The sequence below is a fragment of the Apodemus sylvaticus genome, chromosome 9, assembly GCF_947179515.1.
Source record: "Apodemus sylvaticus chromosome 9, mApoSyl1.1, whole genome shotgun sequence".
Lineage (NCBI taxonomy): Eukaryota > Metazoa > Chordata > Mammalia > Rodentia > Muridae > Apodemus > Apodemus sylvaticus.
The window spans coordinates 54,323,145-54,435,343 of NC_067480.1; the positions used below are offsets into that span (position 1 = coordinate 54,323,145).

At 43.6% G+C, this 112,199-nt stretch overlaps 2 protein-coding genes and 1 long non-coding RNA gene across 6 annotated transcripts; 1 reads left to right on the forward strand and 2 right to left on the reverse strand.

Annotated features, from left to right (window-relative positions):
• The first annotated feature begins 2,547 nt into the window (after positions 1 to 2,547).
• Positions 2,548 to 42,844, forward strand: Flacc1 (flagellum associated containing coiled-coil domains 1). The gene is made up of 14 exons (XM_052191948.1): positions 2,548 to 2,660; positions 3,172 to 3,249; positions 3,990 to 4,038; positions 20,148 to 20,284; positions 21,072 to 21,165; positions 22,976 to 23,037; positions 27,058 to 27,155; positions 28,062 to 28,114; positions 29,521 to 29,620; positions 30,410 to 30,513; positions 35,130 to 35,192; positions 40,324 to 40,417; positions 40,523 to 40,628; positions 41,239 to 42,844. The coding sequence occupies exons 1-14, from the start codon at positions 2,548 to 2,550 to the stop codon at positions 41,363 to 41,365; spliced, it is 1,278 nt and encodes a 425-aa protein (XP_052047908.1). The 3' UTR covers positions 41,366 to 42,844.
• Positions 42,285 to 89,526, reverse strand: Casp8 (caspase 8). Of its 4 annotated transcripts, XM_052191945.1 has the most exons (10): positions 89,432 to 89,526; positions 89,060 to 89,223; positions 63,120 to 63,452; positions 60,388 to 60,493; positions 59,444 to 59,582; positions 59,311 to 59,364; positions 56,913 to 56,974; positions 54,838 to 54,979; positions 46,175 to 46,676; positions 42,285 to 44,597 (listed from the first exon to the last, which is right to left on the reverse strand). In XM_052191945.1, exons 3-10 carry the CDS (start codon positions 63,422 to 63,424, stop codon positions 44,462 to 44,464), a joined length of 1,446 nt encoding a protein of 481 aa, XP_052047905.1. In that variant the 5' UTR covers positions 63,425 to 63,452; positions 89,060 to 89,223; positions 89,432 to 89,526; the 3' UTR covers positions 42,285 to 44,461. The 4 variants fall into 4 exon arrangements, with proteins under 4 accessions (XP_052047905.1, XP_052047907.1, XP_052047904.1 ...); XM_052191947.1 differs by lacking the exons at positions 89,060 to 89,223; positions 89,432 to 89,526 and adding an exon at positions 89,293 to 89,371; XM_052191944.1 differs by lacking the exon at positions 89,432 to 89,526 and having other exon boundaries at positions 89,060 to 89,303.
• Positions 89,527 to 101,929: 12,403 nt separating this feature from the next.
• Positions 101,930 to 108,161, reverse strand: LOC127692972 (uncharacterized). The gene is made up of 3 exons (XR_007979563.1): positions 108,068 to 108,161; positions 105,588 to 105,740; positions 101,930 to 104,792 (listed from the first exon to the last, which is right to left on the reverse strand). It is a non-coding gene; the product is annotated as an uncharacterized LOC127692972 (long non-coding RNA).
• Between the last annotated feature and the right edge of the window lie 4,038 nt (positions 108,162 to 112,199).

Here is a 112,199-nt window from a genome sequence, read left to right on the forward strand (position 1 = left end):
CCTTCTCTTGCTAAAACGTTACAGACGGGACAACTGCTTTTCTGAAACCTATTCTCTCTCTCTCTCTCTCTCTCTCTCTCTCTCTCTCTCTCTCTCTCTCTCCCTCTCCCTCTCCCTCTCCCTCTCCCTCTCCCTCTCCCTCTCCCTCCCTCCCTCCCTCCCTCCCTCCCTCTCTCATGTTCAAGATTGAACTCTTCATTTCTTCCTTCTCCTGGAAATTCTTGCAGAGAAGGGAGAGGAGGCCCAGTGATAGCTACTGGTAGTTGCTTCCCAGGGCCCTGCTCTTCTAACTTCCCCAATTCCTCCTCAACTTGTCTAATTCTTTCATTTATATATTTACCATTCCTACTTCTGGGAATTAAGGACAGCATAAATGTTTTATTTTTGTTGTTTACACTTTTTATTTTATTTTAAACCCTACTCCTCTCATCTGATGCAGCCCTTGGCTGTGGATGAATGTCTTCACCTGATGCAGTTCTTGACTGCGGACAATTGCCTGAATTCCCCTGTGCCATTACGCTGCCACACCTAGGTGAAGTCGGTGTTGTGCCAACACCTCTTCAGCCTAGCCCGTATCCCTCTGAATGCACCTTTTTACTGCACCAGTTTCAAGTGGCTAGTGCTAGTGTCAATTCTGTATGTTGCTTACCACACTTCCTGGATACTTTCACGTTTCTTCTGATTTCTGCTGAGTTCCACCCAAGACAGTGTTTCTCAGTAGTTCCCATCCCCCCCACCCCTAACCCCAGCTCCTGTTTTCAGGTCCTACCTGTAACTGTCCAGCAGTCAGGGGAAAACTGGGTTTGCCTGAAAGGGAGGCTGGAATCAAGGTGGGGGAAGGGTGAGAGGAAAGTGGAGCCAAAGCAAAAGTTCTGATCAAGTCTCGAAGTTTAATTTCCAGTTCTGCGTTCACATAGGGAAAGACCCAGCCTTGGGTTCAGCTGGGTTCTTGTTTCAGAACAGGCTTCAGCAGGCAGTCCTGTTTTTGCAGGAATACTGTGGGTGTGGTAGACAGGAGACTCCACTCCAGGTAGGCTAGGCAACTGTGGCAAAACAAGGTCTGATTAGCCCGCTCAAGGCTGGGGGAATAATATCTGGATGTTGGGGTTTTTTGTTATTTTTTACTTTCTTAATCTTTTCTGTAATGATTGTCTCTGTAATGAGCTGATTTCAAATTAATATATAATCATACAAATAAACATATATTTCTTTAAAAGAGAGAGAGAAGAGTATTTTCTATGTGTAAAACGCCACTGCAAGTCATGGTATTCCTTTCCATGTCCAGGCTGAGAACATGACTCTGATTAACTGTTCACAGCAATACAACCCAGCATGAGCCAGCCTGGGCTACACTTTTTAAGAGGATCATTTAAAATTTAATTTTTTTAAAGATTTATTTTATGCATATGAGTACACTATAGCTGTCAGACACACCAGACGTGTGCATTGGACCCCATACAGAGAGTTAGGAGCCACCATGTGGTTGCTGCGAATTGAACTCAGGACCCCTGGAAGGGTAGTCAGGTCTCTTAACCACTGAGCCATCTCTCCAGCCCTAAAATTTAAATTTAAATTTCATTTCTTAGTTTGTAGGCTCAGAAAAGCAGGTTTCCTGCGGTCCCATGTCTAATGTGTAAAGTCAGGCCCACCTGATTTCAAAGAACGCCTGACATTTTGATAACATGTCATGAGGAAAACAGGAAGCATAATTCTAACATTCTGACCCAATTTTCAGTTTTTAATACCTGAGCTACAAAATCTCTTTCTCTACATACAGGCGTGTGTGTGTGTGTGTGTGTGTGTGTGTGTGTGTGTGTGTGTGTGTGTTTGTGTGTATGCTTGCATGTATGTATATGCATGCATCGGCAGCAGCTCTGGGGGATGGGAACAGGGACGGGTGTGGACCTGAACAGACAATCAGACTATTGATTATACCATATACTCCACTTACTGTCAACTCTCTACCTGTGTCATCAGAAATCATATCTCTCCACAGTGGGCTCACCCGAGAGTTAACTTACATGCAGCAGTCATGGTGGGAGGTTGTTTTTAGTTCTCTTCTGCAATTCAGACAGACAACCTAAATTAAGAGACAGGGCCATTTGTGCTCTAGCTGGGGAAGGACAATAAATCTCCCACGAAGTTGTGTGCAGGACCTGCTGTGGGGAATTTCTTCTTGTGGAGCAAGCTACTGTGAACCTGAGGAGGAACTGAGGGAATCCTCCCGGCTCTGCAATGCGTGCTGCCGCTGTGGCATCTCTGCGTGTCACCTGTAAGTCAGGTAACACTGGTTAGGCAAAGACTGGATACTTGGATTACAGGGTGACTCAATTATGCAAGATGTTTATTTGCTTTCCTGTCAAGTAGCAAACATAAGGTGCCGCTCTACAGCGAGAGCCTGCGTCCCCTCAGCCTCCGCCCTTGTCCTTTGCTCTGCCACTTGACCTGTCGGTCCCTGTTTCTGTTCACTTTGGTTCTGAATGGTTTAACTCAGTGGCTGTCTTTGTGTCTCAGCAGGAGACCCCGGCCTCTGACCTCTGACCTACCATGTACCCCAATCCTCTCATCTACTGCACCTGCTGGGACCCCTGGAACCTGGGACCACGGAAGCTAATCAAGACCCCTCATCCACTTCCAAAGACCCCCATGGGGAAGTCCAAGTAAGGATAAGCTGGGCTGGGCTAGGTGCAGGAGGTGGAAGTTTCTGCATGTCACCTGTAAGTCGGGTAACAGGTACCCTCTTTGCCTTATAAGACTCCCCAGTAGAGAGCTTGTGACAAATTCCCCACAGAACGGGAAGCCCCACCTTCCTGCCTGCCTTCCCCTCCAGCCTGGGTGCCGCCCTGATCTTGCAAGCCTGTTTGACTCAATGGCATTTCAAAAAAGTCCCAACTTTGCACTTTTGTAATACTGTGTGTGTGTGTGTGTGTGTGTGTGTGTGTGTGTATGCAAAACACCCAAACAGAGCTTTGGTGTCAGCTGCCCCTCCCCAGGAACACTGGCCTGGGGCTCGTGCTGACCCCTGGGAGACAGTAGACACGTGCCAGCACCTGGGACCTGAGGTCTTCAAGGCCTCAGTCTCCACAACCCCGATTATGACATTATATGTGCCCTTACTGGGGAGGGTTAAGATAGCTTTTTAAATATCCAGTCTTTATTTATTGTTTCCAGGCCAATTTTCCCTTCACCAATTTCAAAAGACCGCAACTACTTCCTGCCCCAACCAGCAAAACCTACTGTTTCCCCAAGGTAAGTACTTTACCTCTATGAAGCAATAAATACAACAGTCTGCCATTTCACAAAAAAAGCAATTCTCTCTGAGAGCTCCAGAGTACAGCCCTGCTCGCATTCATTTTGGACTTCTTCACTGAGGTCCTGTACTAACAGATTACCCTAGCTGCCCAGCACGCGCACACATGCGCGCGCGCACACACACACACACACACACACATGACCTTATGGCTGACTTGAGCTAATTTGCTACCAAGGATGTCAGAAAAACTGCCATAATCCATTCATTTGTTCCCCCAACCAAATCCGTGGTGATTTCAGCTCAGAGAAGGTGAGGAAGCAGTGATTGGCTGCGGAGAGGAGCCCTCAGCCCTGGAGAGTGGAGAGATGGAGCTGTGAGTGCGGGTGGGAGGTTGTCAGGTAGCTGACCTGAGATCTTCATCTGTGTCCTCTGTGTGGGACCAATGTACTTATGAAAAAGAACGTGCCCGTCAGCAATAAGATGTGAACGCTGTACAAACACTGGGGACAAGGAAAGCCTCTGGATGCTTGCAAAGGCATGGACTCAGTTTGCCCTGAGAGCTCCAGATGGCACCCACATCCATTTGGGCTACCCCCTTAATGGGGCCTTGTACCAAAGTGTCTCCAGCTGCCAGGGGCTCCTCCTGAAGGTCAGAGCTGGCAGTGCCAGGGTGCAGCTCCCTAGGTGGCGCCCTTTTGCTGCTCTGTTGCTTTCTGAGTGCATGTTTCTCTTGCAGGGACAAAATCCAGTCAGGAAAGACAGAGGAGAGCAGCAAAGCACCTTCTGTGAGTAAAAATGGGAAAAAGGACAGGGTGAGCATTTATCCGGCACCTACTGTGTACAAGCATGAGGTTTTTATTTACACACTCACTCTGCCAAATCTTTATTATTATTATTATTATTATTATTATTATTATTATTATTATTTGGTTTTGGTTTTTTTGGATTTGGTTTTCTTTGAGACAGGGTTTCTCTGTATAGCCTTGGCTGTCCTGGAACTCACTCTGTAGACCAGGCTGGCCTCGAACTCAGAAATCCGCCTGCCTCTGCCTCCCAAGTGCTGGGATTACAGGCGTGCGCCACCACTGCCCCGCTCACTCTGCCAAATCTTAACAGAGATCCTAGGACTAATCCTTATATTATGAATGGCACACACTGAGATAGCACAAACTCTCACTAATCCCAGCTACTCTCCTTGGCTTTGTGTAGTTTCCTGGGAGGAAAGGGGTTAGGGTACAACTCATGCCCCAATATAGGAAGCCCTCTGCATGCGGGAAGCCAGAGAGACCTTGAGCCAATGGCTGTCAGGGCGCCTGTGGCCGGCAATGGCAAGGACGCTGGCCTCAGATCCTGAGTCTTCACAGTTCTGACACAAGCATTAGATCAGGTTATATTTACATTTTAGACAATGAACTTTCTGGAAGGACGTTCTGGCTACTTTTTGTTTTATGGTTTTATCCATCCTTCTACTTCCTAAAACAAGGACCGTGCAGTCCTTTAAAGGTCTTCAGTGCTTGGGAACAAAATAAGAAGAAAACCACAACCACTCCATTGGTGGCAAGGTTGTGGACCTGGAGGCAAATGAGTGGAAGCAGAGAGACAGCGGAGCAGTGTCATGAGTGTTGTTTTATAAGGTGGTGGCCCGAGTGCTGGGACGCGGTGCCTTAGCGGGCCCATGCCGAGGCATCCGGCCTTGAGGTACCAGCCATACAATGAGTCTAGTATAAAATGAAGTTTATTTGGGGGGATGAGAAGGGGGTGAGAGGGAGTAGAGGCAGAGAAAAGGGGGGGGGGCAGAAAAGGAAAGAGAGAGGAGAGAGAAAGTAGGGAACACAGGGTAGGTGGGAGGACAGGGAGAGGAGAAAGAGGCCAGAGAGGGAGGGGCAAACCCTTTTATAGCAAGCCAGGCTCCTAACTGGCTGTTGCTAGGTAAATGTTGGGAGGAGCCTAGAAGAAAGCTAACATTGAGAGTTCAAGCACAGGAAGCTGTGCTCTTGATCCAGGACAGAACAAGGAGCAAAGGAAAGTGATGCAGAGAAGCCAGTTAGGAGAGTCCACAACGGCCTGGGTGACGGCATACTGCTAAGTGTTCTGCACAGCGCTAGACCCTGTGATTGTCTCCAAGTCAGCCACTAACGCTGCCGGGTTCTGCCGTGTCATCTGGTGGATACAGGATTAACTCACTCATGTTTGTGTCCTTGCTAATCAGCTCCTGAGAGTTTTGTTGTTTTTCTCCCTTTAAAAAAGCCATTTGAAAAAGTTATTTTTTCTTTTTCTTTTTCATTTTTATTGTATATTTTCTACATTTACACTCCCCCCAAAACCCTCTATTCCATCCCCCTCTCCCGCTGCTTCTATGAGGGTGTTCCCTCACCTACCCACCCATTCCTGCCTCCCCAGCCTCCTCACATTCTTCTACACTGAGCATCTAACAAGCCTTCACAGGACCAAGGGCCTCTTCTCCCATTGATGCCGGACAAGCCCATCCTCTGCAACATATGCAGCTGGAGCCCTGTGTATTCCTTGGTTAGTGGTTTAGTCCCTGGAAGCTGGGGGGGGGGGAGGGGGGTCTGGTTGGTTGATATTGTTCTTGCTATGGGGTTGCAAACCCCTTCAGCTCCGTCAGTCCTTTTTCTAACTCCTCATTGGGGATCCCATGCTCAGTCCAATGGTTGGCTGTGAGCATCCACCTCTGCATTTGTCAGGCTCTGGCAGGGCCTCTCAGGAGACAGCTGTATCAGGCTCCCGTTGGCATGCACTTCTTGACATCCACAATAGTGTCTGCATTTGGTGACTGTATATGAGATGGATCCCCAGGTGGGGCAGTCTCTGAGTGGCCTTTCACTGAGTCTCTGCTCCACACTTTGTCTCTGTATCTCCTTCTGTGGGTAATTTGTTCCTCCTTCTAAGAAGGACTAGAGTATCCATACTTTGTTCTTCCTCCTTCTGGGGCACCATTTGATATGTGAACTGTGTCTTGGGTATTCCAAGCTTTTGGGCTAATATCCACTCATCAGTGAGTGCATACCATGTGTGTTCTTTTGTGATTAGGTTACCTCACTCAGGATGATATTTTCTAGTTCCACCATTTGCCTAAGAATTTCATGAAGTCATCATTTTTAATAGCTGAGTAGTACTCCATTGTGTAAATACCATACCCATTCCTTTGTTAAAGGACATCTGAGTTCTTTCCAGCTTCTGGCTATTATAAATAAGGCTGCTATGAACATAGTGAAGCATATGTCCTTATTACATGTTGGAGCATCTTCTGGGTATATGCCCAGGAGTGGTATAGCTGGGTCCTCAAGTAGTACTATGTCCAATTTTCTAAGGAACCGCCGAACTGATTTCCAGAGTGGTTGTACCAGTTTTGCAATCCCACTAACAATGGCAGAGTGTTCCTCTTTCTCCACATCCTCAACAGCATCTGCTGTCCCCTGAGTTTTTTATTTTAGCTATTCTGACTGGTGTGAGGTAGAATCTCAGGGTTGTTTTGATTTGCATTTCCCTAATGACTAAGGATGTTGAACATTTCTTTAGTGTTTCTCAGGCATTCAATATTCCTCAGTTGAAAATTCTTTGTTTAGCTCTGTACCCCATTTTAATAGGGTTATTTGACTCTCTGGAGTCTAGCTTCTTGAGTTCTTTGTATATATTGGAGATTAGCCCTCTATTGGATGTAGGGTTGGTAAAGATCTTTTCCCAATTTGTTGGGTGCCATTTTGTCCTAAGGCTGACAGTGTCCTTTGCCTTACAGAAACTTTACAATTTTATGAGGTCCCATTTTTTTATTGATCTTAGAGCATAAGCCACTGGTGTTCTGTTCAGGAACTTTTCCCCTGTGCTCATGTGTTCAAGGCTCTTCCCCACTTTCTCTTCTGTTAGTTTCAGTATATGTGGTTTTATGTGGAGGTCCTTGATCCACTTGGACTTGAGCTTTGTACATAGAAATAAGAATGAATCAATTTGCATTCTTCTGCATGCTGACATCCAGTTGAGCCAGCACCATTTGTTGAAAAGGCTATCTGTTTTTCACTGGATGGTTTTAGCTTCTTTGTTAAAGATCAAGTGACCATAAGTGTGTGGGTTCGTTTCTGGGTCTTCAATTCTATTCCATTGATCTACCTGCCTGTCACTGTACGAATACCATGCAGTTTTTTTTTTTTTTTATCACCATTGCTCTATAGTACAGCTTGAGTTCAAGGATGGTGATTCCCCCAGAAGTTCTTTTATTGTTGAGAACAGTTTCCACTATCTTGGGTTTTTTGTTATTCCAAACAATTTGAAAATTGGTCTTTCTAACTCTATGAAGAACTGAGTTGAAATTTTGATGCGGATTGGATTGAATCTGTAGATTGCTTTTGGCAAGATGGCCATTTTTACTGTATTAATCCTGCCAGTCCATGAGCATGGGAGATCTTTCCATCTTCTAAGATCTTCTTTGATTTCTTTCTTCAGAGACTTGAAGTTCCTGTCATACAGATCTTTCACTTGCTTAGTTAGAGTCACACCAAGGTACTTTATATTATTTGTGACTATTGTGAAGGCTGTTGTTTCCCAAATTTCTTTCTCAGCCTGTTTATCCCTTGAGTAGAGGAAGGCTACTGATTTGTTTGAGTTAATTTTATATCCAGCCACTTTGCTGACATTATCAGTTTTAGGAGTTCTCTGGTGGAATTTTCGGGGTCACTATGTATACTATCATAGCATCTGCAAATAGTGATACTATTGACTTCCTCCTTTCCCATTTGTCTCCCTTTGACTTCCTTTTGTAATTGCTCCAGCTAGGACTTTGAGTCCTATATTGAATAGGTAGGGAGAGAGTGGACAGCCTTGCCTTATCCCTGATTTTAGTGGGATTGCTTTAACTTTCCCTCCATTTAGTTTGATACTGGCTACTGGTTTGCTGTATATTGCTTTTACTATGTTTAGGTATGGGTGTTGAATTTCTGATCTTTCCAAGACTTTTACCATAAAGGGGTGTTGAATATTGTCAAACGTTTTCTCAGTATCTAATGAGATATTCATATTGTTTTTTTTCTTTTAGTTTGTATATATAGTGAATTATGTTGATGGATTTCCATATATTGAACCATCCCTGCATCCCTAGGATGAAGCCTACTTGATCAGATGGATGATTGTTTTGATGTGTTCTTGGATTCAGTTTGCAAGAATTTTATTGAGTATTTTTGCATTGATATTCATAAGGGAAATTGGTCTGAAGTTCTCTTTCTTTGTTGGGTCTTTGTGTGGTTTTGGTATCAGCGTAATTGTGACTTCATAGAACGAGTTGTGTAGTGTTCCTTCTGTTTCAATTTTGTGGAATATTTTGAATATTGGTGTATTGGTATTAGTCTTCTTTGAAGGTCTGATAGAATTCTGCACTAAAACCATCTGGTCTTGGGCTTTTTTGGTTGGGAGAGTTTTAATGATTGCTGCTATTTCTTTAGGGGTTATGGAACTGTTTAGGTGGTTTATCTGATCTTGATTTAACTTTGGCACTTGGTATATGTCTAGAAAATTGTCCATCTCATTCAGATTTTCTAGTTTTGTTGAGTATAAGCTTTTATAGTATGATCTGATGATTTTTTTTAATTTCCTCAGCTTCTGTTGTTATGTCTACCTTTTCATTTCTTTTTTTTAAAAGATTTATTTATTTATTATATGTAAGTACACTGTAGCTGTCTTCAGACACCAAGAAGATCTCTTTACGGATGGCTGTGGGCCACCATGTGGGTGCTGGGATTTGAACTCGTGACCTTCAGAAGAGCAGTCGGTGATCTTACCCACGGAGTCATCTCTCCAGCCCCCTCCCTTTTCATTTCTGAGTTTATTTATTTTTTTTAAATACAGGCTTATAGCAAGTCTTCTTATTTGTTTTTGTTGTTGTTTTTTGTTTTTTTATTAGGTATATTCTTTATTTACACTTCAAATGTTGTCCCCTTTCCTGGTTCCCCACTGCCCCAAAATCCCATAAGCCATCCCCCTTCCTCAATCAACCCACCCCCACTTCCCTGTCCTGGTATTCCTCTACACTGTGGTATCAAGTCTTTCCAGAACCAAGGGCCTCTCCCCCATTTGGTGTCCAACAAGATCATCCTCTGCTGCCGATGTGTCTGGGACTATGGGTAATTCCAAGAGTACTCTTTGGTTGATGGTTTTTGTCCCTGGAGCTCTGGGAGTACTTGGTGACTCGTATTGTTGTTCCTTCTTTGGCATGGCGCTGCAAACCCCTTCAGCTCCTTTGGTCCTTTTTCTATTTCATCCATTGGGGACCCTATGCTCAGTTCAGTGGCTGGCTGAGAGTTTCCCCCTCTGTATTTGTCATGTACTAGCACAGCCTCCCAAGTGACAGCTATATCTGGCCCCTGTCAGCAAGCACTTGTAGGCATCCACAATAGTGTTTGGGTTTTGCAATTGTATATAAGATGGATTCCTAGGTGGGGTACTATCTGGATGGTCTTTCCTTCAGACTCTGCTCCACACTTTGTCTCTATATCTCCTTCTGTGGGTATTTTGTTCCCCCTTCTACGAAGGACTAGAGTATCCATACTTTGTTCTTCCTCCTTCTTGGGCATCATTTGATATGTGAATTGTGTCTTGGGTATTCCAAGCGTCTAGGCTACTATCCACTTATCAGTGAGTACATACCCTGAGTGTTCTTTTGTGATTGGGTTACTTCATTCAGGATGATATTCTCCAGTTCCATCCATTTACCTAAGAGTTTCATGAATTCATCGTTTTTAATAGCTGAATAGTACACCATTGTATATATGTACTACATTTTCTGTATCCATTCCTCCATTTAGGGACATCTGGGTTCTTTTCAGATTCTGGCTATTATGAATAGTGCTGCTATGAACATAGTGGAGCATATGTTCTTATTACATGTGGAGAATCTTCTGGATATATGCCCAGGAGTGGTATAGCAGCATCCTCTGGTAGAATTATGCCCAGTTTTAAGAGGAAACGCAAGACTGATTTCCAGAGTGGTTTTACCAGTTTTCAATCCCACCAGCAGTGGAAGAGTGTTTCTCTTTTTCCACAACCTTTCCAGCACCTGCAGTCTCCTGAGTTCTGAGAATCTTAGCCATTCTGACCAGTGTGAGGTGAAATCTCAGGGTTGTTTTGATTTGCATTTCCCGGATGACTAAGAATGTTGAACATTTCTTTAGGTGCATCTCAGGCATTCAATATTCCTCAGGTGAAAATTCTTTGTTTAGCTCTGTACCCCATTTTTAATAGGGTTATTTGTGTCTCTGGAGTCTAACTTCTTGAGTTCTTTGTATATATTTGATATTAGCCCTCTATTGGATGTAGGGTTGGTAAAGATCTTTTCCCAATTTGTTGGTTGCTGTTGTTGTCCTATTGACAGTATCCTTTGCTTTACAAAAACTTTGTAATTTTATGAGGTTGCATTTGTCAATTCTTGATCTTAGGGCATAGGCTATTGGGGTTCTGTTCATGAAATTTTCCCCTGTGCCTATGAGTTCAAGGCTATTCCCCAATTTTTTTTCTATTAGTTGCAGTGTGTCTGGTTTTATGTGGAGGTCCTTGATACACTTGGACTTGAATTTAGTACAAGGGGATAAGAATGGATCGATTTGCATTCTTCTGCATGCTAGCCACCAGTTGAACCAGCACCATTGTTGAAGAGGCTATCTTTTTTCCACTGGATGAAATTAGCTCTTTTGTCAAAGATCAAGTGACCATAGGTGTGTGGGTTCATTTCTGGGTCTTCAATTCTATTCCATTGATCTTCCTGCCTGTCACTAACTATACGAATACCATGCAGTTTTTAACATCATTGCTCTATAGTACTGCTTGAGGTCTGGGATGCTGATTCCCCCAGAAGTTCTTTTACTGTTAAGAATAGTTTTAGCTATCCTGAGTTTCTTGCTATTCCAGATGAATTTGTGAATTGCTCTTTCTGGCTCTATGAAGAATTGAGTTGGGATTTTGATGGGGATTTCATTGAATTTGTATATTGCTTTTGGCAAGATGGCCATTTTTACTATATTAATCCTGCCAATACAGGAACATGGGAGATGTTTCCATTTTCTGAGGTCTTCTTCAAATTCTTTCTTCAGAGACTTGAAATTCTTGTCATACAGATCTTTCACTTATTTGGTTAGAGTCACCCACAGATATTTTATATTGTTTGCGACTATTTTGAAGGAAGTCGTTTCCCCAATTTCTTTCTTGGCCTATTTATTCTTTGAGTGTAGGAAGACTACTGATTTGTTTGAGTTAATTTTATATCCAGCCACTTTGCTGACATTATCAGCTTTAGGAGTTCTCCAGTGGAGTTTTTTGGTTCACTTAAGTATACTATCATATCATCTGCAAATAGTGATAACTTGACTTCCTCCTTTCCTATTTTTATCCTTTTGACCTCCTTTTGTTGTCTAATTGCTCTAGCTAGAACTTCAAGTACTGTATTGAATAGATATGGAGAGAGAGGGCAGTTAGTGAGAATACTTCAAGTTGCTCTCCATTTAGTTTGATGTTGGCTTCTGGTTTGCTGTATATTGCTTTTACTATGCTTAGATATGGGCTTTGGATTCCCAATCGTTCTAAGACTTTAAGCATGAAAGGATGCTGAATTTTGTCAAATGCTTTTTCAGCATCTAATGAAATGACCATGTGGTTTTTTTTCTTTGAGTTTATGTAGTGGATTACATTGATGGATTTCCATATTTTGAACCATCCCTGCATCCCTGGTATGAAGCCTACTTGATAGTGGTGAATGATAGTTTTGATGTGTTCTTGGATTTGGTTGGCAAGAACTTTATTGAGTATTTTTGCATCAACATTCATAAGGGAAATTGGTCTGAAGTTCTCTTTCTTTGTTGGATCTTTGTGTGGCTTTGGGTATCAGTGTAATTATGACTTCACAGAACAAGTTGGGTAGTGTTCCTTCTATTTCTATTTTGTGGAATAGTTTGAAGAGTATTGGTGTTAGGTCTTCTTCTTTGAAGGTCTGATAGAATTCTACACTAAAACCATCTGGTCCTGTGCTTTTTTTGGTTGGAAGACTTTCAATGACCACTTCTATTTCTTTAGGGGTTATAAGACTGTTTAGATGGTTTATTTGATCCTGATTTAATTTAATTTAGGTATTTCGTATCTGTCTAGGAAATTGTCCATTTCCTCCAGATTCTCCAGTTGTGTTGAGTATAGGCTTTTGTAGTAAGATCTAATGATTTTTTTAAATTTCCTCAGTTTCTATTGTTATTTCTCCCTTTTCATTTCTGATTTTGTTAATTTGGATACTGTCTCTGTGCCCTTTGGTTAGTCTGTATAAGGGTTTAATCTATCTAGTTGATTTTCTCAAAGAACCAGCTCCTAGTTTTATTGATTCTTTGTATGGTTCTTTTTGTTTCTACTTGGTTGATTTCAGCCCTGAGTTTGATGATTTCCTGCCATCTACTCCCTTGGGTGTATTAACTTCTGTCTATTCCAGATTTTTCAGGTGTGCCATTAAGCTGCTTGTACTGGCTAGTTTTGTGTGTCAACTTGACACAGGCTGGAGTTATCACAGAGAAAGCTTCAGTTGGGGAAGTGCCTCCATGAGATCCAGCTGTGGGACATTTTCTCAATTAGTGATCAAGTGGGGATGGCCCTTTGTGGGTGGTATCACCTTTGGGCTGGTGCTCTTGGGTTCTATAAGATAGCAGGCTGAGCAAGCCAGGGGAAGCAAACCAGTAAGAAACATCCCTCCATGGTCTCTGAATCAGCTCCTGCTTCCCGACCTGCTTGAATTCCAGTCCTGACTTCCTTTAGTGATGAACAGCAACATGGAAGTGTAAGCTCAATAAACCCTTTCCTCCCCAACTTGCTTCTTGGCCATGATGTTTGTGCAGGAATAGAAACCCTGACTAAGACAAATTGGTACTAGGAATGGGGTATTCCTATGATAACCTGACCATGTTTTGGGGAGGACTGTGGAAGGACTTTGAAACTTTGAGCTAGAAAAGTCATTAGAATATTAAGAGCTCCGTGGAAAGTTCTGTAGGAGCTTGGAAGATAATGTTAAAAACAGTGTAAAAGATGGAGGCCTGGCTTGTGAAGTTTCAGAGGGAAGATTAAAAACTCTTACAGTGGCCATGTTTTGATTGCGAAGATTCTGTGGTTTTGGTTAGCTGGGGCTGAAGAATCAGCTGTGAGTAACAAGATACCAGAATCACTAAAGCAAACCTTTGTGTTACTGGGACTATTGGTGCTGGTTAGCTGGAGCTAAGAAATTAGCGGTGATTAAGAAGAGACCAGCATCACTGAGATGAAATCTTCTTGGAAGTGTTTTCTGAGAGCACAGACAGTGTGTTTCAGAGATAGCCACAGTTGTATTTTGTGCTGTGGCTGGACTTGGTACTATGTAAGAGTCACCCAGATGGTACTGGTTTTGAAGGCATGAAGGGGTCATGAAGAGCAGCTGAGGCTCTTGGCACAGTGAGAGGCCACAGAAGGCCATTGGTGAAGGTGCAGCCTCAGTTGCAATTGATGGCCCAGGACTTGAAGGGGTCATGCATAGGAGCAGAGGCTTGTCACCATGAAGATAGCCTATGAGAGGCTATTGGTGAAGCCTAATTACAGTGGAAGATAGCAACGTTTTGGAGATGCAAGTACCATGCAATGACCACCAAGAACAGCAGCAGCAGTGGAGTTCTGCCTAGCTGGAGCCTAGAAGACAAGCTGTGTGCTACAAAGGGCAGAGCTGGAGAAGTGACCCACGCCTTTGGAGGAGCCTGGAAGATTGTGAGTTGGATCCCAGACATTGAACCATTGGAGTTTGAGTTTTGCTTTTGGTTGTGACTGTGCCCTGATACGTTTCCCTCTTGAAGGAAGAAAGTATTTTAGTGGAGCCCACAGTTAAAAGACTTTGAATTTGAAAGATATTGGACATTTTAAGGTGACTGAACTTTTAATATGTAAAGACTGTGGGACTTTTAAAGTAATTTAGATCTTGGGGATGAATAAGAAAGTAAGGGTTGAGGCTTAATAGTGATGTGTTTGTGTGTCAAGTTGACAAGGGGTCAATTTTACTGGCTAGTTTTGTGTGTCAACTTGACACAGGCTGGGGTTATCACAGAGAAAGGAGCTTCAGTTGGGGAAGTGCCTCCATGAGATCCAGCTGTGGGACATTTTCTCAATTAGTGATCAAGAGCAGAGGGCCCATTGTGGGTGGTGCCATCCCTGGGCTGGTAATCTTGGGATCTATAAGAGAGCAGGCTGAGCAAGCCAGGGGAAGCAAGCCAGTAAGAAACATCCCTCCATGGCCTCTGCATCAGCTCCTGCTTCCTGACCTTCTTGAGTTCCAGTCCTGACTTCCTTTAGTGATGAACTGCAACATAGAAGTGTAAGCTCAATAAACCCTTTCCTCCCCAACTTGCTTCTTGGCCATGATGTTTGTGCAGGAATAGAAACCCTGACTAAGACACTGCTAGTGTATGCTCTCTCCATTTTCTTTTTGGAGGCACTCAGGGCTATGAGTTTTCCTCTTAGCACTGCTTCCATTGTGTCCCATAAGTTTGGGTATGTTGTGCCTTCATTTTCATTAAATTCTAAAAAGTCTTTGATTTCTTTCCTTATTTCTTCCTTGACCAAGGTATCATTGAGTAGAGCATTGTTCAGCTTCCATGTGTATGTGGGCTTTCTGTTTTTGTTGCTATTGAAGGCCAACCTTACTCTATAGTGATCTGATAGGAGGCATGGGATTAGTTTGATCTTCTTATATCTGTTGAGGTCTGTTTTGTGACCAATTATATGGCCAATTTTAGAGAAGGTACTATGAGGTGCTGAGAAGAAGGTATATTCTTTTGATTTAAGATTAAATGCTCTCTCTATATATATATATCTGTTAAATCCATTTGGTCCAAAACTTACTTAGTTTCACTGTGTCTCTGTTTAGTTTGTGCTTCCCTAATTGGTCCATTGAGGAGAGTGGAGTGTTGAAATCACCCACAATTATTGTGTGAGGTGCAATGTGTGCTTTGAGCTTTAGTAAAGTTTCTTTTACAAATGAAGTTGCCCTTGCATTTGGAGCATAGATATTCAGAATAGAGAGTTCTTCTTGGTGGATTTTTCTTTTGATGAGTATGACGTGTACTTCCACGTCTTTTTTGATGACTTTAGGTTGAAAGTCAATTTTTATCTGATATTAGGATGGCTACTCCAATCGCTTCTCTACCTTTTGGCTAAGATCAAGTGTAGATGGATACTCCAGCTTGTTTCCTGGGACCATTTGCTTTCCAGCCTTGTACTCTGAGATAGTGTTTGTCTTTGGCACTGAGGTGCGTTTCCTGTGCAACAAAATGTCAGGTCCTATTTAGGTATCCAGTCCGTTAGTCTATGTCTTTTTATTGGGGAATTGATGTTAAGAGATATTAAGGAATAGTGATTGTTGCTTCCTGTCATTTTTGATGCTATTTTTATGTTTGAGTGGTTATCTTCTTTTGGGTTTGTTGAAAGAAGATTACTGTCTTGCTTTTTCTAGGGTGTAGTTGCCCTCCTTGTATTAGCGTTTTCCATCTATTCTTTGTAGGGCTGGATTTGTGGAAAGATATTGTGTAAATTTAGTTTTATCATGGAATATATTGGTTTATCCATCTATGGTGATTGAGAGTTTTGCTGGGTATAGTAGTCTGGGCTGGCATTTGTGTTCTCATAGAGTCTGTATGATATCTGCCTAGGATCTTCTGGCTTTCATGGTCTCTGGTGAGAAGTCTGGTGTAATTCTGATAGGTCTTCCTTTATGTGTTATTTGTCCTTTTTCTCTTACTGTTTTTAATATTTTTTATTTGTTTAGTACCTTTGATGTTTTGATAATTACATGTCAGGAGGTAATTCTGTTCTGATCCGGTCTGTTTGGAGTTCTGTAGGCTTCTTGTACACTCATGGGCATCTCTCTTTTTTAGGTTAGGGAAGTTTTCTTCTATAATTTTGTTGAAGATATTTACTGGACCTTTAAGTTGTAAATCTTCATTCTGTTCTATACATATAATCCTTAGCTTTGGTCTTCTCATTGTGTCCTGGATTTCCTGGATGTTTTGGGTTACAAGCTTTTTGCATTTTGCATTTTCTTTTACTGTTGAGTCAATGCTTTCTATGGTGTCTTCAGTACCTGAGATTCTTTCTTCTATCTCTTGTATTCTGTTGTTGATGTTTGCATTTATGACTCCTGATTTCTTCCCAAGGTTTTATATCACCAAATTTTTCTCCCTTTGTGATTTCCTAGTTGTTTCTACTTCTGTTTTTAGATCCTAGATGGTTTTGCTCAGCTCTTTCACTTGTTGGTTTGCGTTTTCCTGTAATTCTTTAAGGGATTTTTATGTTGCCTCTTTCAAGCTGCCTCTTTCTGCCTGATCCATGTTCTCCTGTATTTCTTTAAGTGATTTTTGTTTCCTATTTATGGACGTCTATCTGTTGACCCATGTTCTCCTGTATTTCTTTAAGCAATTTTTGTGTTTCCTTTTGAAGGACTTCTACCTGTTGACTCATGTTCTCCTGTATTTCTGTAAGGGAGTTATTAATGTCCTTCTTGAAATCCCTTAAAAGCATCATGAAGTGTGATTTTAAATCCAGGTCTTGCTTTTCTGGTGTGTTGGGGTATCCAGGACTTGCTGTTGTTGGAGAACTTGGTTCAGATGGAGCCATGTTGCCTTGGTTTCTGTTGGTGATGTTCTTGCATTTGCCTTTTGCCATCTGGTTATCTCTGATGTTAGCTGGTGTTGCTGTCTCTGATTGTGTCTTCACTGTGCTCCTGGGAGACCCATTCTCTCTGTGTACAACAGCATGTAAGTACTTCTGTGAGACCCACTCTCTTGTAGTTGTATTTGGGTATGTAGCTCTGTGGCCCCGATCAACTCTGGGTGCAGGTTGTGCTGGCTGTCTCCTTCATGCTGCTGGGTGTATAGCTGGCTGCTTGCACCACTTGGAGATGGCGTGCTGTGTCAGGGGATATTCTCAAGCTGGAGGCAGAAAACAGAAGCTTCATTTCTGATTTTATAAATTTAGATACTTACTCTGTGCCCTCTGATTAGTCTGGCTAAGGGCTTATCTATCTTGTTGATTTTCTCAAAGAACCAGCTCCTGGTTTGGTTGCTTCTTTGTATAGTTCTTTTTGTTTTTTCTACTTGGTTGATTTCAGCCCTGAATTTGACTATTTCCTGCTGTCTACTCCTCTTGGGTGTATTTGCCTCTTTTTGTTCTATAGCTTTCAGGTGTACTGTTAAGCTGCTAGTATATGCTCTTTCCAGTTTCTTTTTGGAGGCACTTAGTGTTATGAGTTTTCCTTCTTGCACTGCTTTCATTGTGTCCCATAAGTTTTGGTATGATGTATCTTCGTTTTCATTAAATTCTAAAAAGTCTTTAATTTCTTTATTTCTTCCTTGGCCACGTTATCACTGGGGAGCGCTGTCCAGCTTCCATGTGTATGTGGGCTTTCCATTGCTTTTGCTGTCTTTGAAAACCAGCCTTAGTCCGTGGTGCTCTGATAGGATGCATGGGATCATTTCAACCTTCTTGTATCTGTTGAGGCCTGTTTTGTGACCAATTATAGGTCAGTTTTGGAGAAGGTACCATGAGGTGCTGAGAAGAAGGTATATTCTTCCAAATATACCAAGAATATGAACTTTGTTTTAGTGGTAAACAGCTGGCATGGCGGAACTGAACTCCCAAACTCCATCTTCTCTCTATTCAGGTTTTAGCCTTAGGAGGGTTGCTTCCTCTGCCTTTCCTGTATTATGTAGAGCTGAGATTTTCAGAACAGAATTCTTCCTGCTTCCCACCTAGGACTCCTTACTTTCTGAAATATGCTCTTTCACAGTTCAACTGCGGTTGTCTCCAAATTAATCTGTGTGTGTGTGTGTGCGTGTGTGTGTGTGTGTGTGTGTGTGTGTGTGTTGTTGTTCTTTAATTGAATATCATTTTCATGGTAAAACCTTTCCCAATTTCCCCCCTCCCAAAAGACCCCCCAACCCCTCCTCCCTCCCCCTGCCTCCATGTATATGCCTCTCCACCCAACACACTCCACCTCCCCCCCCCCCCCCCCCCGTTTTCCCTTTGTTCGGGCCTCTGTTGAGCCTTTACCTGACCAAGGACCATTCCTCCCACTGATGCCCAACAAGACCTTCCTCTGCCACATTTTTGGCTGGAACCTTGTGTGCCCCTTGGTTGATGGTTCAGTCCCTGGGAGTCTTGGGGCGTCCCTGGGAGTCTTGGGGCGTCTGGGTGGCCAAAATCATTGTTCTTCCCGTGGAGCTGTAAGCCCCTTCAGCTCTTCTGGACCACCCTCCAGTTCCTCCATTAGGGACCCCATGCCCAGTCCAATAGTTGGTTACTAGCATCTGCCTCTGTATTTGTAAGTCTCTGGCAGGTGTCCAGGATATAACCCAAATTACTAGACATAGGTGGCAGTAAAGGTCCAACATATGTGTAATTAGTTTTAGAAGGGAAAGGAAGGAGAAGTTAGGACATTTGAAGCACACGCATAAACACGTGCAAACACTCATACACACACCCACACATACACACAAATAAAAATAAAAACTAAAAGTTAAAAAACACAACAAAAAGACCATTAAAACTCTTTTTAAAAAATTAAGGGAATTTAATGTCAGCAGACCAATATTCTTTTATAAATAGCACATTTTGTACAATGTGTTAGATCATATCCTTTCTTCATTCCTGTTTTGTACCATGATTTATGTCTCCTAAAGCTAATTCAGAAATAAAATTTCAAGCAAAGGTATATTATTTTGTTTTAGAATGAAATGTTCTATAGATATCTGTTAAATATATTTGGTTCATAACTTTTGTTAGTTTCACTGTGTATCTGCTTAGTTTCTGTTTCCATGATCTGTCCATTGCTGAGAGTTGGGTTTTGAAGTCTTCCACTATTATTGTGTGAGGTGCAATGTGTGCTTTGAACTTTGATAAAGTTTCTTTCATGAATGTGGTGCCCTTGCATTTGGAGCATAGATGTTCAGAATTGAGAGTTCATCTTAGTAGTTTTATTTTTTCATTTGATGAGTGTGAAGTGTTCTTCCTTATCTTTTTTAATAAGTTTTGGTTGAGAGTCGATTTTATTCGATGTTAGAATAGCTACTACAGCTTGTTTCTTGGGACCATTTGCTTGGAAAATTGTTTTCCAGCCTTTTACCCTGAAGTAGTGTCTGTCTTGTCACTGAAGTGGGTTTCCTGTATGCAGCAAAATGCTGGGTCCTGTTTATGTATCCAGTTTTTTAGTCTATGGCTTTTTATTGGGGAATTGAGTTCATTGATGTTAAGAGATATTAAGGAAATGGCCAGTTGAGTGTAGAGATTATGGGAAGTGTCCGGAGGAGGCACAGAAGGGGCTTGGGCCCTGGAATTTCAGCACAGTCAATGTGTGTAAGATGTGAGGAAGCTGTCTTAGGTTTTTTGTTTTTTTGTTTTTTTGTTTTGTTTTGTTTTTTTGTTTTTTTTTTTGTTTTTTTTGTTTTTTTGTTTTTGTTTTTTTTTTTTGCTGTGAACAAACTCCATGACCAATGTCATTCTTATAAAGGCTGGCTCACAGGTTCAGAGGTTCAGTCCATTATCATTAAGGCAGGAGGCATGGCAGCACCCAGGCAGGAGGCGCTGGGAGTTCTACATCTTCTTCTGAAGTCGCTAGGAGAAGACTGGCTCTCATGTGGTTAGGAGGTCTCATTGCCCACCCCCACAGTGACTTTTCCTCCAACAAGGCCACACCTACTCCAACAAGGCCACACCTCTTAATAGTGCCACTCCCTGCACCAAGCATATTCAAACCACCACAGATGCCCAGAGTAGGTCATGTGAAGCACACAGTAGGTGGAGGAACCTCAGCTCTTCAGGTTCACAATTTCCATTTGTCTTCCACCTTGTGACCCAGGAAGTGATTGAAGTGTCACCTGGCTATAAACTCATTCGAAATCGGGAACAGATTTCAGTCACCTTGGGAGATGAGATGTTCAATAGGAAAAAGCACTTGGAATCATCGGACATCTTGAGCAAAGTCAAAATTTCCAGGTAAAATCTTTGGATCAGCACTGCCTTCGCAGATCTGGTTCTGCCCAGCTAGTCAACCCTGCCCAGCACCAGTTAAGCATCTGACATCTGCACTCAGGCCCTAGGTCCCTGCCCAGAAACAGCTACAAGGATTGGGGGTTCCAGCCAGCAAGACTAAAGAGGCACGTGCTCCTGCCAGGGAGGGACAGGTTAAATAACCCCCAAAATGGTCTGGAGACCAGGTCTGCTTTGATATGTAAAATACACACTTCAGTCCCTTGTCCCAGGTCCAACACCACACACACACACACACACACAACTGTCTTGAAAAAGAAAGGGTTTTTTTGAAGCACTATGTTGCTGTATAACCCAAGCAGGACACTACTATCCTGTTCTCGAGTGCTGGGAGTACAGACACGTGTGCACATGCATGTTCATTTAAACCTCCCCTTCGTCCCATCCTCGGGCAGCCCTGTCAGTGTGAGTCTCCCCACACTTCCTAATCCTCTGGCCTCTTGATATGAACTATTGATAGCCACACTCTGATAAGTGTCCAACAACACGTTCCTATTTCTCTTCTGCTCAGCAGGACACATACCATCCTCATCACTCTCAGCTAGCTTACCCTTAGGGTCCAGATTCGAGGTCCTACCACCCACCTATGAAACGCCTTATCCGAGACCACTGTATCCCCCCATGTCTTAGTGGTGGAGCAGGCACAAAACAGACCAGAGACGGGCACCCCGGGGGGCCTGGCTAGTGTGAATAACAAGAAGTTCTCTCAGAGATAAGAGTGTTTGTCCCACAGGACTGATATCATTTCTGACCTTGAGGAGCAGATCTCTGAATTGACAGCAATAATAGAACAGATGAACAGAGACCACCAATCCGCCCAGAAACTGGTGAGTGGTCCTTGCATCAACCACACCCTCATGGCTAATACATTCTGGTTATCGATGTGCCAGGTAACATGCCAGGCAGCTCATTGTGTGGAGGGAGGCATAGTACCCAGGCGCAGAACTCTGCAGAGTGCAGTGAGCAGTATCTCCTCCTCCGCCTTCATTCATCACTGTAAAAGCTCAGACATCGCATTCCTGGGGTTCTCCAGGTGCCTCTGGGTATGTGGGAACACTGCATCTTCTACACTGTAAACATTGTCACGAGATATGCAAGTGTCAGAGGTTGCCAGGCTATTTCTAATGACCCCAGCACGGAGGATGCCCCCTGTGCTGTGCAAAACCTTCTAGAAAGCCCCAGGATCTACTCTCTGTTACTATGAAGGTCTCAGAGCCCATTTTTCAGAATGAGCTGTAGTCCCTTCAGTTTTGGTACATTTTTAAAAGATTCATTTATTAATTATATATACAGCATTCTGCCTGCATGTATGCCCGCAGGCCAGAAGATGTCACCAGATCTCAGTATAGATGGTTATGAGCCATCTATAATGGTTCTGCCGGGAATTGAGCTCAGGATCTTTGGAAGAGCAGCCAGTACTCTTAGCCTCTGAGCCATCTTTCCAGTCCCTCTCGATGCATTTTTAACAGGTGACATTTTTAGCATTTTGGCCATCAGTTCCAGTTTCTTCTTCCCCAACTCAGGCAGGTGACCAGGGCTGGAGTAACAAACCACAGCCATGCTCAGAACCGTGTTCCCTGGTGTTACTGAAGGGAACCTGTGAGGCTCTGCCTCCCCACAGCAGCCTCTCATGATGATTAGTCCCAGACTGTCTGAATCTTAGTTGTGAGCTGGCTAGACCAGCCTGATACCTTTCCCACCTCTGATCTGTTACTATATTTCTGTAGAACCACTGCTAGGCTAATGTCTTCTACAAAAGGAAGATTGAAGCTTGAGGAACATACAGCATTTGTGGAAGGTGGTGGGGCTTCAGGCAAACTCACATTTTAACTCAGCAGCACAAGCCTTGTGCAAGGCAACTTTAGAGACTGTCTTTTTGCAAGTGGAAGTGGGGGTGTTGAAAATAATCCCACTTCTGAACAGCCCACTTGTAGTGAGACCTTTGAAAGGTCTCCATGTGGAATTCAGGATGACACTGAGATGGGGGAGTTATTAACACCATAGACAGGCAACAGCCTGGCAGAGACTTCGAGGAGTTGATGCCCTATTGCCTCAGCGTGCTGGGACTCTGAAAAAGAGTCCAGGTCCACAATGTGGAGGAGGAGCCTGCAACCAAGATGGCTGACCCGCCAGCAGAGGGCAAGAAGCGGGAAGGAGGGACTGTGTGGCCACAGGTGGCCCTTTGATATGTCCACAATCTGACTGTTGGTTCTTTTTGACTCTCCCGGCCAAGTCTCTTGCTAAATAAGTGATTTCCAAGAGTGAAAATGCCCAGGGGTCACAGTATTAAGATGAAATGACAGAGGAAACCAGACCCAGTGACAAAGTAGCAACAGAGTGGTGGCCATGATTAGGGAGAGGACAGTCAGCAGCCTCTCTGCTGTGTGTGTGTGCCCTGTGCACTGAGGAACACACCCGGGAGAGACTGAGGGGGCATCCCCTCAGAATGGAGGGTCTTCACAGATGTAGATGAGAGTGGGCTGGGCTCTGCGTGCTGAATCTGCGTGCTGGGCTCTGTATGCTGGGGCTCTGCGTGCTGGGCTCTGCGTGCTGGGCTCTGTATGCTGGGGCTCTGCGTGCTGGGCTCTGCGTGCTGGGCTCTGCGTGCTGGGCTGTTAACGCTGGCCTCATTTCCAGCTCTCCAATGAGATGAATCTCCGCTGTACTGACATGAAGCAGAAGTTTGAAACCGAGAGCAGGTATGCTTTCCGGCGAAGGCCAATGTGCTAAGAGCCCAGGCTCCTGTGCCCTGGCAGGATTCCAGGTCCCCAGGCAGTCCCTGCGGGGCCAAGTGCAGCGGGTGACACTGTGTGGGAGATGTGTCTTCAGAGAGCAGAGTGGCCTCGTTTGAGGCTACTAAGATGAAGCAATTTGGTTTTGGTGTTCCTACTTTTCATCGTTGATCCGCTTCATCTCCACTGTAGTATTTCTTTTGATCCTTCGCTGAGAAAAACTATGCTGTTCTTCAGAAAGCTTCTGTCATACATGATTTGCTTGTTGTGAGTACATTCTCCTTCCCAGCCCTTCTCTTCCTCCTCCTCCCTCCTCCTCCTGCTTCCCTGGCTCTTAGCTTAGGGCCTGGGCAACAAAGGAAGGAGAGATGGGAGGAGAAGGACAGGCCATGGCAAGTCCTGGGGAATGAGAAGGAAGTGTGTTGTCTGTGTGGGGAACTTTTTTTTAAAGCCCAGAGGCTTGTAGTCCAATCCAAACAGCCTTGGATGTCCTGGTGAGAGACAATCACCTGGCTGCACCATCCACAGCCACTTGTTTATTATTACTTTCTGATTTTTTAAGAACAGTTTTAGCTTTTTGGCAAAATAAGAGAGAGTCCAGACTCCCAGGCAGGCAGGCAGGCAGGCAGGCACGACAGCCTCATTGTAGAATATAGACCTGTGTTCTGTCCGCAGATGAGAGTTTAAAAATGTGATTCTGTCCAAAAGAGAGGGGAATTCTCCCAGTTGTGAGAACATGGGTGAATCAGAAGGATGGAAGTGAACTAAACCAGGCCAAGACAAAGTCTCTGTGTTCTCACTCACAGCCAAAACCTCTTAGAAAACAGAACCTAGACGGACGGGAACCAAGGCCCACGAGAGATGATGGCTGAAGTGTACAGAACTTGGGCCAGTGCTCCCACCAGGCCCGATGACCTGGATTTGATTCCCAGGACCCACATGATAGAACACTTAGTCTCTCAAGTTACCCTCTGGTCTCTCCATGCATGGATGGTCACTGTGTACACACACACCATGCACACCAAATAATAAATATAATAGCAATGTTTTAAAGTGTATAAAAATCTCAGGCAGGAGAAATATTTTAAGAGCATTGTAGGCCTTAGGATAGTGAGATGATTGTGTTCTCCATTTCTAATTGCACAAGAGTGCATCTTAAGGCTGGGGAGCTGGCTCGGTGGCTCTGAGTATACACTGCTCTTGAAGATGACCTAAGTTTGGTTCCCAGTACTGGTGTGGTGCCTCACAACTACCTGTCCAGCTCCCAGGGATCCAGCACCTTCTGACCTCTGCACTATACTCACAATACTTACCCCACACAGACTCATACATATAAACAAAATCAGCTGGGCAGTGGTGGCGCATGCCTTTAATCCCAGCAGTTGTGAGGCAGAAGCAGACTGATTTCTGAGTTCAAGGCCAGCCTGGTCTACAGAGTGAGTTCCAGGACAGCCAGGGCTACACAGAGAAACCCTGTCTCGAATAAATAAATAATAAATAAATAAATAAAATCAACAACAAAACCAAACAACCTTTTTAAAAAGAAAAAAAAGCTAATTTTAAACATTCTTACCACAAAAAATTTAATCATTGAGTTGACATCAGCGTCAACTATATTGATTTAATTATTTCCACATTGTACTCATAAACTAGAACAGCATGTTTAACTCCAAAAGCATTTGTAATGTAAATGAGTTTTTATAATAAAACAAATCCTACTAGAGATAGCACCTCTATGTAAACCACAGCATTTCGGGCATTGATGCTTTTATTTATTCATTTATTTATTTATTTATTTATTTATTTATTTATTTATTTTCTTTTGTTTGTTTTGTTTTGTTATTCCAGACAGAGTTTCATTCTTTGTAGACCAGGCTGGCCTTGAGCTCACAGAGATCTATTGGGGGAAATATTAATGTAGAACTGGTTGGCTCATTCCTGAGCTTCTACCTCTGCCATGGCATGCACTGGCTGGCAATGGCCGACCTGTTTTTATCTCATGGAGATTCTGACTCTGAACTCCACAATCTCTCCACCCAGCTCCATAGGTTCCCACTGGAGAGTTGCAACCACACCAACTGTGGGCTTCAAATCCCCTGTGGCCTTTGTGGGGCACCTCAGGCAAATGCACCCTTGGCCTGTGTACAACCCAGAAAAGCCTTTGCATGAAGGAAAATACAAACATACTTCAGAAACTGATAATTCAATCTCTGGGCTGAACAACTAAAACTTAATCCTATAAGCCTTATTAAAATCCAATTCCTGCCAGGCAATGGTGGCACACACCTTTAAACCCAGCACTTGGAAGGCAGAGGCAGGTGGATTTCTGAGTTCGAAGCCAGCCTGGTCTACAGAGTGAGTTCCAGGACAACCATGGCTACACAGAGAAACCCTGTCTCAAAAAACAAAAAGACAAAAAACAAAAAAACAAAATCTGATTCCTCTGGTGGTGAATCCTTGGGGAATCTGCCATGATACCAAGAAACTCTAGCAGTTACACCCTATGCTGTCCCTATTCCAAAAGGGCCTCACTCTCTCCTGCTTCCTCTCTTCCTCTGTCCAACCTGGAAGTCCCACCTACTCACCCAGTGATTGGCTCCTTTATTCATAAGGGGATTGATTCACAAGAACAGCACCAGGCCCATTCACAACAGAGATTCGCCTGCCTCTGCCTCCCAAATGCTGGAATTAAGGTGTGTGCCACCACGGCCAGCTTGTTTTGTTGTTTCTACAATAATTTAAGCGTTACAGCAAAATTACCAGGAAGGTACAGAGCCCCCATATATCCCTTCTGTCCCACCCTATAGCTGCTCGCATTTTCAGCATCCCTAAAAAATGTTTCATTTGTTACTATCGATGAGTCTGCATTGGCACATCATCATCACCTGCTTGGAAGTCACTCCTGGTGCAGAACATTCTGTGTGTGAAGAATAGGTGTGTGTGGACATGCATTTGCTGTGAGAGTGTTGTACATGGTGGCTTCACTCTCTTAGTGGGCTCTATCTACTGGTCCCTCCCTCCACAGCCCTTCCCAAGGCAATGCCTAGAAACAACTGTCTCCAAAGGCTTTTCTTGCTTAATGTTGAAACACTACCACGTGCATAGTCTTTGCAGATAGGCGTTTTCCTGAGGTAACGTGTGCTTTGTCCATCTGATTTAAGGCTTTGGGCTCTCCCTCCAGCACTCAAACACTATCAGCATACGAATCCTGGGATGGGGACTGGATCTGGGGTCCTAAACTTATTCTGGGTGCTTCTATAAGGTAGCTGAAAGCAAAGACTGAGAAGGGAGTCTGAGGTGCTTGCCTGAGCACTATTCAAAGCAGCAACTGTAGGAAATGCCTCACTCTGAATAGAAACCGAAAGAATGCTACAGGAAGTGAGGGCCCCATCTTGGTAAGGAGAGAGGGGAGGGCAGGTCAGTGCAACAGCTCAACTCTAGACTCTGTGTGTGTGTGTGTGTGCGTGTAAATGTGTGTGAGAAAGTGTGTATGTATATGTGTATATGTATATGAGTGAGTATATATTGTGAGTGTATGTGAGTGTGTGTGAGCATGTGTGTGTGTGTGTATAGGTTAGCATGTGAGTGTGTATATGTAAGTATGTGTATATGTGGGCATGTGAGTGTGTATATGTGAGTATGTATATATATGAATATGCATGTGTGTATGTGAGCATGTGTGTGTGAGCATGTGTGTGTATGTAAGCATGTGTGTGAGCATGTGTGTGTGAGCATGAGTGTGTATGTATTTATGAATATGTGTGTGCATATTTGAGTGTGCAGCACCTCCCCCGCCCCGCCCCGCCCCGCCCCGCCCCCGTGTGCTTGGCGTTTCTGTGGACTGGAGAAGACGGCCTTTGGAAGTCAGTTCTTTCCTTCCCTGTAGACTCCAGGACACGACTCAGGTTGTTGGGCTTTCGCGGCAAGCACCTTCACCTGCTGAGCCAGCTTGGCCACTCTGAACTTCTTTCCTGGATTGTCCCACAGGGAACTCAAACAGACTCACAAAGAGGAGCTTGAGAAGCTAGAGAACAGCTACAAGGAGGCCTTGAAGGCGGAGAAGGCCGCAGCCCAAGAGAAACTAGGTACTGCCAGGCCCTGGGGGACGCCTGGGAAAGGCACGTAGCCTGCGCCCTCACGTCCCTACGGCTGTGGGTGGCAGAGCCAGATGTCTAACTCTAATGTTCCCATTCTAAGGCTTAGGGCATGAGAGGGACTGAGAGGGAAACTGGAGACAGAGCCCATGTCCTTGAAAATCCACTTTCATCAGGGAAGCAAGAACGTGAAATTTTTTAAAGTGCATTTTAAAGTTCTAAAACTATAATATCACTATGATGCCTTCAGGTTTTCTTGCATATAAGATGGCAGTGCTTTATTGAATCCTAACTGGGACGCTGTGTTTGCACGGCTCTGTAGTGTATAGGGCTGTGCTGACCAAATCTCACTGTTCCCACTGCCCTTGGAAAGCAAAGTATGCATCCTTCAGATTTGGGGTTTATAAACTAATGTCCACAGAGAGAATGAGACACTCTGTAACCTCCTATCTCTGTCTGAAGGGTGTCTTATTTACACTTTGCTTGTTTCCCAGTTTCCTAAAGAGAATGTGCGGTTTTCATAACCACTGTAAGGGAGGAAATGCTACAAAGAGGAGAAGCAGATGCATTCTGGGAGGTTTTGTTCTTCCTCCTACAGATACACGTTACCAGGGAGGTAGGGTGGGCAGAGAGTTGACATACTAAAACAGCTGAACAGAGCATGTGAGTTTCGACATCTCTGAGAAGTATATTTATCAGAAAGCACCTGGCCTCTCTTTTGGAAGCTTTTCGCCCATTGGTTCAGGGATCCAGTGACTGATAAGCTTTTTGATAAGCTTCCAGAGTGACTTGGGAATCCTCTGCCAGTTTCATCTCCTCAGGGAGAGCTTGGGTGTGGTGCTGAGGAAAGTGTGCCCACTGAAGGCAAAATGACGACCTTGTTTTCTTTTCATCCAGATGAGATGGGCAAAGAATATAAGTATCTGAAGAATATGTTTCACATGTATCAGGTGAGATTCCACCCTGTATGGTAGGTTCTGAGAGGAAGACAGTTGAGGCTCATTCCTGGCTGAGAACATGAGGATGACTGTAGACCTGGAGAGATTCTAATAGCCCCTACCAGTGTCACTGCTGTGCCCAGCAGGAAGTATGAGCCAAGTGGCTTCTATGTTTGACAAACCAGCCATCCAACTCTGAAGAGGCCTGTTGAAAAGAAGGTGTACCAGCTTTCACTGTTTTCTAAAATTGAAGACTGGGAGGAGGGTAGAGGCTGGAGAGAGTTAGGAGAACTGGACAAGAACTGGACTGTCAAGGAGAACTTGACAGTTAGGAGAACTGGCTGCTTTTCCAGAGGTCAGTTCCCTGCACCCACATGATGGCTCAAAACCACGTGTAACTACAGTGCCAGCTGATCCAACGCCCTCTTCTGGCCTCCTCAGCCACCAGGCTCACACACAGTGCGCAGACATACATTCAGAAGTTTTTGTTGTTGATGTTGTTGTTATTGTTGTTAAAGTGGAACTAACCACCAAGAGTAACACGGAAAAGAAAGAATTGTCATTCACCGGAGGCAGCCCATGCAAACTCCTATACTTTGTTGAAAGGTTCGCTGAGAGAATCTATGGACACCTCTGTATCCTCTTTTCTCTTGGGCACTTTAGGTCTTCCCTCCTTTGTCGCGACTGCCTCTGTCCCTTTCCCACTTACCGTGACAGAACACAGTGCTTCAAACAGCGGAGCGCCGGTCAGAGCGGTGAACATCTGTAAGACCTTTACAGATGTGATCAAATTGTCATCCAGAAAGTTTTATCTCAGCCCACATTCTACAAGCTGAGACCTGGAGCCATTTCCTTTAATCCCTGTACTTGTTGGCTTTGTTGTCAACTTGACATAAAATGGAGTCATCTGGGGGTAGGGAACCTCATTTGAGAAATTATCACTGCCTGTGGACAAGTTGGTGGGGCATTTTCTTGATTAATAATTGATGTGGGAGGGCCCAGCCCACCGAGGGTAGGGCCGCCTCTGGCCAGATGTGTACAAAAACAGGCTGAGCGACCCACAGGAGCAAGCCAGTAGCCAGGACTCCCCCGGCACCAGCTCCTGCCTGAGTTCCAGTCAGCTTCTCTCAAGATAGGTTGTAATATGGAAATGTAAGCGAAATAAACCCTTTCCCGCCCAAGCTGCTTTTATTCAGACTGTTTTATCCCAGCTCTCCTCTGAGCTTAGCTGGAATTGGTTTTTGTGTGTATAACCCATGGAAGGGCCCCTCAGGGAGGCCCAAGTGAGGGGAGAACAAAGCCCAGTACCACCCTGTGAGTTCCTTATCCCCTGGCAGCAGCGTCCCCCTCTTACAGCATTCCCCTCTTACAGCGTTCACCTGTCATAGCTCTTCTCACGGTGCCTTCATGCTCCACAGGATAGCATTTACGATGAAATGGAAGACAAGTGGTCAAGGCGAAAGGCAGAATGGGAGAAGGATGAGAAGATGGAGCGGGAAAAGATCCTGCTACAACAAAGTGAGTCATGCAGAAGCTGATGGCTTTTCCAATATGAGAATATCAAAAACAAAAGCAAATCTGCTATAGACCTTGACCTTGACTCAGGAAAGGGGCCTTGGATTTACCAAGGTCAAAAGGCTGACGCTGAACTTCTGAATGAAAGGTGCCTCAGGTTACTAGGAACAGAGAGCAGGGAGGGCAAGGATTGCCTTTCCTTTTTATTATTCTTTTTTTTTTTTTAAATTTAATTTCAGACACAGGAATTAAGGGATCTAAAACTTACTTGTTCATCCATTATGAGCTAGAATGAATATGGGTATTGATGTCTATAATGAAACGTAGACTCTAAAATTCCAGGAGGAATTCTTGAATTTGAATTTAAATTATTCAGGGCTCTGCTGAGAGCAGGTGAACTTAACTCTACCCAAGGGCTCAGTGTGGAGTTTTATTATGAACAATCTGTCTAACCAAGAGCTTTAAAGAAAAAAAAAAAATGCCCGAGAAAGCACAGCCATTACTTCAGCAGAGAAGACAGAAAGGCAAACAGGAGACAGAAACTAAACCACACACCAAAGAAAGAACAGAGATGCTGCTGACTGATCCCACGCAGCTACTGTCACAGCACATGGGAGGCCCACCTCACCTCAGGCATCTCCCCAGCTGAGGCCAGAGCCGCCAGCCCAGGCTGAAAGGCTCTCAGGTTCAGTCCAGTCTGGAACCAATACTGTTTTCTGTTACTCTAGGTTCCTTTCAGCCTGCTTTCCCAGTTTTTACACACAACCTGCCTTTTCTTTCTCACCTCCACAGAACATAGAATAACAAAAAAGTTTGAGATAGAGTCGGAAGAAGAAAAGAGGAAAATGAATGAGTCCTTCAATGCTATTTTTGAGAACTTCACTCGAGAGAAAGAGGTAACTAGAGCTAGTTGAGAGTGGTCGAGGTGGAGCAGCTGAGCCCGGTGGGCCTGTGTACTTGGGTGAAGCCCTGATTGCTTCGGTAAACCATGACCAAAAGCAAAGGGAAGGAAAAGGATTTATTTCATCTTACAACAATTTATTTCATCCTCAACTTGCAGTGCAGGAGACCAAGGCTGGGACTGGCGCAGAGACCACAGAGGAACACTGCTTTCTGCCTTGCTCATTCTTGTTCAGCTGCTTTTCTCCTACTGGCCCGGACCACCTGCCTAGGGATGGTACCGCCCACAGTAGGCTGTCCTCATTGACTGTCAAGAAAATGGCCGTCCTCATTGACTGTCAAGAAAATGGCCCATAGGCATGCCTACAGGCAATGCGATGGGTACAGTCCCCAAATTGAAACCCCCTGAAATAACTCTGGGCTGAGTCAAGTTGACAGCTGAAGCCAAGTTGGAGAAGGATGGTCTTGGGATCCTTTATAGCCAGGCAGACTTACCACAGGATTTTTGGAATGAAAGTTGTAATTAGTAGGGAATAGCAGTACATTAAACATGCAAAACCGATAAAGTCCCGTGGTTTGCCAACATGGCCTCTCTGAATGCCACCCCCACCCCCAGTTCTTTCTATAAATGAAGTAAAAGGCATTGGTGTCAACTAGTCAAGTTGGTTTGGTCATGTACCACTCCTACTAAATCAGAGTGGCTGTCTAAAAGCTAAGGTAAGGCAAGACCCATGCACCTCCTAGCCATTAAGAACAACATAGACAAGATTTTCCCCAATAGACAGACACTGACTAAGCAAAATGTGTTAGCATTCCAGCCCCCACCAGTTCACACGGCCAACCTTTGAGCTCTTGGATGCAATATAGGTTTGCTGGCAGCCAACATGGTCACCTCAGAGAGGCAGAACTCTGCAATACTGTCACCATTGGGCCATCAGCCACACGACTCCCCAGCAGAAGAGACAGCCATTCTGGCATCAGGTCTTAGGCATTACCCCTAAATACATAAGCTATAAGCTTTTTTAGATTCTTCCACTGTTTTCATGCAAATGGAAAGTTGTGCAATATTGTCACTGTTTTGAGTATTTTGCTTATGTGTACATTTCTAGCCATTGTGCTAATTCAATCCTCTTCCATTAAACCCACCTCCTCGCACCTGCCCCAGGCCACCACTGTTCCGGTTTCTACCACCATAGACTCAATTTATCAGTAGTTCTTGTTTTGTTAAAAAAAAAAAGTTGGTTCTGTTGTTCTGATAGCATAACCTATTATAAAATAAACACAAATACAGTTGCTAATCATCCTTGCAACATGGCAAATTCTACCTTTAAAAGTGTATAAAAACCAAATGTAGAAAGTATCCTCCTCAGCAAACTTCTAAGAGCAATGCAGATACAAAGACGAAAGTTGATGCTTATCAATCATCACATGGTTGAGCAGGCTTTTTTTAAATTCTGACTTTTAAGTAGCACCAGGTAAAAGACTGCCTGCCATCTTCCCCCCACGCACTGTCTCTGAACTCCACCCACCACGGCAATGGTTGCTTTGTCCTTCAGTGCCACCGGAGATGTTGACTCATTTATTCCTCTTTCTGACAGACCCTTGGTTTCTTTGGGAGGGACCATTACAGAGGGCTTCTGTGGAACTGAGTTGTGACTGGGCAAAGAAACTCCATTTTGTGCTAGGCATCCATCTTGGCTCCCATGGGCATTTGTGTATGACTCCAATTCCTGAGGGTGACTCAGTGGCCTCCACCCAGAAATGTGCAGCTGTGACTCTAAGCGCTCTTCAGCTTCAGACACCTGTTTATGCAGACATTTGAGGACCATTCTGAGGTAGCCTGGACTACCTACTCTTGGCAGAGCAGAACCACTCTTGATTTGCTTATGCAGATACCCGAGGTGGTCTTCTGGTTTTCACCTTTAAAATTCCTTCCTTCCGTCCTCTGTGCGTGGCAACCTCAAGTTTGGTTCAGAGAGTGTTGTCCCACTAGCAGGATCAATACATTTAACTAATTATGCTCTAGGCTGAGTCTGTGGTCTGTTTACAGGGGTCTCAGACTCTATAACAGGCTAGCTGGGGACCAGGGTTCCACCATGGAGACCCTCGACCCTTTGATGGTTTTTCTGTGTCAGTCTCTGAGGCTGGGTTTAGTTTTGCATTTTCCAGCCATGCCTTAAGTCCCCCACTTTGGCTTTCCTCCCAAACTTTGCTCGCTTTGCTCATTTTCTCCTCCTCTCTGCTCCCCTCCCTCAGCCGACTTCCTCAGACTTGATATTTCCCTCTTGCCTTTCCATGCAGACACTCTTCTCCAGTATCTTTGCTGAGTTTTCTATTAGTGAAATTTATTTTAATTTGATAATTATTTATTAATATCAAACCTGGTATGGTGGTGCACACCTTTAATCCCAGCACTAGAGAGGCAGAGGCAGGAGGATCCCTCCAAGTTTGAGGCTAGCCTCTTCTACAGAGTGAGTTCTAAGATAGCCTGGGCTATGGAGAGAGACTTTGTCTCAAAAACCCCAAATCCGTATATCCTTTCCTGGTCACTCTTTCTGCTGGCTGTGCCTCGTCAGTAATGATCTTTTCCCACGTCTCCTCCCTTCCAACCTTATCATAGCTGATGAAATTCTGCTCAGAGCTTTTCTTGGCAGCGGTCCTGTTCATTTTCTCAACAAGCCTCACTTCCTGATGTGTCAGGGTGCTTTGTGGAAACCCCCTGCTTCTGTCCAGATCATTTTCTGACTCACCGTGTCTGCTGGAACTGTGAGCAGTGTTTTCTTCAGGCTCCCTGTCTGGGCCCAGACTGAATCACCTGCATCTTTGCCCCACCCCACCCCCACCCCACTCCATTCCACCCTGCACCCCTGTGTCTTCTTCTTTCTCTGTCCTTTACCATCATCTCCGTCCAACAGAAAGCTCTGGTGGCCAAGGGGACATCACAGGAGGGTGGTGGGATTCCTGAACCTCAGAGCTGGACTAGTGAGTGTTCAGACACCACTCCCACCTCCAGCCCAAGACCCCGCCCACCCTCAGAAGGGCATTTGGAGAGCCAGGACAGAGCAGGGCCCACGTCTGCTCAGAACCAGTTGAGGCGGAGGAGAAACAGTGGACACACTCCACTGCCACCTCTGACCCACTAAGGTCAAACTAGCCAAAAAGCAGCGTCGCTCAATTCTCATGTTTTAAAACTTAATGTAGAAAGAGAATGTCTAACGTCTGATGTATTGTTTTCCCCTAAAAATAACTGATAAAATTTACTTATTTGTTTTTCACATTCATAAATTCCTTTTGTAAAAGTAGTTTGAGACAAATCTTCCTCTGTAGCCCAGGTTGGACTCCAACTGATGTGCAACCCAGGATGACCCAGATCTTCTTACCTTGGCCTCCTAGCACTAAGAGTCTAAGCACGAGCCCATATCCAGCTGTGCTTTGTAGAAATGCCATACGATGTGTTTCCTGTTCTCCTGGTTTGTAATATTTGGATTATTTTCATTTGTAGGATTTTAGACAAAGCTTCTCTGAATATTCTTGTACAAATGATTCATAGATATATTCTCTCACTTCTCCTGGAGTATATTACTAAAGCCCCAGGGTGCACATAGGAATTCTGTGGTTTCCACAGTAGAAATGTTTTACTCTCAGATCTTAAATATGTGAATTCTGACTGCACCAAATTCTGCACACTTAGATCACCCAGTCTTTAATTATGGGGATGAATATGAAGTGACAGTCACTTTTTTAAGTCTCTCTGATAACTAAACACCACGGCCAGTTTTTCTAAAATGTTGGGGGAGGGTGGCATTGATAGATTACTATCTTCTTTGATGTGCCTGTTCAACTCTTCTATTACTTAAAAGATATGGATAATACAAATATTCTTATATATGTTGCAAATAAAAACTTCCACTGGGGGTTTGCTTCTTATTTTGCAGACATTATCTTTCAATGTACAGAAGTTTCTAATTCTGATGAAAGGCAGATTGTCGATCTCTTCTTTTCAGAATTAACAGCTCCTCCTGCTTTCCCCATAACGCCACTGCCCTATCATAAAGCCATGGAGATTCTCTTTTTAGAAACTTTGTGATCTTAGCATTTCTGAGTCTAAGGTCCATTTTGAATACTTTTTTGTGTGTAGACTGAAGCAGAAGTCATAAGAAATTTTTCTATATGGATAGACAATTATTCTATCATCCTTTTTGAAAAAAGAAAGTTTCCTCCCTCTATAAGTTGTTTTGATGTCCTTGGAGTGAAGGTCAAGATTCTTTTCCCACTCCGCTTAACCATTTCTCTGCACTTGGGTGTCATTGCAGAGTCTTGGCGCCATGTAAACCAGTTAGTATGTGCAGACAGTCTGACTTTGCTACTGGTATTTTGTTTTGTTTTTCCTCTTGTTTTATTTTAGTTGCTAGCTTTGGTGTTGTTTTCCAGGATGATCTTACTTTTTCCATTGCTTTACATTTCTGTGTAAATCTTAGAGCTTAGCATACCCATCAGTTGATAATGATGAATTTCAGTAATTGTTATATTCCTGAATCCTCTGTGGCTTCTTAATTCTCTAAAAGAATATCCAGAACATGGTGCTAACCTTTCCAAATACAATTGTTTTTAGGAGCTCATAAGACAGCATAATGAAGATATCCTGCAAATGCAGGAGCTGAAGAAATCCAAAGAGGTAAGCATTCCCATTTTGAAACCAGTGTCTTCCAAGCTATACACTCATGGGGAAATGAAATGAAGTTTACCCAAGCCAGTGCAATTATTGGAGTACCTAAACCTACGTGTTGAACTCTGTAAGCCAAAGTGAGTCTTGAACTCGATATAAAACAAATTCAGCCCTTCTCAGGGCCAGCAGTACACAAGGAGAGCAGCAAAGGCCGTATGGCCACCAGTGTTGAGTAACAGCTATCTCCAGCAAAGCTTAAAACAAGGGCATCATTGTGAATTACGGAACATCATTGTCTTCATTAGCATTTTATTGCTATGAAGAGACACCATGACCAAGGCAGCTCTTAGAGAGGACAACATTTATTGGGGCTCGCTTACAGGTTCAGAGGTCCATTATCATCATGGTGTGAAGCATGGTAGCATCCAGGCCCACATGGTGCTGGAGGAGTTGAGAGTTCTACATCTTGATCTCCAGGAGACTGGGTATCTCAGTGGACATATGACCTCACAGCCTACCCTGACAGTGCCACACTTCCTTCAGCCTAAGAGTGTCATTCCCTATGGCCAAGCATTCAAATACATGAATGGTGGGCCATACCTATTCAAACCACAGCCATCCTGTTCTCCCCTCCGAGCCCTCAGTCTTCCTAATGTTTCCTGCAGAGCTTTGTCTCTAAGCCCCTCTAATTTGTGCCTTAGGCACGATGGTTGCTGAGACACAGAAGGCCATGTGTGAAGGCAGATGAAAAAAAAAATCTGTTAAACAAAAGAAACCTTTGATTCCCTTTTCACTGAGAATTTTAATTTGTATCCAGAATAGACATGTCTAAGAAAAAGACAGTCACTGCACAAACATTATGAAGAAATCATTTCTTAAACTGCTGGCAAACACACTGCAGCATCCTACAAGATAGACCTACACGTTAGAGCCAGGGCATCCTAACGCTGCTGGATTCTTCACTAATTCTATCACAGGTGTAATTTCTGAGTTGTTTCCATCTGATTTCTTTTGTTTGCCAGTCTGCGAAGCTTAGCTTGTCAGGTACTGAATAGTTTTATATTACCTTACATGCTCACAGGCTTTATTCTGAGATGCAGTTAAGTGGTTTGGAATCACTGTGATCCTTTTGAATCTTGCTAGTTGGAATTCAAGCTTGGTGTAGAGTTGCCCCCTTTTGAAGTCCTCCAGACCCCTCTGCATCACGCTTGCTCCAGCCTAGCTGGTGGGGCTGACTCAGTCTCCGCCCTGTGTGGTCTGTGCTCTTGTTCTACCTGCTCCCTTCTCTCTCTCTCTCTCTCTCTCTCTCTCTCTCTCCCTCTCTCTCTCTCCCTCTCTCTCTCCCTCTCTCTCCCTCTCTCCCTCCCCCTCTCTCTCTCTCTCTCTCTCTCTCTCTCTCTGTGTGTGTGTGTGTCTCAACTCCTCTCCTTTGTTTCTGACTCCACCATTCCTTTCCAAAGGCCCCAGACATCTTATTGGTTCTTTAAAGGGACAGAGTGCCCTACCTTAGAGGTCTTGCATTTGACAGTCTTTACCTAGACATTTCTTTCCCCCAGATCTCCATAGCAAATGCGTTTCCCTTCTGGTCTTCATTCAGATGGTAGCTTCTTGGCAGTCACTCTATCTAAAGGCTCGGCTCTCTGTTCTGACACTTTTCTTTCTCTGTTTTGCTTTTCTACATTAATTTAATCATCCGAGCAGATAAATTCAGCGAAGGAAGGCCTTTCTGTTTGTTTTCTTCACCGTTAATTCTTATTTCCTAAAGCAGTACCTGGCGCACTCTAGGCTTTAAATAAACACCAGCTGATCCTTGAATGACTACGTGACTGTAAGACAGTAAGCTCAGCCTGGGATGGAGATGAGCTTTACGTGGCTGCTCTCGGTGATGTGCCATGTCCAGCTCACGAATCATGGGAAGATTCGTGTCATGGGATTTTTCTAGGGGTCTGAGGAGATGGAAGAAGTAAGTGGGCTGAAACCCAGGGCAGGAAACCAGTCTGGCCGACATCTTTAGTCTTGTCAGTACCTAACAAAATGCCCACAGCAATGCCAGGTGCTGACTGGGGGAGCTATGAAGATGGCTAACTGCAAGAGAGATGTGTGATGCATCTTCTTGGTCCATTTGTTTTTGTTGTCATTGTGTTTAAGATAGGATCTTACTGTGTATCCCTAGCTGACCTGGAGCCTGTTATGTAGACCAGGTTGGCCTCCAACTCATAGACAGTACTTGCCTCTGCTTCCCAAGTGCTTGGATTAGAGCCATGCACAACCATGCAGGCAGAAAAAAAAGATATGTTTATGATAAAGTATAAGTGTGATATTGTTTGTTCAGAGGAAAGAGGCATGAGCTCTGTAGGGGATGGGTGCACATCTGCATCAGGTCAGCAAGGGTTGCCGTGTGGTGTGTGGGGTGTGGTGTGCGGATATGGGTAGGGATTTCTGAATTTCAGAATGTTGACAAGGCAGAGATAGAGTTCCAACCCTACATAATGAAAGAAGCCAGTGTGCATGGAAAGCAGCAAGACAGGCAGAGAGACATGAGGACAATGTCAGGAGCATTGTCCTCTGTGGTCCTTGAGACACTTCTCACAGAAAGCCAGAGATAACTTATGCAGCCCCACAGGAAGCAGCACAGGCTAGTTCAGTAGTCTGGCGACCAAATTAAGGAATCTGGGTTAGACTCTGAGAGCCACCGAAAGCATCCGAGGAGAAGAATGTCACCTGAGGTGTGGACTGTCACCAAGGTGGAGGAAGGTCTGAAGAGCTGGAGTGTGGGAGACAGAGCCTGCCGTCAGGACATGTCCTCTCCATACCTCAGCCCAGCATCTGTTTCCATTCACTGTCTGAGACGGTCTTGCTAGAAGGACCTGTAACTCCAAGTCACTAAATCCAAAGCTCACCCAGGACGAGCTGAGCCTTCCTTTCCTGGCACCCGGCTTCCATCACTCAGGTGGCTGCCCCTCCATCTTCCTGGTATGTCCTCCTCGTCCCTGAGCTGCTGAGCCCTGAATGCTTTATCTAACCTTCCTTCTCATTAGGTGGCCCCATGGTCCCCCACACTTTAACCATCCCCCCTGTGTTGCTAATGAGTTGACCTCACCTCTGACTGAGCTCCAGACTCCAGTCTGTGCCTTCCAGCTCACTGCCGCTCAGCCATGCTCGCCCACTCTATTACTCCTCCGCTGAGCTGCAGCCGGACCCTCTCCTCGGCCGTGTCCCTCCCATTCCTGCAGCCCATGCTCCACGGAGCAAGAAGATGAAGACAGGATGGATGCCAATAGAAAAACTCATCAGCACCACAGCCCTCGCGTGGCCCTGCTGTTCTCAGCCAGCCAAGGCCCCAGGATGACCCGGGGATGACTGCGAGTCTTTGCCTAGGCTTATTGCTTGCTCTCTGCATTCCAGCCACACTCTACCCTCATCCACACCTGAGCACTTTGCTTTCTTGCCTCTTTTGCACCACTTTCCTTCGTAATTTGTTTAATTGGTGGACTACCTACTAGAGCATATTTAGGTTTGAGGAAAAACGAGGTACAGTTGGTCGTCTGTGGGCTTACATTTTTTAAAACCTTACTTTAATTAAGGTTCTTAAACATGTTAATCTCCCTTCTAGCCCACCATCCACCAGAGGCAGTGAAAATGAAAGTTTATAGGGCAAAAGGAAAATGTGAACCTGTTTAGAAATAACTCTTTGGGGCAATTCCAATTGGGAATACACACATACACACACACACACACACACACACACACACACATGCATGCACTAAAAATTAAATATTAAAATTTTAAAGGAGGACACAAAGTTGGGAAGAAGTGGAGGGTAGATCTGGGAAGTAATAGCTCTGGCACCAGCCTCTGTTACGGACCTCCACCAGAGTTTCCTCTGGCCTGGCCCTGCCCAGGATTAGTTCACCATCTTTTGGGTCCTAACAGTGCTCTTGCTAAAAGGGAACTTTCCCTGGGGCTCCCAGCACCTCCCCCCCACTCTCCCCTCCCCACTTCCCCCCTCCCACAGTCTCCCCGGGGCTCCCAGGACCTTCCCCTGACAGGACCCTACACAAAGAACACAGTTAAGTTGTTAGAATACCAACCATAAATGCCTAAAAGATAAGATACCCTCTGTGATTGCACCAGATACTCTCTTTACGGGCTTTCCCTTTCCCGTATGGAGTCAAAGATTAACCAAATTCTGTTCTCCACACAGGAGACTTTCCTCAGTAGGAACACATTAACTGATAACTACCCGATCTAAATGTTAATGGTTTATAGATGTTAGCTAAATGAGTTTAAGCCACAATTTGACTGATGTAACTTGTACCTCTAAAAAGTAGAAAAACTGCCTACAATATCGATTCGAGGTTGCCTCTGCCCCCCTTGCAGGGTGATGACAATGCGTTGGATCAATAAACCTCATGCTGGTTGCAGCGACCTCAGTCTTTATGTCTTTCTTTTTTCTTTCTTTTTGTTTCATAGTAAATATTTCCTCATTTTATTAAATAAATAATTGTCAGTACGTATCTGCAAATTTATAAATGGCAATTTCAATGGAGAACAAATTGTGTATGTTCCACAAACCAGACAACAGTAATGTCTTTTTAAAGCATAAGTCCAAAACATAAAGAAGTCCCAGCTCCACCTCTCTTCATTCCCCAGGACAGTGAATGCGTGTGCTTTCATCCAAATGAGATTCAGTCTCTGTGTCTGTGAGCAAGGGCGCCCGACACTAGGCCCAGGGCTGACAGATCTGGTTGAGGAAAGTGGGAGGTAAATGTGATCAAATGCATTGTATTCTCAAAAAAATCATAAAAATATCTTAAAAATGAATCTTAAAAAAACCATAAGGCCATACAGTGGGTGGGTGGGTGGCGACCACGTTGACTGACAGCCTCGCTGACTGACTAAGGCTGCTTCAGCGGCAGAGGCAGTGAAGCCTGAAGGGAAGGGCTCAGGAGGGAGAGAAAGAGAAGCTAGAAATGGCGGCATGGTGACTGGTTGGCAGTAAGTGGTACAAGAGAACATGTCTGAAGTTGGCTAGTTCACTGTGCTCCAATGCCCTGGAGAAGGGAGTATTCCTGAGTTCTTTCTTGTCTTGGGGACATTGCATCAGCATGATATCCTGAGGCAGTTTCCTTTTGTGCAGATCTTGGAGGATGAGTTGCGGACACAAGCTATTGTTCTGGAGACCCTGAACACAAACCTTTACCAGTGCCAGATAGAACTCCAGAGAGAGGCAAGTCCTAATTCGACTGAGCACCTGGCTGGAGAGGCGGCTGGGGAACTGGGCTGTTCGGCCCAGGAGCTCTGGGGAAGACAGCTATTCAAATTTATCTTCTAGAAAGCTATAGCGGGAAATCTAGAGAAATTGTTCCAGACAAAGCTTGCCGAAGCTGAAGAAAAGTATAAACACACCATACAGATCCTGACAGAAGAAAATAACGGCCTCAGGTATGGGGTCTTGGCTCAGGGAGAGCCTTGGCTGAGCTGCTTTTGAGAGCAGGAGGGTGTTCAAGTGATCAATATAGTCAGGACAAACCAGGGACACCTTGCAGATGTCACCACCCTGATCTTTGGGAGGAGGTAAATTTCTTGGCCTGGACACACACTATAGAGTCGTAGACTTTTCATCTGAGGTGGGCTGTGTCTCTATCTAGCCTTTTCTCCCATGTGTAAAACACAGGAAAATTGTTAGTGGGTTTCTGAGCTGCTTTGTGCTGTGACTGAGGATTGTTTCTCAGAGTTCAGTGGGTTTTAGCGCTCTGACTCTGGATCCTGTTGAGACTAGTTGTCAGTCACAATCACCATTGCCTGAAGGGCCTTCTTAAACCACCAACCTAGAAGATAAGACACCCAGTGCATCAATTTCCATTGGAAATATGATCTCCAAACACCACATTTCACCAAATTTAAACCAGTTACTGTGATGAGAGAGGTTGTTTCCTCTTTCCTCAAGCAGGAAGAAAGCCGAATTCTCCTGCCCGCCAGCAAACACCTCCCCCCACAATCCCCTCTACCCTTTGAGGCTCCATGATATAGTGACCCATCATTCTTTTTACAGGCAGAAGATGTTAAACACAACCACAAATGAGGAAACTTCTGAAGAAAGATCTGAGAAGTCGTCCCCTGCCAGTCCCAATGTCTATGAGTCAGACGTCCCTGAACACAACAGCAACAAAAAGCCGTAGGTGACAAACTGCTCCCGGGACTGAGCAGCTCTGTCCTGGGGAGCTCAGGCTCTGGCACGACTTTTCTGGAAAGACGCCCGGGAAAGGTTGAGTTCTTGAGTTGTTCTGATGCTACTTTTGCCTTTTTTCACAATTTGCTTTCTTCAGAATGGTTAGAAATGTTTGAATGCTTATCCCAATTACATCGTGGCTCTCCGTTGAGAACTGACGTCCTCTGGCTGACTTCTGTGGGCTGTGCGCTATGTTCTTTTCTGCTTTTTACCTGAGACTATTTGAAGGGTCTTCTGTTTGGGTGGTTCTTGCATTTTGGGGTGTAACTTTTGTCCCCCAAGGGTAAACAGCAAGTAAGACAATTTATTGATTTAATTCCAAAAATCTTCATTCCCTCCCACATCATACTTATTACCCCAGTGTCTTGGGAAGAGTAACTGAATATTTACCCTGTCTCTGAGCATCAGAAGGATTCAAATGTCCATAGGGCAGGCAACATATCCATGGAACTGGGGCGGGCACAGGGCAACCAGTCACAGAGTCAGGATGCTAGAGGGGGTTGGTAACTCAGAGCCACACCCTTGTCTGATCACAGCACTTCTTAGACTCATTGGATTGCCTGCCATTGGGGTACCTGGGGTCATTATGATTTTAAAAAAACAAATTCTGGTTTTTATGTGGAAGAGCTTTTAAGCGTTGGCACGGATGGTAAACAGTGTTGGAAGCCAGCACTAGATGTTGAGTGTCCCCACAAGTGAGCATGCCAACTGTAAAACAAAAACCAGCAAAAGAATCCCCTAGAAACAGTAAGTAAATCTATTGGATCTATTTTTTTAGACCAGCTTTTCCTCACTGCAGTTTATTTAGGAGGGAACAGGGGAATACAAAAGTTCATAGGTATAGGTTCAATAAAAGATACACTCAAGAGCAATGTGTAAACAACTCAGTTTCTTTTCAAAAGTTACATGAAAACATAGAAAAAATCTATACATTCATATGGAATTTGAAAGACAAACAAAATTCAAGATAGAGATCTTGCTAGACCCCGATTCAGACAGACTGTAAGAATGCAAGAAGATCAGGAGGTTCCGGATATGGACACTGGCTGGTGTCTATGCTTAAAAATGCTTTAGCTATCTGAAATGTACCTCATCCTTAGAGACACTTGGGTCTCTAAACTATTCAGATGTAAGAATATTCCACTTTAATGGACCCAAGCCAGGCAGCGAGGGAGCGAGGCAGCGAGGGAGCGAGGCAGCGAGGGAGCGAGGCGGGGAGGCAGACAGGTGGGGACACAGTCAGTGAGGACAGAGCACAGGACAGCTGCTGTGGCTGAGGGTGTAAGCCGTGGCTTCATGCTGTTGTTTGCTTTCACTTTTTGTATATTTATAAGAATTTTCATAATAAAATACTTTTTTAAAAAATGAGTTTTGTTTTAATGTTATTCTCCTACAAAGCATAAATTAAACCTTTTTCTTTTTTTATAAAGTCTTCCAGAAAGGAAAAAATAGAATTTTCTAATGGACCACTAACTAGAAGTACATTCATTAAAAACCTGTAAGTTACCTAAAAACTAACAAAAAATAATTTTTACCACTTTTTTTTTGAAAAAAAAAAAAAGGTCAAATATAGCTGAGGCTGGCCTCAAACTCATTATGTAGCTGAGGATAACCCTATACTCCAGATCTGCCTGCCTCTATACCCTGAGGACTCAGTGTGGCCTACCACAGCCGGCCTCAGTTTTCCTTAAAATTTGTCTTCATCTATCTGTTGCAGGTATGTGAGAGTGTGCTTTGGAGGTCAGAGGATAACTTATGGGAGTCAAATCTTTCTTTTATCATTTTGGTTCCAGGGATCAAACCTTGTCATAAGTTTTTGCAGCAAGCCACCTTACCCAGTGAGCCAGCTCACCAATCCCCCATTTATTGAAGACATAGCGGCAATGTTAACGCTGACAAGTTTAAGTTTTGCTCACATGTATGCATGCAAGCATTGCTCACACATGCGTAAGTACATGTGTAAGGGCACACATGCTTTGGCAGGCACATGCATGTAGTCTTCCTCAATCACTCTCCACCACAATCACGGAGGCAGGGTCTCTCAACTGAACCTACCGTCCTCTGATACCACTGGGCTGGCTGCACAGCTTGCTCCAGGGATCTTGCCCCCACCCTCCAAGCGCAGCAATTATAGGCGGGTCAACATGCCCATCGGCATTTACATTGGTTCCCGGGAGCTGAACTCAGGCCCCCCGAGTTTGCTTGGCAAGTTCTTTGACCACTGAACCACCACCTCATCCTGGTCAAGGTTAATCCTTAACCACACTTAGCCACGGAAGTGGTTTTATAGTGGATCTTGGGCTTTCGGGTTTTTATAGTTACTCCCTCCAAAAACAAAGGGACCCGTCTCTATTTATTATTCCCCAAATTTCCCAACAGCTCTCACTCTGAAGGGCTTTCAGTTGATCATGAACTATCCAGAGACTAATGAAAAACTAACCTGGAAGAATTTCATGTAGCGAATGCTGATGACACCCTCCCCCCACCTCTGCCGACTCGCCCCAGGTTCATGCTCTGGCCTTGCTTTCTTACTCGCGCACTTTCAAGTTTTCTTTTTTGATTTTTCAAGACAAGCTTTCTCTGTGTAGCCCTGGCTCTCAGAACTTGCTCTGTAGAGCAGGCTGGCTTTAAAGATAGAGATCCTCCTGCCTCTGCCTCCAGGGTGCTGGGATTAAACGTGAACCCGCGGAATCCAATTTGTGTTGCCCAACTATTCTTGGGAGAGGGGCCTGCCTTGGAGTGTGATTGGCCTACCAGAGGTCACTCCATTTTAAAAAAGCAAAACAAAACATACATCCAAGTGACAGGATACAGACTGGGTAGGTTATATTTGAAGTGTGTGTGTGTGTGTGTGTGTGTGTGTATAACAATGACAAAAGAGGTCATGTATTTGAAATTGGAAGATTACATAGAAGGATTTGAAGGGAGGAAATGGGGAAATGATATAAGTGTAAACTCAAAAACAAAAGAAATCATAAAGCAATAAATTAGATTCATCACGCCACACAAAGTGCACAGATAAGCCATGTGAGCCGTAGAGCACACATCAGTTGAGGGGGAAGAAGAGTTTCTTCCGTAGTGTGAAGGTGGGCTGCGGCATCTGCTTCGCGTTGTTCTTCCTGTCGTCTTTACTGCTCACATCGTAGTTCACGCCAGTCAGGATGCTGAGGATGTCGTCACCTCTGGAAAACAAAGCAGCGTAAAGCATATGGGGCAAGGCAGTGCCCACCGTCTCACCGGCAGTGGTGCCCACCGTCTCACCGGCAGTGCCCACCATCTCACTGGCTATGCCCACCATCTCACCGGCAGTGCCCACCATCTCACCGGCAGTGGTGCCCACCGTCTCACTGGCTATGCCCTCCGTCTGACTGGCGTGCCTGAAGTAGTTTCTTAGTTCTGTCTCTCAGAGAGAGCATCAGGCATTTGCAGTTGAAAGTCACTGAATCAAGACCTCTCACAGATGTTCTGGCAACTCAGTTTTCTCAGAGCACACAGAATTACCTTTTGTGTCCTTGGAATCTCTGCTGGTTACAAGAAACCCCAGAATTCCTATTAGATTTGCTTTCCTTCCCTCTTAGCCTATGTGTTCCTCCAGGTTTCCCATGCTGCCATTTGGACCCCACAAATGCCTCCCCCTCTCTCTCCTCTGCCTAATCAGCATTGCTTCTACAGGATTAGCCACAGACTTCTACCAAAATGTAGGCAAGTAAGGGCTGAACATTTCCCCTAGCAACCTCCCCGCCTCTGACCCAGCTGCCGGAGCAATCTTGAGGAGCACCTCTGTCTGCATCTGTCTGCAGAGCTGACGCAGATCCTGGAGGACTTGGGGTCTGTGTTACAAAATGAAAGCACTGCAATGGTGCTCCCGTCTACTCTCCACACACCCTGGAAAATTCTCACTCTCCATACACTCAAAACAATAAGACAAAGAGGTAAAAGGATCCCGTAGAAGGGTTCCTCGCTGTCCAGCTATCAGCTGGGTGCATGTGGGGGAACCTGAAGTATGGCGCCTAACTTAACTGCAGATGGGTCATATGCCATAGGGTGATCATTCCACATGGGTAGGTCAAATTGGTAGAAACATAGAGGTCTCCTGCTCTTCAGTACGGTTACAGTTTGCTAAGAAGATTCAAAGCTAGAGGATTTCTTCCCTAATTTTTAAAAATTACTTTTACTTATTCACATGGGCACATGACATGGCACACATGTGGTGGTCATAGGACAATTTGAAGGAGTTGGTCTTCTCCACCGTTTAAGTCCCTGGGGAGCTAACGCACGTTATCAGACTTGGAAGCAAATGCCTTTACCCAGTGAGCCATCTTTCCAGTCTTAAAATATGACTTCTGACAAAGGTGAGGTGCGTTAAACAGAGTGGATTGTTTCTCTGGGAAGACTCCCCAAAGGGGTTGAGTTGCCTCAGTCAGTTACTACCCAAAGACAGAGCTGGACTGTGTGGTATTAGCAACCTCTCTGGTGCTGTGGTACCCTGGTTCGGAATAAAGGAAATTCCTCAGCAAACATTTGTTCTCCCACCTGTGAACTACGGAGAGCAATACGTTCTATCTCTTCCACTTTACAACTGACCTGGAAAATACAGCTATGTGAGCTACAGCTAGACGTTCAGAGACGAAACACGCCAATGGCTGCTTCTCTGCTTAGTATATATTACCTCGGCCATAAAGCACCTTCTAATGGGCTCTAACTACAGCAATGAATAAGGCAGCATGACCCTGAGAAGGACCCAGAAGGCCAAACTCACTGAGGACATCTTTCCGACAGGCTTTTGCAAAGTGACTGGATATACCAGGTTCCATTCATGGGATCTCGGTAGGAAACGCAGTTTTTCACAGTAGCCATCCCCAGCAGGAAGTCTGCCTCATCCGGGATATAGTTCTTGTGAGATGATGAATCCGCTTCTAACATGTCGTGCTGCTGTTCAAAGCCTGCCTCGTCAGGCACTGCTTTCTGGAAGTTATTTCCTTGACAAGCCTGAATAAAAAAGATTTTGGGTTTTCCAGCCAGGGAAGGGCACTTTGAACCAGTGAAATAAGATGTCAGCTCACAGATGGAGGCTTCCTTCCCATCCGTTCCGTAGATGACGCCCTGATCTCCGTGCGATAGGATGCAGCAGATGAAGCAGTCTTTGTTCTTGTGGTCTTTGCTTTGGTAGGATACTAGAACGTTATGGATTGTATTTACTGTGCAGTCATCGTAAGACACTACCTCAAAATGAAGTTCCTTAAAGGTCTTACTCAGAGCCTCTGAAAAGTAAGATAGCAAAACACAAATTACAATAGTTCCCAAAACACAGCCAAGAAATGGATAAAACCCTGCAGGCAAGAGTCCGAGCCTGGGTGGGCCTTCTGCATTACCAGCCAGACCCGACAGGCTCCTATGTTTTGTACTGTCTGCTGAAAGCGCTGTGTACGCGCTGTAACTTTGCTGAGTCCCTGCACCGTGAGGATTCTTTTCTGCTCTCATTCTTTTTGATAGTCTAACTAGATAGAGCATTCTTTCCAAAAATCCCCTTTCCTCTGAATTTTCATCCTTTAGCTTCCAGATCTGCTATTATGAAATTCAGTGACATCCTGAGCCCCTCCCTCTCAATCTCTAAGATGCAATGAGCATTTTCAGACAGGAGAATGTTCGCTCACTTCTTGCACGGGTCCCTTTCCTTGTGTTCTTTTTCTGGGTCTCAGGGCCACAGATCTAGTAGCCATGTGACTAGTAGTCTCCATTTCTGCCCCTTTTGCTCCCATTTTCCATTAGCATTTTCTTTTTGTCTGACTTCCTGAGACTTAACCTTCCATCTGTTTATTGTTGCTCATATATTTTAAGTTTTACATTTCTCATTTTGTGTGAGTGTTTTTAGCGCACGTATGTGTGTGCACCACACGCATGCCTGATGCCTACAGAGGCCAGAAGAAGAGATGGACTCCCCTGGAAATGGAGTTGCAGGCAGCCTTTGAGCTGCCACGTGGGTGCTGGGAACTGAATCTGGAGCCTCGGAATGAGCAGCTAGTGCTTTTAACCACTGAGTCACCTGGAGATAAAACATCTTGTGTACTGTATGGGTGCATTACCTGTCAATTAAAAAGCCTATGGCCGATAGCTTAGGCAGGAAAGAGCAGGTGGGACATTGGGAGGAAAAAGAATTCTGCGTAAGAAGGAGGCAGGGAGATTCACAGGGAAGACGAACCCAAGGTGCCTGAGCACAGGTCACCGGCCACGTGGCAGGATGTAAGCTACAACATATGGGATGCTTTAAGATATATATCGTCAGAGAAGAGCACAGCTACCTAGCCAAGGCATTTGTAAAAATGTTTTGAGTCTGAGTCTTGTTTCTGGGAGTATGGGGCTGGGAGGAAGAACCTGGGCCTAGTTTCCACGGGCATCTCTCCACATGGCGACCCTATACACTTAGTTTTTTGATGATTCTGACTATTCTGTTTCTCTCCACACCATTTTACTAACCTTTCCTACTAATCTATGTGAGAATATTAAATATAGCTTTTAAAACAGCCTTTCCGTACAATATGTTAGTGTATAGTTACACTGTGTTTTTTCTGGTTTGCATTTCTTTTCTTCAATAGTAACTGAATGGTCAACTAAAATGATGACAGAAAGCTTCATGTCTGGGAGTGGGCTCTGTTCACTGATGGCCGCTGCAACACAGTGCTTAGATGGGGGCTGCCCGTTCACCAGGTGATCCCCCTCTCCCCCCATCTCCTTATCTGTAGATAACAACCCATAGCTACTGCCAGTGTTTTGGGAACAACTTGGGTTAGAAATCTGACTTCTTTGGGGCTGGAGAGATGGCTCAGTGGTTAAGAGCACTGACTGCTCTTCTAGAGGTCCTGAGTTCAATTCCCAGCAACCATAGGGTGGCTCACAACCATCCGTAATGGAATCTGATGCCCTCTTCTGGTGTGTCTGAAGACAACTACCATGTGCTCACATTAAATAAATAAATAAATAAATAGACAAATAAATATTAAAAAAAGAAATCTGACTTCCTGAACTTTCTTTACTCTGTCTTTTCAAGACGGATTATGATGCTTCTTTTGCTGGGTCTGGAATCCCCAACCTAGAAAGTCTCTGGTTTCATTTCTTATACAGTTTTTTTTTTTAATTTAATGAATGAATGCTCTGCTGCATATATATCTGCGGGCCAGAAAGTGGCACTGGATCCCCTGTGAGCTGCCGTGTGGTTGCTGGGAACTGAACCCAGGACCCCTGGAAGAGCAGCCAGTGCTCTTACCCACTGAGCCATCTTACCAGCCCGTCTGGTTACATTTTATGCGGGTGGAGTAGACTGTCGAGGAGACAGGTCTGGGCGCACACGGCATCTGGTGTAAGCGTTCGGTATTTGGAGCCTCGGCAGCTCCCTGAGGCACCTGCCCTCTGTACTTCCCATTCCTGCAGCGTTCCAGGACTGCAGGGGGTAAACCGGTTTGCTCTGGGTGTGGCTCCTCTACAGCCACGGCCAGAAGAAGACGGCAGCTTCCTCTATCTGTTCTATACACTGTCTCTCCTTTATTTCCAAAAATGTCCTCAGTTGTGTCCATTCCGACTCTCCTAGTCCCTGAGTAACCTGTTTGGTTCCTCTCCATTAAAGCTAAATACGCATCGCCTGTCAGGAGATACTCCAGCATTAGGAATAGAGAAAAAGCGGAAATGCAGCAGCTCAATTCAGGTACGGAGAGCTTTAGCCAGACTACAAGAGCTTCGGTTCTGGGGAAAGTTTGGGATTCCTTTGGAATGTGAAAGGTCAACGACTGCGAAGCTGTGGTCAATGGAAACAACAGAGCAGCACCAATATGGAGACTTCGGTATAAAAAAGGTTAAAAAATGCCATACACACTCAGATGCAGGCCACAGCCCAGGCTGGCTTAGAACTTACTATGCCGCTGAGAAAGATCTTGAATAACTGACTTCTGTTAATATATTTAGCTGTGTTCACTTTTATAGCCTTTTTTAAAAGGAATTATTTTATGTATATGGGGACACAGTAGCTGTCTTCAGACACACCAGAAAAGGGCATCGGATCCCATTACAGATGGTTGTGAGTCATCATGTGGTTGCTGGGAATTGAACTCAGGACCTCTGGAAGAGCAGCCAGTGCTCTTAACCACTGAGCCGTCACTTGCGCCCCATTTCTGTATTCTTATACGTGTTATAGGTATATTGTATACTTATAAATGAATCATTGTTTCATTTAACTTGTCAGTTCTCAGTATAAACATAAGTAGTCTGCCCCAAGGCAGTTCTCACTAGTTTAGTTTCTCGCTGGGAACTCACAATTCCTGCTGCAATTGAGAAACTTTCATGAGCAAACTCCCCAGAGTAAGTCGGACACCATAGCAATTGGTTTTGACTAATTCATTCTACAGAAACATTTTTTTATTTAGTTGAGTTAAAAGTAAAGCCCAGGGCTGGAGAGACAGCTCAGTGTTTAAGAGTCCTTGCTGCTCTTGCATAGAACTTGTCAAGGGCACACTCACATAGAAACATATACACATAAATAAAAAAATGAAATAAAACTTAAAAAGGTAAAGTTCATTGACATTCTTCATTATAAACTTTTTAGTAAGTGTTGTCATTTTATCATGACGAATACATTGCTCTATCTTTAAAACCTATTTTTTAAAACAACAGAAAACAGATATGTAAGAATGTTCTTAATTTCTATAAGAAATATAAAAAAAATTAATAAAATGAATCCAAACTGCTTGATAGAGAGCTGAGCTGCACGTGTGTCCAATCCCCCATTCCCCCACCCCAAGTTCCACCGCCTTTCCTCTCCAGGAGACCTGCCTGGCCCCAGGACATCCAGGCGTGTGTGTTCCCAAGAACACCCAGGTTAGAGCCCATCCCACCTATCCTCTGTCTGCTGATTCCACCAGGGGCACAACTAGCAGATGTGAGCTGTGCTCTGTTCCCTAAATTTCATTGGCAAGCCCATGGCTCTGCCTCCCTTCCCTAGGAGGAGGCCTGCTGGACTCCAGGAAAACTCACAGCCAGCTGGGGCACAGTCACCAGGGGTGAGCAGCTTGCTGTTTCCTGAGCTCTATTGTCAGTCCCAGGGCTCTGCCTGCCTCCCTGAGGAGTCCTGTCAGCATCAGGAACATCCAGAAAACACCAGGGACAACCATATGCTAAATGCCAGTATAAGAGCACAACCGACAAGATCCAGGACCATGGCAGCACCAGAGCCCAGATATTGTACCACACCAAGCCCTGTACATCCTAGCAAAGTCAAAGCACTGAAGACGACCTTAAATCCAATCTTATAAAGATGACAGAAGCCTTTAAAGAGGAAATGAAGAAATAAGGAAAAATACAATCAAAACAAAATACAATCAAACAGGTGAAAGAAATGAATAAAACAGTACAAGACTTGAAAATAGAAATAGAAACAGGTAAAAGAAATGAATAAAACAGTACAAGACTTGAAAATAGAAATAGAAGCAATAAAGAAAAGACAAACAGAGAATCTTGGAGATGGAAAAAAAGAGGAACTATAGCCGACAGAATACAAGATGGAAGACAGAATCTCAGGCATGGAAGATACAATTGAGGAAATGGATATATCAGTCAAATAAAATGTTAAATCTAAAAAGTTATTGATACAAAACATCCAAGAAATCAGGAATATTATAAAAAGATCAAACCAAATATAACAGGACTAGAAGAAGGAGCAGATTCCAAGCTCCAAGTCCCAGAAAATATTTTTAATAAAATCATACAGGAAAACTTTCCAAACCTAAAGAAATAGATGGCTATAAACAAGAAGCCTACAGAACACAAAATAGACTGGACCAGAAAAGAGAATTCTCCCTTAATACATAATAGGGAAGCTATTCCCTATTCCCAAGCTGCTCACATAATAGGGAAGAACACATAATATACTAAATGATGGAGCAAAGAAAGAATATTGACAGCTGCAAGGGGGAAAGGCCACATTACATACAGAGGCAGACCTATGGGCATTATACCTGACTTCTCAACTGAGACTCTTAAAAGCCAGAAGGGCCTGGGCAGTTATCTTGCAGATCCTAAGAGACAAAAGATGTCAGCCCAGACTACTATACCCAGCAAAACCTTAATCAATCACCATAAATGGAGAAAACTATATATTCTATGACAAAACCAAGTTTAAACAGTATCTTTCCACAAATTCAGCCCTATTAGAAGGAAAACTCCAACCCAAGAAGATTAATTACACCTATGAAAACATGAAATAAATAATATCACACCAGCAAAAACAAAAGAAGGCAAACACCACACATACACGCACACACACTAACACCACCAACATCAAAATAACAGGAATCTATAATCATTGGTCATTAATATTTCTCAACATCAATGGACTCAATTCCCTAATAAAAAGACACAGGATAACAGAATGGATGCAAAAATAGTATACACCGTTCTTCTGCACAGAAGAAACACTTCTTAGCAACAAAGGTAGACATTACATCAGAGTAAAGAGCTGGAAAAAGGCTTTTCAAGCAAACTGACCCAAGAAGCAAGCTGGGGTAGCCATTCTAATATCTAATAAAATAGACTTTCAACCAAAAATAATCAAAAGAGATGGGCAAGGACACTTTATGCTCATCAAAGGAAAAATGTAATAAGATGATCCCTCAATTCTGAACATCTATGCCCCAAATTCAAGAACACCCACATTCATAAAAGAAACTTTACTAAAGCTTAAATCACACATCAAACCCTACATAATAGTGGGAGATTTCAACACCTCACTCTCACCAATGGACAGATCATAGAGACAGAAACAAAACAGAGAAATAGTGAAACTAACAGACATTATCAATCAAATGGGCATTACATATCTATAGAACATTTCACACAAACACAAAAGAATATATTTCCTTCTCAGCACCTCATGGAACCTTCTCCAAAATTGACCATATAGGTCACAAAGCAAGCCAAAACAGATATGGAAAAAATTGAAACAATGCCTTGTATCTTATCAGACCACCATAGATTAAAGCTGAACTTCAACAACAGAAACAACAGAAAGACTGAAAACTGGAAACTAACTCTCTACTCAGTGACAACTGGGTTTGGGAAGAAATAAAGACTTTCTGGAATTCAATGAAAATGAAGGCACAACATACCCAAACTTAGGAGACCCAATGACATCAATGCTAAGAAGAACCTTCATAGTGCTAAGTGCCTTCATAAAGAAATTGGCTGGGCCGGGCGGTGGTGGCGCACGCCTGTAATCCCAGCACTCTGGGAGGCAGAGGCAGGCAGATTTCTGAGTTCGAGGCCAGCCTGGTCTACAGAGTGAGTTCCAGGACAGCCAGGGCTACACAGAGAAACCCTGTCTCGGAAAAACCAAATCCAAAAAAAAAAAAAAATTGGCTGGGCAGTGGTGGTGCATGCCTTTAATCCCAGCACTTGGGAGGCAGAAGCAGGTGGATTTCTGAGTTCAAGGCCAGCCTGGTCTACAGGGCCAGCCTGGTCTACAGAGTGAGTTCCAGGACAGCCAGGGATATACAGAAAAACTCTGTCTTGAAGAAAAAACAAACAAACAAAAAAAGAAATTGGAGAGATCTCATACTAGAAATTCAAAATTCTACCTAAAAGCTCTGGAACAACAACAACAAAAAACAGTCAATAGGAGTTAACGGCAGGAAAAATTTAACTCAGGGTTAAAAAAAATCAATAAATTAGAAACAAAGAGAAATATACAAAGAATCAACAAAACCAAGAGCTGGTTCCTTGAGAAAAATCAACAAGAGAGAAAAAAAACTTAACTAAACTAACTAAAAGGCAGAGAAACAGTACCCAAATTAACAAACTCAGAAATGAAAAGGGGAACATAGCAACAGACACTGAGGAAATTCAAAGAATCATTAGATCTTACTTCAAAAGCCTCCCAAGCAAAGAAAGCCCAGAGGCAGATTGTTTTAGCACAGAATTCTACTAGACTATCAAAGAAGAGGTAATGCTAGTACTCCTCAAATTATTCCACAAAATAGAAACAGAAAACATTGTCAAATTCATTTTATGAGGTCACAGTCACCCTGATACAGAAACCACACAAAGACTCAACAGAGAAAGAGAATTTCAGACCAATTTCCCTTATGAACATTGATGCAAAAATACTCAATAAAATTCTCTCAAACCAAATCTAAGAAAACATCAGAAAGATTATCCACTATGGTCAAGTATGCTTCATCCCAGGGATGCAGAGATCAAAATTTGAAAATCCATTAATGAACTCTACCATAAACAAACTGAAAGAAAAAAACCTAAATGGTCATCTCATTAGATGCTGAAAAAGTCTTGACAAAATCCAACACCCTTCCCAATAAAAGGAATACAAGGTACATACCTAAGCATAATATAAGCAATTTACAGCAAGCAGATAGTCAACCCAAAATTAAATTAAGAGAAACTTAAAGTAATTCCACTAAAATCAGGGACAAAACAAGGCTATCTACTCTCTCCATATCTATCAATAATAAAGTTCTAGCTAGAGCAAACAGACAACTAAAGGAGATCAAGGGAGGGGTACAAATCGAAAGAAAAAAGTAAAAATAAAGCTATTCACAGATAATATGATATATAAGTGACCCCAACATTTCTACCAGAGAACTCTTACAGCTGATAAACACCTCAAAGTAGTTGGATAAAAAAATTAACTCAAAAAAATCACTAGCCCTCTTTTATACAAACAATAAATGGACTGAGAAAGGAAGTAGGGAGATAACATCCATCACAATAGTCACAAAGAATATAAACTATCTTGGTGTAACTCTAATCAAGCCAGTGAAAGATCTGTATGGCAAGAACATCAAGTCTCTGAATAAAAGAATAGTTTTACCTCAAGACCCAGCTATACAACTAGCAGGCGTGTACCCAAAGGATGCGCCACCATCCCACAAGGACACGTGCTCAGCTATGTTCATAGCAGCTTTAGCCATAATAGCCAGAAACTAGAAACAACCCAGATGTCCCTCAACCGAAGAATGGATAAAGAAAATGTGGTACATTTAGTTATACAACATAGGATAACTCAGCCTCAGTGGGCGAGGATGCACTTAGTCCTGAGGGGACTTGATGTGCTAGGGCAGGAGGGTACCCTGGATGGGGGTGGGGTGGGGAGGAGAAGGTTGGGCCTCTCTGAGGAGAAGGGGAGGGGGATGGGAGAAGAGAGGTCAGAAGGTGGGACCAGAAGAAGAGGAGGCTGTGATTGGGACTTAAAGTGGATAAATAAAATAAATTAATGAAAAAAACGCTCGATACATCTTCTTGAATTATAAATCTATTTTCTCAAAATATAGGGCCCTTTAAGTATAACCACTGTTCTCTCCTTTTTGGTTAAAGAAAGGTCCACAAGAATACAATTTTCTCATGCTTCTCCTTTGGATCCCACCATACCTTTATCATAGTCTGTTCCTTTTCTGTCCTTCAATTTGCGGAGTAGAGGTTTGTCCGCCCGAGCCTTGCTGAAATTATTATTGTTGATGATCAGACAGTATCCCCGAGGTTTGTTCTTCATTTGGTAAACTTTGTCTGAATCCTGGAAAACAAGAGGCCAATCCAGGAGCTGATGCTGCAGCTCCGACACTGGCCACGCAACAGGTGCTCAAGAAGAAGCCGGATCGCTGCTCAGCCCCACAGGGAAACATGGTTTCCACAGGGAAACACGGGCCCCGTCCATGCGAAGCTTCTCATGAGCTGCACGGTAAGTAGGCGGGACCTCTGTGTACATCATGGCTGTCATCACAGCCTGTCAGTGTCCCTGACCATAGAGAAGAGCTTCAGGCCAGATGCCATCTGTCCCATCACTGGGACTAGTTTTATGACTCTCAGTTCACTCAAGGGTGATGTCTTGGAGTGTCCCTCTTTCACCTCGGGAACCTTTTCATGGTCTACTCAGCTCATCTCACTTGGCTAGCAGTTGAGGGCCTGCCCTTCACGCAGGATACAGTGCCATCTCTGGGTGTTAAAGCTGATATTTTAACCCAGTGTGAAGGAACTCCACGGTGGGTGGAGAGTAAGGAGTTGGTCAAGTTGTGTTTACCAAATCCCGACAGTAAAATCCAGAGGGCAGGGGCTGGAGAGATGGCACAGCGGTTAAGAGCACTGACTGCTCTTCCAGAGGTCCTGAGTTCAATTCCCAGCAACTGCATGGTGGCTCACAACAATCTGTAGTGGGATCTGATGCCCTCTTCTGGTGTGTCTGAAGACAGCTACAGTGTGGTATACATAAAATATGTAGTATATGTAAAATAACATTCTGGTTATTTTCTTAGGGCTGCTTCAGCCTGAGATTTTCAGCATTTAGGTAGATGCCTCTGCTGTCTCCTGAAAAAATGGACTCCAGCTAGGAAGACAAATACCAGCTTCTATGGCTTGAAACCTTAGGACTCTGGGCAGCTCACCTAATCTCCTAGTAGCTTAATCTATTTTGTAACACATTTGAGTTTCCCTTCATATTGTACAAATCCTTTGCCTTTCAATATGTTTTCGATGGCATGTAGTACTTTATTAAGTACAAAGAATATTCGGTATTTGCTATTATCCTGTTTCCAACTTATATATTAATTTATTTGGATACTGTAATACTAACAGCTACTAAGTTAGTAACATGATATCTTCTGTTTGGAGAGGATGGAGCTGTAGAATCCCAGTATGCTTCAGAGTAGCCCATGGAGTCAATGATCTTTGATTTCCTGACCAACAAAGGCCTGAGCATCTTCTCAGAAGCCCATCCTAGTACAGATTCTATTCCAAGTGGGTAGGATTTCCTGTGCTTCCTGCCGCATGCAGGCTCATGGGCTGAGCCATATTTGGTGAATTACTGAAGGTTATAAATGGAAGCTATATCCAGGAAGGAAATCTCTCTGCATGCTTCACAGAGACAAAAACTAAGACACGTTGAGATCTTACTTCGTGCCTAACACAAAGGAGAAAGCTCTTTGTGATATCAGGCTAAAAGAGAAGACCTGCTAGAGAACCTCTTCCTGAAGTTTCTGCCCCTCCCCACACATGCCCATTTTTACCTAACACAGCTACTAGAAGGAGGGGAGAAGCCACATACACCCTCCCCCCTGCAACAACCCCTTCACCTCTGCCCTTGACCTTATAATAAAATTACAGTCCAGTGTGATGGCCTGTGCCTATAATCCTAGCACTTGGGAAGTAAAGGCAAGAAAATCAGGAGTTCAGGGTTATCCTCAGCTACATACTGAGTTCAAAGCCAATCTGAGCTATAGGAGACACTGTTTTCAAACTACAAACAAAACACTGATAAATAATTTAACACGAAGAAAGCTAGAGAGGCTATCTCTGTTTTGTTTTTTGTTCTAGTAGTTCTTTTTTTTCTCCAGAGTTCTCAAAATTTACAAAAGGCTCCTCTCCTTATTGGCTTATCTGGCAGCTGAAAAGGAACCAAGAAAACCAAGAAACAGAAACACCAATGCAAAGAGAGAGGGAGGAGATATACCTACCAGTGACTCACTGTCTTGGTCTCTTCGAGAGTCACACATTTCCTGCATTTTGCAGCACATCTCTGAAAGCAACCAAAAAAAAAAAAAAAATCTAGAATGAGAGGCTTTTGTCAAAGGTTGTTTGGTTTAAAAAAAAAAAAAGTAACAATACAATCTAAGGACCTTAAAACACTTTTCAGGATGCAAACACATGTACATAGTATACATAGGTGTGTATGTAAGTGAATGTATGCATTCCCGTGTGTGTGTGTGTGTGTGTGTGTGTGTGTGTGTGTGTGTGTTGATGTAGGGAGTTCTCATGCTATGGCATGTGTGTATGTAGATCTCAGAGGACTCTGCAGATAGGTTACCTCCCTCCCTCTTACGTGTGTTCCAGAGATCAAACTCAGATCACCTGGCCTGTATGGCAAACGCTTTTACTACTAAGACATTTCACTGGCCTCTAAGGTATTTTAAAAATAAATATTGAAACTGCCTTGAACATATTTCAGATATCTCGATCCTGTAGGAAGGGCACTTAGCATGCCTTCTGAAACCCACGTGCATGCTGCCTCCTTTGCTAGGCGGCTATTACTAAAATGAGAGCGGGGATGAGCCCCTGAGTCACACACACTAGGCACTTGGAAAGAGCTGGGCTCAGGCATGCATGGACGGAAGACAGACCTGCTCCCTTCCTCAGGCTCTGTCTTTAAAGGAGGGTGATCTCAGCTGCTGAGACCTTAGCATTTTTTTGCAGAGGACCAGAGATTCCCAACACCCACATGGTGGCTCACAAGCATCTGTGACTCTAGTCCCAGGGGATCTTCTGACATATTGAGGCTCCTACACAACTGCGGCATGCATAAACTCACTCAGTCTTATGTGTACATATGTACACATACATTTAAAATAAAGAGAGTGATCCAAAATATATTACACAGCAAAAACAATAGTGAAAACATAAGAGATTGTTAATATTTACAGTGTAGGTGTTTTATTTTCTCTGAATTTAAGAATTGCCCCCGAGAGCATAGAAAATGTTTGTAATCAGAATATTAGATTAATCAAAACTTTAGAGGGGACTAGAGAGGTGCTCTGTAGTTAGCACTGGCTGCTCTTGCAGAGGGTGCAGATTAGGTTCCCAGCACCCACATAATGGCTCACAACCATCTGTAACTTCAGTTTTAGGAGCTCTGATGCCCTCTTCCAGCCTTCATGGGTACCTACACTCATGTACACATGTTTTGACATAAACACATAGTTAAAAATAAAATTTTTTAAATAAATTTAAAAAAAATGAAAGAGCCAGATGTTGTAGCACACGCCTTTAACCCCAGGACTTGGAAGGCAGAGAGAGGCAGATGGATGAGTTGGAGGCCAGCCTGTTCTACATAGCAAGTTCCAGGCTAGCTAGCTACATAGGGCGACCCTGGGTGGTGGTTTAAATAGGTATAGCCCTCATAGACTGTGGATTGAATGTGTGCCAGAATGGCACTATTAGGAGGTGTGTGACCTTGTTGGAGGAAGTGTGTCACTGTGGAGGTGGCCTTGATATCTCATATATGACCAAGCCATGCCCAGTGGCACTCTCAGCTCCTTCTCCAGCACCATGTGTGCCTGCCTGCACTGTCATGTCCCACCATGATGATGATGGACCGAACCTCTGAACCTATAAGCCAGCCACAGTTAAATGTTGTCTTTAAGAATTGCTATGGTCATGGTGTCTCTTCACAGTAACAGAACCGTAACTGAGACACCCTGTCTCAAACAACAAAACACTGAAGGAAGCCTTCTGTTTGTTCTATCTAGTTTCCTGAGTAAGAAAACAGAGGTCTGGACGAATTCCCTTCTGGGATGAGATAGGCAACTTGGCTTGAGCAACCCAGGATGAGGCAGGCACACGATGGAGGAACTCAGGTGTGTGTGAACCTGGGAGCCAGGACTTAACAGGAGACAAAATGCACACTTGGCTGAGGGGCCTCTCACAGAGCAGAGAAACTTGAAGAAACTTGATTAAGAATGTTCTGGGAAAAAGTCAGGTCTTGATCCTAACACTTGAGACAGAGGCAGGTAGAGTTCTGTTATTTCAAGGTCAGCCTGTTCTACATAGAGAGTTACAAGACAACCATGACTATGTATAAAGACCCTGTCTGAACAAAACAAAACAAGAATGTTCAGGAAAATAATTTGAGTCTAGCTCCCCACAACGCTCTTCAAAAGCAAGAGCAGAGTTAAGACGCTCTGACAGTGACTGAGTTCACTTCAAATGTTCCCACGGGGCTTTCAGAGAGCTGCAGCGCTGACAAGAGGCCACTGAACGTCCAGCTTAATCAGGATGCGGCAGAAAGTGTGGGAAGAAGGCAAGAGGAAACCGGAAATCAAGCACCTAGGACCTAAGGAGTGTGTCTGTGTGCATTACCCGTCAAAACTGGAACTGGCAAATCTTCCCTTCCTTCAAGGCTCATTCTTCTCTCTGAATTGAAAAAGAAAAACTTAGTCAGAAACAGCGGTTTCTCCGAGGGTTTGCCAGCTCGCAGCTGTTGACTAGCTACCTGTGCTTGACATTTCGAAGTCCTCGATCTTTCCCAGCAGGCTCCTGTTGATCTGGCCACAGACTGATTTTAGGGTTTCCAAGTTATTTTCTGACAGGATGATCCTCTTTTCCATTTCTATGAACATATCAAGCAGGCTCTGAGGAGGAGAGCGAAAGTACGAACACTTGAGTGCACAGGCTTTGGGATTAGGGCCTCCGTTTAGCCTCCACTTCTTCCAAACTAAGGACCAACCTTATTTCCCAAGTAGATCCCCCTCCCACCTCCAAGCACATGCTGATCTCTCAGAGTTGACAGTAATCAGGAAGGCCTAAGAGTATTTTAAAAGATGGAATGATGAAGAAACCATGTCAGGTATCACCCAGTCCTCAGGCCGTGTTCTCAAATAGTATGAGAATGCCTTCTTCTGAGTTCCACATCCTGGAACCACATTAACCAGGAGGCGTGGCGCATGTCAGTAATCCCAACATCCAGGAGGTAAAAGCAGAAAGATGAGAAGTTGGCCCAGGGAGTGGCACTATTGGAAGATATGGCCTTGTTGGAGTAGGTGTGTCCTTGTGGGTGTGGGCTTTAATAACTTGCCTGGGGGCCAGTATTCAGCTAGCAACCTTCAGATGAAGATGTAGAACTCTCAGCTCTGCCTGCACCATGGATGCTGCCATGTTCCTGCCTTGATGATAATGGACTGAACCTCTGATCCTGTAAGCCAGCCCCAATGAAATGTTGTCCTCATAAGAGTTGTCTTGGTCATAGTGTCTATTCTCAGCAACAAAACTCTAACTAAGACAGCTAAATAGCAAGTTTGGATTTAGCCTGGGCTACATGATACCATGTCTCAAAACAACAACAACAACAACACAACCTTGAATACAGTGTATGGCTAGCAGTGCTCTCTGGTCTCAGAAACCCCAGAGGTGGCCCATCTTCAGGAGACTAGGTCTTACCAAGCTATCTTCCAGCTTACATCTGGGGATCTCAACGCTCAAAAGGAACTTAAAAGATTTCAATTCCAACTCGGTCACTTCTTCTGAGAGTTTAAAGAGCATGACCCTGTGGCAGGAAACAGAGACACGTTAGAAACACATTCTAGGTCATTTGCTACCACTATACAGTTACAGTAGGCCTCACTCCCAGGGCTGCCTTAAAATAGCCACCTGTTCCTGACTGGTGAGCATCAGGAGGAGACTGCAGTGGTGGTGGAAGTCTACAGAGTCGGGTCCAACCAACCCACCCCAGCAAAGTGCCACCACCTTTGTATCCAGACTAACTTTAACTAAAAGAATCTTGCTGCTCCTATGTCGATATAAAAATCAAGATTTTTGGACTTGGGGAAATTATATTCTCCATGGTGCACATCAGAGCAGACTCCCTTCTAAGCACTGGCCCGTGTTCTCTCAGCAATTTCCTTCAGGAGGAAAGCTGAATATCTGGTTCTAGAATAAAAGGGACTCTAAACACACAAACACACAGACACAGACACACACACACACACACCTCCTTCCACTCTTGCCAACACCAAAGGCCTTTAACACAACCAGTGGTGCTCTCCCCACTGTACATTCCCTGTGTAGCGTTGCATTTCCAGGCTAGGCAAGATGTGTTTGTCCATGGTTAGGGCCCTGCTGCTTCCCACAATGGCAACCCTTCCCACCTGCTTGTGTATGCATATGGAACCCTTCTGTGGCTTTACATGTGAGCCACCAAGATACGTGTCACCAATGTGTGAATCTGCCTTCTTATTAATCCAGGCCTGCAGTCTCAGTTTTTAAGTTCCTGAGAATTCACCCTGAAGCATGGGTAATACAAAGTATTTACTGCTTATTTCCAGAGGTGAGAAAATACCCTGGAAAGTGAGTACACCTCTAGACTTCTCCATGTCCCCTCCCCTTGCCTAGCCGAGGAGCAGTCTGATTGGTTCCTTTCCCAGAGTAGACAGAGACTCTCTTAGAAGTCATCATTACCTGCATTCCTGTCTGTTACAACTTGTTACATCTGATGCAAGACCATGTATAAATGTGTGACTACTTACAAAGTTACTAAGGTTACTTGGGGAAAGGGCAACAATGCTTTGTCATTTTCCCCAAAGCCCAGTCCTTCTTAGCTAGTGGAAGTGGCTACCACACAGCCCGCTGGAATCCTGGTTTATTCTCCTTAGTGTCCCCAGACTCACTATTTTAAACCTGCAGTGTTTTTAACTTTAACAAGAAAGAAGAGGAAGAAAACTAGAATATTTATTTGAAACCCTGCTTGCAGACAGGAGCCTAGCATAGTTATAGTCTTCTGAGACACTTCATCCAGCAACTAATAAATGCAGAGACCCATAGCCAAACATCAGGCAGAGCTCGGGAAGTCTTGTGGTAGCAGGAGAAAGGACTGAGGGAGCCGGAGGGGTCAAGGACATCACAAGAGACCTACAGAGTCAGCTAACCTGGGCCCATGGGCTCACAGAGACTGAACCACCAACCAAAGAGCATATGGGGCTGGACCTAGGCCTCCCTGCACACATGTAGCATATGCTCAGCTTGGTCTTCATGTGGGTCCCCCAGTAACCGGAGCAGGCACAGAGCGGGTGAGGGAGGTTCCTGTCTATGACTCTGCGACTTGCCTTTGGATTCCTTTCCTCTAGCTGGGTTGCTTTGGCCTCGGTGAGAAAGGAGGCACTTAGTCCTGCTGTGACTTAATGAGCCAGGGCAGGTTGTGGGGTCAGGAGGGAGAAGGGTAGTGGGAGGGTGGGACTGGGAGAAGAGGGAGGGGGGACTTTGATCAAGATGTAAAATAAATAAAAATAAATAAATAATGAAAAAACAAAAAGAACCAAAACCCAAACAAACAAAGTTCTGATGGTTCTTCCAAGCACACAGGTCCAATTCCCAGCACCCACATGGCAGCTCACAACTGTCTGTAACTCCATGTCCAGGTGATTTAATGCCCTCTTCTGGCCTCTGCAGGAAGCCTACACACAAATGCTATACAGACACATATGCAAGCAAAATACCCATGTCGTAAAAATAAAACTTAAAAAAAAAATCTTTTAAAAAAAAAGTCTCCTTATCAGCATACCAGAAAGTAATGTTTCACTTTGAAAAAATGAAAAAATTAAATTAAACATTGTGGTGGTTTGGATGAAGAGGCTTGTGTATTTGAACACTCGGTCCCTGGCTGTCTGGAGGGCTGATGGAGCTATTAGAACGCAGAGCCTTGCAGAGGAAGCACATCCGGGCACAGACTTTGAGAGGGTTGGCCTCACCCGACTTGCGGGTCACACTTTCTGTTTCCTGTGTGCAGATGTGATTTCTCAGCTTCCTGCTCCTGCCACCGAGCCTGCTTGTTGCGACACTTACTCTGGAACTGCAATCCAACATAAACTCTTCTATAAATTGTTTTTGGTCATGGTATTTCACCACAGCACCAGCAAAACAAGCATACACACAGATCTAGAATCATACTTCCCCACACTGGCCTCTCTCAGCCTTTCCTCCTCAGAAGTCCCTTTCCGTACCATGCTGCATGGAAGATGCATTATTTTATGGCTTTAGCATTTTCCTCTGAATTATGCACTTAGCCCCTAAATGTCTTCATGTAGCCTGCAGTCTCACAAGTTGCTTCACACACGACATAGAGGCATGTCCCTTCAGTCCACACTTCCCAGTGCCCCCACCACAGCCCTTCTACCCACCTGTAGGCAGGAACCTGGGCACTGCCTGGAAGCTGCAGCTCCCTCCCCATCTCCTCTCGGCTGCTGTTCAGGACGTTGCTCAGCAGGTCCCACCGACTGATGTGGAAAAGCAGCTCCTTCAGGAAAGACAGATTGCCTTCCTCCAACATCTCCTTTTCCTGCAGCCTCTGAAATAGCTCCAGGACATCTTTGATGGACTCCTGCTTCTTCTGTGGGATGTGGTCCAAGCACAGGAACTTGAGAGCAGCCAGTTCTTCACTGCCCAGCTGTTCAGCAATATAGTGAAGGCAACTGTAGAAATCCATTCTCTTCAAGGGGTAGAAGAGCTGTCACCTGGGTCAACACAAGATGCTAACGGTCAAGTGAGGACGTTAAGTGTCAGCTACCCGCTTGGTTCCTGTCAAAACCTAACTGCATCTACCACAGTCCAGAGAAAATGAAGAATAACACGAAACAAAACAGGAAGTTCCTGCTTCTCAGAAGCTTTTGTTTAGGAAGGCAAATAAGCAGAACGCTGCTGGTCAGAGAGCCACCTCCTGAGTGCCACAACAGTCTTGGGAATAGGAATTCCTGTGGGCAAGAGACCTGTGGGGAGGAGGCAAGGAAAATTGCATACAAAATGTGAAGACAAATTGGACAGACACCAGAGTTCAGTTGAGCAACTCCAAAGAGGATAGAATAGATTGTTGGTGACTCTGCAGGAGGATAGGAAAGGTCATGGCTAGGAACATGGAATCCTCCTCCATCGGAACCTGGCTATACCACTGGCCACTCTGCCTTGGGAAGCTGCTTCCTCAGAGTATTGTAAGTGTCGTTGTGTGTAAAATGAGGGGTTAGGGTTAGAAGGCTACCTTTCTCCTGAAGCTGTGAATCTGAGGTAACATCAAATAATGCTCAGCTCCTAACAAACACCAAAACCACACCAACCTCTAAAAAATAGAACTCCCTGGCCATGGAACCTGTCTCAGTGTTGCTATTGCTATGGTAAAGACATCATGACCAAAAACAACTTGAAGAGGAAAAAGTTAATTTCCTGTTATAGCTTCAGAGTCCAAATCACGCAAGGAAGTCAGGGCAGGAAGCTGGAAACAGAAACGGATGCAGAGAACAGAGGACCAGTGCTTACTGGCTTGTTCCTCGTGACTCACTCCATCTGCCTTCCTGTGGCAACCAAGAAAATCAGAGGCACTGCTGACTGTGAGCAGGGCCTTCCACCTCAATCATGATCAAGAAAATATACCACAGATCTGCCCACTAGAGGCTTCAAAATTCCATAAAAAACACCACGTTAACAACAAAGGTTTAAAGAGAGAATTTTCTATCTCTTGACAACAAGCCAAGGAAATTGTGAGGCAAGAGCCTACTTGCTCATTACATAACCAAACTCCATTGCCTACAGGAAGTAACCCTAAAGGTGCCCCCCAAAAAATGAAATCTGACAAATGGATGTGTTCTACTTTACAGAATTTGATAAACTAAAATATATATCACACAATAGATACATATTCAGGATTTCAATGGACAGCTGCTTTAGTTCCAGAAAAGGCTGATTCTGTAATTACACATTTGTTAGACGTTACAGCCATTATGGGAATATTCATACAAATTAAAACAGACAATGGTCCAACATAATATATCTAATAAGATGAAACAAGTTTTTAACATATTATAATATAAAACATGTTTCAGGCATACTACATAATCCTACAGGACAAACAATTGTGGAAAGATCTAATTGTACTCTAAAAGAGATGCTTATCAGACAAAAGGGGGTAACAAAGACCCTCAGAAATAGATTACATAGCATTTTATTAGCCTTAAATTTTTTAAATGCTAATGAACAAAAACTATGGCTGCTGAAAGACATTAGATTGTGGGGGAAAATGCTGAACTAGACCAGTCTATTTATTTTTAAAATGTTTTAACATCAAAATAAAAACATGAAATGTAATACTCTTGGGGAGAGGTTAGGCCTATATTTCCTCAGGAAAAGAAAAGCTATGGGTTCCTTCCAAGTTGATAAAAACCAGACGTGACAAAGGGAGACCCCCTAAAGACCTTGACTACAGACAAGAAGGAGATTGACAAGATCAACAAGATAGGTAATGTTTATGTCTCTGTACACAGAGACAGCTCTGGGACCAACTGAGATTTAACTGTCTCTATACAGCCAATAACACTTATTGGGAACAAAATTCTCATAACTTCTTATTAGCTACCATCCTGTAAGATGGCAGGAATGGAAATGTATGTTGTAGTTTGATTATGTAATCAAACTAACCTCTAAAGAGAGGCAGTTGTCTTTCTTTATTGATCTTCCTTAACCCGTGCACTCTGTGCATCCCATATGAATGTCTTCACAGAGCTATGTGCTGCTTGTAAGGTTTGTATAGTGCAGAAGGAAAGAGGAGAGAGGCAGCCCTGAAAAGATTCACACTTTGGGATGCTGAGATTCTGGGACCTTCCATTCCAGCTCCTTGCTTGATTTGACCTCAACTACATTGAAGCTGTTTCCTCTCTCTTGCTTCCAGGACAGTTCCAGAACAGCTAATTCACCCATCCAGCCTTTCCAACTATTACAGTCAGGACTTCAGCTAAACCATGAACTTTCTCAGCACAGAGACTAGAAGGCAAATGATGCCAGCTTGTCCTCCTTTGACAAGACCAACTTTCCTATTCCTCCTTGGGCCCCCAGAAGGAAATTATTCACCCCAATTCAGCTAGAAACAAACAAAAGAAGATCATTGTTCCAGTCCCTCAGGTTGAAGTAGATGGTTCTGGCTATTTTATAAATTATAGATATATTGTTATTTTAATGGATAACTTACAAATGTTGTGACTTTGGACAGGGAGGAAACTAGGGAGTTTAGACTCAGGGATTTCTACCTTTCCATTCCTCTTCTCTATCCTTCCTTCTTAGGTAAAGAGAGGGAGGTAGATAGGAAAAGGGAAGATATAATAGTGTCATAGAAATTAGACAAGTAGACAAATAGAGATGGGATATTAAATTTACTCTTAAACAAAGAGTCATAAAGCCATAATCTTACATTGGTAGAAACATTTATATTTGATACAAAATTGAAGTTTTAATTTCTTACATTGGTACACTATTTATATATATTGATACAGGTTTAAGGTTTTCATTGGTATGAATCTTTGTATATTAATACAAAAATTTTAAATTAATATTGTTACTCTTAGATAGGCATTGTGCCTATCTAACTCATTTAAGAATACAAGGCTTAGATCCAGTCCTTTTAATAGCTGCTGTTACAAACTGTTTAGGATGACTAAGTAATGTAAGTTAATAGTCTATTGAAACACATAGTTATACTAGATTCTAATTTAGTTAATTACAACAAGTGTTTTCAAGATTATTCAAACAGTGAATAGCTAGGCATAATGAATGCTTGACAATTCAGTTATGCTATATATTTAGATAATCTTCAAAAGTGTCACAGATCCATAGAATCCATTTAATATTATTTCATCATCAAAGATCATTTGACCATGAGACAGGTGTTCTCCTGACAGCATACCATTCCACTTCAAGGAGGATACTGAGCATCGTTACCTCCAAGCTGAGTTGCTTTGATCATGGCAAGATAGCCACTGGGCAAGACATGCCCTAATTCATCTGCAGACAAAAATACTGTCCAAGAAGGGGCAAATAGATGTGGGATAGTCCATTGCTAAGTCTGTTAAAACAGGGTAAGCCAGTCCTTCAAAGTTTCTGCTTCACTTAAGGTCTGTCAGATGGTTCTAGGCCAGAAGGCTAAAGACAGATGCTCCAACGTTATAAGAAATTAGGGGACTGTCTAGGCAGTCAGCTGTCTCTACAAATTGCTTAGTCTTGGAAGTCTTTGTGCTCCTACATATTCAGGTAATATTTAATTCCTTCTCAGATCTCTAATTGGATTGAAGACTAGTTATAGTCTCGTAATCAAACTTAAGTGGTTTAATATTAAGAAAGATTATCTAGCCGGGCAGTGGTGGTACAAGCCTTTAATCCCAGCACTTGGGAGGCAGAGGCAGGTAAATTTCTGAATTCAAGGCCAGCCTGGTCTACAGAGTGAGTTCCAGGACAGCCAGGGCTACACAGAGAAACCCTGTCTTGAAAAAACAAACAAACAAAACAAAACAAAACAAAAAAAAAACCCCCACAGAATTATAAACTCTTTAAGTTAGGATAAATGGTAGGGTACTTTATCTAACTGACAAATATGATAGACTGGATATTAAGTGTATAACATGTTTATAATTTACATAATTGTTATGGTTGTGCTCAATTTATATCTGAGAGAAAAGATCCTTTTTTATTGAACAAAAGAGGGAAATGCTGCATGTTGCACTGATGCTTTGTATTCTGATGTTAAGTCTGCTTCTTCAAGAGGGGCTGCTCCCTGTAGAGGTCACATACTCAAGTGACCTCATATGAATCTCTTCCCCATTCTAACTGGTCAAATAAAGGCTAGAGGCTGTGACTGGGCAGTGGAAGGAAAAGGTGGGATGGGAAGTCTTGGAGAGTTGGGGCAGGTAGGAGGAGGAAGAGAAGGAAGGGAGAGGAGAGAGGAAGAGGAGGAAATGAAGATGGAGCAGAACCATGTGGCCAGGAGAAACTAGTATAGCACCAGATCTGCCCAATCTAGACAAATAGCTTATAAATATAATAACCAGATTGAGTGTTTTTTATATGAGCTTATTGGGGTTGAAAATGACTGCATCAGGGTTGGGGTTTTTTTGTTTGTTTTTGCTTTTGCTCTCTGTTTTCATTTTTTGAAACAGGTCCTTTACCAGCTAGTGATGGTACACACCTTTACTCCCAGTGGCCAGGAGGCAGAGGCAGGTGAATCTCTGGGTTCAAGACCAGCCTAGTCTACAGTGTGAACCAGGGCAACCAGGACTACATAGAGAGACCCTGTATAGACAGAAAAAGAGAGAGGGAGGTCACAACAGTTGCCAGAAATAGAGACCACAAAGACCAAAAGACCAAAGGCAAAACAGAAACCAAGGCCAAATAACATATAAAGGGATACCTCTTAGAATTATACTCGACTCTTCAATGAAAACTCTAAAAGCCAGAAGGGCCTGAGCAGATGTCTTGCAGACTCTTAGGAGATCACAGATACCAGCCCAGACTACTATACCTAGCAAAATTTCAATAACCATAGATGGAGAAAACAAGATACTCCATTACAAAGTCAAATTTAAATAATATCTATCCACAAATCTAGCCCTACACAAGGCATTAGAAGGAAAGCTCCAACCCAAGAAGATTAACTATATCCATGAAAACATGAAATAAATAATCTCACACTAGCAAAACCCAGAGAAGGGAAACACACACACACAGTCCACCATCACCAACAAAAACAAAATAACAGGAATTAATAATCATTGGTCATTAATATCTCTCAATATCAATAGACTCAATTCCCTAAAAAAAAAAAAAAAAAAAAAAAAAAAAAGACACAGGCTAAGAGGATGGCTATGAAAAGAGGATCCTTCCTTATACAGCATAAAAGAAATACATCTCACCAACAAAAAGACATTACCTCAGAGTAAAAGATAGAAAAAACATTTTCCAAGCAAATGGACCCAGGAAGAAAGCTGATATATTTTTTAAAATATCCAACTAAACAGAGAAATAATGGAGACAGCAGAAGTTATGAACCAAATGGACCTAACAGATGTCTATACAACATTTCACCCAAAAACAAAGGATGCACCTTCTTCTCAGCACCTCATCAGCCTTCTCTAAAACTGACCATCACAAAGCATTTCTCAACAGCTACAAGAAAGCTGAAATAGCCCCTTATATCTTATCAGACTAGTACAGATTAAATCTGGATTTCAACAACAACAGAAACAACAGAAAGCCTACATATTTGTAGAAATTGAACAACTCTCTGCTGAATATCTACTAGGTCAAGGCAAAAATAAAGAAATTAAAGACTTCCTAGAATTCAATGAAAATTAATGTAAAACATACCCAAACTTATGTGACAGAATGAAAGCAGTGCTAAGAGGAAGGTTTATAGACTAAGTATCTCCATAAAGAAGATTTCATACTCGAAATTTAACAGCACACCTGAAAGCCCTAGAACAAAAAAGAAGCAAACACACCCAGGAGGGGTATATGACAGTAAATAATCAGAGGGCTGATTATTACTAAATTACTAAAATAGAAATGAGAATAATACAAAGTAATCAATTAAACAAAGAATTGGTTCTTTGAGAACCAACAAGATAAACTTTTATCTAAATGTACTGAAAAGAAGAGAGAATATCCAAATGAACAAGATGAGAAATGAAAGGGGCGGGGTTAAAAACCAAAGAAATAGAATCACTCAGTCATACTTCAAAATCCTCTGCTCCACAAAATTGAAATACCTAAAACAAATGGACAATTTTGATAGATGCCACTTTCCAAAGTTAAATCAAGAATAGATAAACAATTTAAAAAGACCTATAACCCCTAAGAAAATGGAACCAGTCATTAAAAGTCTCCAAACCCAGCTGGGCGATGGTGGCACACGCCTTTAATCCAGCACTTGGGAGGCAGAGGCAGGCAGATTTCTGAGTTCGAGGCCAGCCTGGTCTACAGATTAAGTTCCAGGACGGCCAGGGCTACACAGAGAAACCCTGTCTCACACACACAAAAAAAAGTCTCCAAACCCAAAACCAACCAAACAAAAAACAGAGCCAGAATTTTAGCACAGATTTCTACCAGACTTTCAATGCCAATACTCCTCAAGTTATTCCACAAAATAGAAACAGAAGCAACATTACCAAAATTTTTTTATGAGGCCACAGCCACCCTGATACCAAAACCACATAAAAATTCAACAAAGAAAGAGAAATACAGATCAATTTCCCTCATGAACACTGATGCAAAAATATTCAACAAAATACTAACAAACCAAATCCAAGAACGCATCAAAAGATCATCTACCTTGATCAAATAGGTTTCATCCCAGAGATGCAGGGATGACTCAACATATGAAAATCTGTCAATGTAATACACCATATAAAGAAATTGAAAGAAAAAAACACACACACACACACACGATCATCTCATTTGATGTGGGAAAATCCTTTGACAAAATCCAATCCTAAATATTTATTCATGATAAATATTTAGGAGAGATCTGGGATACAAGGGACATACCTAAATATAGTAAAGGCAATTTATACTAAGCATATAGCCAACATCAAATTAAATGGAGAGAAACTCAAAGCAATTCCACTAAAATCAGGAACAAGTCAAGGCTGCCCACTCTCTCTGTATCTATTCAATATAGTACTGGAGGTTCAAGCTAGAGCAGTAAGACAAAAAGAGATCAAGAAGACACAAATTGTAACGAAAGAAGTCAAAGTATTGCTATTTGAAGATGATATAGTATACACAAGTGACCTCAAAAATTCTACCAGGCAACTCCTACAGGTGATAAACACCTTTGGCAAAGTGGCTGGACACGATTAACCAAACAAACGAGATTCAAGTCTTTGAAGAAAGAAATTGAAGAAAGTATCAGAAAATGGAAAGATCTCCCATGCTCATAGATCAGTAGGATTAACAAAGTAAAAGTGGTCATTCTACTAAAAGCAATTTGCAGATTCAATGCTATCCCCATCAATATTCCCATAAAATGTTTCTATATACTTTGAAAGAACAATACTCAATTCCATATAGGGAAAAATCCCAGGAAAGATAAACCATCCTGTACAATAAGGAACTTGTATCATGACACTTGATTTCAAGCTCTACCATAGAGCTGTAGTAATAAGTCCACATTGTATTAGCATAAAGACAGACAGGTATATGATCAATGGAATCAAACTGAAGACAAAGAAGGAAATCTCCACACCTATGAACACTTGGTTTTGATAAAGAAGTCAGAAAAATACAATTGGAAAAAAAAAGAAAAAGAAAAAGAAAGTATCTTCAACAAATGGTGCTGGTCTAACTGTATGTTGGCTGATTTCTATGCTGGTTACAGTGATCTGTTTACAGTATGGACGCTAGCATTGTTTTGATTGTTGAACTATCTCCTGTGTCAGTGTTGTGTAAAGGATGCTCCCCAATTATCTCTGATTGTTTAATAAAATGTTGATCAGCCTATGACTGGGCAGGGGAGACAGGAAGGCTGGACTTCTGATCCCAGCCCGGGGTCCCAGGTAGGGAGAGATGTAGAAGAAGAATCACAAGGAAGGAAGAAACATATTAGAATATAGGGCATGTTGGGAATGTACTACCAGACAGGCATAAGAATTTTAAGGCTGAATAAGCTCAAACCCCGGAATCTCAGAGATTTGCTGGCAGGAGTGGAGCCATTCCCTACCTGTTCTGCTCTAGAACATGTAACCACTACACCCCACTGAAAGGACCATGGGCAGTCAATCTCATTGAAGCACAACACCTGGAGTTCTTCTCCATGCCAATGAGGTGTCTAGATAGCCTTGAGCCTTCAGCCAATGAGCTTCCCTTCCTGGGTATTCCTGCCCCCAAAAAAGTATATAATCTGTGGGTCACCCCGAATAAAGTGTACACATTTATATCCATCACCAAATAAAGCACTATAAACAAGCAAGGATCATCTCAGAAATCTGCTTCATTAAGGATTACCCAAGGAAAAGGCCTTTGACTAAAGAGATGACTAAAAAGACATGCCTAAGACTCCGGAGGAAGGCTTTCTCCTCTCCAACCCGTCTGGTACACTTGACCCTCACTTCTAATCAGACCGGATTCTGCCCATCATGGCTCCACCTCCCCTCTCCGCTGGTCACAACGATGCCTTGAGGAGAAGCAAAGACCACAGAACAGTTCCTGACTCCCTCTGATGGTACAACAGAGAGAAAACCAGGAATCATTGTAGAGTCCCTTGCATCAAAATAAATTGCAAATGGGTCGAGTTGACCCTTTAAATAGCACTGTGTGCCCATGCGCATGGCTGATGATGGCTGATGATACCTGGGTTCCGTTAAGAAGACAACTTTGTGTTATTCGTTCTCTCCCTGCACCTTGACACAGTTCCAGGTATCAGACTCACATAGTCAGACTTGCTCATCCAGTCACCTTACCAGGTGTAAAAAATTATATTTTACAAAAAAAATAAATAAATAATTCAAGTATGGCCGGACTAAGGAGAACAAGGCATTGAGACTAACATATACAAGAAGCCAGGCACCAGTCAGCACACTGTAGGTTTGTGAGGTTCCTGCCAACTCAATTATTGAAAATTGGTCTCTCATAATTGTGGTCTACCTTTTCGTAACTGAAATTGAGCAAAACTGTTGGTCTTAAATGAATTGCTGTATTGATCCGTGACCTGCCTGCTCTGATCCGTACCTGTTCAGACACTGGAACTTTCCTGCCTTTTGACTTCAGATCTTGCTCTGTAACTTAGGCTCACCTCAGAAACCTCAGGCGCAGGTCCTGTTGCTCAGGGGGACAAATAAAGGGTCACAAGGCCACCCCTCCCTTGGAGCTGTCCCAGCCCTGCAGCCTGCTTCCCCGGACAGCTGTGCCTATCTTTCTCTTCTTTAATATATTAAAAAAAAAAAAAAAAAAAAAAAAAAAAAAAAAAAAACCTCAGGACCCATGGACCAGTTCTTTGTTCTCAGACACAAGAACCTGGGGGTCGCAGCTGAAGCTTCTGAGACTCAGACCCCCAGGGCCACACCTACAAACTTTGTAATGGAGGAAAACATCAATATTATGATTTTTAAATGGTGGAGGGGCTAATTTCCTTTTTTCCCATTAAGTCAATTTAAAAAGAGACAGAGACAGAATAGGAACCCTGAGCGTGGAGGCACAGGCCTATAAGTGGTCTCAAATTACAGTCCAACCTAAGTTACAGAGCAAGATCCAGAGGGAAAAAGGTAAGAAAGATCAGTAACCCCGAGTATGAACAGATGTGGATCAGAGCAGGCAACTCACACATAAAGACAATGACTAATTTAAGGCCAACAATTTTTCACTCTTTTAGGGAAAAAATGCTCAATTTCATTTACAAAAAATTAAACCACAATTATAATGAGAGGCCAATTTTCACCAATCAAACTGGCAGCATGAGGTGGTGGAAATTAAAAATAGGGAGCTTAGGTTCCAGTCCTGAGGCCTCTGGCTGGAGCCTTCAGATCTCCGCTTCAGGATCCAGAACAGCCTGGGCTACAACACCACATCTCCAGGCCCTGCAAGAGGCCAGAAGGGCACTCGGAAGGCCGGCTGGGAGGAGTCAGTGTGCTCTGGTGAGTCCAGCAGGTCCCGGACTGGAGCCTTCAGGTATCTCTTTCGGGATCTGAACAGCCTGGGCCACGGCACTCCCACTCAGTCTCCAGGAAGTGCAAGAGGCCTGCTGTGCACCCGGAGGTAGGCTGGGAGGACACAGCATACTCTAGTGGGTCCGGCCCCACAGAGCTTAGGTTCCAGTCCTGAGGCTTCTGGATGGAGCCTTCAGATCTCTGCTTTGGGATCCAGAACAACCTGGGCTACAACACCACATCTCCAGGCCCTGCAAGAGGCCAGAGGGGCACCTGGGAGGCTGGCTGGGAGGAGTCAGTGTGCTCTGGTGAGTCCAGCAAGCCCCAGGCAGGAGCCTTCAGGTCTCTGCTTCGGGATCTGAACAGCCTGGGCCACAGCACCCTGTCTCCAGGCAGTGCAGGAGGTCAGCTGTGCACCAGAGGCCAGCTGGGAAGAGGCAGCTTGCACTGGTGAGTCCAGCATTGACAACAAGACCAACTAACACCGGTGGGAACTAGATGGCAAAAGGCAAATGCAGGAACGCTACTAACAGAAAACAAGGCAATATGGAAGCATCTAAACCCAATTTTCCTTTAACAGCATGTCCGGGATACCCCATCACACCAGAAAAAGAAGATTTGGATTTAAAATCACTGGTCATGATGCTGGTACAGGAACACATGAAGGACATACTTAAAGAAATTCAGGAGAAAATGGATTAAAAGTTAGAAGCCCTTACAAGGGAAACACAAAAATCATTGAAAGAAATTCAGGAGAACACAAAAGCCAATAAGGAGGAAACACAAAAATCACTTAAAGAAATACAGGAGAACTTTGGTCAACAGGCTGAGGTCATGAAAGAGGAAACACAAAAATCTCTTAAAGAATTACAGGAAAACACAAACAGGCAAGTGAAGGAGCTAAGCAAAACCATCCAGAATCTAAAATCCAAGTAGAAACAACTAAGAAAACTCAAAGGGAGACAACTTTGGAGATAGAAAACCTTGAGAAGAAATCAGGGGACATAGATGCAAATATCAACAACAGAATACAAGAAATAGAAGAAAGAATCTCAGATGCTGAAGATACCATAGAAACCATGGACTCAACAGTCAAAGAAAATGCAAAATGCAAAAAGCTTGTAACCCAAAACATCTAGGAAATCCAGGACACAATGAGAAGACCAAACCTAAGGATTATAGGCATAGATGAGAGTGAAGATTTACAACTTAAAGGGCCAGCAAATATCTTCAATAACATTATGGAAAACTTCCCTAACCTAAAGATAGAGATGCTCATAAATATACAAGAAGCCTACAGAACTCCAAACAGACTGGACCAGAACAGACACACCTCCTGTCACATAATAATCAAAACCCCAAATGTACTAAACAAAGAAAGAATATTAAAGGCAGTAAGAGAAAAAGGCCAAGTAACATATAAAGGAAGACCTATCAGAATCACACCAGACTTCTCACATGAGGCTATGAAAGCTAGAAGATCCTGGGCAGATCTCATGCAGACTCTAAGAGAACACAAATGCCAGCCAAACCTACTATACCCAGCAAAACTCTCAATCACCATAGATGGAGAAACTAAGATATTCCATGACAAAACCAAGTTTACACAATATCTTTCCACAAACCCAGCCCTACAAAGGATAATAGGAGGAAAACACCAATACAAAGAGGGAAACTTCACCCTGGAAAAAGCAAGATAGTAACCTTCTTTCATCAAACCCAAAAGAAGATAACCAATCAAATTTAAAAAATAACATAAAAAATGACAGGAAGTAATAATCACTATTACTTAATATCTCTTAACATCAATGGGCTCAATGCTCCAATAAAAAGACATAGACTAACAGACTAGATACGTGAACAGGACCCTACATTTTGCTGCATACAGGAAACACACCTCAGTGTCAAAGACAAACACTACCTTAGAATAAAAGGCTGGGAGACAATTTTACAAGCAAATGGTCTCAGGAAGCAAGCTGGAGTAGCAATTCTAATATCAGATAAAATTGACTTTCAACCCAAAGTCATCAAAAGAGACTCTGAGGGACACTTCTTGCTGGTCAAAGGAAAAATACAACAAGAACTCTCAATCCTGAACATCTATGCTCCAAAGGCAAGGGCACCCTCATTCATAAAAGAAACTTTACTAAAGCTCAAAGCACACATTGCACCTAACACAATAATTGTGGGTGACTTCAACACTGCACTTTCCTCAATGGACCGATCAGGAAAACAGAAACTGAACAGGGACACAGTGAAACTAATTGAAGCTTTGGACCAATTAGATTTAACAGATATATATAGAACATTTTATCCTAAAGCAAAAGAATATACCTTTTTCTCAGCACCTCATGGTACCTTCTCCAAAATCGATCATATAATTGGTCACAAGACAGACCTCAACAAATATAAGAAGATTGAAAAAATCCCATGCCTCCTATCTGATCACTATGGAGTAAAAGTGGTCTTCAATAGCAACAAAAACAACAGAAAACACACATACATGTGGAAACTGAACAATATTCTACTCAATGATACCTTGGTCAAGAAAGAAATAAAGAAAGAAATTAAAGACTTTTTAGAATTTAATGAAAATGAAAACACAACATACCCAAATCTATGGGACACAATGAAAGCAGTACTAAGAGGAAAACTCATAGCCCTGAGTGCCTCCAAAAAGAAAATGGAGAGAGCATACACTAGCAGCTTAATGACACACCTGAAAGCCCTGGAACAAAAAGAAGCTATTACACCCAGGAGGAGTAGGAGGCAGGAAATCATCAAACTCAGGGCCGAAATCAACCAAGTAGAAACAAAGAGAACCATACAAAGAATCAACAAAACCAGGAGTTGGTTCTTTGAGAAAATCAACAAGATAGATAAACCCTTAGCCAGACTAACCAAAGGGCACAGAGACAGTATACAGATTAACAAACTTAGAAATGAAAAGGGAGATATAACAACAGAAACTGAGGAAATTCAAAAAATCATTAGATCCTACTACAAAAGCCTATACTCAACACAACTGGAGAATCTGGAGGAAATGGACAGTTTCCTAGACAGATATCTGACACCAAAACTAAATCAGGATCAAATAGATCATCTAAACAGTCCCATAACACCTGAAGAAATAAAAAGGGTCATAGAAAGTCTCCCAACCAAAAAAAGCATGGGACCAGATGGCTTCAGTGCAGAATTCTATCAGACCTTCATAGAAGACTTAACACCAGTACTCTTCAAACTATTCCACAAAATAGAAACAGAAAGAACTCTACCCAACTCGTTCTATGAAGCCACAATTACGCTGATACCAAAACTACACAAAGATCCAACAAAGAAAGAGAACTTCAGGCCAATTTCCCTTATGAATATTGATGCAAAAATACTTAATAAAATTCTTGCCAACCGAATCCAAGAACACATCAAAATGATCATCCACCATGATCAAGTAGGCTTCATCCCAGGGGTGCAGGGATGGTTCAATATATCGAAATCCATCAATGCAATCCACTACATAAACAAACTCAAAGAAAAAAACCATATAATCATCTTATTAGATACAGAAAAAGAATTTGACAAAATTCAGCATCCTTTCATGCTAAAAGTCTTGGAAAGAACAGGAATTCAAGGCCCATACCTAAACATCGCTAAAGCAATATAGAGCAAACCGGTAGCCAACATCAAATTAAATGGAGAGAAACTTGAAGCAATCCCACTAAAATCAGGGACTAGACAAGGCTGTCCTCTCTCTCCATATCTTTTCAATATAGTACTTGAAGTTCTAACTAGAGCAATTACACAACATAAGGAGGTCAAGGGGATACAAATTGGAAAGGAAGAAGTCAAATTATCACTATTTGCAGATGACATGATAGTCTACTTAAGTGACCCAAAAACCTCCACCAGAGAACTCCTACAGCTGATAAACAACTTCAGCAAAGTGGCTGGTTATAAAATCAACTCAAGCAAATCAGTTGCCTTCGTATACTCAAAGGATAAGCAGGCTGAGAAAGAAGTTAAGAAAATGACACCCTTCACAATAGCCACAAACAATATAAAGTATCTTGGTGTGACTCTAACCAAACAAGTGAAAGATCTATATGACAAGAACTTCAGGTCTCTGAAGAAGGAAATCGAAGAAGACCTCAGAAAATGGAAAAATCTACCCTGCTTGTGGATTGGCAGGATTAATATAGTTCAAATGGTCATCTTGCCAAAAGCACTCTACAGATTCAACGCAATTCCCATCAAAATCCCAACTCAGTCCTTCACAGAGTTAGAAAAAGCAATTCTCAAATTCATCTGGAATAATAAAAAACCCAGGATAGCTAAAACTATTCTCAACAACAAAAGAAATTCTGGGGGGATCAGTATCCCTGACTTCAAGCAATACTACAGAGCAGTAGTGTTAAAAACTACATGGAATTGGCACAGTGACAGACAAGTGGACCAATGGAATAGAATTGAAGACCCAGAAATGAATCCATACACCTATGGTCACTTGTTCTTTGACAAAGGAGCCGAAAACATCCAGTGGAAAAGATAGCCTTTTCAACAAATGGTGCTGGTTCAATTGGAGGTCAGCATGCAGAAGAATGCGAATTGATCCATTCTTATCTCCATGTACTAAACTCCACTCCAAGTGGATCAAGGACCTCCAAGTAAAACCAGACACACTGAAACTAATAGAAAAGAAACTGGGGAAAACCCTTGAGGACATAGGCACAGGGGAAAAGTTCCTGAACAGAACACCAATAGCTTATACTCTAAGATCAAGAATTGACAAATGGGACCTCATAAAATTACAAAGTTTCTGTAAGGCAAAGGACACTGTTAAAAGGACAAAATGGCAACCAACAAATTGGGAAAGGATATTCACCAACCCTACATCTGATAAAGGGCTAATATCCAATATATACAAAGAACTCAAGAAGTTAGACCCCAGGGAATCAAATAACCCTATTAAAAATGGGGTACAGATCTAAACAAAGAATTTTCACCTGAAGAAATTCAGATGGCCGAGAGGCACCTTAAATGCTCAATATCATTAGTCATTAGGGAAATGCAAATCAAAACAACCCTGAGATTTCATCTTACACCAGTCAGAATGGCTAAGGTCAAGAACTTAGGAGAGAGCAGGTGTTGGCGAGGATGTGAAGAAAGAGGAACACTCCTCCACTGCTGGTGGGGCTGTAAGATGGTACAAACACTTTGGAAATCAGTCTGGCAGTTCCTCAGAAAACTGGACATGACACTTCCGGAGGAACCTGCTATACCTCTCCTGGGCATATACCCAAAGGATTCCCCGGCATGCAATAAAGACACATGCTCCATTATTTTCACAGCAGCCTTATTTATAATAGCCAGAAGCTGGAAAGAACCCAGATGTCCCTCAAAGGAGGAATGGATACAGAAAATGTGGTATATTTACACAATGAAATACTACTCAGCAATTAGAAACAATGAATTCACAAAATTTTTAGGCAAATGGTTTGATCTGGAAAATATCATCCTAAGTGAGGTAACCCAGTCACAAAAGAATACACATGGAATGCAATCTCTGATAAGTGGATATTAATTAGCCCAGAAGCTCTGAATACCCAAGGCACAAATCGCATAACAAATGACTTCCATGAAGAAGTATGGAGAGGGTCCTGATCCTGGAAAGGATTGATCTAGGGTTGGAGGGGAATATAAGGACAGAGAAAAGGGAGGGAGGTGATTGGAGAATGGGTGGAGAGAAGGTTTATGGGACATATGGGGAGGGGGGATCTGGGAAAGAGGATATCATTTGGAATGTAAACAAAGAATATAGAAAATAAAAATATTTTAAAAAAATAGGTGGGTAGGTAATTTCACCATTTAACAATAGAATACACTCTGATTCCCACAAATTAATTTCCAGAGGTTCTAATACCTAAATGTAGGTGACCTCAAAACCAAATATAGGTATAATAAATACACGGCAGCCTTGTTTGAAGCAACGGAGCAAGAAGCAAAGCTGACCATTGGTGCTGGCCACATAAGCTTCCATCCATGCTTTAGAACTCAGCTAATGAAAGCAATGGGGAAACCCGGTGTCTTCTGTGGGTGTGCTCACACCTGGGTTCACCAAGAGCCTGACCCTAATGGAGAACTGCTTCTGTACTGCCTAGAAGACTGAAAGCGTGGACCAAGGACAGAGCTGGAAATGACAGCGGGACTGGCTGTCTGTTATGGTGGAGCCCTTTGACAGTCTGTAGGAGCACCACAGTCCCCATTCTAAATGCACCCATACCTAACTAAGTCTTCATTTGGAGATCCTTAACTTAGGGCCAGTGTGTTGATCAACATCAGGCCAAACATCCTTAAAATTTTATAGCAGTTTAATCTGTTAAAATCCCATTTAAAAGGAAAAAATCCACAAGAAAAAGAAACAAGACTTCCAGCCTGGAGAGATGGCTCAGCAGTTAAGAGCACTGACTGCTCTTCCAGAGGTCCTGAGTTCAATTCCCAGCAACCACATGGGAACACAACCATCTGTAATGGGGTCTGATACCCTATTCTGATGTGTCTGAAGACAGCTACAGTGTACTCATAGTCATTAAATAATAAAATAATATTTAAAAAAATAAATAAGATTACCTGTAATTCTACCAACCAAAGATAAACATTTAGTAATATTTTACTGCTTTATCTACCAAACATTTTGATCATGCCTATTTTCCCATTAATAATACTGAAAATACATTCTGATGTGTTTTTTTCTCTATAGCACAGATTTTAGTATCCTAAGTACATAATTCACATAACCAGTGAATTATACTTATATAATTAGTACTTATAAAAAAAGTACTCATAACCATTTAATAATGACATAACCAGTCGTTATTAAATTCAGGATGATTTTAAAGTGCAAATCTCTGCATCCCACTTCCTTAGAATATTTTCCTGTAATATTGTAAGATCAAGGAATTTAGTTAATAAGACTTTTCAGGCATCACATATTCGACAGCATTTCTTTTATTTAAAACTTTTAATTGGTTTAATTGGTTAGGCTTGCTCTTTGACCATTTATTTCATATATGTCTATAATCCTTTCTGTTTACCCTTGATGCCCTCACCATCTCTTCTTGTCTTCCCACCCCACACCCTCCTTCCTCCTTACAAGTCCCACATTCACGTCTGTCCTTTTAACAGTATTTCCTGATAGAAAACCAGAATGCCCCACCTCCACGCCCCACCCCGCCCCCAGTTATGATTGAGGCCAGTGTGACAGTGCCTGACATGATGTGCCCGGCACCTGGCCGTGTGCCCATGCCCGCTCACTCAACCCCGCCCCTTTATGAGGTGACTGCTTCTGAAGGAGCTGATGAGGCCTCTTAGCTTCCCAGGCCTTCCCAGTGCCTGGCGTTCTATCTTGCTTGTTCGTCCCTGTTTGTGTCACACATTTCTCTACTCATAGCCCCCCCAAAAAACAATCAGTTTCATGGAATTTATGAGCCCATAAAAACCATGGCTAGGCCACCCATTCTACAAGGAACAGGGAATCTGTGGCCTCATTTTATGGGACCTAAATTGGTGACTTGAACTTGTGGGAAAGTAACACTATTAATATTTTGGAAATAATGCTTGTTGTTGTTTTTGTTCCTGAAATTAAGTATAAAACAGCAGAGAAAGTGTAGAAAAGCATGAAAATAAAATAAAATCATTTAAATATTATCATTCTAAAGAAATTCTCTGGTCATATTTGACATTGTATACTGAAATTTATTCACCTCTCTCTACATAAATAGATATGTATAAATAAATTTGAGAAGTATTTTTGAAGTTTATCATAGTGTGTCTATATTTTATTACTGCTGTCAAATAATCTCAATATATTTCTACTTTATTATAGAAGAACATTTAATGTTTTATAAATGTATAACTTAAAATATTTAAATGTAAATCAGCGTTTGTATTATGACTTAGAAGTGTTCAGAAGCATCCACATCAGCATAAATCATTTTTCATATCTAATCTTGGTAGAAGTCTCTGAAGAAACGATTACTACAGTCTTAGTTTTCCCATTGCACTAAATCACGACTTAGATCAGCTAGTCAGCCAGAGATAGGCTCAGATTCATGAGTCACTCAGTAGCTCCAACAGCACACACACACACTAAAAATGAGGAATTTTTTTTAAACGCCAGCCCACCTGCCTGAGCTGCCTGGTGAGTTTCAGGCCAGCAAAAGACCCAAGATAGCTAGCACCTGAAGAACACACACAGATTGTGTGAGCATACCCACAAACAAGCACTCGTATACATAAAAAGATATACTATTTTATTCTATAGGAAAACAATGAGAAAAATTCAACAGAGAAATACAAATTAGTCATATTTTCAAATGGGTACAATGGCCAAAGACAGTAAAAGTTAAAGAAAATTTAACAGGAAAAAACTGCACACAAAATGGAGTGTGTGGCCAGCCCACTCACTGTGGAGGAAGTGCCAGTCTACCTTAGACCGGAGGCTCGATCCACGATCCAGCTCCACCACAGCCTTTCGCGCCAGGCGACTGCTTCTACTCACAATCCTTTGATAAATAATCAGGTACATCTTGCCTCTCCTGAGATTTAGATAACTACCTCCAACATGGAGGTGGTGGGGAGACATAAAATGAAACTTGCTAGAACTTTCCAGGGATAAAAGTCCACACGTCCATCATCCAGGGCCTGAGATAATCTGAGAGGCTCTATCGGGCCAAATGCTAACCCTAGTGCTGCCTCTGCCTCTAGGCAAGGCTGCTCCCAGAATTGGCCTCCCCAAATCACAAAGAACTCCACACTTCGAGCAGGAGCAGGCAGATGTTCGATCCATCCCAGGAAAGGCAGCCAAACGGCACTAAAATGAACAACCAGCCCCGTCACTTTCTAACTGAACAGAACGTGTGACCCGCCGCTGGGATGGATCTCTGGGCTTTTAAACTGTCCTTCCTGTTATTTCATTCTCTGGACTGTCTTGTTTCTTTTTACTTTCTCAAGAATAGACATGCTAGGCTGAGGAGGTGGCTCGGCGTTAGAGCGCTTGTCTAGCATGTTTCAGGGCCTGAATTCAATACCCCGAATTGTGAATTGAAAAAAAAACCGCATAGATAAAATCGCTAGATTGTGTCTGTGTTTGGGAGTTGTGCGTGTTGGGGGTGTGCATGTGTGAGTATCGGATGTGTAGGTGAGACCGTGAGGAGATAGCGCAGCCAAGTCGATTGAGATCTGAATTTTGGTTTCTGTTCAAGGAGGGGCACAATAGATGGCTGTACTTAAAACATCCCAGGAAACCGAGAAGCCCACGATCTAAGTGAGGGAGAGGGGAAGAAGCCTCGAAGAGGAAGAGGCAGAGGGTTTACTCACACAGAAAACTCCCAGCTTCCCTTTCAGGATTCAAACCCTGAAACCCTCTATGGCCTTGTGGATTCCGGATCCCACACTCCGAAACCTAGAAAGCTCTAGAATCAAGATCCTCCCCGCTTAAAAGCCCAGCTGACCTTATCAGAAACAAATCCCGAGATCCTCACAGGACACCTTGCTCCCAAGCCCCTTCTCTGGGGTCTGTGGCAGGCAGAGGGTAACAGAGCTGGAGGGCAGAGCCTTTGACTCTTCCTGCTCTCAGGAAACAGGACATAGGAGGAGGCAGCCGCAGCAAGAGGGCTGCCCTGAGTAGTGTATGACTCTGGCTAAGACCGCGCAAAGGTCTATATATGTATACACTGCGTTGGCCATATGCTACCCTTTTGCCCACCCCCCACTTCCTGTTAGTCCCTTGGTCTCCCACACAGTTTCGCTTCTGCTTTCACGTCATACAGATGAATTTATGTGACTCTATAATATCTAGGAGCCACAAATGAAAAAGCAAATGACATCTGTCCTTTTGAGATTGATTCAGTTCACTTAAGATGATTATCTCAATTTTTGTCTATTTTCTGGCAAGTATTTCCTGTTTTGTTTTGTTTTTTGTTTTGGCTTGGGTTTTGTTTGACCCTGGCTGTCCTGGAACTCGCTTTGTTGACCAGACCAACCTCAAACTCAGGGATCCACCTGCCTTTGCCTTCCAAGTGCTGGGATCAAAGGTGTATGCCACCACTGCTGGGCTGTCACTAAGTTCTTTATGGCTAAAATTTGTGTGAATGTGCCAGCATGAGTGTGTGTGTGAGTGTGTGTGTGTGTATGTGTGTGTATGTGAGTATGTGTATGAGTGCGTGTGCGAGTATGTTTGTGTGGTGTGTGTGTTTGTGTGTGTGTGTGTTTGTGTGTGTGTGTGTGTGTGTGTGTGTGTGTGTGTGTGTGTGTGTGTAAAATACCATATCTTCCTCATCCATTCCTCAGTTTTTAATGATTGGGTCGGTTCCATAACTAAACTATTATGAACAAGTATCAACATGCAAGTGTCTCCAGGATATGCTGACTTAAAGTCCTTTGCATAAATACAGTTGGATTCATGGAAGAGCTATTGTTAATTTTTTTAACCTCTGTTTTGACTTTCTAGAGGCTGGCCAGCTCGCATTCCCATCCGCAGGGTATGAGGGTCACCATTTGTTGTTATTTGTTATCTTGACTGCTATTCTGACAGGGATAAGATGCAACCTCAAAGTGCTTTAACCCACACTTCTCTGATGGCTAGTGGAGTGGAGCATTTTTTCATTTTTTTAAATCTATTTGTATTTTCTTACCATTTATTTAATCCACTACTTTTTTGCTTATTCATTTAACTGAGAGTGAGAGGCATGCTAGCTACTTTTGGAAGTCAGAGACAACTTTTTCGAGTCTGGTCTGGTCCATCGTGTATTGTCTGGGGTAGAACTCAGGTTATCCGGCTTGGTGACAAGCACCTTCACCCTCAGCCGACCTCCTGGACCTTTATTTCAATTCTTGTGAGTCACTTGTTCATTTCATTAGCACGTTTATTATTAGTTGGGTTGTTTGATTTCTTACTGTTTACCTTTTTAGTTCTTTGCATAGTCTAGACTAATATTTTGTCAGATGTATAGTTTGCAAAGATTTCTCTCCCATTCTGAATGCTGTCTCTTTGCCCAATTAATAGTTCCTTTGACATACAAAGAGCTTTTTAGTCTCATTTGGCAACTGTTGGACTTATTTCTTGAGCAACACCTTTTAAGAGTAATTCTGGGAATTGGTGGTTTCAGGATCACAATCAAAAGTCACAAACTGCAGATTGTATTTAAAAACAGAAACAAAACAAGAAAACAGGATCCACCTATTGTTGTCAAGAAAAAAAAGCCTTTGACATCGAAGATAAAGGACCACTGCCTAGAAGGTGAAGGGGTAGAACAGGGTATCTATCCAGTGGACGTAAGGAATGGATCTAAGGGACAAGCAAGATTCATCTTTCAAATACTCAGCAAGAGAGACTTCATCCCAAAACTAGTCAGAAGGTACAGAAGTTTACTTCATATGGATTAAGGGACAGTCCATCGAGAGGACACTGTCCTTCTAAACAGTAATCTAGAGATAGAGCAATTCTACACAGGATAAAGTCACAGCTGACCCAGCACAGTAAGTGGGTAACCTCAACACTTTGCTCTCATCTGTAAGTAGAAAATCATGAGTTAAATGAGATTCCAGATCAAATGGACTTAATTAACAGCAATCTACAGAACAGTTTCCATCAACACTGCCGCGCACGTGGTCTTCTAATGGTTCTCCAACCTCTCAGCAGAGAACGTAAGAGGTCACAAAGCAAGCCTTAGCAAATAAGGGAAAAATGGAAATAACATCGCATGTTCTGTCTGCAACCATGAAGTAAAGCTAGAAATTAACAGCAAAAGAATTTTTAAAAAATACACAAACTCATTAACACACTAATTAACACTAATTAAACAATACACTAGTGGATGATGACCAGTTCACTGAAGACATCAAGAAGGAAATAAAAAATAATCCCTAGGCAAAATTGAAAATGAAAACACAACACACTAAAACCTGTGGGATACAATGAAAGCTGTCCTAAGAGGCAAAGCTCCAAGTACCTACGTTAAAAGCAGAGAGAGGGGCTGGAGAGATGGCTCAGCAGTTAAGAGCACGTGCTGCGCTTGCAGAGGAACAGAGGTCAATTCCCAGAGCCTACATTGGGCAGCTCACAACCATCTGTAACTCCAAATCCAAGGGACCCAACACCCTCTTCTGGCTTCTTGGCCATGGCACATGCATATACATACCCGAATTCACATAATTTTAAATGATTAAAAATAATAATTAAAAAAACTTTGACATATACACACAAACTTCGAGAGGGACTGGCAAGCTGGCTCAGCAGGTAAAGGTGCTTGCTTCTAAAACTTGGAACTCACAGGATGGAACAAGAGCACTATGGTGTGCACATAGCTAACCACACACACACATGAACACGCACATAGCTAAACACACACACATGAACACACAAGAGCACTATGGCATGCACATAGCTAAACACACACACACATGAAACGCAATAAACAAATGGAAAAAAAGTCTGAGAGATTTCAAATTAGTAACTCAATGAAACTCCTTGAAAAATGAGAACAAGCTAAACCCAAAAGCAACATATGGTGTGGCGGCCTGAATGAGAACAGCCCTTACTGGAACTCTTTGAGAGGGATTAGGAGGTGTGGTCTTGCTGGAGAAGACATGTCACTGGGGGTGGGCTTTGACATTTCAAAAGCCCCTGCCAGGCCCGGTGTGTCACTCCCTATTGGCCTGCTGTGACTTGAGCTTGATCGGGTGAGGTCAGCTCCTGTTCCCGCTCCTCCCTGCCAGCCTGCCCCCACGCTCCCCACACGATGATAATGAACTAACTCTCTGAAACTGTAAGCAAACTCCCAATTAGACGCTGTCTTTTAGAAGTTGCCTTGGTCTTGGTGTCTCCTCATAGCAACAGGACAATGGGAAAAGTAATTAAGATCTGGGCAGAAATTAATGAAACAAATCAAAACAAAACAAAAAGATTCACAAAGAATTAAAGAAACAGAGCTGCTACTAAGAAAAGATTAAAAACAACAAATAAACAAACTAAACCAAGCAAAAGAGAGAAAACTCACATTAATAAAGTTAGAGGCAAAAGGGAGACATTATGATTGATATCTATGAAATTTAGAAAAAGCATATGACTATACCTGCTTTTAGAATCTAAAAAATAATGGATTGATTTCTAAAATTGTATTAACTAGCAAAAAGAGGCCCCAGGTGCACTTCAGCGCTGACGGGGCCTGGGAGTCCTAGGTGTTGAGGGTTTGCAGACTTCCACAGCTAACTCTCACTGTTACACAGGGGATGCTCTCCTTGCTCCTAGTTCCATAGTTTTACTTACAGCTAAAATGAAACAAAACAAAACAAAAAACCAAGCCTAAAGTCAAAATCAAGGCTACAGCAGTCTCACCAAAGGGGCACACCCTGGGCCCTTCACCTTGTGAACAAACCCGTGTATGAACACACAAGCTCCTCGCTGGGAATGAGTTAAAATATTTTCTGGTGTTAAAGAGAAGAAAAAGAAAGAAACTTTGAAACTGTGTTTTCTGCTGCCTAAAATAGAATGTAAGTCTTCGAAGTAAAGAGCAACCGACTTCACAACCGAGGGAACTGAATGAGGCGCCTGAAAGTGCCGTCCACCCCGAGGCGGGCAAAGGTGACACCGCAGTAGCAGGACCTTTGGCTGGCACTTGATTCTGCCCAGGAACCTGGGCAATGTCACAGCAGCAGAATCAAATCCTGTTTGTGGCCCAGTCCACTGCAGGTGGATTTTCTACGGTTTCCCGGCGTCCTCCATAACCTCTACCCCAGTTCTGGCTCACTGCTTCCTGAGAATTTCCTGTCTGAGACCACGAACTTCCTGAGGGCAGCAACTGGAGCCTTCATGGTGATTAATTAATATGTGAACCATATAACACTGCCTGAAAAGCGGTTGAACAATGAAATCAATGAAAAGAAACCTGTGAGACCCCTGGTCCTGTGAGGGCTCCATAGATGCCCCAGCCCCAACGTGGGGAAGTCGAGGGTGGGAGGTTAGGGTAGGTTGGGCGGAGAGGCATATTCTTGGAGGCAGGATGGGAGGATGGGTTAGGGGTTTTCTGGGAGGGGGAAAACCGGGAAAGGGTATAACATTTGAAATATAAATGAAGAATATATTCAATTAAAAAAAAGTGAGAAAAAGAAAGAAATGAAACCCTGTAAAAGAGGCTAGGGACACGGACCAAGCCCACTAGGGACACGGACCAAGCCCGATAGGGCATAGGATAGCAGTGACCAAATTAGCATTGAATGGATCAGTAAAACGACAACAAAGCAAGAAGATGCCCACTTTCTTATTAGAAAATTTTAAGTAGGAAGATTAAAAAAAAAAAAAAAGGAGCAACCTGACAGAGCGAGGAGGCCAGGCTATACAGGCTGCTGGAGAAACCATATGAGTTCCTGGAGCAAACCTATGCACAAACAACAGAAATTACTGGGCAAAATCAAATAACAGCCAAACGGCCTGGTGCTATAGAGTCAGCTTTCTCCCTCCTGGGGAAGAGACATGTGAGACACACAGCCACGACCAGCAACTCCTGTGTCCGCAGATGAGTTCTTGAGTCTTCTTAAGCAGGGTTTGTAAGAAATGGGAGCGCCAACCGTCCTAGTGCTAATTTGATCACTGCCATATTTATTAAAAGATTTGTTGGCCAGACACAGCTCAGGAGTTTAAGAGCACTCAACGCCCTTGCAGACCACCTGGGTTCAGTTTCCACACCGATATGATGACTGAAACCGTCTGTAACTCCAGTTCAAGGGATCTGCAGGTCCCCACCCTACCCCCGGTCACCAGGTGCACATACATACATGCAGGCAAAACACTCATAGACATAAAATTAAAATAAAAATAAATAATTTTTAAAGAATGAAACTGAGACCTAGCCAAGCAGAAGGCACTTAGAGGACTCCCTTAAAACAAACAAAAAACAAAAAACAAACAAAAAAAACCAGTAAGAAACTGAAATATGACTGTATGATAATTCCTTACTGGTACTTAACATCAGTCACTGCTACAACTAACTGCTTAGCTCACAGAGGAATTACTGGCTACAGGTCACCTGTAGCCTTGCCCTCGCTCCCTCTTTCTCTCTTCCCCTCCCTCCGTGTGTATATGTTGTTGTTGTTTTAAGTGCAGAGCTAGTGCCCTGCCACCCCTACCCCTTGTACTGCCAGCACTCAGGAGGTGGAAGCAAGAAGGAATACCAGAAGTTTAACAAGCTCAGGCTGAGTTGCAGGAAATCTTGAAGCAAAGAGGGACAGGGAGGGGGCGGGGAGGGGGAGAGAAGGAGAGAGAAGGAGAGGGGAAGGCAAAGAGAAGAAGAGGGAGGGGAAAGGGAAGGGGAGAAGTTGGAGGAGAAGGACAAAGGAAGAGAGAATCTGGGATTAGGGTTGGGGGACGTCCCTTAAGAGTTGAAAGGAACAAGAAAATCGCAGGAGGAAACGCAGCTCAAGCTAGAGGACTCAGCACCGTGATGTCACCGGAGGATTAACTTAGCTCCAGGTCCCGATCCAAACTACAAAGAAAGTAAGCCTAAGAAGTCGAATAAAGTTTCCTGGAGTGGAGACGACGGCACCCGGGAGCGCCACGCGAGATCGACACCGGTGGGATCGCGGCCGGCCGATGGGAAAGAATGGGACTGCTCTGCAGCACTCACCTGTCGCCGAGTCCTGGCGCCGCCGGTGACAGCTTCCCGGGGCTCGGGCAAGGCCGCCACCGGCTAAGGTCTTCCGAGCCTCCAGCCCGAGCCCGGGCCTGCGCTCACTTCCTGTTTCCAGGCCGGCCCGCCGAGGTTTGCTACCGATTCCGAGAAGCAGGACTCTAAAACACCCGAGGTCAGAGTTAAAGAGAGCTGGGAGAACTAGGGAACAGGGAGCAGAAATGACTCACGTTTATAGGCATTGAGTTAATCATTAGGTGGTATCATGGTGCCAGCCCTGGAGGCCATAGGCTGCTTTGCTCTCGGGCCCGCCTTAAGACCTCCCGCTAGTTCTTGAGGACACTTCCTCATTCCCTCACCCCAACCCACCTCCTTGCATGCAGAAACCCTATACATTGTAACCTGAAGGGTAAACCAGCTTTAGAGCATGTTTTCTGACTGTTGGTTCCGTCTCTGTGAGTGCCTCTGGGGCCAGGTTAGTTGATTCTGTGAGTTTTCTTGTGCTGCCCTTCACCCCTTCCTCTGGTTATTGAGGGAACTACTGTACTTTGAGAAGCATAAATACATCTCCAATTTCCTTATGTATATTAGATAACTGCATCGCTCAAACTTCCTGTTAGCAGGGAGAGGTCTATGTCACTGACAATATGTCCTGTTTTGCCTCTGGATCAAGGAGAATGGCAAAAATGAGGAGTTTGTCTGTCAACAGGATTAAGAATAATAATCGTCTCTGAAGTAGACCCAGAGGAACCCACCGGTCCTTCACTTGGCACAGCTAGGCTCCTGTTGTGTTCCATCCTCCAGCCAGGCCTGTTTATGCTGATTGGAGAGAAGCTGTTCATCACCCTGGTCCACTGTGAGCCCTGACTCTGATGGTTACTTTGCAAGGTCAATCTATCAGGCTCCGGAATCTTCTTGGAGATGAGCTTCTGACCATGCCTGAGAAAGACTGTCTTGATTACCTTCATTGTGATGGGGAAGACGCAAGGTGGATGGAACCGTTCCTTGGATGGAGGGGACCGTGTAAGGCAGTCTGTGGCCTGGTTGAGCAAGGCTTACTCCGGAGACCCAGTGGAACATTCTACAAGGGACAGAACCAGTGAACCATTCTTCCAGACTGCTGACTCCTCAACTCCATAATCCTGTGGCCATCTGTCACGTATGGCCACGCCCAAGGCCCCTAGTGTTCTGGCTGGACTCCACCCCTACAGTCACCTGGCTACAGCTTCTAGCCCTCCCCTCTCTCCTCTCTCTTTTCTCTCGTCCTTGTTCTTGTCTCCCTGTTCCCCATCTCTCCCCATTTTTCCCTTCTTTCCACGTGGTCATGGCCAGCTCTCATCCCTCTATCTTCTCTTTGTCTCTTTACTTCTCTATCTCCTTTTCTCTTCCTACTTTTCTATAATAAAGCATTGAAACTATAAACTGTCTCTTCTTATCAAAACCTGCCGTGTAAGAACATGGAGCAGGCCTCAGCGTCTCCGGCCCCAGGAAAGGACCCAGCCTCTTCTCAGCCAAGCTTCCTTAACAGGTACCCGGGAGGCCCATGCCAGAAGAGCACTGCCTTCTGGGCAAGGACGCCCCCTCCCGGCTAGCCAGGCAGCCGCGCTCTCTACAGGTACTTGGGCACCTGCTGTCTCCACCCCAGTGCGGTGCTCGGGCTCTGCCAGTTTTCTTCTCTGCGGGCGGGCACTGTGCTGCGGCGGCCGCTCTCCTGCCATCATGGATGACTATACCTTGAACTGTGAGCTGCCTTTGACAAAGTATTTTGTCTTAGCAACTGGAAGAGAAATTAAGATACGGGCTCTTCACCCAGCTCCTTCCAGTTTTACCTATGCGGAACCATGATGGACGAGGCCGTCTCTCCATTGTGCTTTTAAAAAAATCAAAGGCTGGGATGAAGAGTCTCATTCCAGGTCCTTGTCTTCCATAGACTGACCATAGGCAAGTCTCATTCCCGGCCCGTGCCTACATAGCCTGGCCACAGGCAGTTACAAAGGTTTTTACCTGGTGGCCTCACAGGAGAAGCCTGCCCTCCCCACAGCAGCCATGGCCCAGCTAGAACAGAGCAGCCTCTGCAGGGAACTGTGGTCAGAGTTAAGCAGCCCTTCCTGCATCGCAGCTGGCTGTGCTCTTCAGCATACTTGATACCAGGTATATTTAGGGTAGTGTGGCCATAAATCTCTTCCACATACTCAATGGAGTAGTCCAGTTGTCTAACTCCATATTCTGATGGCAGAATGGGGGGTGGGGGGGTCATGTCAAATTAGGCACTTTTCCTTCCATTTTAGCTTTCTAGCATATTATGAAAATTTAGAAGTGTCAAATTATCCCAAAAGTTCAGGATCTTCAGAGATTGTTACAGGATGCTTCTAACTCAAACTCTTTTTTTGTAAGATTTTAAAAATTATAAGTACATTGTTTCTCCCTCTTCCCTTCCTTCCCTCCATCTCATTTCCTGTGCCTTCATCAGATTTTGTTCTCTCTCAAGTTCTTTGTTTCTTTAAAAGTTTCTGGAAACTTGATGCCCCAGGGAAGCAGGATGCTGGTGGGGGTGAGGTGGGGGTTGGTAGGAGGGTGAGGGAGCACCCTCTCAGAGGTGGGAGTAAGGAGGGTGTGGTGAAAACCTCGGGGAAGCAGGACCAGGAAGGGGGGGGCAAGCTTTGGAATGTAAATAAATAAAATAATTTTATAAAGAAAAAGTTTCTTTAATTGTTCTTATATACACACACACAAACACACACACATATACACATATATTCCTAAATACATATAGTCTTAAATATATACATATTTCTAAATATATATATCCATATATGTATTCCTTATATAAATACAACCTGCTCAATCCATACATTGTTACTTTTATGTATACAATTTGTGATTTCAGAGCTGATCACTTAGCATTGGATGAGCAATAGGGGGTGCTCCTCTCTAGAGAGGACTATCTCTCCACTCAGTTGCCTGTAAGTAATTCTTTGTCTAAGGTTGCAGCCTCGGGAGTTTCCCCCCTTCTGTGGAATCATGACCATTACTGTCATCTTTGTTCATGTTTTGGTTACGTAGATATGTTGATGAGACATCATGAGTGTTGCTTCTCTGGCATTTGTAGGAGCTACAATATCACAGCGAACTTCCTGCTCCCCTGGCTCTTACACAGTTTTCTGCCCCTTCTTTTACAATGATCGCGGGGCCTGTGGTGAAGGAGTTATGTTGTAGATGTATCAGTGGAGCTGGGCAACACGTGACCTCTTGCTCTCTGCATTTTGATCAAATGTGGTTTTCTGTAATGGTCTTCATCTGTTACAAAGAGAAGTTTCTTTGAAGAGAGGCAAGGACTACACCATATATTAATATAAGGATAAATATTTAATTAGGGATTGTGCTGACAGAGTCAAGTGGTGATGATGGGCTCTTCTCCAAGACCCCTAACATCTCTAGCCCAGGGTAGTTGGCTAAGCTTCTAGTACCAGATAAGATTTCCCTCACACGCCCAACTAGAGAGCTGTTGGTTATCACCAAGGCGTGTGTGCTACTACTGCACCTTTAGGATTGTAGTCCTGACATACTGGTTGCTGTTGTGATTCACCAGGATCACAGCTGGATAGGACTGTTGGTTGCCTCCTTACCGGGAAGCTTGCACAACACCGTGAACGTTAGTCCTCAGGGAGGAGGCTTTCAGGTCAGGTCCAGCTCAGGGGCTCCGGGTCCTGTGTCTAGTGCATGGTGTCTACAGCAACAAGGGCAACAACAATAACCTACAACGTTTTGGAAAGTTCTTTGACAGTCCTGGCCAACAAGTAAAAGCAGACTTCCTGTCTGGTGTTGGGAATTTTGTTATTTAATTTATGGTTCATAGAGGGAAGACTATTAGCCCAAATGGGAGATTTTCATTTAAACTATGTATGTATATGTGCGCAGACTTCTGTGCTTTATATGTAATTGCAGGTGGACAGATAATATTATGAATCCTTCTGACTTTTTCAGACATCTTTGCTCTTATTTTGCCTTCATCTGTATTTAGCTCCCTCCCTACTCTCATTGTAAAGCCCCAAGTTTGCTCCACTTCCCCCTTCAAGTCACTTGTACACAATTCGTCCCCTCTCCTGTACCCCCTACAAAGGCCCTTTTTCCGTTCCTAATCTTTGTAGTTACTTCAGGTTATAAACTCAAATCCCAGGAGTTGGAGCTAGGAATTACAAATATGAGATGCAACATTTGTCTTTGTAAGTTGCTCATATTCTTAGAAATCTTAGTGTGTGTGTGTGTGTGTGTGTGTGTGTGTGTGTGTGTGTGTGTGTGTGTGTGTGACACGTAGTTAGAGGCCAAAGGACAAGTTTCAGGCTTTGGTTCTCTCTCCATCCTCTCTGCTGTTCTGCACACTCAGGGCTAGCTGCCCTGCAAGCTCTGGCTTGCCTCTTTGTCCCCTCTCACCACAGGAGCACAGTATTACGGAGTTGGGCCACCCAACCTGCTGCTTCACATGGATTCTGGGTCTAGCACTCAGATGGCCAGGCTTGGGGCACAAGCTCCTCTGCGGCGAGGTGTCTCTCCAGCCCTATCAACTATAGATAAACTACCTTCATTGTGTTTGTGGGTTCAGAGCTATGTGCACCAGGAAAAATGAACTAGGCTATGACTATAAATACAGCAAACCATGTGATAGAGCAGGGCATTTGGATTCATTTTTAGTCCTGACTGCTGCCCAGTTCTAGAATTATACATACATCCAATTAAAAACTGAAAGAAAATGAGCTAGGAAACTTCTTTTTCCATCGCTATTCACTGCCTCAATAATAGAAACAATTCTGTGTTTACATCAACTGTGCATTAATTTTGCTACTTATTAAGTGAAAGGCAACACTGGTACTCATCTTGGGTGTGAATATTTTTACTGTGTGTGGTGTATGAGGTGGGGTGCACACACCTATGCAGGCACGCAGAGGCCAAGGATGGTGTCCTGTGGTTCCTTTTACCCCTCTCTGCCTATTCCTCTGAGGTAGGGTTTTCCATGAACCTGGTGCTTGGGTTTTCTGAACTAGACTGGAAGCCAGCAGGCCCCAGCAAGCCCCAGCAAGCCCCCTGCTTCTGTGCCTTTGGAACCGAGATCATAGTCATCTATCTCAGTTATCATATATAGGATGCCAGACTACTACATAGGTCCTGAGATCAGATGCTCATGTTTGCATAGCAAGTACTCTTTACTGCGGATCCTTCACTCTAGGCCCCACCTTCTGTCACTTTATCAATCTTACGGTGCTATGGCAGGAGTATGTAATGAACTCTACCCACCTTGAACACCTTAGGTGTACATTACAGTATTCGCAGTTACTGCTCTTATGTTGTACAGCACACCTGTGTAGCACATTCATCTCACCAAGTGGAAACGTGATGGCCATCTATAACTTACCCTTTCCACCTCTTCCCAGCTCCTGGTAACTGTCATTCTACTCTTAAGGTCTGTAAATTTGAGCCTAAGGTATGTCTCTGTAGTTAAGTGTCTGCCAAGCCTTTACTAGGCCACAGTTTTGAGTCCCCATATTGGACTTGATGGACTTCCCAGAAACACTTAAGTCATGAAGACTCTGACGTAAGGAAGAGATTAACACATTGATAGACTCATAATATCATGGCATTATTGGGAACAGCCGAAAGTAGAAGGTGGACCTGGTTGAAAGAAGTGAGTTACTAGGGCACTTGCTCTGGTGTTATCTAACAAAACCTCCCAGGAGACAATATACACATCCACTCTCTCTGACAATCCAAAGTACAGATACCACCAAAGTCCAACTTGATGAACCAATGAGTTTTATTGGCGTTACTTACAGGAAGAGCATAAATGACTCAAAGACAGCTGCCTTATGAAGGTCTATCCCGGCATAGGTGATAGTTACAGCACTGGGAACCGGTAGCTCAATACACAGACTTTAGTAGCTCAGTTGGTTTCTGCTTCTTCCAGGCAGCTGGTCTGGTCTCAGAGTCTTCTTTGCAGCTTGACTTGGAGTGTCCTTTTCCACTATGTAGGGTGCCTTTGGGGTTCTTTGGAGGTTTTTATTCTCTTTTATTAACAAAGCACTAGTTGGGTGATCAGTAGGTAGAAGTACCTGGTTGTCTTCCAATGGCTTTCCAAATCTCCAAACTCTTGGAGGTCAACAGTTTGTCTACATAACAAAACCTTTCATGAGGATGGACAGGATAAAACAAAATCCCAAACCATCGTACCATGCAAATCATGAAGTTCCAAAGATGACCTTGGTGACACACTGTCAAAGCCCTTTCTTGTCAGCTGAGCAAGTGTCAGGTGACCCCAGAAGCTCGAAATTAAGGAGATACTAAAGCAGAACACAAGTGTTATCTAATGCAGCTCGGAAAGTTTCCATCCATATCTATCTATTGCTTTCTCCACAGATCAAATTGGGTACAAAACACAGATGGAACGTGGTAATTTAATTAGTTCTCTGTGGTTCTCAGACCTTCTCTCTGAGCCATTACATTTGCATATGCCAGAGTTCTTCCACGGAGCCTCCCTACATTTCTCCACACATGATAAGCTTGTTGGACCATCTTAATCTGTTCATATCTACTACCCAAGGCCAAAGGGAATACAATCTTGCTCTCCTCCACAGACTGCTAGTTCCCTGGGTCAGACAGGCTCTGGGGTGGGCTATAGCAGTAGCAGTTGCCTTCCCATTCACAACACCTGGCTCCTGCGTGCTACATACAAACTTCAGTGTACAAAAGTCTACTACATGCTGGTACTGTACAAAATTCAGTGTGCTCAGGGATATCTGTGATCTTTAAATAGCTACTTTAAGATCACTCATTTGGCCAGGTATGGTGGTGCTTGGAAATATGTGGACTTCTGATGCCAACCTAGTCTGAGTATCAAGTTCAAGGCCACCTGGGGCTATGTGGTCATCCCCATCTACAAACAAGCGGACAAAGTCCACAAAACCCATAAGACCACTCATTTGTAGGCTCCTCCCCTTTCAGAAAGAAAGGAGGGCGCCTGAGCAGAGAACTAAAAGGTATCCCAAGGCCCTCCAAGGTGCTCTGAGAATAGAGGCTCACCCATGTGAGACTGACAAAAGAGAGCAAGGTTTCGTGACTTTCTCTGTTTATCAATAGGCAAACATTGAGCCCGAAGGCACTGAAGGAGACCAAGTCACCAGAGGCTTCACAGGCTAAAGCAGGAGCTTCTTAATGTAGTGACACCAGAGGCTAGGCGTGAGGATTGCCCATAACCAGAGGTACCTCAACAGGGCGGGTGCCCCGGCTCAAAAGGGATGAAAACTGCAAAGACAAGGGAGGAAAACCTGGAGGTGTGGCCACGAGCAAAAGCAAGTAACCAGCCAAGCAAGTTGCCCAGGGAGCCGGGAGAAGACAGAAAAGGGAAGGGAGCCTTTTTTAATCTTCCTTTTTTCTTCTTCCTATGTGAGTGTGTGTGTGTGTGTGTTTGTGTGTGTGTGTGTGTGTGTGTGTGTGTGTGTGTGATGTGAGTGAGAGACAGAGAGAGAGAGAGAGAGAGAGAGAGAGAGAGAGAGAACCCGCTATTGTTACTGAACTTGGGTTTCTTTCTGAACTTGGGTTTGGTCAACTGTCCTTAATAAGCCAACTGAAGGAGACAAATTAATAACAGAGAACAGAAAAAAGGAGATTTACTCAGTGTGGCCACATTGGGAAGAGGACCCAAGAGGTCCAAAAGCTCCCCAGTCCCTTTTCTAGATCCTGAAGTGAGACGGAAGTGTAACTGGGGTCAAGGACACACACTCCAAGCAGTCCTGGCCACCTGCTTCCATGCTCACCCCTGAACCACCACACACCTGCTCTGGTTCATCATGGAAGGCGCCTGATGAGATAGAACTGACAATTTCTTCCTCTGGGTGGTGCCATTTACTTCTCCCAGGGTGAGACTCCAAGAGAAATCCCCATTTCATTGGGATCGTTGTTTACCAGTCTGAGAGTCTAACTGAGAGACACAAGGCTCTCTTTATAATGCATTTCTGCCAGGCCAGTTTCACCATGTGACCCACCCAGACCTGGTACATATTATGTAGTCCAAGCCGGCCTCAAGGTGGTAGCCATCCTCCTCTAGAATCTTCTTGGCAGGAATGAGGAGCTCTTATCTAAAGAGTCGTGGTGGCCCCCTGTTCATCAGCCCATTGAAATAATGGCCTGACTCCCAAGGTGGCTCAGCTTGTAGAGGAAACTGTTGCCGAGCTAAAGACCAGACTTCTATCCCCACAGCACACATGATGGAAGGAGAAAACAGATTCCTGTAAGTTCCATGTGACTTCTGTACACACACATACATGCTAATGAATAAATATGTAATGAATTCTTTTAAAAGTAACAATGGTTGCCCATGGAATTAGAATTTCCCCAGGAATCTCATGCTGAGAGAGAGAAAGGGCGTGATGCCAGCCACAGGGAGAACTTGTCTTCTAGAAAGGGATTGCACACTTCTGACAACTCCTCAGACCACCTTGCAGGATGAGACTGACGCCCTGTCAGCCGAGCGTCAGTGGTGAGCAGGACCACAGCCTGACCAAGCCTGTTTAGTTATGTACCCTTTGACCTCCATTTAAACCTGAAGGTCATATTGAGACCCCTGAAAATGGAGTTGGGGTCCCAGACTCTCTTCATTGTTCCTCTTCCCACATCACATGCTTATAGGTGAGTCTGCTCGGCTCCTCCCAGGGTCCTTGCAATGGCTTCTTCACTACCTGCCGCCACAAGGTGCAGGCAGCATATAAAAAGACTGTTCATCACCCCAGTTCTCTCTCTCTCTCTCTCCTCTCTCCTCTCTTCTCTCTCTCTCTCTCTCTCTCTCACTCTCTCTCTCTCTCTCTCTCTCTCTCTCTCTCTCCATGTGTTCCCAGCCATCTCTCTTTCTCCAGCCTCTTTCTGTCCTCTGCTGTCATGGCTCTGCTCCCATGTGCCTGCCTCTACCCCTCTCCAGGCCCTCACTCCCCTCCCTTCCCCACTTCCTTTATACCAGGTCTGTAGCATGGCGTGATTTCTCAGGAGTCACCTCAGGCCCTCCAGATGCCACCCCACTCCCACCTGTATTACATTTCATAACAACATCTCCTTTCTCTGCCTTTCACTTTTACTGAACTTTAATTGCCTCTTTGAGGTGGCTGGGCCTAGCTTGTTAGGAATGCCAGTGCCCAGGCTGTATCCAGGCCTGTGCCAGCAATACTGCCTCAGCCTCCCACATGCTGATATTACAGGTGTTTGTGAACCCCACACCTGATTTCAAGTATTGTCTGTATAACCCTTTCAAATGTTTGTCAAAACCAAAACATAAAATATCCCTTGAGAACTGAGGTTCAGAAAGGTCAAGAGAATGAATGTCTCTATGTCATGTGGGCTGTCATAGATGTAACTCTCCTGTAAAATTATCACTTGATTTTAAAGCAACCACCCACATATCAAGTCATGTTTCTTTAAATGGAGCAAATTCTTCATTTGTCTTGAAAGATACCCTAACCAGGTGTGGTGGCACACACCTTTAATCCCAGCACTTGGGAGGTAGAAGCTGGGGCAGGAGGATCTCTGTGAGTGTGATGCCAGCCTGGTCTACAGAGTGAGTTGCAGGACAGCCAGGGCTACACAGAGACCCTGTCTTGAAATAAAGGAAGGAAGGAAGGAAGGAAGGAAGGAAGGAAGGAAGGAAGAGAATGGAAAGGGGGAGAGGATGGGAGGGAAAGGGGAAGAGGATGGGAAGGGGGAAGGGATGGGAAGGGAGAGATGGGGAGGGGATGGGGAGGGGAGAGGAAGGGGGAGGGGAAGGAGAAGGGAAGCAGAGGGAAAGGGAGGAAGGGAAGTGAAGGGGGAGGGCAGGGGAAGAAGGGAGGGGGAGGGGAGAGCAGGGGAAGGAGGGAGGAGAGGAGGGAGAGTGCAGGGGAAGGGGGAGGAAAGAAGGGGGAGGGAAGGGGGGAGGGGAGGGTGGAAGGGAGGAGGGGAGGGGTGGGAGAGAGGAGGGGAGGGGTAGGAGGGAGGAGGGTAAAGGGGGAAGGGAGGGGAAGGGAAGGGAAGGGGAGGGGAAAGGAAGGGGGTGGGGGAGGAGAAGGGAAGAGGAGGGGGAGGGGAAGGGAAGGGAGGGGGAAAGGGAGGGAGAGAGGGGGGAGGGGAAAAGGAGGGGTAGGTGGAGGGGGAGGGGAAGGGGGGAAGCCTATGTTATCCCAGCTTGAAATATTACCTCCAATGTGAGGGAGGTCACCACAACTGATCTAGTCCAAGGTGCAGGTATTAGCTACCCTTTTTTTTTGTGCTAAAAACACTGTGACCAAAGGCAACTTGTAAAGGGAAGAGTTTATTCTGGCTTACAGTTCAGAAGAGAAAAATGTCTGTCCTGGCAGAGAGGCGTGGCAGCAAGCCCCCAGGCCCCTGGCCTCAGGAGAAGAAAGCTGAGAACACAAAGCAGAAAGAGAGAGCTGGAACTAGGGAGGCTTTAATCCCAAAGCTGCCCCAGCAATGCACTTCCTCCAGCCAGGCCAAACCGCCTATGCCTCCCCAAATTAGCCACCAACTGGGAACCATGTTTCCAATACAAGAGTCTCATTCTCATTAAAACCACTACAGTGTCTCTCATTCAAGTCTTTGTATCTTCAGTCAGAAACCTCCAGCTTCTCCCCGGTGTTTCCAAAGTTTCTACTAAGGTTGTTTTGATGAGATTCCAAAATACCTCTTCCCTGGAATTCCTAATCACAGCACCTCCGATAGCCAAGGCTATGCTGTATCCTTGCACAGAGCAAGGCATGTAAGCAGCGATGACGTCATCTCCGATAGCCAAGGCTATGCTGTATACTTGCACAGAGCAAGGCATGTAAGCAGCGATGACGTCATCTCCGATAGCCAAGGCTATGCTGTGTCGTTGTGCAGAGCAAGGCACATGCGCAGGACAGCAGGACTAAAGACTCCTGCTGTGTAACTCCCTCTTTTGCTGTGTGTCCTTCCAGCCAGAATAAAGCCAGAAGATGCAGAACCGCACGTGGAAAAGGAAACAAAACCGAAACCGCTGATTTAGAGAAGACAGAAGGAAATAGGGAGACATTTGCCTGTCTCTGAGGCAGGAAGGACGATTTGCTGAAGGCCTGTGCTGACTCAAGCACAAAAAGTCAGTTCGCTGTGCTGTTTATGTTGTGTGCAGTGTTTTCAGAGAAATTTTACATTTGAAAATCAGTATCTTCAGATGTTTCTTTTCCTTAGTCCAAGACCTCTCTAAAGGTTACAAAGATAAAGAATGGATACACTGGGAAAGAAAAACTGGCACGTGTGGTTAAGAGTGCAGTGAAGGAACTGGAGGGCCATGGGGTGAGGTGGACATAGCCAGCTCTTATTTGCCGCTGAACTCACTCTTCACTAGAGAAATGATGTCACACCACTCTTCGTGCGTGCCCCTGTTTCGCATCATTTTTAGATTTGATCCAGAGGGAAGAATGTGCCCTGAGAGACTTCAGACTTCTTTTACTTCTTTCTTTCTTTCTTTCTTTCTTTCTTTCTTTCTTTCTTTCTTTCTTTCTTTCTTTCTTTCTTTCTTTTGTTCTTCCTTTCTTTCTTTCTTTCTTTCTTTCTTTCTTTCTTTCTTTCTGGTGTTAGGGACTGTGGTGGTTTGAATGGGTGTGGCCCCCATAGACTCAGTGCTTGAATGCGTGGCCCACAGTGAGTGGCACTATTAGGAGGTGTGGCCTTGTTGGAGGAAGTGTGTCACTATCGGGGATGGACTTTGAGATCTCTATGTCTAAGATTTGCCCAGTGTGGAATCAGAGCCTCCTCCTAGTTGCCTGAAGAAGACCTAACCTAACCTAACCTAACCTAACCTAAGCCTGTGGATCAAAATGTAGAATGCTTGGCTCCTTCTGCAGCGCCACACCTGCCTGCATTCCGCCATGATGATAATGGACTGAACCTCTGGAACCTCAAGCCAGACTCATGCCATGACACGGCCCTCACACATACACACTTACTCAAACACATACTCAAGTAAATAAATAATAAATGCAATTTGAAAAATGTTTTGGGACTATAGATATGGCTCAGCAGCTTAGAGTGCTTGTTGCTATTGCAGAAGACCTGGATTTGGTTCCCAGCACCCACATGGTAGCTCACAACCTTCTGTATCTGCAGTACCAAGTGACCCAATGCCCTCTTCTGACCTCTTTCTGGAACCAGGCATGCATGTGGTGAACCTAGATACATGTAAACAAAACACTCATATATGTAAAAATAAAATAACCAAAAAATAATGTAAATGCCCCAATAAGGCCTCCATCACTTTACCCATGCTTTACTATGCTTGTGTGTTTGTTTAAAAACCAGTAGATAAAAGAGTATCAAATAGCTAGGTGATGGCGGTGTGCACCTTTAACCTCAGCACTCAGGAGATAGAGGCATGCAGATCTCAAGTTTATCCTGGTTCAAACCACCCTGGTCACAGAGCAAGTTCCAGGATAGCCAGAGCTACAGAGAAATGCAGTCTTGAAAAATGAACAAGCCAGGGAGGGGTGGTCCATACCTTTAATCCCAGCCCTTGGGAGGCAGAAGCAGGCGTATTTCTGAGTTCGAGGCCAGTCTGGTCTACAGAGTGAGTTCCAGGACAGCCAGGGCTACACAGAGAAACCCTGTCTCAAAAAAACCAACCAAACAAAACAAAAAGAATAAAATATGCTGTAAGATAAAAAGTGTGCAGAGTTTTGCATCAACTTTGAATTTCTTTTTTTTAATTTTTTTTAATTTATTGATATATTTATTTACATTTCAAATGATTTCCCCTTTTCTGGACCCCCACTCCCCAAAAGTCCCATCAGTCCCCTTCCCTCCCCCTGTTTTCCCACCCACCCCTTCCCACTTCCCTGTTCTGGTTTTGCCCTATACTGCTTCACTGAGTCTTTCCAGAACAAGGGGCCACTCCTCCGTTCTTCTTGTACCTCATTTGATGTGTGGATTATGTTTTGGGTATTCCAGTTTTCTAGGTTAATATCTACTTATTAGTGAGTGCATACCATGATTCATCTCTTGAGTCTGGGTTACCTCACTTAGTATGATGTTCTCCAGCTCCATCCATTTGCCTAAGAATTTCATGGATTCATTGTTTCTAATGGCTGAATAGTACTACATTGTGTATATATACCACATTTTTTTGCATCCACTCTTCTGTTGAGGGATACCTGGGTTCTTTCCAACTTCTGGCAATTATAAATAGGGCTGCTATGAACATAGTAGAACATGTATCCTTATTACATGCTGGGGAATCTTTTGGGTATATGCCCAGGAGTGGTATAGCAGGATCTTCTGGAAGTGAGGTGCCCAGTTTTCGGAGGAACTGCCAGACTGATTTCCAGAGTGGTTGTACCAATTTGCAACCCCACCAGCAGTGGAGGAGTGTTCCTCTTTCTTCACATCCTCGACAACACCTGCTGTCTCCTGAATTTTTAATCTTAGCCATTCTGACTGGTGTAAGGGTTGTTTTGATTTGCCTTTCCCTAATGACTAGACTCCAGAAAACCAAACAACCCTATTAAAAAATGGGGTACAGAGTTAAACAAAGAATTCTCACCTGAAGAATTTCGGATGGCGGAGAAACATCTTAAAAAATGCTCAACTTTGAATTTCAACCCAACCTTTCCAGTTTCCCTCTCCCCTCTTTTAGACACGGACATCTTCTGTTTCTGTTTTCTTGCTGCCCTCTGGTGGAATTATTAGGTATTTGTCACAAATGGCATGAAATTCACAAAAAAGCACTGGTGTCAAATACCCTTGATTCTGCCAAAGATATGGTCCAGATGTAAGTAGAGAGGAATTTGCTACAACAGGAAAATGTAAAGAAAAATCTTCTAACTATTTGCAAACTAACACACTTGTAAATAATTCACAGCTCAAAACAAGAAATGGAGTAGTAATGTGTAGGTGTTCACACAGCGGAGGATGTGAGAAGGTGTCTCTCGCGATGCTCCCAGACTGGTTTACCATAAAGCTACCGTGAGCCAGACATCTCTTCCATGCGACTCTGGGCGACAGGCACACATGGCCACACCCTGCTCTTACATGTGTGCTAGGGAATTTGAGTTTAAGTTTTCTTGCCTGCACAGCTAAGTCCTCGTAGCCATGAAGCCTTTTCTTCTGCCTCATCTTTTTTATTCCATTTCAATTAGTGCTATTATAGGGTGTCTCCAGAAATGCCTTGGATAGAAGTAAAATCTCAAAAGGTTAAACCAGAAGCTACAAGAGTTGTGCTAAGCTACAAGAGTTTAAGTACATATCTTTTTCTATGACTGGGTTTCTAGTGAGAGTCCCAGAAAATTATAGGCTTACAGGTGGGATGGGAAGGGGGCCTGAGGTAGTTATTGTCCTGGATTCTTGCTTCTTTGCTGGCATTTAACTTCAACCAGATGCCAAAGTGAGGGGCTCCCTTCCCTTCTCGTGTCCCCAAAGATTCTCTCTGCCTCTCTATTCTGGAATGAGCTTGGCCTTTAGTCTCCTCAGATGGATCTGCCTCTCAGTAAGAACACAAGCATCTTCCTTTGCTTCATTGAGACCCAGTCTTTGCTTGTGAAGTAAGCCCATGTATGTGATGTTTGCATGTTTACGAATAAAGGTTTTACACCAAGCAAGTCCTCTATAGACATTAACTCCTTCCCCTCCGGTAACTAGGACGTAGCCTCTTCCTGCTGCCGCCAGGACACACCAGGAAGCGTGGGTTTTAGCCAGGCTTCCAATCAGTCAGCACACAATGTGGAGTGGAAGTCACCTGCTCAGAGACACGATTCTCCTTCCTCCAAACCTTTGTGGAAGTCACTGACACTCCAGTGGGGAATGCCCTGCTTCCTGGGGAGCTCAGTCCCCAAGTGTGAGTTGCACCTGGCTCAATCACACCCAGTCAGGCAGTTGTTTCTTATTGCCTGACTCGGTGCTTTGTCATTTATTAATTTTATTGTTTGAAAAAGACCACTTGTGTTGATAACTTCTGCATGTGAGGGTTATGAAAATCAACTGAATTGACAAATACTTAAGGCAGCTGCTAGTGCTCGGTGTGTGTGTGTGTGTGTACTGGGGAGGAGGGGAAGAGAGAGAGGCAGCCTGGTCTACATAGTGAGTGCCCGGACAGCCAGGACTACACAGGAGAAACCCTGTCTCAAAAAGCAAACAAGCAAAAAAGACAAAAAGTATATCTTAAGGGAATTTGTTGTGATTTACAGCCTGCAGTCCAACTAAACTAACAATGGGCTGCTGTGGATGGGAAGTCCAAGAATCCAGTAGTTACTCAGTCCCACGAGGCTAGTTGTTTCAGCTGGTCTTCTGTAGAAGTAGGTTCCAGCAGGTGTACTGGCAAGTTAGTGCAAGCAGGTGAAGAAGAGCGAATCTTCCTTCTTCCAATGTCCTTATGTAGGTCTCCAGCAGAAGGTATGGCCCAGATTAAAGGTGTGTACCATCCCACCTAATCTGGAACTTGCTTTGTCTCAGATGACCTTGAACTAAGAGATCTCCTTGCCTTAGTCTCCTGGGATTAAAAGTGTGTACTACCTTGCCTGGGCCTGAGTTTTTCATGGCCACTATGCCTCAAGATCTCCATGCCAAGATCCAGGTCAGAAACTTGTGTCTCCTGTGTCTAAAAATCTGGATCACAGGTGAGCTCTCCAATTCTGGATTGTAGTTCATTCCAGATATAGTCAAGCTGACAACCAGGAATAGCCATTACAAGTATCATGGTGTAGCTTCCTTGTCAGTCCTAGAAAACACAATTTCATAGCACACCTGCAAGTCCCCGGCTTTTATAATGTTTCTGCCCTTCTTTCAGTGATGCTCCCCCAGTCTTAGGTGCAGGACTTGTGTTGTAGATTTGTCCACTGGGGTGGGGTTCCCCACAATCTGCTATTCTCTATATTTGGGCCAGCTATGTTTTTCTGGGACGGACTCTGTCTGCTGCATGAACCACAGTAACAAGCAGCTAACTGTAAGATACTCCTGAAGATGCAGTAGTGGCACTCATTTCTTGGTGGTAATCAACAGCTCTCTAATTGGACCTCGGCCCACTCAACAGAAGTACTGGTATCATGCCTGGTACTGAGAATTTAGCCAACTACCTGGGGCTAATGAGGTCATTGATCTTAGAGAGCATTCTCAAGCCACTTTGCTAGACCAGCACGATTCCTAACAGCATTCTAAATACATATCCTTATACTCATAGCTAGGCATAGCTCTCACCCCTCAGCAAAAGAAGATACGAGGGGTTACTCTATCCTTCCTGCAGGGGCAGACTCCTAGCTAGTCTCCTCCCTTGAAGACACAATATCCTGACCCATCCCAAAAGAGCCGCTACACTCAGAGCAGTAGGTAAGAACCCCCTCACCCCCTTCCAGAGTCCCAAAGCTGCTGCTGGCAGCCCAGTGGACTCAGGACCCATCACCCATCAAAACCTCCACCCTCTGGATTCCACTCCCCTTCTACCCCTTCCTCCCCTTCCGCCTGATCCTTCTTGCTGGGGCAGACTACTAGCTAGTCTGCTCCCTTGAAGACACAATACCTTGGCCCATCCCAGAAGACCCTCTGCAATCAGAGCAGTTGAGAATCAGCTGTATCCAGAGCAGTTGAGGACCTGCTGCATTCAGAGCAGTTGAGGACCCGCAGCACTCAGGGCAGTTGAGGATCCACTGCACTCCAAGCAATTGAGGATAAGCTGCAGAGTAGTTGTACAACAGCTTAGCTGCTCCACTGAAGACCCAACAGTCTGAAGGCCTCCCAGGAGATCTAGTGCATCCAGGGCAACAGATAAGAACCCTCTGCCCCTGTGAAAAGGCTCTAGTTAGAGGGCCCCACAGGTGGTCCGCTACAGCCAAGGCTGCAGGCCTACCTAGAGAACTGAAGCAACCCAGGGACAAAAGAGGCAGTCTCCAGACAGTCACCCAGACCAACAAACACCAGGGATATCCAGATGGTGAAAGGCAAGCGCAAGACCATAAGCAACAGAAGCCAATATACAGAGGCATCATCAGAATCCAATTCTCCCACCACAGCAAGCCCTGAATATAACAACACACCTGAAAATCAGGAAGCTGACCTAAAATCCTATCTTATGAAGATAATAGAGTCCTTTAAGGAAGATATCAATAACTCACTGAAAGAAATACAGGAAAACACAGGTAAACAGGTGAGGGAATTGAATAAAGTGATCAATTACTAAAGGTAGAAGTAGAAACAATAAAGAAGACATAAGTGGAGGCAAATCTGGAAATGGAAAACCTAGGAAAGAGGTCAGGAACTACAGATGCAACTATCACCAACAGAATACAAGAGATAGAAGAGAAAATCTCAGATGTAGAAGATACCTTAGGAGAGATTAACATGACTGTCAAAGAAAATTCAAAACATAAAAAACTCCTAATCCAAAGCATTCAGGAAACCCAGGACACAACAAAAAGGCCAAATCTAAAAATAATCGGAATAGAGGAGAACAAAGATTCCCAGCTCAAAGGACCCGAAAACATAACAAAATCATAGAAAACTTCCCCAACCTAAAGAAAGAGATGTCCATAAAGGTACAAGAAGCCTATAGAACACCAAATAAGTGGAACAAGAAAAGAAAATCCTCTCATCATATAATAATCAAAACACTAAACACACAGAACAAAAAAGAATATTAAAAGCTGCAAGGGAAAAAGGGCCAAGTAACATACAATGGTAGACCTATCAGAATTACACCAAACTTCTCAAGAGACTATGAAATCCAGAGAGCCTGGTCAGGGGTCATGTAGACTCTAAGAGAACACAAATGTCAGCCCAGACTACTCTACCCAGCAAAACTCTCAATCAACATAGATGGAGAAACCAAATATTCTATGAAGAAACCAAATTCAAAAAGTATCTATCTACCAATCCAGTCCTACAAAGGATGCTAGAAGAAAAACTCCAACACAAGGAAAGTACCTACACCAAAGAAAAAACAAGATATTAAGCATCTCACAACAAAGCCAAAAGGAGAGAACCACAAGCACATAAAGCCACCTACAAAAACAAATGTATCAGAAACCAACACTCATCTCTCTTTAATATCTCTCAATATTAATTGACTCAACTCACCTATAAAAAGACATAAGCTAACAGACTGGATACACAAACAAGATCCACCATTTTGCTGCATACAAGAAACACACCTCAATAACAAAGACAGACACTATCTCAGAGTAAAATGATGGAAAAAGGTCTTCCAAGCAAATGGTCCCATGAAACAAGCAAGAGTTTCTATCTTAATATCCAATAAAATTGACTTTCAACCAAAGTTTATCAAATATGATGAAGAAGGACACTTCATATTCATCAAGGGAAAATCCACCAAGATGAACTCTCAATTCTGAACATCTTTGCCCCAAATGCAAGGGCACCCACATTCATAAAAGAAACTTTACTAAAACTCAAAATATTGAACCCCACACAATAATAGTGGAGACTTCAACACCCTATTCTCACCATTGGACAGGTCATTGAAACAGAAACTAAACAGAGACACAGTGAAACTAAGAGAGGTTATGAACCAAATGGATTTCACAGACATCTACAGAACATTTCACCCTAAAACAAAAGAATACACCTTCTTCTTAGCACTTCATGGTACCTTCTCCAAAATCGACTGTATAATTGGTCACAAAACAACCCTTGGCGGATACAAGAAGACTGAAAGAATACCATGCATCCTATCAGATCACCATGGCCTAAGGCTGGTCTTCAAGAACAGCAAAAACTACAGAAAACCCACATATACGTGGAAACGTAACAACTCTTTACTCAATGATAACTTGGTCAGGGAAGGAATAAAAAAAGAAATTAAAGACTTCCTGGAATTTAGTGAAAATGTTGACACATCATACCCAAACTTATGGGACACGATGAAAGCAGTGCTGAGAGGAAAGTTCATAGCACTAACTGCCCTGGTAAAGAAACTGGAGAGATCTTACATTAACAACTTAACAGCACACCTGAAAGCTATAGAACAAAAAGAAGCAAACTCACCCAAGAGGAGAAGGCAGGAAATAGTCAAACTCAGGGCTGAAATCAACCAACTAGAAACAAAGAAAACAATACAAAGAATCAATAAAAACAGAAGCTGGTTCTTTGAGAGAATCAACAAGATAGATAAACCCCTAGCCAAACTAACTAAAGGGCTGAGAGGCAGTATCCAAATTAACAAAATCAAAAATGAAAAGGGAGACATAATAACAGAAATGGAAGAAATTCAAAAAACCATCAGATCCTACTATAAAAGTCTATACTCAACAAATCTGGAAAATCTAGAGGAAATGGATGATTTTCTAGACAGATACCACATACCAAAGTTAAATCAAGAGTAGGTAAACTACTTAAACAGGTCTATATTGCACAAGGAAATAGAAGATGTCATTAAAAACCTCCCAACCGAGCCGGGCGGTGGTGGCGCACCTCTATAATCCCAGCACTCTGGGAGACAGAGGCAGGCGGATTTCTGAGTTCGAGGCCAGCCTGGTCTACAGAGTGAGTTCCAGGACAGCCAGGGCTACACAGAGAAACCCTGTCTCAAAAAAAACAAAATCCAAAAAAAGAAAAAAAACCCTCCCAACCAAAAAAGCCCAAGGTCAGACGGATTTAGTGCACAATTCTACCAGACCTTCAAAGACCTGATACCAATTTCCCTTAAACTATTCCATAAAATACAAAGAGAAGGAACACTACCTGACTCATTCTATGAAGCCACAATTACTCTGATACCTAAACCACATGAGGACCCAACCAAAAAAGAGAACTTCAGACCAATCTCACTTATGAATATCAATGCAAAAATACTCCAATAAGATTCTTGCAAACTGAATCCAAGAACACACACATCAAAACCATCACTCACCACAATCAAGTAGGCTTCATCCCAAGGTTCATTTAATATACAAATATCCATTAAAGTAATCCATTATATAAACAAACTCAAAGAAAAAATCACATGATCATCTCCTTAGATGCAGAAAAAGCATCTGACAAAATACAATACCCCTTCGTGTTAAGAGTATTGGAGAGATCAGGAATTCAAGACCCATACCTAAACATAATTAAAGCAATTTACTGCAAACCAACAGCCAATATTAAAGTAAATGGAGACATACTTGAGGCAATCCCACTAAAATCGGGGACAAGACAAGGATGCCCACTCTCCCTAGATCTATTCAGTACAGTATTCAAAGTGCTAGCTAAAGCAATAAGATAACAAAAAGAGATCAAAGGGATACAAATTGGCAATGAAAGAAATAAATGTATCATTATTTTCAGATGATGATAGTATACATAAGTGACTCCAAAATTTCTACCAGAGAACTTCTCCAGCTGACAAACAATATCATCAAAGATATTGTTTGGACAGATATAAAATTAACTCAAATAAATCAGTAGCCTTCTTTTATACAAATGACAAACAGGCTGAGAAAGATATTAGGGAAACAACTCCCTTCACAATAGCCACAAATAATATAAAATATCTTGGGGTAACTCTAACCAAACAAGTGAAAGATCTGTATGACAATAATTTCAAGTCTCTCAAGAAAGAAACTGAAGAAGATCTCAGAAAATGGAGAGATCTCCCTTGTTCATGGATTGGCAGAATTAACATAGTAAAAATGGCCACCCTACTGAAGGCAATCTATAGATTCAATGCAATCCCCATCAAAACCCCAACACAATTCTCCATAGACACGGAAAGAGCAATTCTCAAATTCATCTGGAAAGGCAAAAAACCCAGAATTGCAAAAGCAATTCTTAACAATAAAAGAACTTGTGGGGATATCACCATCCCTGACCTCAAGCTTTACTACAGAGCAATAATGATTAAAACTGCATGGTACTGGTACAGAAACAGACACATTGATCAATGGAATAGAATTGAAGACCCAGAAATAAAACCACACACTTACAGATACTTGATCTTTGACAAAGAAGCCAAAAAAATACATAATGAAAAAAAGAAAGCATCATCAATAAGTGGTGCTGATCTAATTAGCTGTCTGCATGAAGAAAAATGAAAATAGACCCATATTTCTCACCTTGCACAAAGCTCAAGTCCAAGTTGATCAAGGACCTCAACATAAAACCAGATACACTGAATCTAATGGAAGAGAAAGTGGGAAAGAGCCTTGAACTCATTGGCACAGGGGAAACTTCCTAATCGAACTCCAATGGCTCATGCTCTAGGATCAAGAATTGATAAATGGGATTTCATGAAACTGGAAAGCTTCTGTAAGGCAAAGGACATAATCAATAAGGCAAATCAGCCACCTACAGAATGGGGAAAAACTTCACTAATCCCACATCAGATAGAGGGCTAATATCCAAAATTTATAAAGAACTCAAGAAGATAATCACAAAAAAAAAAAAAAAAACAAAAAACCAAACAACCCAATCAAAATATGGGGTATAGAACTAAACCAAGATTTTACAACTGAGGAATCTTGAATGGCTGAGAAGTACCTAAAAAAAAATGTTCAAAGTCCTTAGTGATCAGAGAAATGCAAATCAAAACGTCCCCGAGATTCCACCTAACACCAATCAGAATGGCTAAGATCAAAATCACAGGTGACAACACATATTGGAGAGGATGTGGAAAAAGAGGAACACTCCTCCATTGCTGGTGGGATTGCAAACTGGTACAACCACTCTGGAAATCAATCGGAGGTTCCTTAGAAAATTGGAAATAGGTCTTCCTGAAGACCCAGCTATACCACTCTTGGGAATATATCCAAAAAATGCCCCAGGGGCACATGTTCCACTACATTCATAGCAGCCTTATTTGTGATAGCCAGAAGCTAGAAACAACCTAGATGTCCCACAACAGAAGAATGAATACAGAAGCCGGGCAGTGGTAGTGCACGCCTGTGATCCCAGCATTTGGGAGGCAGAGGCCAGCCTGGTCTATAGAGTGAGTTCCAGGACAGCCAGGGCTACACAGAGAAACCCTGTCTCCGAAAAAACAGAAAAAACAAAAAAACAAAAAAAAAGAATGAATGATTACAAAAAATGTGGTTCATTTACACAATGGAATACTAAGAATGAGGACATCCCGAGTTTTGCAGGCAAATGCATGGAACTAGAAAGTGTCATCCTAAGTGAGATAACTCAGACACAAAAGGACATGCACGGTATTCGCCAAAAATAAAAAGTACTGAATACCCAAGATACAGTCCACAGAACTCAAAAAGGTCAACAAGCTGAAGGGCCCAAGTGAGGACACCTCAGTTCCACTAGGGAGGGAGAAGCAAGCAGTCACAAGTAGGGAGGGAGGGAGGGACCTAGGAAGAAAAGTAGATTGGGCAGAGGAGAGGGGGGAGGAAGGAAGAGGGGAACCTGATCTGACATTGGGAGAGGGAAAAGGACTGAAGCCCTGAGGGCCAGCAGAAAGAATGGAAACAGGCAACCTCAGGAGGTTGGGGGGGACCCTCCAGAATGCACCAGAGACCTGGGAGGTGAAAGATTCACAGGACTAAAAGGGAAGAACCTTAGATGAAATGCCTGACAGTAGGGTGAGGGAACAAATAGAGCCTACCTCCAGCAGGAAGACAGGACTTCAAATGAGGGAGAGGGGGGCCATCCCACAGCCATAACTCTGACCCATAATTGTTCCTGTCTGAATGAATTACAGGAATGGAAATGGAGAAAAGCCTGAGGAAAAGAAGGTCCATCAACAGGACCAAAGCGGGATCCAGCCCAAGGGGAGGTCCCAAGGCCTGACACTGTTACTGAGGCTATGGAGTGCTCACAAAAAGGGACCTAGCATGACAGCACTCTGGAAGACCCAACAAGCAGCTGAAAGAGTCAGATGCAGACATTTGCACCCAATGGACAGAAGCAGCTGATCCCTGCTGTTGAATTAGGGAAGGCTGAATGGAGCTCAGGGTGACCCTGTAGGAGGACCAGCAGTCTCAATTAATCTGGACCCCCCCCACCAGGATCTCTCAAACACTAAACCACCAAACAGGCAGCATACTGATTTGAAGCCCCCAATGCACATACAGTAGAGGACTGCTGGGTCTGTGTTTATCCAGAGATGACACACCTAACCCTCAAAAGACTGGAGGCCCCAGGGAGTTTAGAGGTCAGGTGGAGTGGGGGGTGGGGACGTCCATTTGGAGAT

Bases quoted from the DNA above. Each gene is read 5' to 3' on its own strand.
- Casp8 (XM_052191945.1), bottom strand. From the start codon at position 63,424: ATGGATTTCTACAGTTGCCTTCACTATATTGCTGAACAGCTGGGCAGT. The intron at 56,975-59,310 runs GTAATGCACACA...GGTTGCTTTCAG, and splicing joins GCCAGTTCCAGTTTTGACGG to AGATGTGCTGCAAAATGCAG. The intron at 44,598-46,174 runs GTGAGTTTGGCC...TTTGTTTTCCAG, and splicing joins CTGTCGGAAAGATGTCCTCA to AGGTGACGACATCCTCAGCA.
- Flacc1 (XM_052191948.1), top strand. From the start codon at position 2,548: ATGTACCCCAATCCTCTCATCTACTGCACCTGCTGGGACCCCTGGAAC. The intron at 2,661-3,171 runs GTAAGGATAAGC...TATTGTTTCCAG, and splicing joins ACCCCCATGGGGAAGTCCAA to GCCAATTTTCCCTTCACCAA. The intron at 27,156-28,061 runs GTACTGCCAGGC...CTTTTCATCCAG, and splicing joins CGCAGCCCAAGAGAAACTAG to ATGAGATGGGCAAAGAATAT.